Raw genomic sequence first — 130,582 nt, 5'->3', positions numbered from 1 at the left:
GCTTTTGTGTGATTCTTTGTGGAGAAACTCAGTTTTACAGATCTGTTGATTAGATCAACTAATCGAGTGTTATTTCAGTAAGAATTTCTTTGGTCAAGACCAGCCCTAGTTTTTAATATAGCTGGTTTTCTGGTGAGAACATTTAGCCACATAAACCTACATTCTGATAGGTATACTGTTGTTAATACTGGTTAATTTGTGGTTGTGACACTAGTCTTAATTTACACTAAACAGACCTCTGAAGGTATTTGCAAATCATTAATTGAGCTCAGTGAAGTTTGTTAACAGAGCTGGTATTACAGACTTTAAACTGGGTGATATGAAGAAAACCACATCTCACGATATTTTTGATCGAATACTTGGATCAATATTGCAACGATATTGTAGGGTCGACTACTACTGCTTTCACAAATTATTTCCACAATGAAATTTTGGATAAATGATCACCAGTAATGTGGATATAAGTAAATGATAAAATGCTAGAACAGTCTCGTAAATTCAGATTATTACATCACTTTACTGTAACGCAGCCTTAAAACCAGGTAAAGCTTAAGAAGAAAACACTTATGCCATATAACGATATGTAAAATCTAAGGTGATATCTAGTCTCCTCTCACGATGTCGATATAATGTCAATATATTGCCCAGCCCTACAAGCGGTTTGTGTTTTCTGGTAATAACTCAATGCTTCTCCCCCCCCCTTCTGTCTCTCAGGTACCACAGCCTCTATCTGAGGGCCAAGGGTAATGTGTTCAAGAATAAGCGCATCCTTATGGAACACATTCACAAGCTGAAGGCAGACAAGGCTCGCAAGAAGCTCCTGTCGTAAGTCTCAAACCAAACTTAAGCTCTGTTTTGTTCAGGTTCACTGAGAGGCAGTTTGAGCTGCATTTATCCTGAGAAAGTGTTGGAATTAGACGCCTTCATATGGGACAGTAAGGCCCATAACATGAATGAGCATTTTAGAGGAAGAGGTGTATATTTTGTCATCACAATACTTGAATATTCATTTGTTTTATTGTGTTGTGTCTTGGTGAACTGAAATATTTTGGTGGTCTCCCGGTCCACATAAAACAAAACTAATCTAACAATCATAACCTGAAGTACATTTGAAACCAGTTCACATGCATTGGATTTACTTTTAAACATGTTTTAATCGGTTGATGTTTAAGCGTGTATTGATAGTCGAAGAGGATTTTGATTGCACACTATATGAACACCTATCTGTCTGTTCTACAGCGATCAGGCCGAGGCTCGTCGCTCCAAAACGAAGGAGGCCCGCAAGCGCAGAGAGGAGCGTCTCCAGGCCAAGAAGGAGGAGATCATCAAGACCTTGGAGGAGGAGACCAAGAAGTAATCTGGTTCTGTCCATCCTGCCTGACCCTGCCACCGGTCAAGCTGACAATAAAAGTGTACATAAAGACACTGATATCTCCTGTTCTTTCTTTTCCTCATGAAGTAAATACCTGATATTAGCAGGGAATAATTGGTTGGTTGTAAAAAGCTGGAGGGATAACACCTCTAGTGATTATGAGACAACTAATGGTCAAATATTAATGCATTTTAGACACATTTCTCTTTCTTGAAGCCCCTGAACACACTCGCAGGTGTTTTCAGTTAATCTGTTTGATTAGACCTCTTCTCAGGTTGAAGGTGGGTCGAAGCTTTGATGGAAATTTATTAGGTCACAAATCTTCATCTACCAATAAGAATGATAAAGGTGCAATTTGCAACAAAGTTAACCGGAGTTTCAGGAAGATGTCACTCAATTTATACACGTTCACACAGTCCTGAGAAGAGGTGTAATCAGCCAGAATAACTGAAAACACCTGTGGGTGTTCCGAGGCTTTAACCTCATGTAACTTTCATTAGTTTGATTCTTTTGTTTGCTCTTTAGTGGGGTCAAATTGTCTGTTGCCACAAACTTTTTTTCCCTCCCCATTTTTCAAACAAATGAAATGTTTACTTTTTAGATATAATTTAAAAATGCATTATTTACAGATGATAAAAATCAAATTTTAGAGCATGTTTGGTCCACCTAGCAAACTTGAGTCAATCTCGTAGCTCTGTCTCGATCGTCTCCTGAAATATTTGCCACTTTAGCTGCTAAATACTCCACTATGTTCACCAGCTAGAAAACAAAAAATGGCATACTTAAAGTCTGGACTCAGTAGCATCACGTTTAAAATACGGCATTGAGAGGCATATTACTTTGCAATTCCACCATGCAATGTTCAAACTATTTTGGTACAAAGATGATGCTTGAGAAATGTTTTTAAAAACTGCTCAAAACAAATTTAATTTAATGACAGATTTCCTGATCTTGGATCTTGAAAGGAGGGTAAACAAAACCTGTGCAAATTGAATTTAGGACATATTTTCTATCATTTGTAATATTAAATCCAGTTTGAATGCTGTCTTTGTATCAAAAACCCCCAAAACCTCTGGTAACATGTTAAGTCTTTTTATTGTCACCAAAGAGGTTTTTTATCAAACCTCACAAAAATACCCTCAGACCTCTGATTTCAAGCCAGTTATGATTAATTTAATTTCCTCCTCTCTGAGGAATAAATACACTTCTGTTAACTTCCTGTCCAGTGACTCCAAGCCCACATGTTTTAACTGATTAAACAGATTAAGATTCCCCTGTTTCATAAATGATTTGGAGATATACCAGACACACTGTGGGAATAAAGTTAGTAATTGAGGTTTATTGCCATCTAGTGGTTGCAGCTGGTATGAGAAAACAAATGTCCACAGGTTAAATATCAGCCGAGGATATAATTAGTCTTAAAAAAGGTGTGAAGAGAACCTGTGACATTGAAGAATCAAATATCTGTTAATTCACAGTCTTGAGGTCACTTTGGCACTTTGTATTTCACAGCTATGGTGTCTGGATCTTGTCGGGACCAGACCTTTAAGTGATGATCCCATATTAAAAAAAAAAGAAATCTAAAGGTTTTCTTATTTGGGGTACAGAGGGTCTTTAGGGGGAGATAGCAGGTCAACAGTAGATGTCACATAGAAGTGGTGTACATCACCTGAAAGCTGAGAACCTGAAGATTAATTTGAGATGCATCTTAGCAGTGTGTGTCAAGTTGTTCTAGTTATAAATCAGAAATAAAATCATTAATTGATTAAATGACATTTTAAAAGTGTATAAGAGTTTAGAACATTATGATAGAATTATATGATGATCATCCCCATGCTCTATTATGTCTTATAAGTTGTTGCAGCAAATTTTTGGGGTTGATACCATTTGTTACACAGATTTGGTGCTAAATTTAACCATTTTTTACCACTCGAGAATTGATAAAAATGATCAAAATCCCTCTAAAATACCACATTAAGACACCAAGACCTTGAGGAACACCATAGAAAAAGCCATGCTGTGATTTGGGATCAAAACATTTAGAAATTTCTGCAAGAACTGCATTTCTTGGTGATTGGATGGTGAGCACTTCTGTTCTGGAAACTGCTCAGAAACCCCCTTATCGTCAACCTACCTAGGAAAGCCATTCATCCTCTGAACGCTCTAGGTTTCTAGTTTGTGGCTGTCAAGTTTCATGAGGCTGTGATTATCCTAGAGGTCACAACAAGTCATTTTATACAGTGAGGTCAAATTTCCAAAAATTGTCTCACTATATGAAATGGCTACAATGTGGACTAATATCATCACACATGAATACAATTAGGCTCATTTACAGTCATACCCAATTTATGCAATTTCAAAACTGTTTAGGGACCCCAGTATACAGAAATATTCAAATACAACATTTTAGAATAGGCGAAAATAACACATTTGTGCTGAATGCAAAACAACTGCATGTGATTATCATAAAGTGGGCATGTCTATAAAGGGGAGACTCGTGGGTACCCACAGAACCCATTTTCATTTACATATCTTGAGGTCAGAGGTCAAGGGACCCCTTTGAAAATAGCCATGCCAGTTTGTTATCGAAAATTCTACTTCTTAGGGTTATTTAGCGTTCTTTCCAACGAGCTAGAATGACGTGGTGACAGTGGATTCCTTAGGTTTTCTAGTTTCATATTATACCAGTAACTTTACTGTAGCTTGAAAACTGAGCTTGCTACAACCTCTTAAAGACAGAATAGCGGCCAATAAGGAGTCAAAGTCATTGTATTTTTGCTGCTGGTTCGTGCAAGTAACCGGTAAGTGTCTGTCTTCTGCTGAATTTCTGCTTGAAACACATGCAACGTGACTTTACCTGGTATCACTTTCAACCACAGACTCTTAAGAAATCCCTGAGCCGGAGCGAGGGAAATTACGTCACACTTCCTTGTAATTAGAAACTTTTCTGAGGTTCCTTGACATGTCCTGATGCAAACAGACACGCACAGAAAAACCCCCATAAAAATGTGTTAATTGATATCTTTCTCTACACGCAAACAGCAATAACCCACTCCATTCAGGATCTTAAAGATTGATTTGTAATGTGTTGAAATGGAGGGCTTTCCTGTCCATTACAGCCGTGGCAGGATGTGTAAATTATGCATGTGCCCCTCTAAGGGATTGTTTGTCATATACCTCGGATATCTTAGTGCGTGTGTGTGCAGAGTATTTGTTATGTGTTTTGGTTGTGTGAATGATTATGAGACATGCTGGTTGGTAATAGTTCAAACAGGCACGAGGGCACCAGGCCTCAAGCTAAGCAGCCCTGGAATGTGCCTCAACCACATGACCCCATCACTGCCCCCCTCAGGCCCGCCTCTTCATCACACCTCCCCGTGAAGCCGTTCAGTCACAGCCATGGCACCGAGGTGGAAGGTGACACTGTATTTAAAGGCCCAGAGCCGGAGAAAGCCTAGGATATTATTCCATCAGCAGGCCCAGAGCTCCTGGAACCAGAAGCTTTTCAGTCAGGCCTCATCAGGTGGGCTGATGAGAGAAAAACACTGTTGAAAATGTACAAAACTGTCACTCAATGTGTAAAGACTTATGGTTAAGCCACATACAGTGGTCATGGGTTGTAATCAGTCTAAAGAACATCAGATAATAGTAGGAAAAAAGACGCCCAACCGACACCCAAAGATATTTTATTTATGATGACGTTAAACAGGGATACACGTCATATAATCACATTTGAGAAGCTGGAACAAGAAGATACATTTGGCATCTTTTGTTTACCAAAATAGTTGATCATCCTCCTGACTGGGGTCCCCGCAGACACCAGAGGTATACTTTTTGTCATATTTCACAGGTGGTTTATTTTATCATTCCAATTTTTCATGACTTTGTCAATCAATTTATTCCTAATTACTTTACTACAATGTCTTGCAACCCAATTGCACCCTATGCAGTTAAAATAGATAAAATAGAATAGATAGATAACATGTTTGCCGTGGGTCCTAATTTAAATTATGACACACTATCAGGGGAGTCGGGGCATTCTGTCAGTCATTGTGACGTGATTGTTGACAGACACAGATCATGTGCTCTGTCTATTTTCTTTCCTAAAATTATAATAATGTTTTTTTTCTTCAAATGACATTAATTACATAAGTAATAATTAGGGCTGTCAATTGACTAAAGTATTTAATCGCAATTAATCACATGATTGTCCGTAGTTTATCATGATTAATTAAATCAAATGAATCACAAACGGGGAGAGTATTTAATACTCTTATCAACATGAGAGTAGACAAATGTGCTTGTTTTATGCAAATGTATGTATATATTTATGATTGGAAATCCGTTAACAACACAAAACAATGACAAATATTGTCCAGAAACCCTCACAGGTACTGCATTTAGCATAAAAAATATGCTCAAATCATAACATTACAAACTCGAGCCCAAGCTGTCAGTGTGTCAGTGTGCTGACTTGACTATAACTTGCCCCAAACTGCATGTGATTATCATAAAGTGGGCATGTCTGTAAAGGGGAGACTCGTGGGTACCCATAGAACCCATTTTCATTCACATATCTTGAGGTCAAAGATCAAGAGACCCCTTTGAAAATGGCCATGCCAGTTTTTTGTCGCCAAAATTTAGTATGAGTTTGGAGCGTTATTTAGCCTCCTTCACTCCAAGCTAGTATGACATGATTGGATTCCTTCGATTTTATGATGCCAGTATCTTCACTCTAGCTTTAAAACTGAGCCCGCTACAACCTTAAAGATCGCAAGTTGCATTAATGCGTTGAAGAAATTAGTGGCTTTAAAATGAATTTGCATTAACACGTTATTATCGCGAGATCGCAAGTGAAGAGATGAGATGAATTTACATTGATGCCATTGATTTACATGTGGCTTTTATACCACATGTAGTTCCTCATGGCGCTGCCCTATTGGTTGACCCCTCTTGTTATGGAAAAAAACATGCCGCGCTTAAAGTACACAAAGCTGTCACCTTATAATCATCTATTCTCAGACCTTGAGTTATTTTTATACCTCAGCCTCTCGCCAGCTCAAAGACATTATAGCCTTTGGTTCCTCTTGCATCATCTGTTTTCACGAGTCGTTCACACACACGGTCACACTCCTACTGAGAGAGAGAGAGAGAGGGAGCAAGTAAATGTTTCCCAATTCAGTTTGCCGGCTTTGCTGATTCATTCGTCTGAGTGCAGAGGTTAAAAAGTTCATCTCACTTGAGTTCAGTGGTCTGCCTAAGACAGGTCTCAACACTGCGTGACCTGTTATCAAGTGTTGCTTACAGGCAACAAGTCTGAGTCAGAGCGTATGAGGAAACAAGTGTTTATTCCGTTCTGAGGGCTTTGTTAGAGAAGTAGACAATGACAGGAAGTATCAGATAACTTTTGTCAGTTATTTGCAGGATAACCGTTTTTTTTTTTTTGTCCTTATACATATAAAAAAAGACCCCCACATGCAACGTCTGACAGGAAGCTCGCTGTGCCTTCAGGGGAACCCCCTATCGTCTTGAGTTGTTCAGCAGAGATGGAGGCGAGTCTGATTCGCATCCGGTGGTTTGGCTCATTGATGATTCTGCAACCTGTGCAACAGAAGAGGCAGAGCAGCAGCCCCATCGCTGCTAAATGAGGAAGGGTCGTATGTTCGAGGTGGAGGACACATTGATTTATTTATTGAGTGCTATTTGGGTGACAATGGGGACCTTTGTCCTTCTGTCTGCCTTGTGATGATGTCACATGGGCTCTTTAGAGGAAGTATCCCTGCAGCTTCTTGCCCACTCCTCTTCCACTAATGCCTGCCTCCCCAAGGCATGCTGCGTTCACACTTCCTGTCAAGAGCAGCTGGGAACACACACACACACACACATGCACACGCACACGCACACACGCACACACGCACACACGCACACTTGTCCAGATCTAAATTATTTAAACATGTTTGTCAACCGCCAGCAATGCAAATACGAAATTCAAATACGAAATTCAAATTCACATTTATTGTGGAGCACACAGACATTTATCTTCTGCCAATTCGTAGTGCCTGTAGGCAAAATATGCAGAAATGTGCCAACTTTTCAACGACTCTTCTCTCTGCTCTATAACAGATTAACCCCCTGAGACCAACGTTACTGTCTTTCAGAGACTGTAGCAGGTTCAGAAAACTAGAAAACCTAAGGAATCCATTGGTAACAACCATGTCATGCTCCAAAGTTACACTAAATATTTCTGCATACTAGGGTCCCTAAACAGTCTTGGAATTGCATAAATTGGGTATCACTGTAAAGCTGAGACTCGTGTGGATCCAATGAGCCCAATTGTATTCATGTGTGATGATGTTAGTCCCCATACCAGCCATTTCATTGTAGTGAGACCATTTTTTTAAATTTGCCGGCACTGTATAAAATGACCTGTGGTGACCTCTAGGATAATCACAGCCTCATGAAACTTTACAACCACAAACTAGAGACCTATAGGGTATTCAGAGGATGGATGGCTTTCCTAGGTAGATTGACAATAAGGGGGTTTCTGAGCAGTTTCCAGAACAGAAGTGCTTGCCATCCAATCACCAAAAAATGAAATTCTTGTGGTAATCTCAAAATGTCTAAAGTTTTTGATACCAAATCACAGCATTGCTTTTTTCTATGGTGTTCCTCAAGGTCTTGGTGTCTTAATGTGGTAATTTGGATCGATTATTAATCATTTTCTTGATTCTTGAATGGTAAAAAAATTGTTGAATTTAGCACCAAATCTGTGTAACAAATGGTATCAAACAAAAATTGCTGTGTCTATTGTGTGTCTCAAAGGGTTAATCACAAAAAGTTAGCTCCTAATCATCCATCGTTGAGATGATAACTCCGGCATGATTCATCCATGCTGAATAGAAGAGACCGAGGGCTTCCTACAGGCTATCTCCTGTGTTACAAGATTATGAACGTCAGATTGAAAAATCACTCCTTTGGCTTTAATGTGGTTAAATAGCGTATGGAGTCTTTGGATGGAAATTGCATTGTCTGTAATAAGCTAATGAGTGGCTGTTGTGCGTGGGATGGCCTGGGATGATGAGGGGAAACCAGATGAGAGGTCTGGATATTTGATTTAACAGACCGCCAGGGAAGCAAGGTAGTTTTTTTTTGCTGTATACCTCTTCTATGATACGCTACAATTATTCATCATCTACAATTATATTATCATGGACTTTCTATGCTGGAGAAAACCATTTCCCCCCCCACACTTCTCTCCACATTCCTGCGAGGGTCTCATGATGCATGAAAGATCATACATGTGTGTGTTTTCTCCGAGAGGCCTCTCCTTCTCAGGGGCGAGTTTGTTATCTCTTGTCTGATCAGGAAACATCCAGGAAATATTGGTGTGAAAGAGAAGTTTCAGACATTTACAGTCATGGTTGACGTCGGAAAATGATGGAACCGAGAAGGTACAGTCATTCAGGACAGGGCGTGTCAAACATATGACACATGGGAAAATTGCAGAGAAGTAATTAATTCAACTGCTGTTCCTGTTTGCTCACACTGTCCTAATAAGAGTAGCAAGGCCCGTGTTGGACACACTGTTAGATCCCACGTGCTTACTGTCTGCTTACTGATTGCTGTCAAGCGTAGACTACTGTTAATGTTAGAGCTGCTCGTGCAAAAAGTCTCAGAGTTTTGGGTTTTCCAAGAACTACGGCCCAGTTCCTATTTCTTCACAGAGGTAAGTGGGAAGCCAGTGTGCTTTGTGTGTTCACAGCATCTTTTGTGCTCAAGGAATATAATATTCGGCGCCACTATCAGACAAGAACAACAGAAAAACAGAGAACATAAATGAATTGTTTTGGCAGGATTGAGGAAACAGCAGTCTGTTCTGAGTGGCAGCCAAGAGATCAGCGAGGCATCTCAGGCTGTTCATCATCCGTTACTGTACTTCTTCACACTAAAAGAAAGCGAAACATTTAGAGGTGTTATTTATAAGTTAGGTTATCATGCAATGGTTTTACTGGTCCGGCCAACTTGATATCAAATTGGGCTGCATGTGGAACTAATATTAGAGTTTGACACCCCTGATCTAGGACATTTTTCATAGTGACACCTGTACTACTGCAAACACATCACACATTCAACATGCTGCTCACTGGAGTCACCAGATCAGTCACCATTACATGAATGTGTGTTTGATGTAAAAAAAAGCAGGTCAAAAAGTGTAGCTTTCACTTTCCTTAACAACCCCTCAGTCTCTGTTAGTACTAGTAGCCTGATTTTATTAGTTACACAACCGTCTTTATTGATTATTCCGTCCGTCTGCTCACAGCAAAGCAGCTTCATGCAACCCCCAACTAGTTTTCTCCAAACCCTGATGTCTGCCAAAATAAAAAAACTTTCCAAGAGCTCTTTTGTTTTTGGATTTCTGTGTGTTTGTGTGTGTGTTGGGGGGGAGGTTGGGGTTGCTGTGGCACAGCTCGGCTTACTCAGCATGTAGTTACTAGGCATTATTGCTTTATTGCAAGGAGCTCAGCGTGGAGTTTTCCACTGGAGAGCTGGGTGTGGTCATCTGTTTGTGGGTGTTTATTGTGGAATTCATCCCATATGCTCCACATATTTTACCATAATCCTCCTGTATTTTACTCCCTTTTCCGTCGCACAGCCAGCAACGCAGAGCTCCCAAATGAAAGCAGAATGAGTTATAGCTCCACTGGGCGTCAGCTCCACACCTCTTTCTGCTTTTTTGTCTCTGATTTTCTGCTTCTCTCACTTCCGCCGGCTGCTACGATAGTTAGTGACCGTGTTGATACAGCCGGCAGCGCTGCCATATTAAAAGTTCCCATCTCAGCTGAGAGGAGACTTCCCTTCCTTGGCCCCCTGAACCTCCAGCTCCCTCCCACCACCTCTCCAACTTTTTTCTGTAAGAGGATATGAGTCGATACAGCTGGCAACGTTTGACATTTGAATAAAAGGAAGCTTGTGTGTGTAGGTAAGAGTTTGGAGGTATTAGGAGTCACTCTGATTGGACAGGAAGCCTCTGCCCCTCGCCTGCTTTGCCCCTCATTGGTTTTGTTTCCTGACACAAACACACACACACACACAAACACACACACACACTAGTCAAGAGGCAAACTGTGGGCTAATTCAGTACTGGGCACTCGTGTTACTGCCTCCTTTTCGTGCAGAGGGGAGAGGGGCTTAAGGGGTGTGGGCGGAGGATGGCTGGGCGAGGGAGGGGAAAGCAGAGAGAGAAGGCTGGGGCTCTGGGTTTGGGGGCGGAGAACAGAAGGAGCTTTGGGACAATGGTGGAAAGTAGGATTGTGAGTTTTTCTGGATGAACACATGAAGAAAAAGAGGAAAGAAGATGGGTGGATCAAAGAGGCATGACAAAGATTGAAGTAGGATGTGGTGGAGCAACAGAAGATCGGATTCGTCTCAGCTGTTGTGGACGCAAACAGGAAGAGAGGAAAGTGGAGGTGTACAGAAGACTTGCCTGAACAAGAGGCAGAAAAAGAAAAACTACTAACTGAGGAGACGTGAGAGAAACACTGAGTCAAACCAGACAGACAAAACAGACAGGAAGAGCTAGAGGAGGAGGAGGAGGAGGAGGAGGGAGTGAGGTAAAAGGAAACACACGAAAGCAGAGAGGCAAAAGATTAACACTCTTGAGAGAGAGTGTGTGAGATTGAGCCGAAGAGGGGGGAGGAAATCTGAAAACAGAGGGAGGGTGACAGAGAGCAGAGAGTGTTGAGCAAGGTGAAGTCAGACAGCAGAGAGACAGAAGGTGAGGGGGCTAGCGCATGAAGTTAGCAGGAGGGGAGAGGTATGAGGGGACAGCTCTTGAAGTCACTCTTCTCTGTGGTGATCACTCTCTTCTTTGTGGGGAGCCTGCTGACCACTCTCGTCTGGTACATGGTCGACAACAAGTAAGTGTGTAACTACCTTCCCAACGACCTATTAGACCACACACACACACACACACACACACACACACACGCACACACACAACAATCTGGTCAGCCGGGTTTCTGTATTTTGGGTCCTGGAGGTTTGTTACTGCTGGGAAGAGGCATGCTTTGACAAGACTACAAGACAAGAGTGGAGCAGTTGATGATCACAGGGTTTTTGGTTTTCACTTCTTTTCAGCACACTTTGGCAGTTTTTCCAACTCATGTCATCCTCTTTGCCAAAAGACACAAAGCCATGGAAGGCGTAGTTAGTGTGAAATGACCGGTGTTGTTTTACCCAGGTATGTGTGAATTAGGGCTGTCAATCGATTCAAATATTTAATCACGATTAATCGCGAATTAATCGCACACCTCTTCAAAATGTACCTTAAAGGGAGATTTGTCAGGTATTTAATACTCTTATCAACATGGGAGTGGGCGAATATGCTTGCTTTATGAAAATGTATGTAAATATTCATGATTGGAAATCAATAACCTATACAAAACAATGACAAATATAGTCCAGAAACCTTCACAGGTACTGCATTTAGCATAAAAACACGCTCAGATCATAACATGGCAAACTGCAGCCCAACAGGCAAAAACAGCTGTCAGTGTGCTGACTTCACTATGACTTGCCCCAAACTGCATGTGATTATCATAAAGCGGGCATGTCTGTAAAGGGGAGACTCGTGGGTAACCCATTTTCATTCACATATCTTGAGGTCAGAGGTGAAGGGACCCCTTTGGAAATGGCAATGACAGTTTTTCCTCACCAAAATGTAGCGCAAGTTTGGAGCGTTATTTAGCCTCCTTCACGAGAAGCTAGTATGACATGGTTGGTACCAAAGGATTCCTCAGGATTTCTAGTTTCATATGATGCCAGTATCTTCTCTAGCTTTGAAAACTGAGGCCGCTACAACCTAAAAATCGCAAGTTGCATTAATGCATTAAGGAAATTAGTGGGGTTAAAACAAATTTGCGTTAACTCTGGCAGCCCTAGTCTGAATACGTCTCATAAGGCACCATGTGTATCTGTTCTTCAATATCATGATTCATCTCACAATACTAAGCAATCTAAGATTGAAGATAGTAGTAGAGAAATCGCCTCTTTAAATAAGCAACAGGTTAACGTGTTTCTCAATAGTGTCAACATGTTATTGCCATTATAAAGTTTCTATGTGAGGAAAATGAAAAGCAGCAGAATGATTTTCGTAAACACAAATGACAGAAACCCTCACACTGAAACCTAAAGAGCCATTGAAAGTGACATGTGTGAGGCAACATCACCACCTGAAATGAAACTGGATTCTATGAGAGATTTTATTTCTTAATCTTTTCAGAAACTTAGTAACAGGAAGAGAAGAGGATACATGACAAGCAACACATACCGCACACACACATACCGCACACCACAGACGTTACGACACGCAGTCACGAAGAGGCACATGTCTCCTGCTGAAATGTAGCTACGTAGGAAAGGTCTCATGAGTTTGTATACTGGTTGTTCATTAATGGCAAATGAAGCTGACAGATTTACCAATGCTCTGCTACATAATGGGAAATCTCTGAATGCAGAACTTGGTGTCATTACTCTAATCTGCTTTAGTGTTTATTGAAGTTAGAAATTCATACAGAGCTTCATGTTGAACCACATGAGCATTCACTGGTTAGATCCCCTTGTTAGTTAGAACAGGACTTTCTGTTTTATCTCTTATTTAATCAACATTTCACTCACCTGTCCTCTCTCTCTCTTGTTCGCTCTGCAGTAATGTTGAACCTCAGAGGCCGCCTCCTCAAAAGAAAAGTGCCCCTCAGCCCTCTGACCCTTGTAATGGCTGCAGGTGAGAGACGTCACTGACCTTTTTGTGTATGCCTTCATCATATCAAGACATGTCAGCACTACAGGGATTATACACTTGACTGTGTGTGTGTGTGTGTGTGTGTGTGTGTGTCACAGGGAGGTCATCGGCAAAGTATTAGAGCGTTACTCTAAACCCTGGAAGAAGCAGGAGGACAATAACCAAAAATTCAGGTAAAAAAGGACGACATCCTCTCAAACACTTTTGGCAACACTCCTTTTTACAGGTCCGCAAACTTCATGGTAATTAGGTGATAAATAGCAAGTAACCTATTTGAAATTTCTTTGGAATTACTGCCAAATTACCCCAATATTTACCCTAAAAATGTATTGAAAATGACTTTATTATAAACATTATTTAATAATGATATGCTAAAATAGCATATAATGGTTAAAATAGGGCCCTTAGGCTTGAGAAGCGGCTGTGCGCTGCTCTTCATCGGAGGTGGAAAACCAAAACTAATAGAAGACACTTCTGATCAGGCACAAATCTCACCATTGTGTGACTTATTGTCTACACAAATGTAACTTGGTAGCTGATGTGATGATTCAGGGAGTTTTTAAAGAAATTTCAAATAAGTTATTTGCTAATTATAATCTATTTATCAGCAGATATGGAAATAAAGCATATCAATTATCTTTGTATTATTTTCCTGGAAATGTATTAAATAAATTACCAGCTTTTGGGAAATTGCGGAATATAATTTTGAAATAATGTTTATAATAAAGTAATTTTTGATACATTTTGAGGTAAATATTGGGGTAATTTTGCAGTAATTCCAAAGAAATTTCAAATAGTTTACTTCCTAATTATCACCTAATAACCATGAAATTTGCAGACCTGTAAAATGAAGTGTTACCATATATTTGTGTGTTAGTTTATGCTGAACTTTTTAGACCAAACAAAAAAAAAGGTAACCAGAATTGCAAATAATTGTCCATGCATGCTGTATCTCCAGTGTTCATAGGAACAGGAATTGTCTTGTCATGATCCGGGGATGTATAATTTAAAAGGTAGTTCAAATAAAGTGTACATTAAGCTGCGCTCGAGAGGGGCACATAAATCAACAAACACTATTTAGCTGCAGCTGAGTCTGTTTGCTTTCTGATAGAATCAAAAAAGAAATCCTCCAAATAAGGACAGCACGCCATATCGTTGCACCACTTCTTAAAAGAAGAAGATAGATTTCCATTCTCTCAAGATAACCCTTTAAGCTATAACCATAGAACAGCAACCCAAAACAGAAAGTACACAGTCTGGGTTGATTTGTTTACCAATAATTACAAGTAGTGAATGAAATATTTCCTCCCAACATGGGAGAGTCACCCATTGACAAATCTATGTAGGATGCTTTTTATATAAAATAGTTAGAAAGAGGAACAACTAGAGACATGGAAGGAGAAGTGGAAATAAAAGAAGAACTTACAGGCCAATGTTAAACACACAATCTAATTATAACACACGTCTTAAGGTCATGTGAGTTATGGTAAAACAGAGAGACTTCACCTGAGGCAGCTTTCACTCACCTGGATCTTTTTATGGAAATAAAATACTTATATCTATCCATCCATTATTTGTAATCGCTTATCCTGTTGAGGGTCGCAGAGGGAGCCGATCCCAGCTGACATTGGGCCAAACTATCACAGGGCTGACACATAGAGACAGACAACCATTCACACTCACATTCACACCTACGGGCAATTTAGAGTCAACAACTAACCTGCATGTCTTTGGACTGTGTGAGGGAACCGGAGAACCCTGAGAAAACCTAAAATCCTTATATAACTTTTTATTTATAACGTGAACAAACTGCCAATTCAATTAACTCTTACTGCATTTTTGCAATTTTGCTTTCTGTTCAACACTCCTGACTGTCTTGTATGTGATTTACCAAAATCCATCCCCAGATCTCAGCTGAACAACAAGTGCCATGGTTCTGCCAAGGGCATCATTACCCAGACCAACACTCCAGTGGGATCCAAGCTCGTGTACGACGGAGAAAAGAAAAGGACCCTCCAGGTGACCCCGGAGATTTTCAGCACCTTTGCAAAGGTAGGTTGTTTCTCATTCATGAATATTACGTCTGATGTTTTTTTGGCTGTCTTGATTGTTCCTAAAAATGATTTACCGCAGAGTTTATTTCACTGCTTTGCTCTTGCTAGTTCTGCCAAAGGTCATGCGTCTACTCACATGTTGGTTCTTGGCCACACACGACTACACAGCAGGGTTTTATTTTTGGTAAGGGGCTCACAGACTCAGACCAGAGACTTTCCTCTGGGCTTTTGTTTTATTAGCCCTGACCAGTAAACACATTTGATTTAACCACACAACACACTGTAAGTAAAGGCAGTGTGAATGGGCAGTTTATAAGTTTACAAATATATGTTATTTCATCGTCGTCTCATGTGGAACTGACTTCACTCCAGAAAAGACTTCCTATCTTGACTTTGACCTCAGCTATAACTCAATGTCACACAAGATTAAATAGTATTTGAAGCAAAGTGCATAAAAATCAATAGAACAACAACAGACACTAAAAATAGTGACTATCATACACACAATACAAAGAACAACAAAGCAGCCATGTGTCCATTCTGGGCTACTTTAGAAACATGGTGGCCGGCTCCATGAAGAGGACCCGCTCCCTGAAGATTGTCTGGGAAACATGAAGGTCACAGCAAACCATCCACTTAATTTCTTGTCAATACACTGCACAGCTATGCGGTACTTATAACCAGGGAATGAAATAAGCATCTGTCACCTGCCAAATACAGGATAAATGTTGGCTGTGGCAGGTAGACATTTCAGGTCACCTGCCACTATGGCAGATAAGTATTCCTTATATTAAGAAATGTTATTTTAAAAAAAGTAATTCATAAGTTAAAGGGACTATTTGTAACTTTCAGACATGCTTGTTAACAGCGACACCTGTGGCCGTGAAATCAACGAAAGTCAGCGTCGGGCTCGTGCTTGTGCTCGCTCTAAATAGACATGAACGAGCATCGCTCAAAACAGTGAGGCGACACACGTCACCTAAAAGCACAATATCACTCTATATTTCAGCTGCTTGGCAGTAATGTTAGCTGACCAGACGAAGGTCTCTCCATGAATCAATGCTGATACTGTGTTTGCTTCTCCTGCCTCAGCGCAGGCTGAGGCAGCGGGGCTCTGCAGCGAGAAAGTCGTCTCCCTCCGCCCGCAGCCAGAGTGAACAGGGAGACACCGGCACCCGGTCGGTAACAAGACGATAAAGTAACTTGCTGCAGAGCCCCGTCACTTCACAAGACACGGGAAACCTCTGTTGGTCTGGAGGAGCTGCAGCAGTTATTTCTGCACAAACGTCCACTGTACATTCACTAGATATTCTCAGAGCTAAACTAACTCTTCTGCAGTGTGGAGTGAGCGCGCGTTCACGTCTAGAGGTGGAGCGAGTACGCGAGAACGCGCGCGCTGTCCGAGTGAAGGCGAGCAGGCAGAGGAGCGTGGACGCCGGCCACACGCGAGCGCGCATTTGCGAGCGCATGTGTCCCGACCCGGTATACTATACGCTTAGAAAGTTACAAACAGTCCCTTTAAAGGTGCTAAATGTGAAATTGAGAGCAAATCTATTGCCTCTCAGGCAGTGCACTGTGAGCTAGCCATGGGGCATGCAATGTCAACAAAGCACGGAGAAGCTCCGATTACAGTACACACAGAGGGAGAGTGACTTCATTCTCTGTTCAGGTAGAAATTACTTCTCTATATCTTTACATAGACAATAGTTGTTTGCTGCTATATTAATGCTCTGAATGTCGAATAGAGAACAGGGATTAAGGTTGCATGATATATTCCATATTTCTACTGTCTGGTACCACTCACTCAGTGTTTGTAATTCTCAAGCATTACATACATAGATTTCAGAAGTGGCAGACAACAAATTGAGTGGCTGGTAGAAATGCTAGTGGCCTGCCACAGTGGCAGGTGAGGAAAAAACTTAATTTCAGACCCTGTTTATAACTCTCAGTGGGTGAGGACGAGGCAGCAAGGAAAAGGAACTAAATGCAGACAATCTGGTAGACTGGAACAGTTGAGGGATTTATTGATAAAATGAAGGCTCACTGGCGTGGTTAGGAAGTCCGAACAGAAGTCCAGGACTAACAGGAATGGATCCCAGGGTGCAGGCAGGTACAGATTCAGAATCAGGCAATAGCACGCAGCAACATTGAGAATCTGGCAGGGAACGAGTGGAAAGTGGCAGGTGAATGAGAGAGTCGTCCATCTGGTGGACGGATGGAGAATGGCAATGGAGAAGTGAGAATGTGGCTGAAGGGAGGCAGACTTTGTGACGCTCTCAACTCTTTTCACAATGATCTGGTGAAGTGGAATTGAGGTGTATTTTTAAATCACTGTTCATTGACACACTGACCACAGGCTTACAGTATGACTCATTTTCATGAATCAGAATGACAACAACACTCAGCCTTCGAGTGTGGCCGTTCAGAACGACTAATGAGAGACGGTCAATGCAAAGCTGGCGCAATCACAGGGTGACGTGGGTGTGAATGACGAATTGTCAGTTTTGTAAAGGTAGATAAGTTAGTAGACACAGGCCCTGTATTCTGATGCCACAAAGGCGTGGGGGAAGTTTTTTTTTTTCAGATATTCTTGACCATCAAATAGGGAGTTTTGATGAAAGTCAGTCTGAGAGAATGTGTGCATTGTCATGTACTGTTATAATCTAACACTGCAAACACCTAAAGTTTTCCAGGGGGCACCCAGATTTGAACTGGGGACCTCTTGATCTGCAGTCAAATGCTCTACCACTGAGCTATACCCCCTCTTTGTGAACACTTGGCAGCTAAGCCAGCAACACTGTGAGCTACATTCCTTTTAGTGTATTGAGAGAGATTATCTGTAGTTCACTTGTGTCTTGAATGGCTGCCATAAACAGCTGAGATAAATATCAGCAATTTTCAGGCCACAATAAAATGTTGCTAAAACCTCAGTTCCCAGACATCGTGCAAACCGTGATAGAATGACACATCTTTTTCCAGGAACAAACGCTCTGTGTCAATTCCCAGGCTCTGAAGTCTGCATTTCTGTCTGCAATATCATTTTCCACTTTTGCAATTTTGTTAATAGTCTGTTTATTGTCAGTACTGTATACACTGCTCCTTTTTTCATACTTCCTTCTATTTAAATGGATCATATTTTGTTACACTTTGTTTAGCTCTTTTTTTACTTTGTTAGCTGATGCTTCTTGTTTTTGCACCATCCCCATTGCTGCTGTACACTGCAGGAGTATGAAGGAATATCTTATCTTATCTTATTTCTAAACCAGATATATCAGGCATGAATAGCATCTCTGGATATCACCCAACAAGTTTCACTGGTATGCAAAGTGCAGGGTGCAATCTGGAAATTGTTAGGCTACCTCCATATTTGCCAACAGTCAAAAAATGATTTCGAGTTTTAGGGTGTTTTTATACCTTTTTAAATCTTAAACGATTATAGAAAATCAAGACTCTGAGGCAAAGTCAACCGGAGAAGGAAGGAACCTTAATCTTGTACATTAGCAAAAAATGCAATTTCTGAAAAAGTTGGGGGTGCAAATGCTGGATGTTGAAAAGCTGACGCTACATTGCATTGCTGGCTTTTTACTATGTTGAAAAATGTGGAGGAGTTGAGTGACAAAAATGTAGCAGAAAAATATTAAAATTTTTTTTGCAGCAGAAGAAAATAGATTGCATTCAAACCCAATGAATAAACACACACATGTTAACAATGTGGGTACTGCAGGGGATTTACGAACAAGATCCGGCCATAGATCACCCTCCCTTAATATGACTCTTTGTCTTTCACAGACAGTATGATATAATCTTTATATAAATGTTGTTCTGTAATACATTTTCCTCTGGTGTTGATTCCAGGAGCATCCGTTCTCAAATAAAACATGGGACACGTGTGCTGTTGTTGGGAACGGAGGGATCCTGACCAACAGCAGCTGTGGAAAGATGATCGATTCAGCTCAGTTTGTTATCAGGTGAGAAAGGTGTCCAGTGTAGTGGACTGATGACAACCTTAATCAACATTAAGCTAATTTCTTTTGCAATTCTTTATAACGATCTCTATATCATCTTGTTCAGGTGCAACCTACCTCCTTTGGGAAACGGCTACGAGAAACACGTGGGCATCAAGACTGACCTTGTGACAGCAAACCCAAGTATCTTCGTAGAGAAGTGAGTCAGAGGATGAACCTCACTGCACAATGTTCCTGTTGTCTTGTTGCTTCACATCTGCTGTTGATTTTCAGGTTTGGGGCTCTGATGGGGCGTCGCCGTCCCTTTGTGGAGAGTCTGCGCACCTACGGCAACTCCCTGCTGCTCCTTCCCGCCTTCTCCTACGGCCACAACACTCCTGTGTGCATGCGGGCCGTCTACAGCATTGAGGACTTTGAAAGCCCCACCCGGCCCATCTTCTTCAACCCTGAATACCTCCAGAATCTGGCGCTCTTCTGGCGCTCCCAAGGCCTACGAGCAGTGCGGCTCAGCACCGGCATAATCATGGCTAGCCTGGCTCTGGAACACTGTGCCAATGTGCATCTGTACGGGTTCTGGCCGTTCAGTAATCACCCACATGGACTCCATGCTCTGACTAACCACTACTACGATAACAGACAAACTAAAACGAAATTCCACGCCATGCCGGCTGAGTTTGACCTCTTGTTGCGACTGCACAGTCAGGGGGCGCTCAGGCTTCACCTGGGAGATTGTCAAGCTGGTGGAAAGTAGCTCTCAGAGCCAGGGACAGCTGACAGGACAGGAGCAAAGTGCCTTGTTTGTAGCCCAGTCTTTCATTTACTTTTGAATGAATTGACAGATCTCTTTTGGCTGATGACACGGATTACGTGTGTCCGAGCAGAATGGATTTACAGTAAATGCTGAGTTGGCTCATCAGCAGCCAAGACATTTGTACTGAAATGAAGATGCAACAATCACAAGACTGTAAACATTATAGTTTTATAGTGTATCTAAAACTGTATTTATTTCCACAAATGTTCCAGCTGGAGTCTGGAGGGAGTTGCTTTGATTTAAATGGGAATCCTTTGTGAGGCCTTTGTGGGGGTCGACACTGTAGTGCCTTACGTCAGATCAAACTGAATGTATTTTGAAGAAAATCAAATACCTCCTTTACATGAAGATTGCCTGGCTATTAACATTTAATGAAAACAGCCAGACACTGAATGTAAAGAATCTTTTGACATTTAACCACTTTTAAAAGATATTCTGGGAACTCTTGAGGGGAAATGTACGGTACTCACACACTTTAAATCACACAAAGGCTGGTGCTGGTGGTGGAAGATGATTTCTGCACTCTTGTCCTCACTCACTGACACTGCTGGATGTGATACAGACATGAGGTAAACCTCAGATATCAGAGGGCCAACTACAAACCATCATGGCTGCCCTCTGTGGTCATCAGAGGGTCCTATTAAGTGAGGCTCGGAGCCAAGGATTACATCACAGACACCACAGACAGAAACACTACTAAACATGGGAGGTCCCTCCTCACAAAGGTTGCTATGGTGATCCTGTGCTACAATGTGCTATCCCTCGGCACCACAGTGACCAGACGAGGACATATACTGTCACAAAGTGGCAACATTCACATATTGGTACAATATTAGGGTGGAAGCGAGTACTTTTTAAGTTGATGTAAATACTAAATCAATAACTGACTCCATTGTACGGTGATATAATGATGCGCTTTGGGTGATAACCTTCGGGTAAGAACATTTGCATCAAGACTTGGGTGGCTCTTGTGTAACTGGGATTACCGCCTTTCATGCTGATACTTATAGTCTTAACAGTAATTTTTGTCAACCAGAACAATAACGTACATGCTGTAGATGACCAAACTTGAGAACTCTTGGCGAGCCAGTTTTTAGAATCATGTGATTTTGTTTTTTTTCGTGAACAACACAAGGTGCGAGGGAAAATTAACTTAAAGAGAATCAGTGAATAAATATTTATCACAAAAAAATGTTGTATATAATAAGTGGCTGGAGTGGAATTCACTTGTCTAACCAGGCAACAAACGTTTTTTCTCAGACGTCTACATGATTTAGTGTCTTTGAGCCACTAAGTGCTAAAAACCTGCCAAGATTTGTAGTTAGAATGCAGTATTTCTACTTACGAACCACACACCATATGATCCACTGATTTTGTGCCAACAACACAACATTAAACTTAAAAATAAAACATTATTAAATATGTGAAAATGTTAACCTAAAAAATAAAATAGAAAAAAAAAAGAAAAAAAAATGAAATAAAAAATAACTTCAACTGGAATTTAAAAACGCGTTTTGCTGCTCTCTGGCACAAAAGACAAGAACTGCAGTTATTTCATGATGGTTACAGCTGTCAGTTGTGCCAGCAACACAACATTAAACTTAAAAATTAAACATTATTAAAAATGTTAAAATAAAAAAAAAAAAAATATGGAAAATAAATAAAAAATTAAACAAAATTAAAAGAAAAATGGGAAATAGATAAAAAAAAAAAAATGGAAATAAAAAATAACTTCAACTGGAATTTAAAAACGCGTTTTGCTGCTCTCTGGCACAAAAGACAGGAACTGCAGTTATTTCATGATGGTTACGGCTGTCAGTTGTGCCTACAACACAACATTAAACTTAAAAATAAAACATTATAAAAAATGTGAAAATGTTAAAATAAAAAATAAAAAATAAAAAATAAAAAAATAAAAATGGCACAGAAATGGCACAAAAATGGCATAGAAAAAAAATTAAAAAAATAAAATTAAAAAAATAATTCAAAATTAAAAAAAATAAAAATAAAAATGGAAATTAGAAAAAAAAAAATGAAATAAAAAATAACTTCAACTGGAATTTAAAAACGCGTTTTGCTGCTCTCTGGCACAAAAGACAGGAACTGCAGTTATTTCATGATGGTTACGGCTGTCAGTTGTGCCTACAACACAACATTAAACTTAAAAGTTAAAAATAAAACATTATTTAAAATGTGAAAATGTTAAAATAAAAAAGAATAAATAAAAAAAAATAAAAACATTCAAAAACAAATAATGAAAAATTAAAAAAAATAAAAATAAAAATGGAAAATGGAAAAAATAAAATAAAAAAAATAACTTCAACTGGAATTTAAAAAGGCGTTTTGCTGCTCTCTGGCACAAAAGAGAGGAACTACAGTTATTTCATGATGGTTACGGCTGTCAGTTGTGCCAAAAACACAACATTAAACTTAAAATAAAACATTATTACAAATGTGAAAATTTAAAAAAAAATAAAAAAAATATGGAAAATAAATAAAAAATGAAACAAAATTAAAAGAAAAATGGAAAATAGATAAAAAAAAAAAAAATGGAAATAAAAAATAACTGTTCACTGTTCACTGTTTTTTTGTTACATATAGCAAAACAACTATTTTAACTTGTATTTCGACTGTAATTCTACCCGACTTCTTTTGGTTAACACCATTAAAACAAAATGAAAAGCTCAGAGAAAATAAAGGCCGATGCTAGGAGGGTGCTAATTTCTGCTAACTCTGCTGGCAAACGTGCTACAACAACTGTTGATGGGCAAGCTGGAGCTAAGAACTTAGTCATCGACAACATGCATGACGAAGAACGTTTAAAGGACGTGACACCTGTGTCACCGTGGGTTCTTATGCACTGTCAAAAAAAAGTGTAAAATAACAGACATTTTCCGGCAGCAGGGGCTCCAGAAAATGTCTGTTAAAAAACGGAAAAATACTGTCCGTTAATTAACATAAATAAACTGTAAAAAACCCCAGTAATTATCTTTATATAATTAGCCTTTATTACTGTAATTTTACAAGAAATATTTTACTTTTAACATATATTTATTGTTAGAATAATCACACACCGTAAATGTTAGACCATTTACATATAAATCACAAATGAAACATGTAATTTTTAAAAAAAATTCTGTCATTTTGAAATATAGACAAAAAATTTAAAATTTCCTGAAAAAAAACTGTAAAAAAAGTTTTTTTTTTTACAGTGTTGGTAAAACTTCTTCGTATGTGTGTAATGTTATCATACAATCACCGCATTGAGCTCTGATTAGTCAGTAGGCGGTGCTTTTATACGAGTTGATCTCTTATCTGGAACATAACCTGCTCTGGAGCAGGTAAGCTGTTCAGCATCAGTTACCATGGTGATCTACCCCACATCAGTTACCATGGTGATCTACCCCGCGTCAGTTACCATGGCGATCTACCCCGGTAAGAAGTGAACCACCTTCGTAGGACGGAAATCCCTGAAGTTACCTCACTAACGTCAAATCCTGCTTCGTAGTACAGGCCTGCCTGGACACAAACAGGAAGAGAGGAGAGACAAAGTGCAGAGAAGACAAACAAACAAACAAACAGATGACTTGTCTGAACAAGAAGAAGAAGAAGTCACTCTTCTATTTGGTGATCACTTTCTGCTTGGGGAGCCTCCTGACCACTCTCATTATGATCAGTGACAAGTAAGTGTGTCCAAACTCCCTGTAGAACATACACACAAAAACTATCTTCAATCCAATCGAGATGTTTTTTGTATTTTGGGTGCTGGAGGTGTGCTAGTGCACTGTTAAGAATCTCCAGGTAAAATAACAGTAAAGAACTGGCAGCAGGTGTCGATGTGTCCTTGAGCAAGACACTTAACCCCAAATTGCTGTGAATGAGTATTTAGATTAGATCCTGGTGGGCAAAGTTGGCACCTTAGTATCCTCTGTCATCAGTGTATGAATGTGTGTGTGAATGGGTGAATGCTGACATGTAGTCTAAAGCGCTTTGAGTGGTTGGAAGACTAGAAAAGTGCTATATAAGTCCAAGTCCATTTACCATTACTGAAAATTAACATTATTATACTGTCGCTGAAATTTACAGCTTTGTACTGTTAATGAAAAATACAGTTTGAACTGGTTGTTTTTATTAATTTCACAGTATTTTACAGTTAATTTACTGTTTAAAGATATGGCTGTTTTTCACCTTTCTTTTACATTATCTTATTGATTTGTTTTAATGCACTATTTAGGTTGTATTTTGTACATACATTTTAATAAACATTATTTTTTGCCTAGATGAATAGACTTAGCAGGTTACAGACATAGGAATAGTCACACTAAATAGAATTAAAGGCACTTGTTAGGAAAAAGGCTATAATGACAATGTGACTGAAGGATGGATTATAGTCTAAGCTTTACAACGATATATGACGTCATGATATTGTGTTTTGGTTTCCCTCTTTTATACTGGATCTATGTGTAAAATGACGAAAAAAGATGGGAAAATTTGAATGATGGAGGGATGAAAAAAGGAGTGATAGCACATAAGCTACCATTGCTGCAATGCTATGATGCATTTTCCAACACTACAGATATAGACCTTTAATAAAATCACTATGAGACCTGGTCCCTCCAAAGTGGCTCGACCAACCCCCTGGCTCATGGACTAAATAGACTTGTTGACACTTTTCCCAAAATGTCTGTCTATAGCTGGCTACAAGCACAGAATGCAAACCATAACAACATGTGATTGAAGAACAATAAAGCTAATTCACTGATTTTACAATCATGTACAATGTACAAGCCTCACATGTGCAGACCAGGTCCAAGAATTAAAAACATACTGCATGAAACTGTTACTGATGATACTTTAGACAGTTGGCGGTTTGATTTCCGCGTCAAAGTGTCCTTGAGCGAGAGACCCTGGTTCTTCACCCTGGTGCTTCACAGCTGTTCCTAAATGCTTAGGATGGGTTAATTTTGTATGGGGTGGCTGAAGCTCAGTGGGTTGATCGGGTTGACCTTTAACCGCAAGGTTGGCCGTTCGATCCCCTGCTCCTATTGTCCGCATGTCAAAGCGACCTTGAGCGAGTTTGGGTGCTTTACAGCAGCCCACTGCTCCTAAGGATGGGTTAAATGCAGAGGTCAAATTTCATGTATGAACCTGTATGTATATGATGATTCTTTTAAAAAGTGTAAAGTTTTGGGGGCGCTGCTGTAGCTCACTTGGTGGAGCGGGCGTCCCATGCGCAGAGACTGGGTCCTAACCACAGCGGCCCAGGGTTCGGGTCCGACCTGTGGCCCTTTGCTGCATGTTATTCCCTCTGTCTACCCCTTTCAGTACTATCTCTGTCACTATCAATAAAGGCATGAAATCTAAAAAAACAGTTAAAGTTTTAAGTTTAATAACAATCTCTCATAGGTTGTGGGTTTGCAGTCCTACAGGTGCACACATCGTAAGAGTGAAGGCTGGGAATCAAGCAGGATCACACATCTCAACTCCAACTGGACTCTATCAGAGATTTTAAAAAAAATCTTTTTGGAAACTTAATAACTGGAAGAGAAGAGGATACATAACTACACAACTATAATTAACACATAGCATAGACCACAGACCACAGAGATTATAACACCCAGAAACAAAAGTCTCCTGCTGAAGTCAGAACTTCAGGTTTAGCCACATAGTTGATTGCATAAAAGCATTCACTGGTTAGATTGCTTTATGTAATGACAACGTGCATGGAAGCAATCAATACAGCACATTTAGATATAGATATATTCAGTATACACATAATTGGCCAATAAAGCTAATTCTCATTCTGATATGAAGCAAAGACAAATGGGGCTCAGAGCCTCTTATAGCATCTGTTTTATCTCTGACATCAACATGTTACTCACCTGTCCTGTTTCTCTTGTGTTCGCTCCACAGTAATGTGGAACCTAACAGACCGCCTCCTCCCACGAAAAGCCCCCCCTGGCCCGCTGACCTCTGTAAAGGCTGCAAGTGAGAACAAACACCATCACTTTGCTTCTTTTCCTTAAGGCACCTTTTTGTTTATGCCTTTAACAGATCAAGTCATGTCAGCGCTACAGGGATTACACACCTGACTGTGCATTCGGATGTGTATTTGTGTGTGTGTGTGTGTGTGTGTGTCACAGGGAGGTCATCGAAAAAGTAAAAGAGCATTACTCTAAGACCTGGAAGAAGCAGGAGGACAATTACCAAAAATACAGGTAATTTATTTTGAATTTATTTTATTTTGTATTCTGCAAACAAAAAACAAAACAAAAAAAGGTTACCAGAAGTGCAAATAATTGTCAATGCATGCACAGATATGCCATATCTCCAGTGTCCATAGTACAGGCCGTATATTGGTGATTCGGGGATGTCCAGTATGTATGATTTAAAAGGTAGTTTAAATAAACTGTACATGAAGTACTGCTCTCATACGGCGATTATACTGTAGGTGTTGTCGTAACTTAATCGTAGCGCCCACCCTGTAACACTGTCTGCACTGTTGCCGTTGTTTGCACTGTTAGCCCTTTAGGAAAGAATAATCTTTTTATTTATAACGTGAACAAACTGTCTATTCAATTAACTCTTTCTGTATTTTGCAAATTATGAAGCTTTCTGTTCAACAACACTCCTGACCGTCTTGAATGTGATTTAACGAAGTCCTTGTGGTTCCCCAGATCTCAGCTGAGCAGCGAGTGCCATGGTTCTGACAAGGCCATCATTACCCAGGCCAACACTCCAGTGGGATCGAAGATCGTGTACGACGGAGAAAAGAACAGGACCCTCCAGGTGAACCCGGAGATTTTCAGCACCTTTGTAAAGGTAGGTTGTTTCTCATTCATGAATATTACCACAACATCTGATGCTTGTTTGGTGTCTTGTTTGGCGCAAGTTATATTCTTGTCATACAATATAATGTGACATCAATATACACCTTTATCTACTTTTTAAGGACATGGACAGAATTGTAAGAATCCAAAGTATGACTCATTAAATCTGTGAGATCATCTTTGATTGTTTTTGTTTAACTTCTGATAAAAGCAATACTAGTTAGGGTGGCTCAAAATGTGAAGTAATATAATGAATACATTTAGGGAATTTCAATTTACTAATAAAGACAATTGTGGTAGAAGGTAGATACAGATAAATGTAACTGAGTCACAGAGGATTTCAGTTTATTTGGATGTAGTTCTTATCTTCACTATGACCTCAGCTATGTACATAACTCTACGTCACACAAGAGGACTTTGTTTTCAAAGCAAAAAAAATAGTAAAATAATTAATTAATTATTAATAGTAATAAAATAGTAAAAGATAGTGAAGATAAATAGTAACATAAGATAAGATAAGAAGTAGATAATACAAATAGTGACTACTGTGTGTGTATATAGACTATACACACACAATACACAGTTCAATAAAGCAGCCATGTGGTAAAAAGATATCAAAGGCCCTGTTTAAATGAAATATAGACAGGTCTAAAGTATGTGGTGCAAGTGCATTTAGGATATGTCCAACTCCTCTTTTGCTAGTTAAAGGTGCTAAATTAGATTTTCAGAGAAAGTACATTTGCTACTTTCACAATGTGGGCGCTAGGCATGAAAATTAGAACTGCGTCAGTCTGAAACTAGCATTGACAGTTGCACTGTGTGCCGCTTTGAGCCACGTGTAAGATAGGGCCCGAAGAGTCTACAGCCATTCAGGCAGTCAGGTTCAGATTCTAAGTAACAGGATTCAGGATACAAGTCACAACAGGTGGAAAGCAAGGCACAAAGCTATAATATCAATCTGTCAGGGAATGAGTGGAAATAGGCCGGTTATGTACTGCAGGGCAGATGAGGGAACGTGGAACCAGGTGAGCAGGCTAATAACCCGCTTCTTAAGAACAATAAAGTACAACGTGTCCATTTGAAATACACACAAAAGAACAGCCCATAAAGTACAAACTTTTGACCTCACCAAGACGTGAATAACATCTGTCTACCACCAACACAGCCAAAGAAGGAAGGAACTTTAATGTTTAACATTATTAGTTATTGAAACTAGTAAACACACACATGCTCATTTGCAAATGAGATTAGATCGGCCTTAGATCAACTTCCCTTAATATGTCTCTTTGTCTTTCACAGACAGTATGATATAATCTTTATATAAATGTTGTTTTGTAATACATTTTCCTCTGGTGTTAATTCCAGGAGCATCCGTTCCCAAATAAAACATGGGACACGTGTGCTGTTGTTGGGAACGGAGGGATCCTGACCAACAGCAGCTGTGGAAAGATGATTGATTCAGCTCAGTTTGTTATCAGGTGAGAAAGGTGTCCAGTGTAGTGGACTGATGACAACCTTAATCAACGTTAACATTCACATTCTTTTGCAATTCTTTATAACGATCTCTATATCATCTTTGTTGCTTGTTCAGGTGCAACCTACCTCCCTTGGAAAATGGCTACGAGAAACACGTGGGCATCAAGACTGACCTTGTGACAGCAAACCCAAGTATCTTCGTAGAGAAGTGAGTCAGAGGATGAACCTCACTGCACTTTAAAATGTTCCTGTTGTCTTCTTGCTTCACATCTGCTGTTTATTTTCAGGTTTGGGTCTCTGATGGGGCGTCGCCGTCCCTTTGTGGAGAGTCTGCGCAGGTATGGCAACTCCCTGCTGCTCCTTCCCGCATTCTCATACGGCTTCTGCACCCCTGTGTGCCTGCGGGCCGTCTACGCCACTGAGGACTTTGAAAGCCCTGCCCGGCCCGTCTTCTTTAACCCTGACTACCTCCAGAATCTGGCGCTCTTCTGGCGCTCCCATGGCCTAAAAGGAGAACGACTCAGTACCGGCATAATGATGGTTAGCCTGGCTCTGGAACACTGTGCCAATGTGCATCTGTACGGGTTCTGGCCGTTCAGTAATCACCCACATGGACTCCATGCTCTGACTCACCACTACTACGATAACAGACAAGCTACGGGACTCCACACCATGTCGGCTGAGTTTGAACTCTTGTTGCAACTGCACACTCAGGGGGTGCTCAGGCTTCACCTGGGAGATTGTCGACCAGGTGAAAAGTAGTTTCCAGACTCAGGAGCAACTGGCAGGACAGGAGCAAGGTGCCTTGTTTGTAGTCCAGTCTTTCATATACTTTTGAATGAATTGCATTATCTATTCTGTCCTCTACGTCTGCCCTGCATGCTCAAAAACTTTCTGCACTCCTATGCAGCTTTTGGCCTTCTTTTTTCTTTTGTTTTGCCACTGGCTGATGACATGATGACATGGATTAAGTATGTCCAAGCAAGATGGACCAGAGGGCAACTCCAGGGTCTGAAAAGTGAAGCCAATGTGGAAGTTCCTTAAACTTGCATTCTTTCTAATAACCATTAGCTCCACCCTCTCCTGTCACTTCTGGTTGCAAAAAAACAAGATGGCGATGGCCAAAATGCTGAACTTGAGGCTTCAAAACGGCAGTCCACAAACCAATGGGTGATGTCACGATGACTACGTCCACTTCTTATATACAGTCTGTGAGATGGACTCTCAGTGAATGCTGAGTTGGCAGCCAAGACATTTGCACTGAAAAGAAGATGCAACAAAAATATTAGCTACAGTCTTGTAAATAGTCTTGTAGTCTAAAACTGTATTTATTACCACAAATGTTGCAGCTGGAGTCTGGAGGGAGTTATGGTATGGTATGGTTAAATGGCGATCCTTTGTGAGGCCTTTGTGGGGGTTTACATTGTAGTGCCTTGTGTTAATCAATTACTAATGATAGTTATGTAACTGACCACGGGAGCTTTTGCATTGGAATCAAGACTTGGGTGTGTCTTGTGTAACTTGGAGCATTGCCTTTCATACTTATAAAGTCTTTACAGTGATCTTTGTCATCCAGAACAATAACGTACAAGCTGCAGATGACTGAACTTGAGAACTCTTGGTGAGCCAGTTTTAGTTTCATGTGAAAGTTTGCGCTTTTTGTTTTTGAGAACAGCACAAAGTGAGAGGGACAATTAAGTTAAAGTGAATAAATAGGCATCAGAAAAGGTTCTTTGTATTTAATTAGTGGCTGGACTAGAATTCAAGACGTCTTAGCTTCCATGATTTAGTATCGTTGAGCGATTTAGCGTCCCGAAACCTCCCAACATTTATCATTAAAATGCAATATTTCTTTACAAACCACACATTTGGCTGGAACACCATATGATCCAGTGATTTATTAGCATAGATTTTGTAGTACTTTCATTAAACAAACAAAAAAACACTCAAATTAAAGCTACTGCTTACAAATCGCAGCGAAAAACAACCCGGAGGTACTCAACTTAAACCTACTGCTCCTCAGCGGCAGCGAACAATCAGGTATTGAACAATTTAACACTACTTCCTGACAATATAGCAATAAGCACACTTAAATCACAAAAGACAACTGCCGACTCCGACACACCCGCCAACTACAACCACCACACACAGTATTGAATACTGCCCTTAGGCCCATTGGCAACTTCTGCTCCGTTCTCCAGCTCTTTTATACTCTGCCCTGATTGCTGATCAGCTGCTGCCGTGTGAGGCACAAAAGCACAACCGCATGCAGCACAGCACGGCATGTAACAAGGGCAGATGAAGGAAAGTAGAACCAGGTGAGCAGGTTAATAACCTGCTACTTAAGAAAAATAATGTACAGCGTGTCAATCTGAAATAACTTCAAAAGAACAGTCAATAAAGTACAAACCTTTGGCCTCACCAAGACATAAATCACATCTGTCTACCACCAAGACCAAGAGAAGGATGGAACTTTAAATAGCTAATACAAGTATACTTGTATTAGCTATTACAGCTGCTGGGCTTTTATTGTGGCTGCTTCCCTCTCTCTCTCTCTCTCTCTCTCTCTCTCTTTCTCTCTCTCTATCTCTCTCTCTATCTATCTAACCCCCCAGCCAGTATCGGCAGATGGCCGCCCGCCCTGCGCCCGGTTCTGCTCCAGGTTTCTTCCCAGTAATCGGGGAGTTTTTCCTGGCCATAGCGCGCTTGGTGGATCTTGTTGGGTCTCTAAACTATGGTGTACGGTCTAAAACCTGCTCTATATATAAAGCGTCTTGAGATAACTGCTGTTGTTATTTGACGCTATACAAAAATAAATTGAATTGAATTGAATTGAATTGAATTGAATTGAAAGTCTCCTGCTGAAGTCAGAACTTCAGGTTGAGCCACATAGTTGATTGCATAAAAGCATTAACTGGTTAGATTGCTTTATGTTTCTACCCCCCCATGAATGTGTTGTACTCCTTCACAATGTGTGGCCTGTTGAATTCCATAAATGTTTTTTTCTGATTTGCTCCAGCGTCGAGCTTTGTCTTGAGGTTCAACTGCACAGTAGGATGAGATCAGGATAACAGGTCTGTTGTCATACCACTTGACAATGGCCATGCATTCCTCTTTCTCCACCCTGGCATCAACAGAGCCTCTCCCTCTTATAGCAAGACTTTTGTCATCATCAAGCTGACAACCAGCCAAGCGAAACATCTGGGAAATGTTTTTATGCGAACACAAAATCACATGACCCATCAGGATGTTCAGTATGTTTCACTTAGGGACTTCATGAGTTAAAGTCAAGGATAAAGCTGTATAAGGAACTGTCCAGAACTTTTAAAGGATGTGTGACACCTGTGTCACCGTCGGTTCTTATCGATAAAACTTATTTTTATGTGTGTACTGTTATCATACAATCACCACATTGAGCTCTGATTGGTCAGTAGGCGGTGCTTTTCTAAGGAGAGACAAAGTGCAGAGAAGACAAACAAACAAACAAACAAACAGATGACTTGCCTGAACAAGAGGCAGAAGACTAACTGCGGAGGAAGCGAGAGGCCAAAGATTAACACTTTTTAAAACAGAGAGAGAGAGGGGGCTAGCGGGTGAAGTTAGCAGGAGGGGAGAGGTATGAGGGGACAGCTCTTGAAGAAGAAGTCAATCATCTCTTTGGTGATCACTTTCTGCTCTGTGGGGAGTCTGCTGACCACTCTCATGTTCAACGACAAGTAAGTGTGTCCCAACTCCCTGTAGAATAACACTATCTTCAATCCAATCAAGATGTTTTTGTATTTTGGGTGCTGGAGGTGTGCTAGTGGGGGCAAACGATAAAGAGGCATGCTGGGTAAAAGGTTAACTTGTTTTTCAGTGGTGTTAAAATGATGCCATGTTCTTACCATTATACATATCTGTGTGAGGAAAATCAAAAGCAGCAGTTTTTTTTTCAAACAGAAATTGCAGAAACCCTCACACAGTCATTGAGAGTGACTCATCAGAGGTTGTTTCAGCTCAGCATGAGCCAACCCACCCCTACCATGTAAATAAATGAAATGAAAGGATATTAAGCTGGACATTTGGGGCGGCTGTAGCTCAGTGAGTAAAGGGATCGTCCTTTAACCAAGGTTGGCGGTTCGATTCCCGTGTCGAAGTGTCCTTGAGCGAGAGACCCTGGTTTATCACCCTGGTGCTTCACAGCTGTTCCTAAATGCTTAGGATGGGTAGCAGTAAAGTGCTGTTTTTTAAGAATACATTATAATTCAGTTAAAAAACGGCCTATGAGCGTAATTTAACAGATTTTCTTTTGTATTAACAGTAAAGCACTGTTTTTAGCAATAACAGGTTAATACTGTTGAAATTCTGCTGTAAATTAACAGCAATTGTTTACAGTGTACAGTATACACATAATTGGCCAATAAAGCTAATTCTCATTCTGATATGAAGCAAAGACAAATGGGGCTCAGAGCCTCTTATAGCATCTGTTTTATCTCTGACATCAACATGTTACTCACCTGTCCTGTTTCTCTTGTGTTCGCTCCACAGTAATGTGGAACCTAACAGACCGCCTCCTCCCACGAAAAGCCCCCCCTGGCCCGCTGACCTCTGTAAAGGCTGCAAGTGAGAACAAACACCATCACTTTGCTTCTTCTCCTTAAGGCACCTTTTTGTTTATGCCTTTAACAGATCAAGTCATGTCAGCGCTACAGGGATTACACACCTGACTGTGTATTTGGATGTGTGTGTGTGTGTGTGTGTGTGTGTGTGTCACAGGGAGGTCTTCAAAAAAGTAAAAGAGCGTTACTCTAAGACCTGGAAGAAGCAGGAGGACAATTACCAAAAATACAGGTAATTTATTTTGAATTTATTTTATTTTGTATTCTGCAAACAAAAAACAAAAAAAGGTTACCAGAATTGCAAATAATTGTCAATGCATGCACAGATATGCCGTATCTCCAGTGTCCATAGTACAGGCCGTACATTGTTGATCCGGGGATGTCCAGTATGTATGATTTAAAAGGTAGTTTAAGTAAACTATACATGAAGTACTGCTCTCATACAGATATTATACTGTAGGTGTTGTCGTAACTTAATCGTAGCGCCCACCCTGTAACACTGTCTGCACTGTTGCCGTTATTTGCACTGTTAGCCCTGTTAGCCGCTGGCTCAGCCGTCGCCATGTTGAGAGCCGTGAGGAGGCAATAGAAATGCTCTGAATTTCGTATTGAGCATCTTTAACAAATTTACAGTAGGAGTAAGATGAGGAGTACCTAATCCCCTTCAAATAATGACAGTCTATTTTATATCTCCTGTTAACCACATGGTCTAAATATAACACGTCTTAAGGTCATGTGAGTTACGGTAAAACAGAGAGACTTCACCTCAGGCAGCTTTCACTCACCTGGGGCTTTTTATGGAAATAAAATCCGTATAGGAAAGAATAATCTTTGTATTTATAACGTGAACAAACTGTCTATTCAATTAACTCTTTCTGTATTTTGCAAATTATTAATCTTTCTGTTCAACACCACTCCTGACCGTCTTGAATGTGATTTAACGAAGTCCTTGTGGTTCCCCAGATTTCAGCTGAGCAGCGAGTGCCATGGTTCTGACAAGGCCATCATTACCCAGGCCAACACTCCAGTGGGATCCAAGCTCGTGTACGACGGAGAAAAGAAGAAGACCCTCCAGGTGAACCCGGAGATTTTCAGCACCTTTATAAAGGTAGGTTGTTTCTCATTCATGACTATTACCACAACATCTGATGCTTGTTTGGTGTCTTCATTGAACCTCAAATGATTTACCACAGAGTTTATTCCACTGCTTTGCCCTGAAAGATAGATATAAGTCATATATCTACACACATGTTGGTTCTTTGACACCTCTTTGACTACACAGCATGGATTATGATCTTTTACAATTTGTTATGAAAACTTAAAAAACATAATTTAGGGGGGCTAAACTCATAGGGGACACCAAGTTTTGACATGGGAACCACTTGATCTGCAGTGAAATGCTCTACCACTGAGCTATACCCCTAACCCTAACTCACTGACAGTTGCAATGTGTGCTTCTTTGTGCCACGTGTAAGATAGGTCCCGAAGAGTTTACAGCCATGCATGCAGTCAAGTTCAGATTCCAAGTAACAGGATTCAGGATACAAGTCACAACAGGTGGAAAGCAACGGCACAAAGCTATAATATCAATCTGTCAGGGAATGAGTGGAAATAGGCCGTTTATGTACTGCAGGGCTGTTACGTTGCCCTCCGTTTAAGGTCCAGGGGATGGAGGGAGTAACAAAATAAATTTGTAAACCCAGGATTGAGAGAAGCTGGCAACAGGATTGTGTGCAAAAATAATTATACAATTTATTAACAAAGATATGAAATAAATGTACAAAAACCAACTGAAAACCACTTTCTAACAGAAAGTGTGAGGTAATTAAATAATCAAATAAATACGGCAATAAACCAATATTAAAACACTCAAATTAAAGCTTCTGCTTACAAAGTGCAGCGAAAAACAACCCGGAGGTACTCAACTTCAACCTACTGCTCTACAGGTATTGAACAATTTAACACCACTTCCTGACAATAAAGCAATAAGCACACTTAAATCACAAAAGACAACTGTCGACTCCGACACACCCGCCAACTACAACGTCAACCACCACACACAGTATTGAATACTGCCCTTAGGCCCATCGGCAACTTCTGCTCCGTTCTCCAGCTCTCTTATACTCTGCCCTGATTGCTGATCAGCTGCTGCCGTGTGAGGCACAAAAGCACAACCGCATGCAGCACAGCACGGCATGTAACAAGGGCAGATGAAGGAAAGTAGAACCAGGTGAGCAGGTTAATAACCTGCTACTTAAGAAAAATAATGTACAGCGTGTCAATCTGAAATAACTTCAAAAGAACAGTCAATAAAGTACAAACCTTTGGCCTCACCAAGACATAAATCACATCTGTCTACCACCAAGACCAAGAGAAGGATGGAACTTTAATCTTTGACATTATTAGCTATTGAAACTAGTAAACACACACATGCTCATTTGCAAATGAGATCACCCTCCCTTAATATGTCTCTTTGTCTTTCACAGACAGTATGATATAATCTTTATATAAATGTTGTTCTGTAATACATTTTCCTCTGGTGTTGATTCCAGGAGCATCCGTTCCCAAATAAAACATGGGACACGTGTGCTGTTGTTGGGAACGGAGGGATCCTGACCAACAGCAGCTGTGGAAAGATGATTGATTCAGCTCAGTTTGTTATCAGGTGAGAAAGGTGTCCAGTGTAGTGGACTGATGACAACCTTAATCAACATTAACATTCACATTCTTTTGCAATTCTTTATAACGATCTCTATATCATCTTTGTTGCTTGTTCAGGTGCAACCTACCTCCCTTGGAAAATGGCTACGAGAAACACGTGGGCATCAAGACTGACCTTGTGACAGCAAACCCAAGTATCCTCATAGAGAAGTGAGTCAGAGGATGAACCTCACTGCACAATGTTCCTGTTGTCTTCTTGCTTCACATCTGCTGTTGATTTTCAGGTTTGGGTCTCTGATGGGGCGTCGCCGTCCCTTTGTGGAGAGTCTGCGCACCTACGGCAACTCCCTGCTGCTCCTTCCCGCCTTCTCCTACGGCCACAACACTCCTATATGCATGCGGGCCGTCTACAGCATTGAGGACTTTGAAAGCCCCGTCCGGCCCATCTTCTTTAACCCTGACTACCTCCAGAATCTGGCGCTCTTCTGGCGCTCCCAAGGCCTAAAAGGAGAACGACTCAGCACCGGCATAATGATGGTTAGCCTGGCTCTGGAACACTGTGCCAATGTGCATCTGTACGGGTTCTGGCCCTTCAGTAATCACCCACAAGGACTCCATGCTCTGACTAACCACTACTACGATAACAGACAAGCTAAAGCAAAGGTCCACGCCATGCCGGCTGAGTTTGACCTCTTGTTGCGACTGCACAGTCGGGGCGCTCAGGCTTCACCTGGGAGATTGTCAAGCTGGTGGAAAGTAGCTCTCAAAGCCAGGGACAGCTGACAGGACAGGAGCAAGGTGCCTTGTTTGTAGCCCAGTCTTTCAAATACTTTTGAATGAATTGACAGATCTCTTTTGGCTGATGACACGGATTAAGTGTGTCCGAGCAGAATGGATTTACAGTAAATGCTGAGTTGGCTCATCAGCAGCCAAGACATTTGTACTGAATTGAAGATGCAACAATCACAAGACTGTAAACATTATAGTTTTATAGTGTATCTAAAACTGTATTTATTTCCACAAATGTTCCAGCTGGAGTCTGGAGGGAGTTGCTTTGATTTAAATGGGAATCCTTTGTGAGGCCTTTGTGGGGGTCGACACTGTAGTGCCTTATGTCAGATCAAACTGAATGTATTTTGAAGAAAATCAAATACCTCCTTTACATGAAGATTGCCTGGCTATTAACATTTAATGAAAACAGCCAGACACTGAATGTAAAGAATCTTTTGACATTTAACCACTTTTAAAAAGATATTCTGGGAACTCTTTAGGGGAAATGTACGGTACTCACACACTTTAAATCACACAAAGGCTGGTGCTGATGGTGGAAGATGATTTCTGCACTCTTGTCCTCACTCACTGACACTGCTGGATGTGATACAGACATGAGGTAAACCTCAGATATCAGAGGGCCAACTACAAACCATCATGGCTGCCCTCTGTGGTCATCAGAGGGTCCTATTAAGTGAGGCTCGGAGCCAAGGATTACATCACAGACACCACAGACAGAAACACTACTAAACATGGGAGGTCCCTCCTCACAAAGGTTGCTATGGTGATCCTGTGCTACAATGTGCTATCCCTCGGCACCACAGAGACCAGACGAGGACATATACTGTCACAAAGTGGCAACATTCACATATTGGTACAATATTAGGGTGGAAGCGAGTACTTTTTAAGTTGATGTAAATACTAAATCAATAACTGACTCCATTGTACGGTGATATAATGATGCACTTTGGGTGATAACCTTCGGGTAAGAACATTTGCATCAAGACTTGGGTGGCTCTTGTGTAACTGGGATTACCGCCTTTCATGCTGATACTTATAGTCTTAACAGTGATTTTTGTCAACCAGAACAATAACGTACATGCTGTAGATGACCAAACTTGAGAGCTCTTGGTGAGCCAGTTCTTAGAATAGCGATTTTTTGTTTTTTTTTTCGTGAACAACACAAGGTGCGAGGGAAAATTAACTTAAAGAGAATCAGTGAATAAATATTTATCACAAAAAAATGTTGTATATAATAAGTGGCTGGAGTGGAATTTTCTTGTGATACACTACATGATTTAGTGTCTTTGAGCCACTAAGTGCTCAAAACCTGTCAAGATTTGTAGTTAGAATGCAGTATTTCTACTTACAAACCACACACCATATGATCCACTGATTTATAGTTTTGCACAGTTATATGCATTCTTCCTTTAATTCTCTTCTCTTTTTTTACACCACATATAGCAGTTTTTGGACCTCATGTAAGTCATATGGCAGTGTAGTGTATTTGCGAATGCATGAATCCATACTAATATTTCAGTTAATTATTTGGCCTCAGATTTTTCCATATTCAATGCAGCTGTGACATCAGTGGCCTACAGCTACATTACTGCACTTTACTAAGTTTGTCCTGTGTGTCCTGCTGAGCATACCACAGTTAAATTATCATTTAATGAAAAAAATAAATAAAAAAAATAAATAATGGAAAATAGAAAAAAAAATAATAATAACTTCAACTGGAATTTAAAAAGGCGTTTTGCTGCTCTCTGGCACAAAAGACAGGAACTGCAGTTATTTCATGATGGTTACGGCTGTCAGTTGTGCCAACAACACAACATTAAACTTAAAAATAAAACATTATTAAAAATGTGAAAATGTTAAAATAAAAAATAAAAATAAATATGAAAAATAAATAAAAAATAAAAAAATAAAAAAATAAAAATGGAAAATAGAGAAAAAAATTAAATGGAAAAAGATATAAAAAAATAACTTCAACTGGAATTAAAAAACGCGTTTTGCTGCTCTCTGGCACAAAAGACAGGAACTGCAGTTATTTCATATAAAACATTATTAAAAATAGAAAATAAAATAAAAAAATAAATAAAATAAAAATGGAAAATAGAAAAAAAAATAAAAAAATAAATGAAATAAAAAATAACTTCAACTGGAATTTAAAAAGGCGTTTTGCTGCTCTCTGGCACAAAAGACAGGAACTGCAGTTATTTCATGATGGTTACGGCTGTCAGTTGTGCCAACAACACAACAGTAAACTTAAAAATAAAACATTATTAAAAATGTGAATGTTATTTATTTATTTTTTTTACTATTTTCCATTTTTTTTTCTCCATATTTTTTTTATTTTTTATTTAACATTTTCACATTTTTCATTATTTTTTCTATGTTCTATTTTTTATTTTTTATTTTTTATTTTATATTTATTTTTCATATTTATTTTTTATATTTTATTTTAACATTTTCACATTTTTAATAATGTTTAATTTTTAAGTTTAATGTTGTGTTGTTGGCACAACTGACAGCCGTAACCATCATGAAACAACTGCAGTTCCTGTCTTTTGTGCCAGAGAGCAGCAAAACGCGTTTTTAAATCCCAGTTGAAGTTATTTATTTATTTATTTTTTTTTTTATATTTTCCATTTTTTAATTTTTAATTTTATCCATTAATGCTTCAGTTTGTTTCTTTCGCGTCAACAAAACGCAGTAAATGCTTTAGTTGAAAAACTTTGTTCACTGGGGAAGAATTTAATGAGGGCTGACACTGACTGGGAAACTCTCAGTAAACCACCTGTGCTACAAGCTAGTATGACATGGTTGGTACCAATGGATTCAATGGATAGTTTCTAGTTTCATATGATGCCAGTATCTTCACTCTAGCTTTAAAACTGAGCCCGCTACAACCTAAAAATGGCAAGTTGTGTTAATGCATTTAAGAAATCAGTGGCGTTAAAACAAATGTGTGTTAGTGCGTTATTAACCAGCCCTGAAAATTACATAATGTCATATTTCAACGTTTTCACATTGAAAGGAAATTTAAAATACAATACCTGAAAATATCCATATAACTAATTTGGTTTTGTTTTCTTCTTCTAAAAAAAAGATTGTTTTCGTATAAAACACAGGCATGAAAATAAAAATAACACATACTCTGATACAAAAACAAGAAACTTTTACAAAAGGGTTGGTCTCTCGTAAGCATTATTCCACAATTGGAGCTGCAAGATACCACCAGGGGGCAGTCAACTACAAGGCAGATGAGACAGATTTGGAGTGCTGAGCACCCTTCAAGAGCCAGAGAGAGAGAAAGCTACAGTACTCACTACCTGTGTTTCCATGTCTTCCATCACACCTCCTTGTGAAGCCATTTACCAGTTACAGCCATAGCAAGTGAGGAAGAAGGTGATGACGATTTAAGGGCCCACAAAAGCTCCTGGAACCAGATGCATTTCATCAGATGGACAGATGAGAAGAAAACACTGTTGAAAATGCACAGAACTCTCACATATAATGTCCAAAGATTTAAGCATAAGCCACAGAAATAACAATTATTTTCATCCAGAGTGATTTGTGTTTTGTTTCCACTCCAGGAAGAGATTCTTTCAGATCTAGAAGATGTGTGCACAGACTGAAATATTGATTTTGACATCAAACATTTACAATCATGCATGCATAGATGACAGGAAATATGCAAAACCCAGATGGTGCTGTCATGTAGAACTCAAGTTTAGCATATGAAAGTTGACACTATTGTCAATATGTCACACATTCAACAAGACGGGTAACTGCTCACTGGAACTGCTCATCAGTAAATGAACCATTACATGAATGTCTGTAGCTTCAGCTTTCCTTAACAACCCTCTGACTTTTTAAGCCTGATTTTATGAGTTGCACAATCTTAGGAGTCACTGTGATTTGGTGGAGCTCTATAGCTTCGGGGCTGTGTTAGAAAGCGGGGTTATGAGTTTGTTTAAACACATGGGAAAAAGAGGGAGAGGCAGAGGGGAGAAGATAGGTGGACCAAAAGAGACATGACAAGGATTAAAGTAGGATGTGGTGGAGCAACAAAAGATGATCAGTTTCATCTGGCCTGGACACAAACAGGAAGAGAGGAGAGAGAAAATGCAGAGAAGACTGATGACTTGCCTAAACAAGGGGGCAGGCGACTAACTGAGGAGGAAGCAGACAGGCCAAAGATTAACACTCTTGAGAAAGAGTGTGAGAGGGGGCTAGCGGGTGAAGTTAGCAGGAGGGGAGAGGTATGAGGGGACAGCTCTTGAAGAAGAAGTCACTCTTCTCTTTGGTGATCACTTTCTGCTCTGTGGGGAGTCTGCTGACCACTCTCATCATGATCAACGACAAGTAAGTGTGCCCCAAATCCCTATAGAATAACACTATCTTCAATCCAATCACAATGTTTTTTTGCATTTTGGGTGCTGGAGGTGTGTTAGTGGGGGCAAACGATAAAGAGGCATGCTGGGTGACCACAAGACAAGAGTGGAGCAGTTGATAATATAGGGCAGAAATTGAAGTATTTAGTTTTTCCACTGATGTCATCCTCTTTGTCAAAAGACACAAAGCTGTGAAAGGTGAAGTTAGTGTGGAATGACTTTGGTCTTTTTCTGCCCCCGAGTGAATGCATTTCAACATCATGAACTAAGCAATCCAAGAGGGAAGTTACTGGCAGAGACATTTAGAAAATGAGATTAAAACAGGTTAACTTGTTTTTCAGTGGTGATGTGGTGTTATTACCATTGTAAGTTTCTGTGTGAGGAAAATCAAAAGCAGCAGTTTTTTTTTTTCAAACAGAAATTGCAGAAACCCTCACACAGTCATTGAAAGTGACTCATGAGAGGTTGTTTCAGCTCAGCATGAGCCACCCCTACCATGTAAATAAATGGAATGAAAGGATTTTAAGCTGGACATTTGGGGCGGCTGTAGCTCAGTGAGTAAAAAGATCGTCCTTTAACCAAGGTTGGCAGTTTGATTCCGGGCTCGAACTGTCCATGAGCAAGAGACCCTGAACCCCAAGTTGCTCCCCTGGGTGCTTCACAGCAGCCCACTGCTCCTAAATGCTAAGGATTGGGAGGGTTCATTTTCGATGAGGTGGCTGAAGCTCAGTGGGTTGAGCGGGTTAATGTTTAACCACAAGGCCACAGATACAAAGTCCGCTTATAATAAGTGATTGTGGGCTTGTTTTCCGGAAAAGTCGCTTACAAATATGGGTAGTTGCGGGGTGCGTTTTTTTGGGCTTGTTTCTAAAGTGTAGTTGCTTATTTGGGCTCCCGTTTCTCTCCTGATGCCTCCACACCCCTCATACAGTCCTACAGGTGCACACATCGTAAGAGTGAAGGCTGGGAATCAGGCAGGATTGCACATTACAAGACTCCAACAAAGAATCAAAAAACACAGGACGTAGTGTTAAAATCAGTCCCTTGTGCCGATTGGTGGTGAGCACTTCCACGAAAGTCAGCTTGTTGTTTAGAGTGGTTGACAATTGACAGGTGGGGGTTCTCAGAGTTTGTGGAAGGGTTGCCTGGGTTGTGACATTTCAGGACAATTGGATCATCAGTAGTGTACCCTTGTATCATTAGATGTTTCGGCCTTTTAACACAATACACCCTCCACAAAGGCGGCGAGCTGCAGGGTGATCAATCCTCAGCCTGTATACTGTGCCCAAGTGTCCCGAAATTCCCCTTACTGCTGGGAATGGCAGACTGCTGAAAGGCTGACAGGTGGGGGGTTCTCCAGTGGGTTATGCGGATGTATTTGGAGCCCTGCCCGGATCATTCCGCTTGAGCCAAATCCACTGACTGCTTCTTTCAGCCGCTTCTGAGATTGCTCTGATGGTCTGCCACAGAGCCTGACCGTTGCATCCCAGCTCTTTCAGCAATTTAATGGTAGAAGAAGCCACGAATCCTCTGCATCCTACCTCCACTGGATGGACTTTGGTGTTCCAGCCTCGCTGCTTTGCTTCTGCTGCTAGCTCTGCGTAGCGCAACTTCTTACATTCGTAGGCCTCTTCAATCAAGTTTTCCCATGGAACTGTGAGCTCTACTATGTAGGCAGCATTCACTGGTTAGATTGTTTTTCGTAATGACAACGTGCATGGAAACAAACAATACAGCACATTTAGATATAGATATATACAGTATATAAACTGAATATACATTCAGTATACACATAATTGGCCAATAAAGCTAATTCTCATTCTGATATGAAGCAAAGACAAATGGGGCTCAGAGCCTCTTATAGCATCTGTTTTATCTCTGACATCAACATGTTACTCACCTGTCCTGTTTCTCTTGTGTTCGCTCCACAGTAATGTGGAACCTAACAGACCGCCTCCTCACAAGAAAAGCCCCCCCTGGCCCGCTGACCTCTGTAAAGGCTGCAAGTGAGAACAAACGTCGTCACTTTGCTTCTTCTCCTTAAGGCACCTTTTTTGTTTATGCCTTTAACAGATCAAGTCATGTCAGTGCTACAGGGATTACACACCTGACTGTGTATTTGGATGTGTTTGTGTGTGTGTGTGTGTGTGTGTGTGTGTGTGTGTGTCACAGGGAGGTCATCAAAAAAGTAAAAGAGCGTTACTCTAAAACCTGGAAGAAGCAGGAGGACAATTACCAAAAATACAGGTAATTTATTTTGAATTTATTTCATTTTGTATTCTGCAAACAAAAAAACAAACAAAAAAATGCTACCAGAATTGCAAATAATTGTCAATGCATGCACAGATATGCCGTATCTCCAGTGTCCATAGTACAGGCCGTACATTGTTGATCCGGGGATGTACAGTATGTATGATTTAAAAGGTAGTTTAAATAAACTATACATGGAGTACTGCTCTCATACGAGGAGTACCTAATCCCCTTCAAATAATGACAGTCTCTTTTATATCTTTTCACTCGTCTGATTTACATTTGTCACAAATGGCGGAAATCGATGGGCAGATCCTATTAAGTCTGATCTCATGCATGACCTTGAACTGTAAGAGCTTCAAAGAAAAAAACTAAATCTATGTAGGATGCTTTTTATATGGTTAGAACGAAGAACAACTAAAGACAAGGAAGGAGAAGTGGAAATAGAAGTGTTGATTAAAGCAGAAGAACTTACAGACCAATGTTAAACACATAGTCTAAATATAACACGTCTTAAGGTCATGTGAGTTACGCTAAAACAGAGAGACTTCACCTCAGGCAGCTTTCACTCACCTATGTCTTTTTATTTATAACGTGAACAAACTGTCTATTCAATTAACTCTTTCTGTATTTTGCAAATTATGAAGCTTTCTGTTCAACAACACTCCTGACCGTCTTGAATGTGATTTAACGAAGTCCTTGTGGTTCCCCAGATCTCAGCTGAGCAGCGAGTGCCATGGTTCTGACAAGGCCATCATTACCCAGGCCAACACTCCAGTGGGATCCAAGCTCGTGTACGACGGAGAAAAGAAGAAGACCTTCCAGGTGAACCCGGAGATTTTCAGCACCTTTGTAAAGGTAAGTTGTTTCTCATTCATGAATATTACCACAACATCTGATGCTTGTTTGGTGTCTTGTTTGGTGCAAGTTATATTCTTGTCATACAATATAATGTGACATCAATATACAACTTTATCTACTTTTTAAGGACATGGACAGAATTGTAAGAATCCAAAGTATGACTCTAAAAGCAATACTAGTTAGGAATGTGAAGTAATATAATGAATACATTTAGGGAATTTCAATTAACTAGTAAAGACAATTGTGGTAGAAGGCAGATACAGATAAATGTAACTGAGTCACAGAGGATTTCAGTTTATTTGGATGTAGTTCTTATCTTCACTATGACCTCAGCTATGTACATAACTCTATGTCACACAAGAGGACTTTGTTTTCAAAGCAAAAAAACAGTAAAATAATTAATTAATTATTAATAGTAATAAAATAGCAAAAGATAGTGAAGATAAATAGTAACATAAGATAAGATAAGAAGTAGATAATACAAATAGTGACTACTGTGTGTGTATATAGACTATACACACACAATCCAAAGTTCAATGAAGCAGCCATGTGGTAAAAAGAAGCCATTCTCAACCAGTGGGCCGCGGCCCACTGGTTGGCCTCAGAGCGCCATCTAGTGGGCCGCGGAGGCAGTGGTACTAGATTATTTTTTTATTATTATTTAGCAAAGTGAACAGGTAAAACCTAAAGGAGGTAAGATGCCAGCTGCCGTAAAACCAAAGCCTATTGAAGGAGGCTGAGACACGGGCGGACACGGGTCTTGTATTGGGTATAACACATGCGCAGTGTAACTGGAGCTGCGGTTGTGCGTTGCGATCGGCTCAATTTCGGCGAGTGCAGAGCAGATATTACTGTGCATGTGCGGTACCCCGAAGACGCGTTGATTAAGTGTGACCCAACCTCCTTCAATAGGCCTTGTGTAAAACACCAAACATCATCAGGTAGAGACAAACGTGTTTGCCACTGTTAGCTAGCTAACGTTCTCGGATGCAGTGAGACAAAATGGATTGGTTTTTAAAGCGAAAAAGTGATGTGGGAGACAACCCTGCGTCAGTAAAAGCTCCGAAGCGTGTGGTGAGGAAATATGACCCTGAATACATTAAATTTGGATTCGTAATGGCAGGCAGTGATGCTGAGCCCAAGGCACAATGTGTTGAATGTGGAGAAATCTTGTCAAATGAGGCGCTAAACCCATCGAAGCTCCAGAGACACTTAAACACAAAGCACCCAGGATGTGTCGAGAAGCCAAAAGAATATTTCCTAAGGAAAAGGGACAGGCTTCAGGCACAACAGAAAGTCATCACAACATTAACAACTTAGTCAAAAGCCACTTTGAAAGCTAGCTATATGGTTGCTGCTCGTGTAGCTCGTAGCAAGAAACCCTTTACGATTGCAGAGGAGCTTATGTTGCCAATTTTTTTTCCCATTGTGACTGTCACAAAATCAAAGGCAAGGAACAAACTGAAAGCAACTTTGAATGCTACTCTGCGTGTCAGCCTTTCACCCATCCCACCACGACTTGATCTCATTATTTCCCAGAGGCAAGCCCAAGTGTCTCACTGAGGGTAAGCAGAATATGTATTTTGGTCATTACAGCTGACAGTGGCATAACACATATCTACAGCCCAGTTTATTATTTGTTGTATAAACATGTTAGGTTTTTTACTCATTTATTTGAGAAGGTGGTCCTCGGAAATTTTTTGACAATCACAAGTGGGCCTTAAGTTGCAAAAGGTTGAGAACCCCTGGTCTAAAGTGCATGGTGCAAGTGCATTGAGGACATGTCCAGTTCCTCTTTTGCTAGTTAAAGGTGCTAAATTTCAGAGCAAGTACATTTGCTACTTTCACAATGTGGGCGCTAGGCATGAAAATGACAACTGCGTCAGTCTGAAACTAGCATTGACAGTTGCACTGTGTGCCGCTTTGAGCCACGTGTAAGATAGGGCCCGAAGAGTCTACAGCCATGCAGACAGTCAGGTTCAGATTCTAAGTAACAGGATTCAGGATACAAGTCACAACAGGTGGAAAGAAACGGCACAATGAGTGGAAATAGGCCAGTTATGTCCTGCAGGGCAGATGAGAGAAAGTGGAACCAGGTGAGCAGGCTAATAACCCGCTTCTTAAGAACAATAAAGTACAACGTGCCAATTTGAAACACACACAAAAGAACAGCCCATAAAGTACAAACTTTTGACCTCACCAAGACGTGAATAACATCTGTCTACCACCAACACAGCCAAAGAAGGAAGGAACTTTAAGCTTTAACATTATTAGCTATTGAAACTAGTAAACACACACATGCTCATTTGCAAATGAGATTAGATCGGCCTTGGATCAACTTCCCTTAATATGTCTCTTTGTCTTTCACAGACAGTATGATATAATCTTTATATAAATGTTGTTCTGTAATACATTTTCCTCTGGTGTTGATTCCAGGAGCATCCGTTCCCAAATAAAACATGGGACACGTGTGCTGTTGTTGGGAACGGAGGGATCCTGACCAACAGCAGCTGTGGAAAGATGATCGATTCAGCTCAGTTTGTTATCAGGTGAGAAAGGTGTCCAGTGTAGTGGACTGATGACAACCTTAATCAACGTTAACATTCACATTCTTTGCAATTCTTTGCAATTCTTTATAACGATCTCTATATCGCCTTTGTTGCTTGTTCAGGTGCAACCTACCTCCCTTGGAAAATGGCTACAAGAAACACGTGGGCATCAAGACTGACCTTGTGACAGCAAACCCAAGTATCTTCGTAGAGAAGTGAGTCAGAGGATGAACCTCACTGCACTTTAAAATGTTCCTGTTGTCTTCTTGCTTCACATCTGCTGTTTATTTTCAGGTTTGGGTCTCTGATGGGGCGTCGCCGTCCCTTTGTGGAGAGTCTGCGCAGATACGGCAACTCCCTGCTGCTCCTTCCCGCCTTCTCGTTCAGCTTCAGCACCCCTGTGTGCCTGCGGGCCGTCTACGCCACTGAGGACTTTGAAAGCCCCGTCCGGCCCGTCTTCTTTAACCCTGACTACCTCCAGAATCTGACGCTCTTCTGGCGCTCCCAAGGCCTAAAAGGAAAACGACTCAGCACCGGCATAATGATGGTTAGCCTGGCGCTGGAACACTGTGCCAATGTGCATCTGTACGGGTTCTGGCCCTTCAGTAATCACCCACAAGGACTTTACGCCCTGGCTAACCACTACTACGATGACATAAAAGCTACGGGACTCCACACCATGTCGGCTGAGTTTGACCTCTTGTTGCAGCTGCACACTGAGGGGGTGCTCAGGCTTCACCTGGGAGATTGTCGACCAGGTAAAAAATAGTTTTCAGACTCAGGAGCAACTGGCAGGACAGGAGCAAAGTGCCTTCTTTGTAGCCCAGTCTTTCATATACTAACTTAATAATAATAACTTTCTGCACATTCCTATGCAGCTTGTGGCCTTTTTATTTTTATTTTGTTTTGCCACTGGCTGATGACATGATGACATGGATTAAGTATGTCCAAGCAAGATGGACAAGGGTCTGAAAAGTGAAGCCAATGTGGAAATGCCTTAAACTTGTATTCTTTCTAATAACCATTGGCTCCACCCTCTCCTGTCACTTCTGGTTGCAAAAAAACAAGATGGCGATGGCCAAAATGCTGAACTTGAGGCTTCAAAACGGCAGTCCACAAACCAATGGGTGATGTCACGGTGACTACGTCCACTTCTTATATACAGTCTGTGAGATGGACTCTCAGTGAATGCTGAGTTGGCAGCCAAGACATTTGCACTGAAATGAAGATGCAACAAAAATATTAGCTATAGTCTTGTAAATAGTCTTGTAGTCTAAAACTGTATTTATTACCATAAATGTTGCAGCTGGAGTCTGGAGGGAGTTATTTTGATTTAAATGGGAATCCTTTGTGAGGCCTTTGTGGGGGTTTACATTGTGGTGCCTTGTGTTAATCAATTACTAATGACAGTTATGTAACTGATCACGGGAGCTTTTGCATTGGAATCAAGACTTGGGTGTGTCTTGTGTAACTTGGAGCATTGCCTTTCATACTTGTAAAGTCTTAACAGTGATCTTTGTCATCCAGAACAATAACATACAAGCTGCAGATGACCAAACTTGAGAACTCTTGGTGAGCCAGTTTTAGTTTCATGTGAATGTTTGCGCTTTTTTTTTTTGAGAACAGCACAAACTAAGAGGGACAATTAAGTTAAAGTGAATAAATAATCATCAGAAAAAGTTCTTTGTATGTAATTAGTGGCTGGACTAGAATTCAAGACGTCTTAGCTTCCATGATTTCGTATCTTTGAGCGATTTAGTGTCCCGAAACCTCCCAACATTTATCATTAAAATGCAGTATTTCTTTACAAACCACATATTTGGCTGGAACACCATATGATCCAGTGATTTATTAGCATAGATTTTGTAGTACTTTTCATTAAACAAATGAAGAGACTGATTCTTGAGTTCCTTGTTTCTTTATTCGAGAGATGAGGCACACAGTCTGCAGATTGCGAAAATCCTGACAAATGGTATAATACATGATCTTTTATACAATACGCCAACATCCTGTTTGGTCCTTTCGTCCAATGGGTTTGTTTCTCCTGCTTATGACACATCCTACTTCTAACTTATCATAGGGCGAGGGCTGTTTCTGTCATAGTCCTGTTGCTATGTTACAGTAGTGGTTACATTCTTTGTCATCAGTCTTAGCTAGTAGGACAGTACGTACTCATCTGACCTTAAACAAGACACTTTTATCAGTTCTAAATACCATTCCAGCACATTCACAGAAAAACATGTAGTGCAATAGCTTAGCAGTGAACAGGGTTGATTATACATTACAGAATACTGATTATACACTATACATTTTGCACACTTTTTATATGCATTCCTCTATTTTTTACACTTCATAGCAAATGCATGAATCCATAGTAATATTTCGGGTTTATTTGGCCTCATATTTCCATATTTTCATATTTCCATATTCAATGCAGCTGTGATATCAGTGGCCTATACATTACAGCACCTTTCACTTCAGTAAGTTTCTCCTCCGTGTCCTGCTGCAAGGCATCCCACAGTTACTGAGTGGACCGAACATGCAAACATCTGGATGATGCTTTCACAGACTCTGTGAAAAAAAATGTAACCAGGGAAGCCTTAGCAAGAACTGGAACAGTCTTTGTCCTACTCCTCTTTCCCTGTCCCCAAATTGATAATGGTAGCCCGTGCACACGGTCTCCAAAATGACATCTGTTGTAGGGATAGTACATCCGGCCAATTAGGCCATTAATGGGATGAAATGTTTGTTTCTTTTTGGAGAAAATAGCCCGCTGCCACAAGTTGCCATCCCGGACATTGCTCATGGGATTCCACTCATATCGGCAGTGACCTCGTTGTACATCCAGCTGCAGCACTCTGCTCATTCCCACTGGCTCGTCTCTCCAGGGTGAAGTCTTTTATTTCACAGAATCACAAAAACACACTTTCCATTTTTTGCCGTCTATTCTCCAGGCAGTTTGACTGTGAACTCACTAATGACGACAGACACAAAGTGGAAAACTCGGTGGAAAAAAAAAGAGAGTGAGGAGACATATTAATCTTTATACTTTATATAAAACATCGAAGAAGCACTGAATGACTTCTGAACATTTTTGATGGTTCAGTCTGGATTGATTCAATAAGTAAATGTATTAACAATTCAGTTTTTAAAATTATTGGCTAATTGGAAAAAATATTGAGGGGTTTAATTAAATTGACTGTCGTCACTGTAACAAAGTCGTTTTTTGTACTTTTCTTTTGTATTTTTAAATACTGCTGAACACCCACACAGGTGTTTTCAGATATTCTGGCTAATAAGACCTCTGATCAGGTTTAAGATAAAGTTTAACTACAGTTTAATGTTTAAATAAACATGTTAACTGAAGTGGTTTTGTTTATCTGTATGAAAGAGAATTAGTTGGCACAACTTTTTTTATTTAGTACGTAGAAAATTTAAAGTTTTTTATAGATAAGAAAGATAAATTATCTGAAAAAAAGCTCATTAGTTGGCATGACTTCTTATGTTTGAAATTATTGGTATGTAGAACTCAAAACTTGAAGTTACATTACATGTGAATGATAAGTTATTTCAACAAAAGATAATTAGTTGGCTCAAATGAAGACAGTTTTCCTCAAAACTTAAGAGTTTGAGTTGGCCTCAAAATTCAAAAAATCTAGTGCAGAAAGTTGCCTAGACATTTTACGGAGTAAAAACAAAAGTCACATGAAAAAGTAAACCATGTGAGGATTGAATAGAAGAAAAGAGATAAATCAACAGCTGCAGCAGAGAAGAGACACTCGGGAAAAGGGTGTGGTAGTTCCTGGGCCACCTGTCTGTTTCTGTTTGACAATTATCCCTGATGTGACTGCAGAGCCTCATTCAACATTCAACATGCTGAGAAAACTTTGAGGAGTGCAGTGGGACAGAGGGCTTGAGTGGAATGGTTATACTCGGACAGAGAGGCGGAGTGGACTTGTTGTATTTTGCTCTGAGAATGATTGAGAAGGACTTTGTGTTGCACAAAACTTGCGTTCAGCAGGTGAGTACAACAACACACTGACTGTGATGTTTCTGATGGTACATGTCCACAGCTTCCGTCCTTTCCACCCTTCCCAATCGTTGTTTATGTTAGCAGCCGTGCAATGCATTCTGGTAGCGTGGCGGCGTGATTCGAGAGACGGGCCATCACGTTGGCGTTAAAGTTGAGGTCGAGGCTACTTTATGCAAACTTTAGGCTATAAATGCTTTATCAGGGGCATCCAGCGCGACTTTTGTCGATCCAAAATAAAGACAGATTCAGCAACTGCAACTCACATTTTCGTTCATTTTCGTTCCAAATAACCATGTTGGTTCCGGTTCGAAATATGGGAGCAGCAACCCAGGAGGAAAAGTGTTCATCCAATCAGGTGCCGAGCGCCTTGTGTCTAGTGGCAGCCCAGCAGGCGTCCAATGCTGGGAAGCGAGGTGATCCCTCGATAAAAAACGATAAAAAAACACCCCTGTGGACATGTACCATGCTAGGCAACATTGCGTTGTGTGTGTATGTGCACACTACATGTTGTGCAAAAACTGTGCAGCTTTTTTGCTTTAAGTGTGTTTTGGCTGCAGTGGAGTTTATATCGTTCATAGCCCATATGTGTCCGTGTTGCTGCCTCTGCTGTTAAATGGCAGTGCCGGCCCTGTCTGAACCTTTCAGGGATAGACTGCATGTGTGAAAGGGACGTAATTGATAATCAATTGCATGCACAGACTGCAATGTGACATCTATAGAATTGGAATTTATGGTTTGGACATCAGGCTGTGTTGTTTAAGCTACGTTTCCTTCTGTATTTCTGAATATCTTCTGTAATTTAATAGGTATAATATATATTACATACTGTATATTCATATGTTCTCCTTTCCCTTTTAAAAATGTAACACAGTAACATTTACTCAGAGTACATTTTAACTGAACTGAGTACATTTCTACACAAGTACATTACTTTTACTTTAGTAAAGTATTTTTGTAGGCTTGTCATTCCGTCCCTGGTAATGTAATTTTAAGCCTCACAGACTCAGATGATCTGTCATCACAAGCTAAAGTTCAACTGTCACAGAATGACCTGCCAAAGTGACAAACAAAATGACACAGCTGACATGAGCCGAAGTGACATCTCTTCGGTCTCCTGTGTTGTTCCTGCCAGTGACACAACATCAGCCCGTGTGGCTCTAATCCTCCTGATAGGACTGCAGAGACGCTGCTCTCCACCAATCAAAATCAAACACAGATCTCATAGTGACAACAAGAACAGTTGACAATACTCAACGTTTCAAGATAGGGAAGCCTTTTTATGTCCTCACGTTTTTTTTTTCTTTCTCGGCCGTGGAGCCCAAACAAAAGATGCAGAGACTTTATTCAATAAGCATTTCTGTTTTATTTTTTGTAGGAAAATAGGTCTTTTCACATGCAAATATTTTCATCAAAGAATATGAAAAAAAAAATCTTTGCCAGGGGATACCAGAATGGCACTCAAAGAAATGTACATTTTACAAAAGGCATAGAAAAACACACAAATGCATGTATGAATCGGAGTTTGTACCGGTAATACCACTAGTTTTATTGTCACATCCCACATGGGTGACTATAAGAAACATGTAGGGAAACACTGCAGTCTTTCTTCTGAACACAGACATTTGTTTTACGTAGACAGACAGATGCTGAGGGTGGACATTGTGGTATCCCTGATAAATAGACCCACAAAAGACTTCTGATACAACCCCTGTGTGACGTGCTTTCACTTATAATTCATTCAGCTGCCAGGTATGAGGGATAATTAGATAGTTTCAGTTCCAACGTGTGTTTTTAAGGGTACTCAAATGCATATTGGCGAATGTAACATATTTAAAATTTAGATGATTTAATGTCATGTCTGGTTTTCTTTTACTACCTTGCAAAAGAAGAATTCCTGCTGCACACTGTCAGTACTTCATTACTTCCGCCAAGGAAGTCATGTTTTTGGTTCAGCTTGTTTGTTGGTTTGTTTGTCCGTTTGCCAGCAGGATTATAAAAAAAACTACTGGACCGATTTTCATGGAACTTGGTGGATCTAACTATTTTTAGCTTTCGTTAACATTGCGAGATAGTGGACTTGACCTTGGTGCCCCTTGTTAGCAAGTCCTTAAAGAATCAGTGTACTTACAGAACCAGAAACCAACATGGGCATACTGCTAAACTGGTAAACCTGAAGGATTAGATGCTCTTTATGGGTTGAGAAAAATGTCCGACCTAAATGGCCAACAGCCTTATTTTTTATTATCATCTCGCAAATGCATTGTCACGAAGGTTAAAACACACATTGGCACACCTATATAAGACTCCGTACAAAATCAGACAGGGCACTTTAACCCTTGGTGCGTCCTGTTTGCTTTTAGTGTTTTGTTCTTTTTAAAAGCCCTATAGTGACATTTTGGAGACACACAGGCCTGGTTTTCACAGTGACAATATGCAGAGGAGAATAAACCCTAATACAAGTATTTGTAAAAGTAATTTCTGCCCACTGGGCGCACTTTTGTCTTTCTACCTTATTCTCTTTCTTTCTCAGTCACTCAATAGACAAAAGAGAACAGGTCTGAGCCACATAACCTGGAATAGTTTTGGAGATGTAAGGCCAAGCTGCCAGTCATGCAGACTCTGAGCAGATGGGGTCTTTCAGTACCCTCACGGCACCTCCTCAAAATCTTCAAGTACTCCCTCTTTTGACAAGAAGTCGCCATCTAGTGGCTCCAGCTGCAAACCATCACCAGCTGCCTGTTATCCATTTATGCTTCAGTTTGTTTCCTGCTCTTCAACAAAACGCAGTAAATACTTTAGTTGAGAAACTTTGTTCACTGGGGAAGAGTTTAATGAGGGCTGATTGGCCCCCAAGTGGAGAGGACTGACACTGACTCTCAGTAAATCACCTGTGGCTTATGCGGATGGAGCGGCGTCAGTGGAGCCAGTGTCAATCACTGCTCTGGGGAGCAGCTGACTGAAGTACTTCTGGGGATTTATGACTGTCTGCTGCTGGCGGACAGATATGTGGAGCCCAGTGGTGAACAAACCAATCAGAAACACTCTTTCTACTCAAGCACCCTGTTGTATATTGTGTTTATGTGAAGGAAGCTACGTCACAATGTCCAGCCTCACAACTTCACATGAGTTATGTTTTGTTGAGTTAGTTGCTGGGAAAGATCCTTCAAACCAGATTTATTAAATCAAGGACATAATGTGCCGGCTTTTCAGATTTGCTCCCCCTCTCAAATTACTGTCATCAAATGAACTGCTGCTTGTCTGGAAAGCTACTGTGGGCAAAAGCTTGGAATGGTTTGAATAATTTGGCACTTTATGTCCTTTTCCACAACTGATTCATCAGCCAGTTTCCACACACAGCTGTTCAGCAGAACAATGTTGGAAAAGGAGTAACACTTTTTTTTTTTTAGCCCAGAGGGTTGCTACATACATTAAATATTGACACTGTAACATACAGGGAAAAGTCTGGCTTTTTTTCTTTACATCAGTAAGTCACTGTAGCCGACATATTATAAAAATATACTATGTCATATTTCACATTTTTTACAATTGGAAGGCAATTTAAAACACAATAACCATAAATATCCATACATCTATTTCATTGATAAAAGAACTTTCTTTTTCTTTATTTTTTACAAAAAACGTTATTGAAAAAAGGAGTGTTTTCGTATAAAACACCGGCTCGAACATAAAAATCGACTCCATTTTGGAGTTTGCTATTTTAAATCCCAGTCCAAAAAAGCAATACATATACTGTGGTACAAAAACAGGTGACTTTTACAAAAGGGTTGGTCTCACGTAGGCATTAATCCACAATTGGAGTAGCATGGCCACAGTATTCCAAAGCTACAAACAACCAGGCTTCATGGCAGCCTAGCATAAAATCTTGGCACTGACACTTGCATCACACAAACAGTGTTTGGTCTCACTATAGTATAGTAATGGCTTCAAACCTTTTTCCATTACAACGTGGTGATATTGCAGCCTTGTGCATCTAACACTGAACTCGTAGCGCTGAGAGGATTTAACTGACACAAGGCTTGTCGATAGAAAAAGGAACACTACAGCTGGTTAAGGTGTTGCTGGATGCAGGTAGCATTTGGCAACTGGTATCTACTCCCTATTAAAGGAAGCCCCGAAGAAGATACCACCAGGGGGCAGTCAACTACAAGGCAGATGAAACAGATGTGGAGTGCAGAGCAGCCTTCAAGAGCCAGAGAGAGAAACTGAGAAGTTGAGGAGTAAAGTATAAAAACTGGATTGCTCATGCACCTTAAAAAGAACATTTTTTTTCTTAGGAAATTTCAGATGTAGACTGGATAAAAAAGCCACCTGCTGTACTCATCGGTTTTCTGAGCAGCAGCTGGTGTCACACAGTTATTAAAAACAGGAAACACATACAAACACACTGTCAAATGCAAAGTCACAGTAACGTAACACTGTGATCAACACTGGAGAGAAAGCAGACACAGAACATGACTGACAGGACACAGCCTTCAGGAAGGTGATGTTCTCGCTGCGTTATAAAGTCACTGCTTTAGGCGCTGCCACCAAATTATGTTTCATTTTATTGCATTTACTATGACGCTCCTTGATAACGCCATTACAGTAGCTTTAGCTTGCCAGAACACACTCATAACATGGCATCCCTTTGCCTTTGTGTTTCATGTCCAAAGAATTAGGATGCTAATGTGTTAATGGAGACGGTGTCTTTGCAGAGGAGCGGCCAGAAAATGAGCTAAGCCAAATCTGGGGATCAATCTGATTTGCAACAGAACTCATTATCATTCAGTAATTTTCCAAAGTTCAAACCCCTAAGAAAGCATGAAGGGGAGGACAACAGAGGTCAATGATCTGCTGCAGGACTTGAGGAGACATGTAAACGACAGACTGTAGCCTACAGTTTGTGTTGGTGTGATGTTTCAAGTTAAACAGTGATAGCCCAGACAAAAATAATTGTCAGCTGCAACATCACGTCTTTTTTTTTTTTAACACACCTTAGTACACAAACACATCTTCTCCAGCTTGCAGGATTCTTTAAGGCACATTGGTGTTTAAATATCCAAGGAAGATTGCAACAGCTCGTCATCTAGTCTCTAATATATACACCGTTTCTGGGGTTAAATCCATACAGAGGGCTTCCCCTCTCCTGATTTGCTGCTACTGCTGTTGCTGCTGCTGCCTCCTCCGCTGCTGCCTCCTTTCCCGTGCTTGAATCTATGCTTGCGCTCTTTCTGAGGCTGCGGTTGTGGCAGAGGTTGGGCCTGGATGATGTTGCTTTGGGGCTTGTCGTCCTGGTTGTCCCCGAGCTGCTCCTCTGCCCGGTGCTGCTGACTGTAGGCCTGGATGGCCGCCTCCAGTTGTTCGTGAGCTTGCTGGATCATGTCTTTGTTCAAAGCTACGCGGGCCTCCCCTCCAGTGGGGAAGTTATCTTCATTGCTTCCAAACTGCTGCTGCTCCTCTTGGGCAATGTTCGCCCGGTTCTGCTTGCACGCCATTTTAGCGTTGCTAAGGTCCGTGTAGGGCATCTGCTCCGGCTTTACCACAATGTTGTAGCCAGGTGGAGCTGATGGGGTGTTCCATGAAAAGGGGTAACCCACGTAATCCGCAGCCCCATCTCCACCCACCCCTCCCTCAGAGCCCACCTCAGGCCCCGTCCCCGCTACTGAACCCTCAACACCTCCATTGGTGCCCAGCAATCCCAACTGGTACTCATCCTCCTGAGGTGGGCAGCGCCGACGGCGAAGAATGTCACAGATGGTACCAATCCCCAAATGGAGCATCTCCCAAACATTGAGCGTGAGGCAAAGGACTGTCACGCCATACATGATGCGCAGGAAGATGGTCTTCTCTGTAGGCCGCGACACAAAGCAATCAACGCTGTGGGGACAAGGTTTCCCCGAGCACACGAACACGGGCATCACGCGAAACCCGTACAGCAAATACTGGCCTGCAAGGAAGCCTGCTTCTAGCAGCGTACGAGTCACCAATTGCAAAACATAGACCCGCATCAGCCCCTCGTCTCTTATACGCTTGCGCCCATCATGCCGGATTTTGGGTCTGGGTGTGGGTTGCAGTGGATCCCGCAGCCTTTTTGGGGGCTCGATCTCTGGCACCTCATAGATCATGGGATCATCCTCTTGGTCCTCCTCGGTCTCCTCAATCCCGCGGTGTTGCCGTGCTCCAAAGCAGATTTTCCTGGGCTTCCTGTGCGTGTAGCCCCCTCCTCCTGTTCGAACCGCAACAGAACCAAGTCCTCCTTTGGCTTCATCTAATCGTGCAATCTTGTTGACAGCGTAGCCCATGTACATGAGAGAAGGCATCGCCACCAAGATGATCTGGAAGACCCAGAAGCGAACGTGGGATAGAGGGGCGAAGGCGTCGTAGCAGACGTTCTCGCAGCCCGGCTGGCCCGAGTTGCAGACAAACTTGCTCTGTTCGTCGTAGTAGATGGACTCTCCCCCAACGGCAGTGAGGACGATGCGGAAGACGATGAGCACGGTGAGCCACAGCTTCCCCACGAAGGTGGAGTGGTTGTGGATCTCCTCCAGCAGCCGCGTGAGGAAGCTCCAGCTCATGGTGTCGCTGGACAGTGGGGCAGACAGTGTCCCTCTCTCACCTGCTCACAGACTCTGGAGAAAGGAAAGAGAGGGAGAAAAACAGTATGAGCTCACAATAAATATAAATTTCAAAGTAAGTAGAACGATTTTCCAGACTTTTATCCCTGCTGAAATAACATTAGTTCTGCAAATTCAGTAGCAAGATGGGCAAAGGGGTGACATAATAATTGCCTTAATTAAAATAAGAGTTCCTCTCTGAGCTCAGGCAATCAATACATCCTTAATTTGATATATTGCTTATTGCAGCACAAATGCACATACACTGAATCCGGAGCTCAGCGCCACAGTGAGGTTGCTGTCAAGTTCGTGGCTTTTTAGGGAATTAGAAGACCAAACAGGGTGGAAAGAGGATATCGGTATTAAAAAATACCATCAAGCAGCACTGAGAAGGAGGCGAAATAATCCAAATAGGGAATTTGCTATCGCCAAATACACACTCGCTTTATTTAACAGCCTATCTCTTTTTGAAGAATAAATCCTCTTAGTGAGCCTTCTTCTGTGTGAGGTGCAGTTTTCAGGATTGTATTAACTTGACTGGTTTGTTCTGGTTGGGAGGTAAATAGCATTGTGCTGTGCTTGTGTGCACGTGTGTGTGTGTGTGTGTGTGAGAGCACAGTTTAGGAAGAGGGACATGTTGCCTATGTAGGTTAGGTCTGGGCTCCAGGCAGTCCAACCAAACCAGCAGAATCAGCAGGTGGCCCGGCTCGAACCGTTGGAGCGGGGAGTCAGACAGCAGACCCACATTAGCTCAGGCAGTGGAGCTGAACCCAAACACTGCTGTCCCTCAGGGCGGCTTTGGGGGATGAGTACGACACCTCCACTGAACTTTCCCCTTTATGAAGCCGCAATAGCGCATGGCTTATTGTCAGCTAGACTGAGAGGAAAATCCAACCATGAATGCTTAGTTTGGGGTTTAAAGAGCTTCCAGGGACGATATCCTTACCAAGCAGGTTGAGAGCTTATTTGGAGCGAGCTGCAGCTGCAGCGAGAGGGAAAATGTAGCTGGAGGAGGCGAACAGGAGCTCCCAGCCCTCTGCTTTGTGTCTCCAGTAGGAGCAGAGAAGGAGGGGATGTTTTGAAGAAGGCTCGCAATGAAACATGTGTCATATTGATCACTCTGACCATATAAGGACACGCCTGGGACACAGGAGGTAGATGTCAGGAATCCAGTACGCCTATTACCCACATACAGTAAGAGGGCCATAACTGCCAGACTAAGCGGTGGAGTCTAACTGTGAGCGTCTGTGACCGACATGTATGAGTAAGCAGCAAATAACCAGAGCGAAGCGAGAGGCTGCCACAAGCACACAGAGTCAGAGCAGTGTCCCTCCATGGTCCAGCTCCGTCTGACTTTTCCAGCATTACATCATTGCATTTTTTTTACATAACTCTTACTGTGCTGCACAGTTGTTCTTAAGATAATAACAACCAGATTCAGTCACAGACAAACAGTCGGCTGCAAAGGTTAAACTGCTTTGATTTAATATAATGGTAAGGTTATTCTGCTGCTTACTGTTTTAGGGCAAAATGTTTCATTATTTGTGTATCTTTTTCTACTTTTCCTTTCTGCTGTACGTGTTTTTTTCAGTGTTGTACTTTCTGTTAAAACAGTTTTTCTATGTACTTTATTGAATATTTGTGATGTAGTGGATTCAATCTATACCTACTTATTACTTATTTTGTCTGATTTCTGCCTTCAGTCAGTCACTTCAAATCACACTTCAGGATATTCTTTTACGAATTATTAAATTCTGAGTGACAAAAACCTGATTTAGGCTGACTAGGCTGCTGCAGATGTAAAGTAGATATCGGCCTATTAATCGTCTATCGGCTTTTTCCTGCTCGACCCCTACTATTTAATGCACTTTTGTAGCCGGAGACCCAGCTGAAGATGAAGCCTTGTATTTTCTTTGCAGAGTTCTTCGGTAGTTTGTGCACCAGGAACTGTCACAATCCCTCCTGACCAGGAGAGACGCTCCAGCGCAGCCACACGGCTGCCTGGGCCGGAGTTTAATGCTCGCGCTACCTCAGCCACATATAACCTGGCATTCGCTTTCTCATCCAATTTATGTCTGTGGGAGCTAGTGGGGCAGTTAGGGGTAAGAAGCTGACTCTGTGCATTAAGTTACTGGCGTGAGTCAGCCTCCCGAAAAGCACCGCACAGACACAGCGTGCAGGCTTTCTGTCTGTTGCTCTGATATAAACGATGAACAGCAAATTGGTGGAAATCGTGTCACACGTGAAAACATCAAAAAACACGCCAGACTTTGGTTCTAAAGTCCGAAAAGGAAACAAGGAAAACTCCCTTCAGTGTAATCCCACTGTGATTTTATATAATAGGAGACGACTAACGAACATTCAGGGTTGATGGCTCTATAGCCGTCAGCCCAAAAGGTCATGACTGTGTAATCACGAGTCATCAAACCATCAGTCTCTCTGATACATCTGAGCCCATGATATAGCTCATTGCCCTTCCAGAACAGCACAAGGTCAAAGGTCAACAAGATCAGTTCCTAAGGGGTTGGACTCTCCACATCCCGACCTCACGCGCAGATTCAATTAGACAGTTGCAAATACAGTTAACGTCACTGGAGGGATCCCTTCAGTTACTGGCTTTCATCCCTCGGAGACTCACATCCAGATATATTACATTGACACAGATGGGCAGCCACACGTGCAACAAAGCATGTAGAGTGGAGCCACAATGTCCCCGTACACACAAACACAACATGACTATCAGAACACTGCATTGGGGTTAGCTGAGGCGCTCCTCTCTCACAGTACTGACTCATCATGTGGACACAGTGCTCCAGCTGGAGGACCCTGGGCTTGGGAGGGACACCAGGGGAATGAGCCCACCACGGGACAGACCCCGACGCGTGCAGGGGAACGAGGCGAACGAGGGTTGTAATTGTGATGCATGCATCATCGAGGGGAGTCCTGTGCAGCAACAGGTGAACGTACGTAATAACAGGTGTGTCAGGTCATGGTTTCTTTTAGAAACAGTGGTGTATTTATACATAACATCATATTTACTTACTAATAGTTACTTGGAGAAAGTCTTTGAGATGAGGATATCAGGATAAACTTTAGGGGTGTAGCACTTCTTTTCTTTCTTATGCAATGTGGTTTTGTGTGACCAGAAGATGTTTGGCTTACCACAGTAATACAAGACAACTAACAAAGACAATAAGGAGTTTTATGGTCCGTTCAAAGCATCATTTCTGAAGTACTTTTCTGGCGTTATTAAAAAAAAATCATTGTGTTAAAGCAGCAGTGGGTAGAAATGGAGCAAATATGATTAAAAAAAGTTATATTTATAAAACGGTCACTATGTCCTGACAGTAGTGCATGAGACAGGTAATCTGAAATAATCATATGCCTCCGGTGTCCTCCGGTGCTCCTAACGGCATCTGCAAGATTTCACAGACCGGAGGAAAACAACCAATCAGAGCAGAGCTGGAGCCTACCGTCTCTGAGCCTGCCGTCAATCACTCACAAACTCCAATCAAACGGTCAAATGATCAAATATGAATCAATATTCTGTTACTCTAATGCCTATTTCTCTGTTTTCAATTCAAATGTTTCAATGTTTTCAGTCTAGTTTTCTCTCGGAACACTTGAACTACAATATGCTGAAAGGTTATTATGGAATTTTTGCCCAATGATGCCAAAAACATTTTGCCTACTGCAGGTTTAATGTGACCTGTTTCATTGATGTTTCTTGTGATTATGCCAGATTTCAAGGTTTAATTTGTCACATGCTCATAAAAAATGTGCAATGAAATGAAGGTTGGCTGTTTAAAAAGGCTATTGTGCAATCAAGAACATTAATAAGAATAAGAGTTAAAGATAAGAATTCTAAAAAAGATTAAAAAAAATATGAATGTATGTAATATAAGTATTAAAATTGTGTATATTTGCCCGTACTGGGCAATTTTTCAGAATATGAACATTTTAAATGTATCTTACATGTAAGGCCAAGTATACAATACAATTTTGCACACGCTCAAGTGCAAGTATGCAAAAGTGCAATGCAGAGGATTCACAGAGGACAATACAGTAGACAAGGCAGAGGTTATCCAGAGGTCAGAGGTCACCATCCTGATGCTCTGAGGGAAAACGCTTCCTCAGAGTCTCTCTCTGTTAGACTGTTAATAAACTGCACTATTAATAAAGGGGAATTTAAAATTAAAAAAACTCTCTTTGCCTCTAAACTGTTTGTCTACATATTATTCCCGCTTGGCTTTGATAAATGCAGATTCATGTATAAACACACACACAAAGCCACATTCATATTAATAAACAGGCCACGGGCAGTTTAGATAATGAACGTACTGTAAACGGGAGGCAAAAAGCTCTAATGAGTGTATGTAATGTAATATTAGATTTATCTGCCTCTGGATGAACTTTAATCAAGTGAAGCATACTAACAAGCACATGTGTAGACAAATGAAACATATTAAACTGCTACGCAAAACCTTATTGTTCATAATAATAATATAATATTGTATGGTCGCTGTATGTAAAGTAGTTATTGGATCATTTCTTAGTCGTTTTTCATGTTGTTTTATCTCCGCTTATCCAACACAGTACTCATCCATAGACAGCCACTATCCATCAGTTAGCTCACAGAAAACATGCACTTATGAATGTCAGTGCAGGCTTGGGGTAAACATTTCCTGCTTCACCATTATGCTAATTATCAATTAGATCTCTCTTGTTTTATAGTGATTGTTTCATCAGCTAAGATTGATTTAGCCCTGATCCTGCCGTTAAAACACTCCTCACGTTACACCGTTATGTGATTATTGCTTCTTTGTTTATGCGCAGTGCTGCTTTATGGGGTCTGTCTGCAACATTGAATAACTCCCTGGCACAAAGCATCCCCTTACACGACCACTGAATGTTACATTAATCCAGTGGTTCTCAACCTTTTCCAAACAGCTAGCACCTAGGCGTTCCCCTTTCATATTTTAAAAATAGAAACAGGAATGATGAATGATTTGTTTTGTCTCATACGCAATTAGTGCCCAAATAAAATGTGCCCACATTACATTATCAAGTTCGTATTTGCGTCAGCGCTGCAACAAGTTCTTATGCTCTCAGTCCGTTTTCTAAATATCTCTCATAACATCTCAAGCAATGGCATGAATGTTGCACAAGGGAGTAGCTTGAGTTATAAAAGCTATGAGTATTAAAACATTATCACTAAGCACAACACTAGAAAGCAACAAATAACATAACCGTCACTCTTAGATGGTATTACCAGGATAAATATGAGCTGTAATTTCTGTCGAATGTGCAAAATTAGTTTTTTGGAACAGTGGCAAGATGTTAAATTTCATTCAAGAAAAAATATAAATGTTTATTTTGCATATATTTTGGGCTCAAAATAGATCTAGAGTCAGTAAACCCAGACAGTTTGAGGGTTATTTATCCACTCAAAAAGACCTCAAACCTTCTCTATTCAAACTTAATGCTGAAACTGAATATATTCAACAGTCGTTTCTGTGAAGTAGATTTTTGTGTCCAGCAGCGAGGCAAAGTCGGGAAAAAGAGAGAGAGGTTAATAACGCTGCTGCTTCACAAATATCTTTCTCCCTGTGTGAGGAAGCCACATTTTAACATTTTATATTAACAGAAACTAAATGTAATCGGTGAAGATCCAGACGGACCAAAGCCAAACTGGTGGCGCAGAGTTTGAAGCTGTCTTCCCCGCCGAGATTTAATATGCTGGCTTTGTAAAGCTTAATCACATAAAAAAAGAAATACCTTTATACTGTAAAAATGGACAATTTAGCTAATAATTAATTGAGATGATATCAGGATTGTGGCACAATGACGCCTTCTGTCTGAGAGCCACATGTAGTCAAGAGTTTGGGAGCCTCTTTTTAACCACAGCCATCAAAAAATAAATAATTTAATTAGTAGATTCTGATATCAGGGCAACCCCAAGCCAACGAGAGATGATTTTAGTGTCTATAATCTCATTAATTCCACAATAGAGCCGGTCAACAGAAACACAAATGCTTCCTTTTAAACAAAAAGCATCAGAGAGCAGTGAGACAAGTGACTGGGACCTCTGAGCGTGTTCTGTTAGGGGCCGATGTTCCTGTCTTGTTCTTATTTTTGGGTCATTGCCACGCTGCCCTCTCCCTCTGTTCTGCCAGCGGCGTCCTCAGGCTTCACTGATGCCCCTCCGAGCCTCCACCTTGTCCCACACAGACTCAAACTATAATCTCCTCACACAGTAGCTGGCCAGACATCTGTCCATGACAACCCCCTGGATCGACACATGTGGGTTAAATCGTGGCTGTTGTGATGCTAAGAGATCCCACATTAAACCGACAAATTTATGTCAGAAAAAGGTCACCAGCCTCTGCTTGTGATTTCACGATATGAGTAGAGATAACCGCTATAACAACGCCGTGTGGAGGAGCGACCGCCAGCAAACGCTCGGCTTAAAAAGCACAGGGGGTTTCTCATATTGTGGTTCCCCTTCTCCTACTCTGAAGGCTGGATAAGCTCCTTTGTTAGGCACTCAGGGATATTCAAGTCACCCCCCGAAAAAATCCAGTATAGCTAAAAATGGTTTTTTTTATCAACTTCTCTGGTTGTCTGTTTTTTTTTCTGAGCAGCAACTTTGTTCAAAAAAGTCCTTGAAGTGATTAAAAAAACATGCATGCAGAGAGTGACTTTGCATTAAGTTGAGTTGGTTATCAGAGCTGGTAATCACATCCATTTCATACACTAATCTCTACCAGATTGTGTAGTGCATGTATTTACACAGACACAAACACAGACATGAAACTTACTTGCAGAATGATCAATGCTCGCAGCCATGACACACAAATACATGATAAATTCCAAAGGTTTGAGACAGTGCACCCCAAATTTGGGCCTCTGGCTCTCAAAACGTGTAGCAGAAGACGTAAAGGAATTCAAATCAGAAAAAACCTCACTAGTGAGGGATAAAAATAGAAACTAAACATTGTGGTCAAACTTGAACCTCGGCCTGTGAGACAATCTTGAGAAGAGGAAGTCTTTGCTGAGACGGATGAATGAGCTCTTCTTCTTCATTTTTTGCAGGAGGGAGGCGGGTTCGGAAGGAGCGTTTCTCTCTCAGTATTCGTGGGAAACTAAAAATTCCCTCATTAACAGTGTCCGAAGGGGAGAAACGCAACGGTAAACCGGTTCCATATGTTACAGGAGGAATCTCTGAGGCAGGAGCAGCCTCTCTCTTTGTGCATCTGTGCCTTTTCTTCAGCTTTGTGCAGAGACAGAATACATGTAAATTGTCCTTTTTTTGGTAATATTAAGTTCCCAAAAAGAGTACGAACAAGTTCAGGAAGACCTTGTAAATAATTATCCTTTGGTCAAAAGGTCTGGCTTCCTGATAGAACTGCTAACTTACAAATTTGTCTTCATTTAAAGTCGCTTTCAAATGATTAAATACAAAAATACAGAGCAGATACAGACAACAAACAAGCAGCAAAGTAAAGTGATGAAGCAGCATACTCACTCTACTCCTTCTCTCCCAGATACCAGGTACTGTGTCCTTTGTCTCTCAACCTGAGGCCCCTCATCATCTCTGTCCCCTCGTCCCACTTAGCCTCCTTTACATACCCCTTCACCTGACATCAAACAGCCCTGACCTAAAATCAACAACGTACGGCATCCAGACAACAACAAAAAAACTCAAAACAAAACACCCGGCTCCGCGGCCCTTCTCTCATGTAGAGCCTCAGTGTGTGTGCTTAACCAAGTGTGAGCTCTTCCTGAAAGAGAGAGGAATGAGGGAGGCAGAGCATCTTCTGTCTCTCTCCCCTCGGTACTCAAAATGGTCCTCACTTACCCCTCATCCCCTTTCAAACTGGGTCATGGTTGGGGGTTGGGGAAGGGGATGGGTGTGTGTTTGTATGTGTTGGATGAGGAGGAGGTGGTGGGGTTTTAATTCCCCTTGGAGGGGAAGTCTGACTGACAGACAGTGATAGGGTGGAAGAGGAAGTACGTGGCTTTGGAGGTAAAAGACTTCATTGACGTAGTGAGACCTCTGGCCACCGAGCGCGGCAGGACGCGGCTTTCAGGAGAGAGTCAGGGCAGCAATTAGAGGTCTGGCCTTTATGTTTTCGTAACACTGTTATAGTGCATCTAATGTAACCTACTAGTAGCCTTTTGAGTCCAGTAGATCCTAATTAAAGGACCAGTGTGTAACATTTATAAGTATGTTTTCTTTAGTGTATAATCACCTGATCATAAGAATCATGTTTTCGTTAGCTTAGAATGAGCTGTTAATATCTACATGGGGAGCAGGTCCTCTTCACGGAGTTTCTACAGTAGCCCAGAACAAACAAACCAAACGCTGTTAACTTTTCCTGCTTAGGTCGTAGTCGATAACGTTACTCGCTCCCGTCGCCGCCGCTCTCTCTCTTGCTTCATCACTCACTTCCCACGTACACACACACTGTAAGCACTCTGCTCTTTCAACAAGCAAGTTACTTGTAGAAAGCCTTTGAGATGAGGATATCAGGATCAAATTTAGGGTGTTTTCATTACCTGAGAATGAGCCGATTATATCTACATAGGGAGCGGGTCCTCCCCACAGAGTCCACCATGTTTTTACAGTAGCCCATAACGGACAAACCAAACTCTGTTAACTTTTCCTTCAAATCATCCTCAGCTACTGCTTCTTTGTGTTTAGTGCTAATAATAAAATGTTCAATTATAAAATGTCACGCTCAGTACATAGCCTATATTGTTCACATTTGTTTTTTATATATATAATATAATATATATAAACAACATTTTATCCTGTTAGACATTTCTGTGAAATTGTCATAATTAGCATGAATTATTGAGTTTTGATTAAAAAAAATTTTTTTGTCACAGTGACCTTTAACCCCCAAAATCTAAGCAGTTCATCCCAAATTTGAAGAAATTCACAAGAAGGTCGCAAAGACGGCATCACAGACAGTTCGTCCATTCAGATTTCCCTCCAAAGCCGCTCCCCCAAAATGATCATAATGAACGTAAACAACAAACATGGCTACTGTTAGCAGTCACAGCTGTCGAGCTAGCAGCTTGTGGAAGACGGTGAGTGCACTGGCAGAGTGCTCGCAGGTAGACAGGCAGGTAGCCCGTCCAATCATTACATTCAGCCTGAATGAAATGATTGGACGGGTTTATTACAGTCCTGAGATAAGATATAGGGGATTTTGTTCTTTTTTTTGTCAGAGCATTTCATTCATTGATTGCTGTTGGGATGTAAAGAGAATTTCAACAAATATAACAAAAATATGTTTTAATAAGATTACAAACCGTTGCTTTAACATTCAGTATTTGCCTTAGAAATCCAATATCAATACTGTACAGTATTATTCAGACCACTGGTCATGAGTTTCATACCAAGTCCAATGTGTCAAAGCATAAGAAATAATTGATGCCCAACATGCTGCATGTTATGAATGCCAGTAGATTTTGCAGTTCTGAGAGACGGCCAGTGAGCGGCCAACCATAAAAAAAACAACTAACAAGTTCACACAGAAAGTTGCTGTAGAAGTCATAAAAGGACACTTTGAAATCTTTGAGATAAAAGTTGGGAAACATCCAAATAATCAACTGACCCTGGCTCTTCTAGATGTTTGATGTCAACCGCCCATACTGCAGTCTGTGCCTGCAGATATATGGCCACTTGGTCATAATCCTCCCCATCACTTTCAGCCTCTGCATGCCCTCCTCTCTCCGCCACTCTGCCTCCTCCCTAAAGCCCTCGCATAGGGTCATAATCATGCAACGCTACAAACAATAAAAGTTGTTCGTTTGATATTGTCCAAATCCACTCACCAGCGGTGGTTGCTCAAATTAGCACTGCACGCTATCTCAGCCTCTTTTCTTATCTCGCTCCTCTGAGCGGACCAATTGCTATCATCAAATTTCACAGATCATGTGCTGAGAAATCAGAGGGTATAAATCCTCTTTAAATTCATATCATGTCGCTCAAAGTCCACAGCTTCCGTTAAATATGTTTTTCTTTAATGTCCAGCTATCGCAATTGGATGAATGTGAAGTTGATAAGTGGTGAAATGTATTTTTTCATCTCTGTAATAACCTTGAATAATTTGACGGCCTCATCTCCTTTTGATGTTCATTCATGGAGCGCTTTCCTCAGTCATACATTTTTTTTTATAGAAAAGATGTGATCTTGATTTTGATGCACATATGGCTATAATATGCGTACTAAAGAAGAAGAATGGCAACTATTCACAGTCAATCAGACTAAAGGCCTTTTCCTATGAGTGCTTTGACAGCAAAATAAAAAGTCCCCAGCTCAGTTCTGGCCCGGTTCCCCGTGTTCAAACTCTACCTTGTGAATAAAACACTAAATCGCTATGTAAGCCACTTTTTTATATCTGTTTTGTGAGTTTGTTTATGCCACAGTCGAGGTCGACTTTGCAGACTCAGCCAGCACAGGGATAGAGATGATTTATTACTTCCATTTTCTGCTGACATAAAGTGGAATAACTCCTTATTGCTGTCACTGCCAAGTCCTGACATAAGGGGGTATAGCTCAGTGGTAGAGCATTTGACTGCAGATCAAGAGGTCCCCAGTTCAACTCTGGGTGCCCCCTTGGGAAGGATATTTGTGGTGGAAAAATACAGCCAGGTTTAAGTTATATTATACATGAGCACTTTGACTTGGTAGCCATTCCAATAGAAATTCACTTTGTGGTTTCACCTTTGACCCAAAATCGTTTTAGTATGTGTTTTTGCACTCAAAAAGAGACATACGGTGAATTTTTGACTGTGTGGTTGATGGATAGTATTCTCCCACAATGCAATTTACAAAAGAAACGGAGGAGCAGCTCACAGCTGGAGAAAAAATTAAATAAACTAGAATTACCTTGCGGTTGTATGCTTTCGCCAACCAGTCAAGTTGCAGTTTACATCCATGTCTGTCCAAAATGTCATCACTTCATTATTTTATCTTGTTAGATATTTGTGTGAAATTGTCATGAATAGCATATGAATTATTTAGTTGTGGCCAAAAACGTGTTTTGTGAGGTCACAGTGACCTTTGACCACCAAATTCTCAGTTCATCCTTCCGTCCAGGTGGATGTTTGTGCCAAATTTGAAGTAAATCGCTCAAGGCTTCCCTGATATATCGCATTCAGGAGAATGGGACGGACGGGAAGTCAGAGTGAGCTTTGATCTTTGTCCACCAAAATGTAATCAGTTCATCTTTGAGTCCTGGTGGACGTTTGTGCCAGGCGTGGAGGCATAATAAAAATGTGGGTGGTGGTGAAACAGCTCCAGAAAAAGTTTGGAAAACAAAAAAAGTAGTAAATATTAAGAAAGACATTTAGATTTTTGTGTTTGTGAAGTTTAACTGGCAAAGTTACAGTTGATGGACGTCTGATGTTGCATGTACTGTTTAACTTCAAGTTAGTATAAAGCGGTTAAGGGTGTTGATTTATATGTACACAAACAGCTAAAACAGTATATTATGTATACATTATGCTACAACCGTAGCAGTGTTAACATCACATGTTACAACTGAGTATTATTGCTAATAGCTATGATCAGCTGTTCCGACTTTATATAACCAATAATGCTTTAGCTCCTCCTGCTGTCATTGCCGTCTCCAGTAACTCTTAAGAGACATTTCAGAGCCAACTCATAATGATGATGTCTTTTGTCTTCAGTGCAGCACTAGAAAGACTGTTAATATCACGTGTCTGTAAGCTGTGGTTGGTGTACACATGGGACGGTCTGCTGGCTTCCTCACAGAGACGATATATTAGACAGAGACCAGAGTTAATGATGCGGTGCAAATCACTTGACTGGCACTGTAATACAAACTCTGTATATTTCATCATACACAGCTAAGACTGATCGGACCTCATTGAAATATTCCCAACCAGTAGAGATGAGTTTGAGTAGTTTCAGTGGCCACTGAAACGTACGACTTTACTGGTGCTCAGTGCGGAAATCTCATCACATGTATCCACTGGGACTACATAAAACAGTATTGAAATAATTGCATTAATGCGTGTGTCATTACATTACACATGGAATACATATAAATACATACAGTAATACATATAGTTTGACAACATGAGGATCATGTCAGATTATGTTGCAAAACCTCTCATTTCTCATCCCGCTCCACAGCGTAAAGAGCAAGAGTTTCTCTATTTGACATTTTAACCAACTTATCAACACTTTGTCTGAAATATTTCATATTCTGTGTGCATATAAACAGCCTTCAAAAAATATGTATACATCAGTATGTCATTAAACAGACGGCCCATAGATGGATTGAGGAGATTGGGGTTTCTTAACTCCCATAATCCTTCAGCCTGTCTGCATAAACCAAACTAATTTGGCTCATTTGACAGTGTATCGTCCATGTAAACATCAAAGCAATGTTAAGAAGAGGAGGCTTGACTGACAGATTCTTGTCATTTTTTTTTCTTCGCAGTATGGTTCCACTCAAGGTCATTACAGCAGTTTCTCTATTTCTCAGTTGTAGACTGACGGGTTGCTATTGATGTGCATTAAGTCTGAGACAGCAGTGTCATCGTGACATGGGGATTTCATGGAAAAGTTTAACTTCCTGGGAAACAGTGCATCTCTTTAAGATTTTAAGACTTTATTTGATAGTGATAGTTATAAAAGGGGGATAGGAGGGACAACATGCAGCAAAGGGCCACAAGTCCGATTCAAACTCCAGGCAGCTACAGTAAGGACTCAGCCTTTGTACATGGGGCACCCGCTCTACCAGGGTGCCCTGATATCTGACATCTTTAAAGATGACAACACAGTCCTCATCAACAAGTGAGGTCAGGAATGTCTCAGATCACCACAAGAACGTTGAATTTGAATGGCAACATCCTGATGGTAAACTTTCCGAGGATTGACTAAACTCCAACCAATAAAAACTACAACCATTTTTTAAACACTTCCTCCCCTGCTATCAAGATAACCTTATCCACTCAGTGTTGTGTCCCCATCCCGTTTCAACTGTACTGAATCACCATTGTCACTGACTGAATCAGTAGCTTTTAGCAGTGGAGCTCAGCTCCATATTACTGGTGACTGAGAGCGCTGTAGCAGCCGTGATACAGAGTGTGTTACCTCCTCGTTAAACTAATCACAATCTCATAAGTCTGTTGTTGATAATAGGCTGTTGAGCTCTTATGTACAGTGCTTGTATAGACTGGTTTTGTGTTGAACTGAAGGAAACAGCTTGGACTAGCAACACATTGAAAGTACTACTGAACTGAAGACAGTCAGTGCTGAGCGTTGCCTTATGAACGGTGATGCGTTCAATTACTGATGTACAAACAGACGTGCATTTCAAAGGAGATGTCACTGCTTAGCTTAGGGGAAAAAAATAAAATGAAATCTTTACAACCTCTACTTTCAACGGGCATCACATCACGAGAGTAAAAACTCAATTTATGTGGTCATCTCTTTACTGTAAGTCACATCTCCTGCAGTTCTAGTGTTTAGTCAGACAGTAACTGAACCTCTTGACGCTGTCTGCATATTTCACATTCAGAGTCACAACAGTAGCTGCTATTGTAAACTATGTGTGTGCTGTAAATATTAAAGTGGCAGCACACATAAAATGACATAAACAACGATTTCTGATCTCTTTATGAAACTATGTAGCTGTGGAATTAAATACCAGAGGTAGTTCAGGATAAACTGTGTGAGAGACAGAGAGAGAGGGAGAGAGAGAGAGAGAGAGAGAGAGAGACCATATTGTGTGCCCAGCATGGAGAGAGCTACCAGGGAATAAGAGACTTTCTTGGTGTGTTTGGGTTGACTGAGCAGCTTCTTTTGGAATGAATGTTCGGACACCATTTAGCCTAATTACATCCCACTGGTACTGTACTGTATAAGTCGTTGGCCAAACTTTTGACAGCAGGTCAGGAGGTCTCTTGTACAACTCTGGCTGTCTCCCTTGTTTACTCAGTGATCAGTGCATCCAAAAACAAAGTGTGAGCAGATTCAGTGAGATATTAAAGCACTGTAGGTCAATAAGTTCACTCACTGGCCAACACAAAACAACTTGTATTGGTTTGAAGTAGAAGGATTGAGACATATAATGTCTCGAGTCAGCCATAACTGTCATGCAGTTTGTGACAGTCAGACAATATAGCTCAGTGGTAGAAAATTGAACTACTGATCAAGAGGTCCCTGGTTAAAATCTGGATATTCCCCAGTGGGCAACTCTGTGCATGAAAAGTGAAGCCAATGCTGAAGTGCTTTAAATTTTCATTCTTGCTAATAGCCAGCAGGGGGCGACTCCTCTGGTTGCCAAAAGAAGTCTGATTGTATAGAAGTCTATGAGAAAATGAGCCTACTTCTCACTTGATTTATTACCTCAGTAAACATGAGTTCATGGTCTCAGTCGCTAGTTTCAAGTCTTCTTCAACACAGCATGATGTTCATTTAGTAAATGATGGTCCCATTTAGAGTCAAATAGACCATAAAGCAGGGGATGTTTAAGGGCGTGGCTACCTTGTGATTGACAGGTCATTAACATGGCGTTGTCTGTGTTTTCGTCTTACAACTTACAACGGCTATAGGTCAGTTTATCAGAGATCGCAAATACTAACAGCCAAGATATAGCCACACAAAGACATTGAAACACATTATTAAATACTTCTGAGAGAACAAGTGCACTATTATCTAAGAAAAAACCAAGACCTGACAAGAGTCTGAATGAAGCTCAATGTTCCCCAGGTCATATCTGTGTGTCCCCTGTGATCCCATATACAGTATGACCTCTAGGTGTCAACATGGTTTGGAAGCAATGGAACACATATTTATCCTGGTCAAACTAATTGATGAGCCAGAATAAATGCATCAACAGAAGAAGAAAAAAATGAACTGGTTCTTAACTTAACTACTTAACTGGGCTATCTGTAAGGTAATATCAATTCTACGTGAAACGGTTGATGCTTTTATAGACCATCTTCTGTTTAATTGCAGGAGTATCTGCACAAACTGTTACCTCAGTACAAAACCACTTCAGTGAATCAATATTGATGCAAAGCGCTCACCGCAGGTTAAACAGCATGTTTCCGATCGTTTTATTTAGTACTGTGTAATCGCTGCCGCTGATTAGTGCTGCAGCCAGAGGGGGGGATTTATTAGTACAATTACCTGCAGAGTAGTGTGTGTGTGTGTGTGTGTGTGTGTGTGTGTGTGGTGTCTGGCTGGAACGGAAACCTGTAGACTTTCAGAACGAACTAGTACACAGTTTGACACATGTGGCTGCGATGTTATGTAATGTTATGTGTTATGTGCCAGTGGTTCTCAATCTCAATGTCAGGACTCAGATTCCTGTTATTCATTTGAGATATTCCAGCCTTTATAAGAGACGACAGAAAATCATCATCTGTGCTGTTAGGCTGCAATAAACAGCAAGAAGGACTCATACACTGTGTGCAAGCACACAATATTTCCACAGGGGGCACCCAGAGTTGAACTGGGGACCTCTTGATCTGCAGTCAAATGCTCTACCGCTGAGCTATACCCCCTCTACCCTCTAGTGCCTTTGTTTTGTTCATTCTATGGCCCTTTCAACATAAAGCAGACCATATAGACACATGTATGTATGTGTACATCTTGCCTTAATATACAGTATAGGGTAATGGATGGACGGATGGATGGATGGATGGATGGATGTAGGGTCTAAAGATAGCATACCATAAACAATGCACACTATAAATAGTGCTGCACACTAATAAACAAACCAACCATGTCATGCAGTTTATGGAAATCCTGGCTGAGAATGTATTGGTGCACACCAGAGGAAAACAACATACTATTTGGTCTTATCTGTTTACTCATGCTTTCAGTAATAAGTCCATTTTGTTCATGTACAGTAAGAAATCTGATGTACATATTTTCTAAAATGTACTATATTCATCAGCAAGATTATAGGGAACCCCCGGAGACAGCTGGTGGAGCTGTATGATACACAAACCAGGAGGAAAGCAACATTAATAGTTCAGGACCATTTACATCCTCTGTTTAATGAATTTGAAAAACTCCCCTCAGGACGACGATAATTATTTTTATTTATTTATTTATTTATTTATTTATTTATTTATTTATTTATTTATTTATTTTTCCTAATCTCATGTAATTTAACCCATGGCAAAGGAAGCTTTTAAGTGTATGTACAGTATGTCTGTGAAGCCAAAGACAAATTTCCACGCCAAGTAGACAATAAAGATGTCTATTCTTTATAATATTAGATGTGATTACTTGGCAAGACAACAAAGAAAGAGCAGTTTGTAAGGTGTGAGTTCACTATGTTGTGTACAACAGTGTCTCAATATTTTATTTCACCCTTGACTGCATGAAAAGTCCTTGGGAATATTAAACCCTTGTTCATTTTGTTCTGTAATTAGCATGGAGTAAATTAATTAACACGGGGTGAATGGAGGCTACGGCATCTACAAGCACATGTGCATTTCAAACATTCAGACGCTCATGAGTGAAACCACAAAGTCAATATCTGGGATTGAGAGAAAAGGTGATTCCTCCTCCGTGACACAGTAGCTGTCTGTTTTGTTGGAGGTCTGAGTCGAACGTCTGTTGTCGAATAAATCATCATCATGTATGAGGGGGTATAGCTCAGCGGTAGAGCATTTGACTGCAGATCAAGAGGTCCCCAGTTTAACTCTGGGTGCCCCCTCTGTTTATTACTAATGTAAGCACTGCTCTGCGTACGTGTGCGGCATGTTAAAGCTGACATAGCAGCAAACAATAGAGGAGCTTACAGATCTGTGAAAAAGGCGTCAAAGCTCGCAGCTTTAAATTGGCTGTTGTAGACTATATTCTACAGATCCTGATAATGTTTGACTTGATCTCTGCTTCACTTTTTTCCATATAACTCTTTTAAGTTTAATTTGTTCACCAAAGACTATATGAACCCTGCATCCCACCACCTTATAATACACTTCTTTTATCTTATATTGTTACTGTCACGCTCTTGTGGTTATAGCTCGGTGTTGGATCATAACACAAACTCTTAGTGCCCCCTCTGTTGATAACACACATTATATACAATCATAGCTGTGACTCCATATGTGGAATACAATACCCTTCGTATTTATACTCTAAAATGTGTTGCTTTAAACTGGAGACAGTCTGTGTTCGTTAGTGAATACACTGAGCATGTTTTATTTACAGTAACATAACTTGGAATTGAATCACTCTATATGTAAATAGACTGTATTATAGTTTTATTTCTTACATTTTTCAGCTGTATTTGTGTGTGTAAAAAGTTATAGGCTACAATATTTGTTTTCAATCTTAGACGGTTTAATATTTTGAGTGATTATCACTAATTATTTGTCTTGTATTTGGGGTTTCTGGCAGCTTTTTACTTTCTTGATTTGACAATATGATAAATCAGACTTGTAGCTCAGATTGTGCTGAAAAAAAGACACCATGCATGAGTGGTAAGGACAGAAGAAAGGTGCTAAACAAGGACGAAAATTAACCAAAATTAACCTATACGTTAGTTATCGATAAAACAATGGCTGCCCCCTCTTAGTCGACTAATCAGTTGTTTTGGTCTTAGTAAATTTTTTATGCTTTTTCATGCTGAATGACTTCCAAGAAACTTATGAGTACATCTCTGGTAAATGCAAGATTTAAAGTGCTTTTGTGTGATTCTTTGTGCAGTTTTACAGATTTTTGAACTTCCTCTGCACAGTATGCACTACTGTATATCTGCAGAGCAATTGTTCAGTGGTCAGAAGATGTAATGATGAAAATCTTGCAAACTAGTCACCATATTGAATCACCATATTTTTTTAATTCTGGGAAATCAAAAGAACAACTGTTTGTGGTAATTGAATATTGTTTACATCTGGAGCATAACAAAGCAAGCCTAATAAACTAGTACAAATTTAGAAGTTAGTCTAAAGGGGTATAGTTCAGTGGCAGAGCATTTGACTGTAGATCTCTGGTTCAATTCTGGACGTCCTCTCATCATTAATAATGGTTTCTTGCTTTGCACAGACATAATTGTTAATACTTTGTAATATATGTTTCCTTGCTCATCAGTAGCTTAAGCATTTAATTTATTTTCCTAACCTTTTCTTTTACAAAACATAACGTTCTCTGAAATGTGTGTGTCTCCATCACATGTACAGCAGCAGGATGAGCCACACTTCATTTCATACTTTGCCATAAGAAAGTCTTCAACTCATCAGCCTTTAAGATTCTCATCTCTAATTAGCGGCGAGGAGACGAGTTAACCTGAGGTGAACGGACGGCCGGGCGTCTCCGTGAGCGTGTGTACATTATCATCCACAATCATGCATGCCAAGACACACATGCACACGTGTGCATCGCGTCCTCGGGCTCAGGCTCACCTGCACTCTCAGAGACTCATTAGAGAAGGAAGGAGGAAGAGTAGGAGGGAGGAAGGAGCTGAGGAAGGAAGGGAGGGAGGGAGGGCTGGAAGAGGAGGAGTCTGAGGATCTGTGTGTGAATGAAGGCAGTGTTTGTGTGTGTATTGACTATAAAATATATGAGGAATTAGAGGTACAAATTTGTCCCAGTAACCAAGTTAAAGGGCGTTGGTATAGCAAAGTGCTCCTGAGGGGAAAAGCTACTCTGTGGTTGAGTTTGTATATATATATATTTATATATATATATGTGTGTGCTTGGGTGTGAGTCAGGCTGAGAGTGACTCAGAATTAGATGTTTCTTGTTGTGTCTTCAGGCGAGGATGGAGCGTATTCGACGTGTGGATGTGTGTGTCTACATGCGTAGGTGCATGTGCAGAGCACCTTTGCCTTTGGTGACGGGTTTAGAGGGCAGAGGGAATGTGTGTGTTTTTGTTTAAACCTCTGAATGTGTGTGCTCACAAACTACTGTACATGTGTGTTATTCTTATTCATATTATTCCCATTCTCCAGGGAAGTGGCCAGTCTTTCATTACAGTGTGTGTTCACTCGTCTGACAGATCTGCTCCTGAGGCGGCTGCTGCTGCTGCTAAATATCACACACCTGGATGCACAGCGTGTGCCGCTCCCTCTCGTTCCGTGTCTTCTAAGACCCTATTACCATGCTAATAATATCCAACAAATCACACAGCACCATCACCTTGATGAGTCTACGTCTGAGAGGCCGTACAGCACACATATGGGATTAGGGATGACTTCACTTACAGCGGCGTATCTTTAATACCGCAGGAGCTGAAAAGCCAGGCAGAGGGAAGACGGATGAAGGAGACGAAAGGTTTCTTTAAATAACATCCCAAATATGTATAAATACCACAGCTGGTTCCAAAATTACCAACATCTACTTTATCTGTTTGTGCCGTGAAATGGGAATTGGAGAGTACAAGTCGGATTGAGTTTATGAATGTGTATGTGCACACTGGAAGTGTGTTTGTGGGCATTGTTTCACTTATATGATACAAAACTTGACGATTAAAGAGCAAAAAAACATTTAGTAGTGGTTAGTTTCTTGATGCTGCTGATTTATACATATATGAAAAATTATTATTGTTATAGGATCACAATCATCAGCGGTGAAAGAAGTACTCAGATTGTTTACTTAACTAACCTAAAAGTTGTGCTTTGGCTTAAAATAACTACATTTCAAAAGGGAAAGTGAAACTTAACGCTTGTGAACTCAAAGACAACTACATGTTGTTGGTTTCACACTAGATGCGATCCCCTACTCTTGGGTTAAAGCCCTGTGTTTTGGAGTTTCCTGTCATAATTACTACGGTCGTTAGAGGTCGCTGTCATCTTCTTTTATACCTTCTTTCTGTGATCTACCATGTGAATAGATGATAAAACCTACTAATGGGTGTAGCAGGCCCCTATTGACCCACACCAATGGTGCTTATAGTGACCAATAACGCATATTTAATGGCCTGACAACAGTCTAATCGGCTGATTATATTGTATACTGTATTGGATCATTATCTTTAACTTCACCCTAAAAGAGGTTTGTGTACATAGATACACGTGTAAGAAAACAAAAGAAACAGAATTAAAGTGGCACTTTTTGCCCAATAATTGAAATCAAACTCTGGGCGAATACAATAAAGAAGCAAAAAAAAAGTAAATAAAGAAATATACAAATGAGCAAACAAGCAGACTCTGGTAAACATTCAGAAGTTATTTAAAAGTAGCCACTAATATTTTAACAAACTAAGCAAGCTAGGACAAAAATATTTAATGATACTCATCACCTTGACCTCCAGTCACATATTCCCATAATCTCATACCTCTTCTTTAAATACTGTTGTTGTGTCATTTAATCTATAACATCATATTTTAAGGCGTGGAAAATCTTAATATGCAAAGTAAATATTAACATCCATCAAATAAATGTAGTGGAATAAAAAGTACAATAGTTCCCTCTGAAAAGCATTGCAAGGAAATCACTGCATACATGAAACCACTAAATTCATCAAGGTCATGTCAAATGTTAATCTGCTAATTGAAATTCTGGAAGTGGAAATGGGTGCACGTTCATTTTGACATGCTAAATAATCGTAGCAGTATGTAAAAGATTGCAATTTTTTTTTCTTTCACGCTTGGTTAATGTATCGGTTAGATAAATCTGACATTAGAATAAATGAAGTTGAACCGGTAGGCTCGCTGCATCCTCGCCTATGTGTTTTGTAAAGGACTTTGGTAACCCACTTATGCAGCTGGATTTGCATTGAGTGAATTGAAGCGAAAGATTTAAATGGCATCAGTCTTGCTATTAAAGCAAAGCAAAACATCAGACAAACAGGGAGGAGCAGCTCTCTCTCTCTCTCTCTCTCTCTCTCTCTTTGTATGTGTGTGTGTGTGTGTGTGTAGAGGAGCAGGGGGAGTGCTGTCCCTTGCCTCTGCTCAGTGTGTGCAGCAGCTGCAGCTTTCAGCCTCAGTCTACACTGTAGGGGCCATTCTGCTGTCTGAAAGACTGATAGATACAAAGAGCAGAATGGTGATGAGAGATGACTCGGAGGAGAGCGCTGATGGTGCGTTTCAAAACAGTCCCCCCCCACTCTGCATGTTGCAATTCAACATTTCTATGAAGTGAAAACAAAAGCCAAGCTTCCGGGTCAAGGATTCGGAGCGGGCTCTAAAATACGGGTCGCACCGTTTGGGAGCTGTTTTTGTACGAGGCGAAAACGAGGGTAACGCAGCCATCAAAGCGTGTTTCACAACTGGCCTGAGGGCGGGAAAAATCTTGACTGAATTTGGAGAGAGTAGTTCCCTCCCTCCTTCCCTGATATGAGGTCTCATCCTTTGTCGTCTGTCCGTGACACAGGAGAAATTTTTTTAAAAAAAGACCACGGACACAGATGCTGACCTACGCCTGATGCACACATATGTTACAGAGGAAAACCCTGCAAGCGAAGCAATCAATTCTCACACTCTACCGAAACAAACAGGCATGCATGTATACCTAAACCCACAAAGGAAGCTAAACACGCATGGCGCCCACAGTCTAATGAGACAGAGAGAGTGCATGAATGGAGTGCCCTGTTTCAGCCCATGGCACCGAGCGCTGTGCAGAAACAAAGCTCTCATGCAACATCCCCATTCATAGTCTGGCACTAAGGGTAGAAAATGGAGCTCACAGTATAGAGGTATTATAATATCAGAAAGCGGGGGGACTCGGCACAGTATCCTCACCATCCCCCACCTTCCTCCCTGTGGGCCCTCGCTACCCGCCCCCACAAATCCCAGCACACCCTCACCCTGCCGCTAACCTCCCTCATTCTGCTCTCGCTACTGTTCCCCGTCCCCATCCCCCTCTCCAAAACCTCCACTTCCTCCTCCTCATCATCATCCACAAAGGACCATAAGGACAGACGCTCTATACACATCACATACGCCGCAAACCACTGGATGAGAATAATGGTTCATTCCATTGCTGGAGGTCATGTATATACAGTACGACGCCTGTGAGCCAGTAACCAGCTACACGACCCAACCATAACACCTGGGGAAAAGCGGCCTTTTCACAATATTGGAGAACAGATTTGACCTTGATTACTACATATAACGTAGGACTGAAACTAATGTTTATTTTCTTTATCGAATAATCCATCAATTAATTTCTTGATTTATCATTTGGTCTATAAAATGTAAAAAAAATTGTGAAAAATGCCCGTCACAATTTCCTAAAGCCTAAAGTGATGTCTTCATATCCAACAATGAAGCGTAGCACTCACCCTCGGTTTCTCCTCAGGTTAACACTGTGAGCTATGTCAGCATTGTTGCTGTAATTTTCACTGTTAGCGTGCATTAGTCCCAACCAAGCGTCAGTATGTGACGAGCCGGGATGAGAATGTGTTGGATATTCAGTGTACAATCAAATGAGACAAAGGAAAGCAGCACATCTTCACAATGAGGTGCTGAGTTTTGGTAATTTTTACCAGAAAAAAAATATCACATAAAAAACCTTTTAATTATGTGGTGACCTTTCATATTTATCTTGTGACCCCTTGGGGGGGTCACGACCCCCAGGTTGGGAAAAAACTGCTCTATAGGTAATGACCAGACAAACCAAAATTTGAATTTGAATACATCTTTAGTCAGGTAAACATTTCTAGTAATTCAAATGAAAAATTAAAGATTAAAACATCTAAAAAAAAATGATTGTATCCCATTCCTATTGTGAGATATGTTTATATCAGATGTGATGTTGTATGTGGAAGGGGGTATAGCTCAGTGGTAGAGCATTTGACTGCAGATCAAGAGGTCCCCAGTTCAGCTCTGGGTGCCCCCTGCTCCTCTAACTTTTCTATTTGTCCTCTGCTGAAGCCAAAATCTCAAACACTTTGTTGAATGTGATGTTGAGAAGTTCATTGAACAGCAACTCAGATGCTTCAGAGTTCAACTCCAGATGCCCCCTAAAAACTGTATACATATAACTCAAGTACTACTTGTCCTGTCTCACAAACCAGAAGGTGGAGCTTTGCAGTGGGAATGGTGTTTATGTACATAGCAGCTCTGTTTTGAGTGTCCATGGCAGCCAGCTGAGAAACAAACAGAGAAGAGATAACGATTTCTAAACAAAGACAAAGACGCCATACTGTGCGACTCTGAGTGTTTGACTCAAGATCAAACTAGACTTCAAAAACCTGAGAGAGAGAGATGTTGGATAGTGTGGACGGAGGTGTGTATATTTTTTAAATAACACTTGAGGAAGAACAAAGGTGGTCCTCAACACCCCTATTGTTGGTTTCTGAGCGCCGTGGTAATTGAATGGTTACATGGCATGCCACCTAACCACAAAGTCACCGGTGTGGGCCTTTACATCTCATCTTCATCTCTCACCTCGTTTCCTATCTGCCTTTTCACTGTAAACTGTCCAATAAAAACATGAAATGAAAATGCCCCAAAATAATCTTGAATAAATAAATGTTTTCTTTTGTCAAGTCAACCGCAATTAGCACCTTATTCTCACACACTAGCTCTTATTTTGAAGGGGCACTCCAAACCGAACTCTAAAATGAAGGAAAGGGTTAACAAAGCCTTTAGCTCAGCACAGAACAAGCACAATAGAAGTAGTAATTAATGTCTGTTTGGTGTCAACTTTATGCCGCAGACAATCACGCTTTAGGCCTTTTTGGACCAAATCATGGTTTTCTAATGAGGGCGAAATGATGATGTTTAATTTCAATTTATCTACCACAAGAATAGAAATGCTTAAAAATCGCATCTTTTGTGTTTGTGTGCCCTAGTGCGCACATACTATCTCGCTCTTATTCAATACAGGACTTTGCTCTCAGTGAGAGGCAGCAGTGATGTGAAGCTAACAACCAGTGGACGGCAGAGAACAACCCCCCACAGAGCGAAAAAAGATTTACAGACTTCAACACAAAGGTCAATTACTACTGTACACGCACACACACACACACACAAAAACGCACCATTTCTTCACGTATTGATGAGATTGATTTCTTGTGCTCGGATGTACTTCTCCGCCAGCTGATGTGTGCAGGAGCTGATTAGATAGGTGATTTATGACTGACCATGAATAATGGCTCTCTGTGCTCAGCTAGAATTGACCTGAGAGGAGAGACGCCGGGGATGCATGGTGAAAAGACAAATGGGTTAAGCGAGGTAAAGCAGGACAGAGGGAACGAGATGAAGGGGGACATAAGAGCATTAGCCTGCTCCTGTACAGAAGCCGGGCTTTACTGTGAAGCTCATTGTCTCGGGCCAAAGCAGACCTGAGACCTGCCAACCGCGCTCACCCCCCCCTTTGCTTTGTCAGGGCTGACAATGTCAACGCTCACAATAGAGATGACAAACAGACTCGAAGTGAGGTATTAATAGAACGTAAATCACAAACAGGTCCCTTGAGGATGTAATGCAACGCAACAACACTAATGAGTGACTGATTAACAGCTGTCCTATTGAAGTCGTCCAATGCTTGGCACCTGACATTTCACTTTAAACAAGTTAATAGCTCAACTTCCACCCCTGTAGCTAGCGTGAAATTGGCACTTAGAGCATCACGAGTCGTGGACATCTATTTAGGGTGTGACAATGAGTCAATCAGTTTTGAAACACGCATGACTTCCCGCTGAAATTAATTAGCATTGTATAATGAAATGCGGCTTTCGCCCTGCGGCGGCGTCGCTCTTTAAGTCAGACATCTTAGAGGGGCAACCGTTGACTTCACCGTCCAAGCTCCGTGCTGCCAGGAAGGAAGGAGAGCACACACAGACGCCAAATGCCGCTGCCAGCCGCAGTTGGATTTGTTTACTGCAGATAAGTAGAGACATCCTTGCCATCACAGTGACTGAACGCCGAGAAGATGATTTTGGCTGAGCTCGTGTGGAGGAAGAGGAGGCGGGGACGTCTGCGCTCATGTTGGCGTGAATGTGTGTGATATAACACACACACTTGCACCCTCGCGATGCACAGAGCGACTCCGTATTCTAATTAAGGATTTATTTGGGTTAAGCTGTTGACATGAACCCTTGATAATCTGTAAGTGAGTCTCCCAGTTGACACGAATGATTCACTTCAACACCAATATTCTTGTCCACCTGTGGTGACTGCTGGTCTGCAGGCTGAGCAGTCTGTTTCCAGCTGCTCCCTCCCTCTCTCTTGGAAATAGATTCCAATTTTTGGACTAGAATCATTTCCTTCTTATGCGTTTATGTTTGCATTAATACATGGGAGAGAAATGATCCTAGTTCTAGAGAAGAATTTACTTTTGCAGGCCTGAGACATTTATTTATTTCTTGCTTCCCTGAAACGTACACCATCTCAGAAACATCTTCTGTACAACATCTTGTCTTTTTATAACAGCTGTTTGTTCGTTGCCTTGAGGGGATCATTCACCCTCTGCTGGTGGGGGTTAAGCATCTCGCTCAAGGATGTTTTAGTAGATCCTTCCGGTTGTGGGACACCCAATCATCAAAGAACATATACAAATGTGTTGTTGGCTGTCCCTGACCCTGTTTCTTCTGACAAATCCACGGGACATCATTCATGTTTATGACTTCCCATGAATGACAGGGGACAAGGATCTCCCAAGCTATTATACTTCTGGGTAATAACTCAGTGTCAGTGCATAGCATCCATCAGCCATCATTCACTTTCATCTGACTGCACCACGGACACTATCACTCACTGTGCTCGCCTTAAGGAGCAAAGCAGGCTGACTGAAGACCCCAGCTGCAGGAAGGGCCAAGGTTTATCAAACGACAATACTCAGAGACAGAGTTGATGCAGAGTTCAGCCTGAATTCATTAAAAGGGGTTGAAAGAGAGCCGCCACATAGCAAGTACGTGTCAGTATAAACGACAGGTAAATAGGTGAAAGTCAAGAGGTAAATGGATATCGGGCAGTAGCCTGACATACTGGAGGTCTATGGATGGCAATGTCAGTGTGTCCTCAGATGGAAATATCTCAACAGCTAAAGGATGGATTGCCACGAGATTTGCTAAATACATTCATGTCCCCCTCAAGATGAAGTGTAATAACTTAGGTGATTCCCCAACATTTCATCTAGCTCAGTTAAAACTACAAAACTACAATCCCATCAGCCTCTTTGTGTTTATTGTTAATGTGAAAATCTGTATTCTAACAAGCTAAATTAAGATGATGAACGTGGTAAACATTAAGCATGGTGGCATTTAGTTCAAGTAGCTACAGCAGCTGACATGGCTGTAGACTTCTGTTGTTACCAGTGGGCTACCTCCGGGTCTGAGAAGTGAAGCCAATGTGGAAGTGCCTTAAAAGTCTGATTGTATAGAAGTCTATGAGAAAATGATCCTACTTCTCACTTGATTTATTACCTCAGTAAACATTGTAAACATGAGTTTATGGTCTCAATCGCTAGTTTCAAGTCTTCTTCAATACAGCATGATGTTCATTTAGTAAATTATGGTCCCATTTAGAGTTAAATAGACCATAAAGCAGGGGATGCTTTAGGGCGTGGCTACCTTGTGATTGACAGGTCGCTACCACGGCGTTGTCCAGTCTGGGAGTTGGCCGTGTTTTCGTCTTACAACTTTAACCCTTTCACAATGTGTTTTCAGTTCATGAAAGTTAATTATAACCTTTATGGTCGCCTGAAAACGTCTTGTTCAGCATTTTGTTGTACTTAGCTCCACCCTCTCGTGTCACTGGTTGCCAAAAACCAAGATGGTGATGGCTAGAATGCTGAACTCAAGGCTTCAAAACGGCAGTTCACAAACCACTGGGTGACGTCATGGTGATTACGTTCACTTCATATAAAGTCTATGGTTTTTACCTTATCCTCCTATTATAAGAATGCTAAAAAAATATAATAAAAATGGTGGTGGTACAAGTTATCTCCACTTCCTTAAGACAGGAAGCGTTATTAAGACAAATCTCTCCAAACTGTGTCTCTGTGCAGAATTTTATGAGCCTTTACAACAGGTTATTTTGTTTGCTTAAGATTTTTATGTGTGTGTGTGAGACAACATAATTCCACCAAAGATGGCATTTTTCCTGATTACTAAATATCTGTTTTATTTCATATTCTCTTTAGAAAGCGAGTCAAAGGTTAAATTATTGGGTTCTGTATGAAAATCAATCAGCAAATGAAAACATTTTGTTCATACTGTAACTACACTACTACTGCTACTTCAAGAGCAGACAATTTCATACCTAATTTAAGAGCTGTTCATTATTAACTTCCAATATAAATCCCTAATTTCACTACTCCAAAGAATATGTCGTGTTTTCCTGTCATTGTTTTCTGCTCTCAGTCCAATATTTTTTACTCAGAAACACACCCAGGCTCTTTCTTTGTTATTGGAGGTGTCTGTCTCCTCTGTGAGCTGCATTTTATTGACAGATTTGTTTAGTGTTTAGAGATCAAAACACGCCAGAGACCACAAAAAAGATGAAATGGAGGCACAGAGAAATGGAGGAGGCAAGAAGTGAATGCAAAGCTGCCAACATTAAGAATTGATTCACAGTTGCAGCCAAATTCAGCAGATGGTGAGTGAATGTAAACGGATCTGAGCAATCAAATTTCCTACAAAACACTTAAAGGCTGCAGAGAAGCGGAGGAAAGAAAAGATTGAAAAGCCTCAAGAAGGCTGGAGGAGCCGAGAAGGAAACAGACTGACTGACTGGAGAACAAAAAGAGCCCTTTTGCAGCAATATGTTCACGCCTACGGTCACACTTGTTCCAATGCAACTTTAATCATCCAATCATGCTTGCCATGTCAACTGACAGGTCTGCTTGTGCAAAAATTGGATTTTGCTCACACTGATATCGGTTCTAAAACCCAGAAATGAAAGACAGCAGGCTCACGTTGTCGTCAACACGGCCTGGATGTCGTCCAGCGACGCGAAGAAAAGAAAAGAGAGAAAATAATGGAGGAACAGATTTGAATAGGAACAGTATGTGCACAAGAGCTGTTTTGAGGCCAAGTTTAGACATATAGCAGTGTGATGTTTAGAAAATCTGATTTTAAAAAACGCATTTGAATACAACCACAGCACAAGCTAGAAAAAGATGTGTCTGATGGAGTATTCTCTAAAGAGATAAACCACATGTACTCTAAGCCGAGAGTATGGACTCCATAAATCGATTGTTGCCTGAGGCAATTCTTTCAGGCCGAGGCGCCCTGCTGTGTATACAACATCCTAATGAAATCTCCTGCATAAAGACCACACAGTGCTGTGCTTACATTTGCTTACATCAAGATACGGGCATAGTAAAGTCTCTTCTTGTTTAGGGCTATGTATGGCTTCTGTTATTATAAGAGATGAAATAAACATGAGTATAGATGGGAACATCATCTCCAAGCTCAGAGTCCAACTGGTTTTGTATTGTACAAATGATGACATGAAACCTGCTTTCCAGCCAGCTTATATTGTGCTTTAAGTCACTGGTACCAAACCTGGGGTTCCCGACTAGTAGGGGTCGCCTAAAGCTTCACGGGGGGTCGCGAGGCCTTCTTGATTTTAAGGGGCGTAAGACAGCTTTTTTAAAAGTTGGCCTATATCTCAGCATTTCTTTCATTTCTGTGAAGAAAACTAAATAAGATTGTTATTATTTATAATTTAAAATACAAACCTAACACAAAATCTCACAGGATATGGGCACGGTGAAGCCTGAAAACAAGTTATATTCACAGTCTTCCCTCTCTGCTAAACAGCCTCGTCCTGCATTAGAAAAGTACGCAGTTAAAAGAGCCAAAGAGCTGATAAAAAAAGACCAAGCGTCAGGGAGAAGAAAACACAATTTGTCAAAAAATAATCCTATTAAGTATTGTTTGTTTATTTACACATATAAAAAAAAGTAAGATAGAGTATATAATTTGCAAGTGGCTGTGAAGGAGAATTGCCTAAAAACCCTCCAGGGGCTTGATAAATGGCATTATCCAGGCAGCATATTACATGAAATAATTACAGTAATGTAACATACACCATTTGTATCAATAACTTTAGTTTTTTCTTTGGAGTAAATCACATAATGCTCCATGGCCTACAGAACTTCATGCTATTTTTGAGGAAGCTGATTTGCATATGTATAGTAATAATTCATCATGCTGCATGAACGCAATTAGAAGAAAAGTTATTTGCTAGATTTGAAGAAAAATTATTGAAATATATATTATTAAAACCAAAATTACGAACATATATTCAAATCATGCACAGTTATGGCACTGAATCTTATGTTCTACTGTATAATGTATCGAGGAGTCAGAGGTCTTTTAGTTGCACAGCTGAGGACAGGAATCCTTCCTCTGGCTTCTGAAGTTGGCAGATTTAAAACATCCAGGAGGACAACAGGCTGTGTGAATTATGCGAGTTAGGAGAAGTTGAAAATGAATCACATTTCCTTTTGTATTGTCCATACTGTGATGAGTTAAGAATATCTATTTTAAATGAAATGTATGTTCAAATCCTGGCATGTTTTGGTGCTCGGATGATGACAGAATGGAATGGCTATTTAATTTGAATGCTTATAAATTGTTTCTCAAGCTTGGAAAAAAGGTCAGTTTGGTTTATTTGTTTAGTAGTATTTGTAATTTATGCTGCTACTCTGGTTTGTCTTTTCTTTATTTTCTAAATAATGGTGGGCTGGGCATATTATTTATGCATGACACAATAATAATATAATATAATAAAATTAAATTCCAGCCCTATTTGTAGCCATTCAGTGTATTTACATTCAATGATTAAGTGTCAGAGGTCCCCATGAAGAGATCACATGATCACACCTGAGACAGGGAGGACAGCACGAGCGCTCCTACCTGAGAGGACACGCCCCCCTCAGGTGAGACCACTTCACCCTAAGGACAGGGAGATCCTGTAACTATACTGCCATTTGCTCTGTTTCTTTTTATAAATATGATTTATAAAGAAAAAGAAATAAATGAAACACGAGGTGACTTTGACGCATAAGAAACGCAATGCAATTGTCACCACGTTTTGCACGATCGGTTATCAAAAATGCATCCAAAAACAGTCATTTTTGGCATTTCTTTTTGGTCATCGGATCAGTTTTTTTTTTTTTTGCAAGGAAGTAATGGAGCAAGAAGGAGCCTCCACAGTGAGCAGTCAGGTGAAGAGCTGCACACCTCCAATTCCTCAACAAGGTAACCAGCTTTGCTTTACTTTTCTTACCTAGTTCTTTATTAAAATGGTAAATTGTAAATGGGGAATATCAACTTCTCCCCTCCAAGAGGCGATTTAGAGTCCCTACATTTAATCTCATCAAGCTAAAGAAAGCTTTTGTCCATCAGTCCATCTTGTTGCTAAATAATAATTAATGTGCTGCTGAAGCCATGTGAATCCAGAGGACAGATGGTGATTTTATAATGGGTTATGTATGAATAATGGTGATGTGTTTTGTTTTTTGTCTGATGGGTCTTACTTGTCTGTCTGTCTATGGTAACAGTATGTCTATTGTATGTGTACTTTTTCTCAAACTGAGCTGCCTATGGATGCAATTTGAATTTCAGTGCAAACTGACAATAAAGTTGTATCGTAAAACATTCGTCTGTTTGACTGCTCTGTAAACAGATACACCTGTGGCACTTCTGCAGTATTTCTGACAAACTACTAGCTGCTCAAGGAGCGCTTGTTGCAGCTGTGGGTGGACCAAGGTGCGCCTCGATCCATCCAATCAGAAGGCTTCATTTGTTGCTGGATCATCCAGTCAGTGGCAGTCAGCGCTGTTTAAATGACCTGGTGAGAAAGCCTTGAATTTTACTTTATCAATTTTAAATAAATAGTCCTCTGAGGAGCAGGAGGAAGAAAAAGTTCAGCCATCAATCTCAACCAAGACCTTCTCCTGCACCACTTTATTCTCAATAAGTGCCAAGTAATAAGGACACATATGTGCCCCTTCGTCTATGAACATTTTTACTGGACTTTATTAGTTGTAATCCACAGAAGACATTCCACAAATGTGTACCATGATCTGCAAATATTTCACTATCCACAAACATGTATTTTTGTATTTGTGTTGTGTAAAGTCACATCCACGAAAATACAGGGCGATTTGCAAATACGCATAACTTACTCTGTAAATATGTATTTTAAGGTTTACATGTAAAGTGATATCTACACATTTGTGCATCTATTTCACATTTGCAGATCGCTTCCTGTGCATTTGTGGGCCACATGACATTTGTAGCTTCCCTCCTGTTTGCCCGATTGGTACCGCAGCAGATCTGTAGATAATAGTTGTAATCCACAGAAGACAATTCACAAATATGTAACATGATCTGCAAATATTTCTCTACCCACAACGTATCTTTGTATTTGTGTTGTGTAAAGTCACATCCACAAAAATAAAGGGCGATTTGCAAATACGCATAACTTACTCTGTAAATGCGTATTTTAATTCCACATAAAAATGTTATAGGTTTACATGTAAAGTGATATATATGCGCATTTGTGCATCCATTTTTACATGTGGAATGATATTTGCACATTTGCAGATCGCCCTGTATTTTTGTGGATGTGACTTTAGACAACACAAATACAAAAATACATGTTTATGGATAGTGAAATATTTGGAAATCATGGTACATTTGTGGAATGTCTTCTTTGGATTACAACTAATAAAGTCCAATAAAAACTTCCATATTCGTTACGCATCACAAGCTGCACTGTTGAAAGACTCTTTTCAACTATTGTTTGGATAAAAAGTGGCATCAGGTCATCATATCAGACTGAACTCTTTGTCTCTGTTCTCCATTTCAGTGTTCAACACCGAGCCCTGTCGTCTCCTCAACTCTTCCTGTACAGTCATCATCATAAGTAAGCTCATTTATGAACTGTAGTGGCCTATTTCAATGTTATTGTTTATTGGGTATAGTTATTGTGTGGTGTACAGTTGGATTGTATGCTGATGTTGCTGCCAGCTGTGTGTGTGAATATGTGGCCGCCGTGCCAGGCTATGTTAAAGTGTATTTTTTAACGTTAATGCAGATGCTCTATCCATACACTTGATTCATGATGCTGTGTGACTATGTGGCCGCACCGTGCCATGCTGCTGTTAAGGTTTGTCCTGTTGGATCAGAATCCGCTTGATTGACCAGGTATGAGTAGGCCCACACACATAGGATACCAGGAATTTGACTTTGGTTATTTTGCTCTCATTGTACATACAGAAATAGAAATGCAGCTAAAAACAAGGTCGACAAAGCTGAACAAGAGTAAAGAAAGAAGATTTCTGGAGGTTGTGGCTCAGTTTTAAAGCTAGAGTGAAGCTACTGGCATCATATGAAACTAGACCTAAGGAATCCATTTATACCAACCATGTCATACTAGCTGGTCGTGAAGGAGGTTAAATAACGCTCCAAACGTACGCTAAATTTTGGTTTGGAAAAACTATCATGGCCATTTTCAAAGGGGTCCCTTGACCTCTGATCTCAAGATATGTGAATGTAAATGGGTTCTATGGGTACCCACGAGTCTCCCCTTTACAGACATGCCCACTTTATGATAATCACATGCAGTTTGGGGCAAGTCATAGTCAAGTCAGCACACTGACACACTGACAGCTGTTGTTGCCTGTTGGGCTGCAGTTTGCCATGTTATGATTTGAGCATATTTTTTATGCTAAATGCAGTACCTGTGAGGGTTTCTGGACAATATCTGTCATTGTTTTGTGTTGTTAATTGATTTCTAATAATACATATATACATACATTTGCATAAAGCAGCATATTTGCCCACTCCCATATTGATAAGAGTATTAAATACTTTATATATCTCCCTTTAAGTTAGAGTTAGAGTTGTAGTTGCTATTATACAAGGATTGCTGGGTAACCACAGGAGTTGCCAGATCTGATATTTTAAGGATTACAGGATAAAGCGAATAAGAATAAACTATCATGTGTGTGTCTGCCCTGAGGGTTAGACAGATAGGTGAACTGAAGCTGAGGGGGTCACGACTGCTCCTGTGCTCCCACGCCAGCCCAGAGACGGGAGCAGTGATGAGATCCAGAGACAAACACACTGTGCCAGCGGAGGAAGCTGCTGCTGCTCTCCCCTACGGCCTGCACGTACAATCACTAAGTCATTATCATTCTCAGAACAAACACGTTCTTTATGTAAACGATCTGTCTTAAGGCTTCTTTAAGAGAGAGGCTCGGTTCCCTCGACTCCTTAAAACTGCATTCAAGACAAGACGGTCCCGTGCAGCAGAGGCCCAAACCAATAATAAACAGCACAGAGGGAAAAAAAATAGAAACAGCACAGAGCTATTTAAAGTTAGGCCTTAAGCATTTTCTGTCAAGTGAATCTTTTTTTCTCCGCTTTTTTTTTGTTTTAGACATAGAGTCTCAAAGTGTTAGCCCGTAAGGCTATCACCAAGGCACACTAGTAGCACGAGAGCATCTGTGGGCGCCTTTGGGCTTTTTCCTACCCATCACACCATGGTGGGCCGCGGCTCTGATGATCCTGAGGCCTTGTGGCCATGGAAACCCACTCATGTATGAATGTTACTTTGTTTAAACATGACTCCAGGAGCAGAGACAGAGGACACGACAGGACTGTCCTGGGAAACACATCACGTGTTGGTGATGTAACAGGAAAGAGAAAAAAGCAATAGGAGTCGCTGCTTTGGTGTGTTGTTGCCCAAAAAAAATGTGGAGGCAGGAGGAAGCTGACAGGTTGTGTGTACGGTAGGGGGATTTCCTCAATTCACTGCAAGCATCAGCAACTTCTGTATTACAGTGTCATTTAATTATGAAAATACATCACAATCAAATCAACCTAACAACAAGAGAGCAAGAGATTTCCTATATATGTTGTAAATATTTAAAAAATCAAGTCAGTATCAGGCTTGGTATTCAGAATCTCCGTAAGAAATTTAGGACTGAAGCTAACAATTATTTCCTTTATTGAATAGTGTCCTGATTTATTTTCTCAATTCATCGATATTATCCACATTCAGTGGGCTTCTCTTTTTTCCATCTCTACCTTTTGCTCACACTATTCATGTACGTGCTGCTTGTACTTTCTCAGAAGAAGATGAAAAGGGTGTGCTGTCTCTCTCTCGTCTCTGTTTCATATCTTTGTAAATAATTTAAACATCGCAGTTTTTTGACAGTTGTTCAAATAAAATAGAAAATTTGCAGACATCTTTTTTGGCTCTGGGAACTCATGTTAGCCGTTTGTTGTTGTTTTTTATTAATGCAAAAATAAATCATTACTAAATAATTAAAGAAATTACTATTTAGAATCCTAACGTGATCATTTCACATGATATGGCAGAGGAGTTCAATAAAACATTCATCAGGATAAACTTATTTGAATGGTAAACAAGGGCTGCAAATATTGTTCCCCACATCAATTAATCTTTTATTTTCTTTATTGTTCTTTTGTTCATTTTGTCTTTAAAATGTCAAAAGATAAAAGATATTAGTTTACTTTCATATATGACAAAGAAAAACATCGTACCCTCATGTTTGTGAGGCTGGAATCAGTGAATTTTGCTTAAAAATGAGAAACGATATACAGATTCTCTGCCGATTAATATTGTTTCTATTAGAGGTCCAGTGTGTAGGATCTGGTGGTATCTATGGGTGAGGTGAGGAGATTACAACCAACTGAAGCCTCTCACGTTTGCCAAGTGTGTTGGTGAGCTACGGTGGCTGACGCGAAAACGTGAATGACCCTTTCTAGAGCCATTTAGAGCAGAGCCAGTGTGTAGAGTGTGTGTGTGTGTATGTGGGAAGTGATAGTGAAGCGCGAGAGAGAGCGGCGGCGACGAGAGCGAGTAACATTATCAACTCCGGCCTAAGCAGGAGAAGTTAACAGTGTTTGGTTTGTCCGTTCTGGGCTACTGTAGAGACATGGCAGAGCAACACGGTGGACTCTGTGGAGAGGACCTGCTCCCTATGTAAATATAAACGACTCATTACGAGGTAACAAAAACACAACAATTCTTATTTCCAGGTGATTATTCACCAAAGAAAACATACTTATTAATATTATATTCAATTTATGCCAGTAGATCCCCCTAATTGTTGCACACTGGTCCTTTAACTGATCAACTTATTGATTAATCGTGTCAGCTCATTATTTAGTCACCAACTATCCTTCAGAAAGTACCCGTTTGTTTGGAATAAAACATACTTTCTTAAAGTTAAAATGATGGATATTCAAGGACAGACAGACCTTCTGTCATTACTGAACCATCTGAGCCACACAAACTATAAAACACTATTATAAATATGTCAGAAAATGATCTCTTATTAGAGCAATAACGCCTGTGATGGTGATCATTTTGGTAAAATATGAACTCATGAATATATGTATAGGTATTTGTGGATTTTTAAAAATCTCGATCTAACCGTAATCCAGACTCTGCCTGCAACATATCCTCAAAGACCACTCTATAGTTATTCCCAAGGCTCCAGTAAATCTGCAGTTAGATCTAGTCAAAGGTATGAGGTTTCCATAAGAGACAGCATAAACACTGAACATGACCCCGGAGCATCTTAGTGTCTGCAGGAACATGTTGTATATGGAACAGCGGCTAAAAATAACCCTTGTGCTAGCCTGTCTCTTTCTAGCTTTTTATTAGTGTCACCCCTTGTATTTGCTCAATTGAGTGAAATTATTCTCCGCGACATTTAAAGAGCCACCACTCATGCTGGCTCGCATGAGAATAAACCGTTTCAAAACACTGCACATTCAAGACAGAGACTGAGCTGCTGGGGTTTAGATGCTAACGTGACTCAATATTTGTATTAGCAAACAAATTGTACAACCTAAAAACAACAAACGTACTGGAAAACATACTCACACTCCTATGTGTTTATCATGAGCTAAACAATTAGCCTTGTGACCTCATGGAGGTCGTGACCTTTTGCAGTATTGCAAGCAGCAGCAGGGAGGGGGAAGAGGCTGCAACAGCTGACACAGCACTCATGAAATGGGAGTAATATGTGCATTTGTCATGGTGACTCATTACTACTAAAGTCCAGCACAAATGTTTCTATCCAGAATTACATTTCACATGATCGTCCCCGTGTCCTCGACTACTTTGGGTTTCTCTGCTCTGTAGTCCAGCTTCCTGTTCCAGTGCATTTGTGTGTGTGCCTCAGTGTGTGGCAGCAAGGCGGTGACAGTGCGTCTGCCTCGGTCCGTGAACCTGGCTGCTCTGCTGTTCCGCCAGTGACAGAAAGCGAGCGGGACGTCGCCCGACCATAGCTGCCCCAGCTGGGCCAATCAGGCGTGAGGTGCTCGTGGACGGCTCAGCGCGTGCCGTCCGCCGTGTGCAGCGCTGTGGCACAGATCTCCCACATGGATCCTCTGCTGATCACTCCGGTGTGCGTTTGCTCAGATAATGAAGGTGACTCTGTGTGTTCTAATGAGATCTCTGCAGCCTCCTTCACTGCACTTATGTTGATAGTGTTTCAGAGGATTACACAGAGTCACATGGCCGAACACTGTGAAAAGTTTGACTGCTGGGTTTCGGAAAGTTGAAACCAGTAAATGCATGTTGGGGCCTGGAGCTCATTTTTTATTGTGTCATCTAAAAATATCTCAAATAACACACGTAATAAGTGCTTCCCTCAGGGTGTTGTTCTTGTCTGTTCAACACTATTTAAACCTTTCTGACATCAAAACTCTGACTAATAAAGTTTTGATGGGTTTATCAGCTCTGGCAGGTTGACCCACTGCAAGTTATTCAATCTCTGTGGTATAATAAAGGAACAGTGTGGAACTTTTAGGGGGATCTATTGGCAGAAATGGAATATAATATTATTAAGTATGTTTTCTTTAGTGTATAGAAATCATTGTTTTCGTTACCTTAGAATGAGCCGTTTATATCTACATACAGAACGGACAAATCAAACACTCGCTTTAGATAGACCCATTAGCGTTTTCACAGTTTACAGTTTACATGGTGCATTGTTAAGAATTAAAGTGTCCAACGTTTGCAAAGTAGTTTAAATTAGTTCCCTTTTGACCAGCTACAACATTTAAATATTTCTTATATGTTAATAATATGGCAATAATAATCCAATAATATGATATGTAATAATGTATCACTCACAGGGGCTATTCTGCTGCATACTGTAATGAGTACCTTTACTTGTGATACCTTAAGTACATCATGCTTAGAACACTTCTGCTTGTAATGCAGTGTTTTTATCTTTGGTCATGCAAGCGATTCAATTTCTATGATGACTTTTTAATGTTAAAATATTAGCTTTTAAGGTTTTACCAATGTTGTTGTTGACTCCTACAGGATGTAATAAAGTATTTAGTTTAACTTCAGACTGATGAGAGTTACTTCTGACACATTTGGTGAAGTTTTGCACAAGAAGTGATGCGTTTCTTGTTTATATTGAACAGAACAGTTCAGTATGTTTACTGTCTATGGTGCAACAGGCTGCAGCTGCAAATTTGGACCTTCTTTCCAGCTGGTATTGTGCCAAGTTACAGTATAACACAACGCTTTTAAGGCACAATTCGTATAAACAAAACTGTAGCCACATCACCACTATTCAACTCAATTCAAAATCTGAACAGGATGTGACCGATGGTAATGTTTTCCAATGCTGCTAAATGTTTGGTGACATCAGTAAAGTAATCAATTTACAAGTCATAGAAGTAGTTTGAATCCGTCATCCTCATCCTGAAGACTCTGGGAAAACATGATGGGCATTTTCCAATATTTAATCACATTTTATAGACAAAATGATAATCAACTAAGAGAAAATAATCAGCCGTTTAATTGATAATTAAAATGTCAGTTGCGGTGCAAATTTTCAATAATGATTAGTAGAAAAACATACACAACATCCGTATCGGCCAGTACCGAGTACCAATACCAGTACGTTAAAAACAAAAATACATATATTATTATTATTTAACAGCTATATACTACTGACCCTGTATGGATGTGATATGATTTTTGTTTTGAGTGCTTTGTTTTGTTTTGTAAGTCACGTTAGTGACGTTTATGACATGTTTTTCGTACTTATGTTATGTTGTTTCCGTATGTATTGTACTTAGTTTACATGCTTATTTTAAGGCCAACCATGACGGTTTTCCTAAACCTAACTACATGATTTTGTTGCCTAAACCTAATTGCGTGGTTTTATTGCCCCATGCTTGTACTGCACCTTCATACACACGTGCAATGTTCACGCCTCGGCGAGACAAAGTGTGACGCCGAGACGCTATCCTCTGGTGGACGGGTGAGTCTATTACACACTTTGGCATGAAAACAGGTTGTTCAATCTATAGCTTACTTTTGCTGGTGTCTCCAAAGTTGCCTACCCGCTGCTTTAACCTACTCTGACAACACAAAATAAAAGTGAAACGACAGATATGCGTCACATGAATACGCAGTCGTTACCTCACCACTACTGAACCCAGGAATGTGACTAAAACAGAGAGCAAGGTTGTGTCATTGGAGGCTGACAGTGAATGAAAGGCATCTCTCTGCCTTCCTTCCTGTCACGTTGTGACTCCGCCCCTCCTGTGACCCGGGGGAAGTGGCATAAGACCTGTCACCCCGAATCACAGCCCGGCCCACGACAGCCGCGCTCATATGTAAATGTGTCAGCATGCGCAGATTCACGAGTATGACATATCATTTTGAATATGCATGTTCAACACTGACTGGAGCGTAAACATCTCTGTATGTGCAGGGCTCAGTGCATCTGTCGGCATGTGTGTGTGTGGGCATGTGTGTGTGTGTGTGTGTGTGTGTTTCCAGGCACACAGTATGTATGTCTGAGCCGATCCTGTATGTTATAGTGACATTCCCGGTGGGAAGGAGCCTCACGACTGTTTTCATTTGCTAGACTGCCCATATCTCTTCATGAGAACAGGCTGGGTGAAAGTGACATCTGATTTCATCCACACTCAGTGGGGTTCTCTCTGCCTGTCTCTATCTTGTTCTCTCTGCAGCTCACACCTTCTCCAAGTGAGGATTTACTGCTTTTCTCTGTTTCATATCATTGTAGATTATTTATACGTTTTAGTTTGTTGGCTGTTGATCAGAACAAATAGGCAATTTCACTTTGGGCTCTGGGAACACGTGATCACAATTTGTCTTATTTGTGGTTAATGTAATCACACTATAATGAAAATTATTGTTAGTTGGAGCTCCATTGTGATCATTTCACATAAAATTACAATTCCAAGTATTGAAATGATCAAGGTAAACTTATTTCAGTGGTAAATTAGCAACTAACAATTGATTTCATTATCAATTAATTGGTCTTTTTTTTCTTTTTTCAATTCATCTATTAATTGTTAATCTATAATATTAGGGATGTACTGATACTGGATCGGATATAGGTGACAATGGAGCCGATCTATTCCATTCAATGCTATGTTATATACTTTACATATTATATACTGCAATTTTAATTGCTGTTTAAGATGTGACCAATTTGTTGCTGCACTAAAAATGTTTACACTTGAGTTGTTGTTCCTGATCATTTTGAAGATTTTTTTTTACCAAGTTGTTGGTGTGCAATTTATTATTTTAATAATAAATAACAATTCAGTAAATGTATATCTATGTATTTATGTTACATTTTGTTTTACAAAGTTAGGATAGCAATGTTTAATTCAAGCCTCTCCTTACACATAAATGAATGATCCCAGTCACTTCCACACAGTGACGCATACAGCTTATTAATTAAAGACTGGTATCGGATCGGTACTCGGTATCGGCTGATACCCAAAGCCCAGGTATCGCTATCGGGACTGAAAGAGTCGGATCTAATGTGCTATAGCAGGAAAGTTAAATTGCAAAGTGTTAAAATGATCAAGGTAAACTTATTTCAGTGGTAAATTAGGAACTAATGATTGTTTTCCTTATCAATTAATCTACTACTTTTTCAGTTAATCTATTAATTGTTTAATCTTGTCAGAAAATTGTGAAATAAATTACAATCATGGCTTCTCAGTATCCAAAGTGGTGTCTTTAAATTGCTCGTTTTGTCTGATCAACAGTCCAAAACCCCAAATAATTCATTTTATATTGAAATAAAACAGAATAAAAGCAGAAAATTCTCACATTTAAGAAGTTGAAACTGGCTCTTCATAAATAAGTTAAATTAATTAATCGGTTATCAAAATTGTTGCCAACTAATTTCCTGTTAACAAACCAATCAATTAATCAACAAATGATTTCAGGATTATGGTAAAATAAATTAAATTGCTGCTCTTACTTTGAGTACAACTTAAATGTGTGCAAATAGAATATAAAAATGAAGCATGCAGCCTTTGCCTTTACAATGTGGACACACGTGTTGCATCACATGCAGCAGCAGCAGCAGCAGCACTACATGGATGACAGGAATCACGGTGGTTCAGGATTCAGGAACATTTCTCTTCCAATTTTTTGCAAGTTAAAGACTCAGAGATCTGCTGTGGCGTCACGTGCACCGACACAACTGGTTTAGCCACGCGCCTGTTTAGCGAAGGGTCAGGGCCGACTGCGAGGCTCGTTTTCCCGAGGAGTCATCATGAGTCACAGAGAGCACGACACAACCCTCCCCTGCTCGTCGTTCTCTCATATCTGGAGTCTCCCCTAAAATACCAGGCGTTTTGCTCTCTCTTGTACTTTAGACTACAATCATCTGCCACATAACAGATTCACCAAAGACTAATGCATGAAGGTCAAAATCTTTTTTTATTTCACGCTGTGAAGCTTATAATTTCTAAATTTAATGAGAATTTAATTACTTTTATTATTATTAATTAATTTAAATCTTCACAATTATCTAAAGACACATCTCAGTAGCCTCATTAATTATTTTCAAACCAATGTTACAGAACAAATTTCACGATATTCTTCTAGATGAAACTATTCTCCCAGAAAATTACCATTCTTCATCCCAGAAATACCTCCATCACATCGTCCAAATCCATAAAATACTTCCATACTGTACTTTTCAAATGCCCCCATCAGTACAGTTGAACCAAAGTTCCCGAAATCTACACTAAGATGGTAAAGTGGGTGCATTTGATGACCTTTAACAATCCTAATCGCCCGTTAATTACAAAGAGAGCGACGCTCCTTCCCTCCGCTCTCACTTTAATGTCGCTTACAGGAACTGGCAACCAGAAAATGCAGAGCAGAGTACACACAGTGTCAAGCGGAGGGAATCCAGACTAGTTGGCAGGCATAAAGAGACAGTTTTCCCTCTGTGTGCTGCACTCTGAGGATTAAGGCTGGCAGCGTGCTCACGTCTGCTAAACAAGATATAGACATAATACCTTGATATTTCATGTCGCACAAAGCCAGTTAGGGAAGTCTGCAGCGGCGAAGGATCTCCCATCATCTCTGCAGATTTCTCAACTGCAGCCACTTACATATACTTTTTTTTTTTTTGGCCAGTAGTATAACATGTTGACTGTTTGTGCTGCAGAACACCTGCTCCTCATATAGAAGTGGGTATGTTTTTGATGTAGTGGCTAAAAGCATAAAATTTACCTCTTACTGTACTGGCTCCACATCACACATTCTAAAGGGAAGAATTGGGAAAAACAGGAAGTGAATTACTCCAATTATTCAAAATAGCTGCCTATAAAGCATGTAATTGACTTAAACACATCCCGCAGACATTTCACTCCACAATTATGATAATTGTAAATGCCTGATTTAATTGCAAGTGATTAACATAAAAAAAACATTAAAATAACAGCATAGAGGTAGAGAATTTGATACACATAGTATTCTGGTGATATTTAGATATTATAGCGATTTTGAATGGTGGAAATGAGGTAATTTAGGATTGAAAACTATCATCTATGACTGATGCTGGTGAATACTGTACGTTACTGTATTATGCACATCTGGCTGAGAGTGGCAGAGCTTTTATGGAGATGTTATCTCGACTGGTTTGGAACAAACACTGCAGTTTAACATGACATTAAACATGACATCACTTGTGCAATTCTGTGTTTGTGTGGCAATAAGAACCCCTTTTATTTCTATTCATGTGTACGTTGTTAAATGTAAGCTGAAACCATGATGCTACTCCACTTTTAATTTAATCTATCGATTACAACCCCCAGGAGTATTACTCTAGCTTTTAACTGTGACTTGAAAGAGGAATATGGATTTTCCTTTTATCACAAGTCATTAAGAATTAAGTAGTATGGTATTTAAGCCAAAGTATAATAAAGGTCTGTATTGAGCTCTGCATCAGGCCTAGACTGATTCACAGGGAAACAGATTCCTTCATGATATGAAATCATTTTGATCGAATACGCTGAGGATTTTGAGTGTGCGCTTTACAGTGGCGGAATGTAACTACGTGTATTTACTCAAGTACTAACTTAAACACACATTTTAGGTACTTGTCGTTGCATTTCATGCTACAATTCAGAGGAAATATTGTACTTTTTGTTCCACTCAATTTATTTGACATCTTTAGTTACTTTTCAGATCGAGGTTTTACCAACAAAGAACATGATGAATTTATAAAATATGGTGCCCTAAGAGATTAAACTACACAACCGTATATAAAATAGTGAAACATATCTCAACTTTGACCAACTACAAGAGTAAGATGCTACTTACTGAATGTATCCGTAATGAAAAATCCAAAATCATTATATATAATAGTATAACAAATACAGGGGACTTTTCTTGATAGTTTTAGTACATTTTGCTAATAATACTTGTGTATTTTTACCTAAGTGCCATTTTTAAGGCAGGACTTGGAGTATTGTAATGGTGTATTTTTTTATGGTTTATTATTTGTATTTTATATTGCAGTATTGCTACTTTTATTTAAGTAAAGGATGTGAATACTTCCTCCACCACTGGTCATTTTCCCACATTACATGTATCTTGTTAGCAGCTAAAATTGTTTAGTATGAGCCCTAAATTTCATACTTTAATTCTAACTTCGATACAATACCTCGATACCACGGGGAAAAATGACAAGATTGAGGCTAGAAAATTTTAGATTTGTATTAAAAGATAAACTTGCTGTCGGAGAGAAGAGAGAGCAGAAAGCGCAGCTGGTACCCGTGTATCGATACTGTAGAAAATGAGTATTGAAACCGATATTCAGTATCGATACTTTGATATTTTTTGACAACACTGAAGTCAAGACTGCTGCATTGCCAGCTTTGTTGGTGATGCTATTCACAACTTATCAAAGAGACACTTTTGGACGCCTTTTCTTGGATGGACTCTTTTTTTTTTTTTTTAAACGCAGCTGCATAATGTTCTGTTTTTATATATACTATTAAATGAACTTACCAGCCAGCTACAAGGCTACGTAACATTTCTCAGACTTTTCTAGGACGTCCTCTGATCATTTAATAAACATCCATGCACAATTTATTGCTTATATGTGCCAAGTCATGGGTTTTTTGATAGCAGGCGTGTTTTTCTTTCCAAGAGTGTAATAATACAGAAAAATGCTGTATATTTTAAAAAGAAAAGAGGACAGGAGCACATTGCTCATGATACTAACTGAAGTGATGGGGCATTTCCTGGCTGCCACACAGAATCTGCTCCTCATCTCTCTCTCTCAGTGCCGGAGAGCACAGGGGTCGACTTCACCCTTCTCCCATATTGGTACAAGTTCCTCCTCCAATCCACAGGGAGTGAAATAATGGTCTTTGGGGGATGCAGGGGTAACAAGGTGGGAGGAGTGTCGGGCGACAGAGATGGACTGCCTCGCAGAAATAGTTTCACATACAGAAAATGTGCATTAAATCTATATGCAAGGCTGTGAAATGCCAAAACCTTACTTACTGGATGGAAATAAAAAAAAAGGGATGGAGGGAGATACTATATATGCTTCTACTGGCAGCTTACCAAAAAATAAATCCTGAATAAATGCATAGCATCCATCCATATGTTACGTAGAGAGCATCGTTCACTAGCAGCTCTTTCAGATGGCAGAATCCCAAATCCATCACAATGACTTAACGTACAGCGGATTTTCTGAAGCACAGGGGAGAAACTCATTATGGTGGTTCATATTTGAGCCTTCGCTGCTGTGGCGGTGACAAATGCTCCCCACAGAAACCAATGTGGCACATTTCAAAGGCTTCCAGCACAATGAAACGGTTCCTCATCACTGTGAATAATGCCGGGTGCTGACCAGGTTAACCGCTCTGAGTGGTGGGAGTGTTCCTTTTGATATATTGACTTCAAAAATTGATGAGATGATCACTGAATCAAGGGGTTATGTGTGGGACTGTCAAAGCCATTGTTGGCACATTCAGCTGTAAGAGACGTAAAAGGCTTTTAGAGCTGGAGCACCATAATGATACCATCATGGATAAATCAAACCCTCTGCAAATTATTTTACGCTTCATTGCGCAATTGTTAATACCTGGAATGATTGTTAGAAATTTGGTATTGTGATCTTTTGGCAGCTATTTTAGTTTAAGACAATCTGTTAAGCAAAGAAGCGGGTTTATTATAATAAGCACTACTGCTGCAATTAGCACCTTTTGTCCTCCTATTTTAAATAATTCAGCTCTGTAGCTTTGGATAATGTGAGTGAGTGAGACTGCATGCTGAATTACAGCACTGTTCAATACAAATCACTACAAAACTACAAATGCATCGTAGGCAAAGCTTTTCAAACACTTGTGAAATATATTCATTATTAATGACTCTCAAGAGTTTGCCAATAACGTCATTATAAAGTCTGCATGTACTTCCACTAATTTGAACAGCTCCTGCAGGATTTAACCAAATCCCGAGGAGAGATCCCTGCACCGCCCATCTACACCATGCTCCTGCTGAAATAAATTGAGAACAAAAGACTACAAGACACTGTGGTTCAGTCTCAAACACTTGATAAGCATCGCTTTTTTTAAGGCTAAAATTTTTATTTTATCTGAAACTGATGGGCAAATTAACAGCTTATATCAATGAGACGCGCTGGGTTGCAGCTGCTTCACCAAAAAACACGTTTGTATAAAGAAGTTGCTCTCTTGTTGCTCACAGCTTGGCCTCGATCAACGTGTTACACGTGCAAAAAACCCCCAGAGAAAACCACACTGTAAACAATTGCTGTTAATTTACAGCAGGATTTCAACAGTTTTAACCTGTTATTGCTAAAAACAGTGCTTTACTGTTAATACAAAAGAAAACCTGTTAAATTACGCTCATAGGCCGTTTTTTAGCTGAACTATAATGCATTCTTAAAAAAACATCACTTTACTGCTGATCAACTGTCTAAAGTATCATCAGTAACAGTTTCATGCAGTATGTTTTTAATTCTGGGACCTGATCTGCACATGTGAGGCTTGTACATTGTACATGATTGTAAAATCAGTGAATTAGCTTTATTGATCTTCACTCACATGTTGTTATGGTTTACATTCTGTGCTTGTAGCCAGCTATAGACAGACATTTTGGGAAAAGTGTCAACAAGTCGATTATAGCCTTTTTCCTAACAAGTGTCTTTAAATGTATTTAGTGTGACTATTCCTATGTCTGTAACCTGCTAAGTCTATTCATCTAGGCAAAAAATAATGTTTATTATATGAATGTAAAAAATACAACCTAAATAGTGCATTAAAACAAATCAGTAAGATAATGTAAAAGAAAGGTGAGAAACAGCTATATAATGTATCTTTAAACAGTAAATTAACTGTAAAATACTGTGAAATTAATAAAAAACAACCAGTTCAAACTGTATTTTTCATTAACAGTACAAAGCTGTAAATTTCAGCGACAGTATAATAATGTTAATTTTACAGTAACATAAAGGCAACCCTGCTGCCAGTTCATTACTGTTATTTTACTGGGAGATTCTTAACAGTGTATTGCAAATTAAAATAAAAAATGAACCACAAAGAAGCAATGCAACCAGTCTTCTGTGCGTTATGGTGCCAAAAAGGTGCGTCCATGACCCCCATCATCATTCATTTTCACCATGCAGAGGCTTCCATTGGGTTAGAAATGAGCCACATTCAGAAACAAAGATGTCAAATCATCACAATATTGGGAATTAAAAGACAAATTCTTACCGCTATGCGAGTCTGTGAAGATGCTTTAAGATGTAAGATGATCCTTTTTCTTTTTGGGGAGGGGATTTTGGACTTTGGTGATGTCCAAACTTGAATCTCCAATGATGATCTGCTCCACACTCTGGAGGAAACCAGCACTGATGTTTCACTGATGTCTCTCTTTTTATCTCATAGCATCACAGGTGTGTGTAAGCATTCTTTGTCCATGCCAGCCTCACTATCTGTCTTCGTTTCGAGGTAATACGTCGATTTAAGCGATGTGGTCTGCTGCGTAAAACCGGTGCCAAAAATTCCTGCGGGCCCATTCCGTTACAGCGATGCTAGACAATAGTCTGGTCATTTTGGCACCTCCTCCACTGCAAAGAGCAGTAAGCATCGACTAATTACTACCAGATCTGAGAGCTAGTTAATGCATATCGGGGCTCGACATATGTAGTAGTAAAATATCGCTCACATGTGCCAGTTGGCTCCGGTTTTGTCCCTCATCTTTGTCCGTCTTCTGCAGGAGAGGAGTGGACAAGTGGAGTTACCGATCTGTTGATCTGCTGGGAGGTCCACCTACATCCAGAGGTGTGTCTTTGTCTTTGTCTCCGTATTTATCGGGCTTTTTCCGCCGTGCACATCCACGTCTGACACTGGCTGTATTTGGGGGTCTCGTTGAGTGACAGCTGGATCCTCTGACTGAGAGCTTGGCGACCCGTCTCTCTGCAGATGGGAGCAGTAGAAAGCAGGATGTTGCGCGTACGCGTCTTTGACAGCGCGCGCACCCGATAGGTCACACATCTTGGGTCCGCAAAACATCTGCCGTAAAAAAAAAAAAAAAGGGCAATAAAGCTGAATTGAAACAAAACCTTCACTATTACAGAGTATTACTGCTGAATCCTGTTTTTCTTTGTTACAGTTTAAAATGTAATATCATTCATATATTTTTTCTAAACTAATATTTGTATATTATTACTGTGTATATGGTTTTGTAGTAATTCTGCATTTACAGTCTCAGAGTATTTCTATTGAAGCCCTTTTTGTCTGTGTTTATTTATTTAAAAAAGGATCCCCATTAGGTGATACCAATGGCACCAGCTAGTCTTCCTGGGGTCCGAAATCAAGTACATTAATTTATCACATACATACTATATACAACATCATATTTGTGTTACACTAATAACATTAAAATGTTCCAAACATATATACATTTCACATTCATACACAATCTTCCACAACCATTTAAAGTCTCAAGGCACATCATTAGGGAAAAGGAACAAAAGAAAAATCATACATGACCAACACTATGGATCAGCTGCTTAAGTAATGTATTCGTATAGATGGTATTTGAATGAGGATTTGTTATAGGATTGACAGACGTAAAGAGGGCAGTTATTCCAATGATTGATGGCACCAGACATGACCGTCTTTTGTAAGGCATTAGATTTTGGGTGAGGTAACATGATTTGGCCATCACCTGCTGTTCTAGTGAAATGACTGTGAACGTCCCTGCTTTTGGTAATTTGACAGTATAAAAACTTGGATTTAGTAGAATAAATGCTGTTACTAAAGAATGTCGCTGTGCTTAAGGTGAGTCTTTTCTCTACTGGTAACCATGACAGTTTGTGATGCATGCTGTCTGTGTTCGTTCTATTGGGGCAGTGTAAGACGAGTCTTGCAGCTCTGTTTTGGGCAATTTGTGTGTGTTGCAGTTTATAATGGCATAATCATACCTAACAGGGTTTTTAACTGCCAAGGTGTCATTTTAATATCATAATTATAGATGAATATTATCACTAATAGTATTACTTAAATACGTAGGATTACTATGGTTTTGTGTATTGGTATGTGCATAACGCATAAAGGAAAATGAAACAAAGAATACAATTAAATAACTACTGATCGATACATACATTATAAGTTACCGTGTAGTTAAAGATAAGTGGAATTTAAAGTAATACCAGAACAGACTCTTCTTTGAACGTTATTGGCTTTGGTCTGGTTTGGTCTGGTCTAGTCTGGTTTGTGGTGGACCCCAAAGATGCAGCACTGGGACTTAAAGTTGTTCTTGTGTGAGCCCACAAAGCTCAGATAAAGAGCAGATTTGATGACCATTGGATGGATAGGTGGAAAACGGAGTGACACACTGTGACGACCCACCACCAGGCCGCAAACTATATTCCGAGGAAATGACTGAAGCACACAGGATCCTTCAATGGATGATGTCTGTGATTCCACACAGTCAAACGGGGCTTCCTGCTGAGAAATTAGTGGAAATGATTTGGATCATTCCAAAGGTGCTTTGCCGTTTATTACCAGCTCAATGTATGAGGGCGCGCGTCTGGTGTCAATCTGCTCTTGTGGAAGGCCTCGAGCGAGGGAACACATATGGCTCATTTGGCAAATTGAAACAGCTAGTTGCTTTGAGTTTGCAGCTTGATTGTTTGCTCACAAATTCCTCCACTCCCACCCTCCCTCTATTCTGCTACCCTCTCAGGCACCCGTGCATGTGCAGCCTCAATCAGTCTGTGCAGCTGAACTCTGAGATGGATTGACTTCTGGATCCTCTGATCTCTGCAATGATTCAGTATTGTAGGTCCCTCAGGGGCCTTAGGGTGCAGGAGTCACACAGTCACGTGCTTGGTTTTTGTTTTTTTGTGAGGCTGCTCACAGCTCCGACCTTGGCGGACCTCAAATTGTGACTGACCTGCTGGACAGTGATGGCGCCCTCCTGTGTTTCTGCAGGATAAGCTACATTTGAGTATTTAAGGGGGGAGATGTCAGAACAAATACGCATGATGCTCTTTGGTAAATGGAGAAAGTGAAGATATATTCAGGGATGGATTTAGAAAAGTTTTAAATGAGCCAACGTGCGTTAAGACTCAAATTCAAAGGCCTGCTTCTTAGTAATAATGAACTTTACTAATAGTTACATTATTTATTCAGTGTAATTAATTAATGCCAATATTTGCTATAGGCTACTTTAAAAATTGTAATATTAAATGTTATGACGAACACATTTGAAAGTTTGCCTTTTGAAGAAAAAGATTCCCACCAGCTGCGGGATATTGTTATGAACCAAACCACTGGTAAAACAATAATTAGATTTAACGTGTAGTCGTTCTCCAGTAACAAATTGGCTAACTGCTGGCCTGTCAGAGAGGACGCTATTTTGTGCTTCCTGTGTGTGTTATTCAGAGGGGTTGGTACCTGGTAAAGAATAGACTTTTTGGATCTCAATTATCTTTCAGAGAGGATTACCAAACATGAAAGCAGCAGGTCAATGCTGTAAAATTGGACTTGCTCTACAGTTTGTCATTAACTGCCTCCACATCTATACTGCCTCCATAGTTAAGTCGTGTCCAGAACAGGGATGATAATATTGCATTTTAACCGATAACCGACTCTCGTGAACCGTTTATTGACCGTTAACTGACAAGATTTGTGCCTCGCATGCAGCGGTGCGCCAGCTGCAGTGTATGAGCACAACAGACAACTGACTCCCTATTTCACCGTCAGGAGAGTTACAGTACTGTAGCAGCCACGATGTTGCAATCACCGTCTCCAGTTCCCCCGTCCGGGAGCTTTAGCAGCCACGGTGCTGTGTGTAGTGTCACAGACATGCAGCCACTTTCCAGGTAACTAAAGTTTAGTTTAGCAGGATGTTAGCTGTGTGTCTGCCCGGCGTAACAATAGCGATAATCCGACAAACAGTGTGTGTGTTTGTGCTACATTAGCAGCTCTAGTCAGTGTGACGTAAATTTAGCGAGTGTTTTTTTCGACATATTATACTAAAACTTTTTTTTCGACATACTATACTAAAACTTTTTTTTCGACATACTATACTAAAACTTTTTTTTCGACATACTATACTATAACTTTTTTGACAGACTATACTATTACATTTTTCGACATGCTATTCTGACTTTTTTTTACATGCTATACTGACTATTTTTCGACATACTATGCTACGACTTTTTTTTCAACATACCATACTATAACTTTTTTTTCGACAGACTATACCATGACATTTTTCGACATGCTATTCTGACTTTTTTCGACACGCTATGCTGTGAATTTTTTTCCACTATGAAAAAAAGTCATAGTTTAGTATGTTGAAAAATTTCATGAAAAAAAGTCAGTATAATGCGTCGAAAAATTTCATGAAAAAAAGTCATAATAAAATGCGTCGAAAAATTTCATGAAAAAAAGTCATAATAAAATGCGTCGAAAAATTTCATGAAAAAAAGTCATAGTTTAGAATGTCGAAAAGTTCATAGTTTAGTATGTCAAAAAATTTCATGAAAAAGTCAAAGTATAGCGCGTCGAAAAATTTCATGAAAAAAAGTCATATTAAAATGCGTCAAAAAATTTCATGAAAAAAAGTCAGTAAAATGCGTCGAAAAATTTCATGAAAAAAAGTCATAATAAAATGCGTCAAAAAATTTCATGAAAAAAAGTCAGTAAAATGCGTCGAAAAATTTCATGAAAAAAAGTCAGTTTAGTAAGTCGAAAAATTTCATGAAAAAAAGTCATAATAAAATGCGTCGGAAAATTTCATGAAAAAAAGTCATAGTTTAGAATGTCGAAAAGTTCATAGTTTAGTATGTCAAAAAATTTCATGAAAAAGTCAAAGTATAGCGCGTCGAAAAATTTCATGAAAAAAAGTCATATTAAAATGCGTCAAAAAATTTCATGAAAAAAAGTCAGTAAAATGCGTCGAAAAATTTCATGAAAAAAAGTCATAATAAAATGCGTCAAAAAATTTCATGAAAAAAAGTCAGTAAAATGCGTCGAAAAATTTCATGAAAAAAAAGTCAGTTTAGTAAGTCGAAAAATTTCATGAAAAAAAGTCATAATAAAATGCGTCGGAAAATTTCATGAAAAAAAGTCATAGTTTAGAATGTCGAAAAGTTCATAGTTTAGTATGTCAAAAAATTTCATGAAAAAGTCAAAGTATAGCGCGTCGAAAAATTTCATGAAAAAAAGTCATATTAAAATGCGTCAAAAAATTTCATGAAAAAAAGTCAGTAAAATGCGTCGAAAAATTTCATGAAAAAAAGTCAGTTTAGTAAGTCGAAAAATTTCATGAAAAAAAGTCATAATAAAATGCGTCGGAAAATTTCATGAAAAAAAGTCATAATAAAATGCCTCGAAAAATTTCATGAAAAAAAGTCAGTATAATGCGTCGAAAAATTTCATGAAAAAAAGTCATAGTAAAATGCGTCGAAAAATTTCATGAAAAAATTCGTAGTAAAATGCGTCGAAACATTTCATGAAAAAAGTCATAGTAAAATGCCTCGAAAAATTTCATGAAAAAAAGTCATAATAAAATGCGTCGAAAAATTTCATGAAAAAAAGTCATAATAAAATGCGTCGAAAAATTTCATGAAAAAAAGTCATAGTTTAGAATGTCGAAAAGTTCATAGTTTAGTATGTCGAAAAATTTCATGAAAAAGTCAAAGTATAGCGCGTCGAAAAATTTCATGAAAAAAAGTCATAATAAAATGCGTCAAAACATTTCATGAAAAAAAAGTCATAGTAAAATGCGTCGAAAAATTTCATGAAAAAAAGTCAGTTTAGTAAGTCGAAAAATTTCATGAAAAAAAGTCATAATAAAATGCGTCGGAAAATTTCATGAAAAAAAGTCATAATAAAATGCCTCGAAAAATTTCATGAAAAAAAGTCAGTATAATGCGTCGAAAAATTTCATGAAAAAAAGTCATAGTAAAATGCGTCGAAAAATTTCATGAAAAAAGTCATAGTAAAATGCCTCGAAAAATTTCATGAAAAAAAGTCATAATAAAATGCGTCGAAAAATTTCATGAAAAAATGTCAGTTTAGTAAGTCGAAAAATGTCATGAAAAACAGTGAAAGTATAGCGCGTCGAAAAATTTCATGGAAAAAAGTCATAATAAAATGCGTCGAAAAATTTCATGAAAAAAAGTCATAGTAAAATGCGTCAAAAAATTTCATAAAAAAAAGTCATAGTGAAATGCGTCGAAAAATTTCATGAAAAAAGGTCAGTTTAGTAAGTCGAAAAATTTCATGAAAAAAAAGTCATAATAAAATCCGTCGAAAAATTTCATGAAAAAAGTCAGTAAAATGCGTCGAAAAATGTCATGAAAAAAAGTCATAGTAAAATGCGTCGAAAAATCTCATGAAACAAAGTCAGTTTAGTAAGTCGAAAAATGTCATGAAAAACAGTGAAAGTATAGCGCGTCGAAAAATTTCATGGAAAAAAGTCATAGTAAAATGCGTCGAAAAATTTCATGAAAAAAAGTCATTTTAGCGCGTCAAAAAATTTCACGAAAAAAAGTCATAGTAAAATGCGTCGAAAAATTTCATGAAAAAAAGTCAGTTTAGTAAGTCGAAAAATTTCATGAAAAAAAGTCATAGTAAAATGCGTCGAAAAATTTCATGAAAAAAAGTCAGTAAAATGCGTCGAAAAATTTCATGAAAAAAAGTCAATAAAATGCGTTGAAAAATTTCATGAAAAAAGTCATAATAAAATGCGTCGAAAAATTTCATGAAAAAAGTCATAGTAAAATGCGTCAAAAAATGTCATGAAAAAAAGTCATAGTAAAATGCGTCGAAAAATTTCATGAAACAAAGTCAGTTTAGTAAGTCGAAAAATGTCATGAAAAACAGTGAAAGTATAGCGCGTCGAAAAATTTCATGGAAAAAAGTCATAGTAAAATGCGTCAAAAAATTTCATGAAAAAAAGTCAGTGAAATGCGTCGAAAAATTTCATGAAAAAAGGTCAGTTTAGTAAGTCGAAAAATTTCATGAAAAAAAGTCATAATAAAATGCGTCGAAAAATTTCATGAAAAAAGTCAGTAAAATGCGTCGAAAAATTTCATGAAAAAAAGTCATTTTAGCGCGTCAAAGAATTTCACGAAAAAAAGTCATTTTAGGGTGTCAAAAAATTTCATGAAAAAAGTCATAGTAAAATGCGTCGAAAAATTTCATGAAAAAAAGTCAGTTTAGTAAGTCGAAAAATTTCATGAAAAAAAGTCAAAGTATAGCGAGTCGAAAAATTTCATGAAAAAAAGTCATAGTGAAATGCGTCGAAAAATTTCATGAAAAAAGGTCAGTTTAGTAAGTCGAAAAATTTCATGAAAAAAAGTCAGAATAAAATGCGTCGAAAAATTTCATGAAAAAAAGTCAGTTTAGTAAGTCGAAAAATTTCATGAAAAAAAGTCAAAGTATAGCGAGTCGAAAAATTTCATGAAAAAAGTCAATAAAATGCGTCAAAAAATTTCATGAAAAAAAGTCAGTTTAGTAAGTCAAAAAATTTCATGAAAAAAAGTCATAGTAAAATGCGTTGAAAAATTTCATGAAAAAAAGTCATTTTAGCGCGTCGAAAAATGTCATGAAAAAAAGTCATAGTAAAATGCGTCGAAAAATTTCATGAAAAAATGTCAGTTTAGTATGTCGAAAAATTTCATGAAAAAAAGTCATAGTAAAATGCGTCGATAAATTTCATGAAAAAAAGTCAGTTTAGTAAGTCAAAAAATTTCATGAAAAAAAGTCATAGTAAAATGCGTTGAAAAATTTCATGAAAAAAAGTCATTTTAGCGCGTCGAAAAATGTCATGAAAAAAAGTCATAGTAAAATGCGTCGAAAAATTTCATGAAAAAAAGTCAGTTTAGTAAGTCGAAAAATTTCATGAAAAAAAGTCATAATAAAATGCGTCGAAAAATTTCATGAAAAAAAGTCATAGTAAAATGCGTCAAAAAATTTCATGAAAAAATTTCATGAAAAAAAGTCATTTTAGCACGTCGAAAAATTTCATGAAATAAAGTCATAGTAAAATGCGTCGAAAAATTTCATGAAAAAAAGTCAGTTTAGTATGTCGAAAAATTTCATAAAAAAAAGTCATAGTAAAATGCGTCAAAAAATTTCATGAAAAAAAGTCATAGTAAAATGCGTCAAAAAATGTCATGAAAAAAAAGTCATTTTAGCGCGTCGAAAAATTTCACGAAAAAAAGTAATTTTAGCGCGTCAAAAAATTTCATGAAAAAGTCATTTTAGCGCGTCGAAAAATTTCAGGAAAAAAAGTCATAGTAAAATGCGTCGAAAAATTTCATGAAAAAGTCAGTTTAGTAAGTCGAAAAATTTCATGAAAAAAAGTCAAAGTATAGCGAGTCGAAAAATTTCATGAAAAAAAAGTCATAATAAAATGCGTCGAAAAATTTCATGAAAAAAAGTCAGTATAATGCGTCGAAAAATATCATGAAAAAAGTCATTTTAGCGCGTTGAAAAATTTCATGAAAAAAAGTCATAGTAAAATGCGTCGAAAAATTTCATGAAAAAAAGTCAGTTTAGTAAGTCGAAAAATTTCATGAAAAAAAGTCATAGTAAAATGCGTCGAAAAATTTCATGAAAAAAAGTCATAGTAAAACGCGTCGAAAAATTTCATGAAAAAAAGTCAATAAAATGCGTTGAAAAATTTCATGAAAAAAAGTCATAATAAAATGCGTCGAAAAATTTCATGAAAAAAAGTCAGTATAATGCGTCGAAAAATTTCATGAAAAAAAGTCAGTAAAATGCGTCGAAAAAAGTCATAGTTTAGAATGTCGAAAAAGTTCATATTATAGCATGTCGAAAGATTTCATAAAAAAAAATCATAGTATAGTCTGATGAAAAAAGTCATAGTATATTGTGTTGAAAAAGTGTACTATGACTTTTTTTCCCCTTTTTCCGACATATTTTCGAACTTTTTTGTACTGTTTTGTTGACAATGCTATATTTTGACTTGTGAAATAGCTCACGGTAGTAGATGTCTGGTTGGAATACTGGAGGTTGTGAGTTCGAATTAAAAAAATGTATGAAATTATGGCGCACTGTATTGTATTATTTTTGTGTCATTTTCTTTGACATATTACAGTATACTATAGCGTAGGCTGTTAGAAGGCTTCTTGGGGAGTTTGAAGTTGTGGCTTCAATCACTATTGAGCACTAGTAAACGGCAAATGAAAGAGTGAAAGCCTTGGAAAAACAGTTCAACTGTGTGATCCATTAGCTCCAGCTGACATTTTTATGGTTTTGTGCTTGTTTTTAGTGGTTTTACGTTCTGTTTTATGCCTCATTTCACCTTTCTTTGCTTCTCTCTTTATAGTAGTTGTTTTGTAACCATTTTGCATATCTTTCTAGTTGTTTTATTGACTTTCCAACAATTAACAGTCACTTCATTCTGGTAAGCCTGTTCAGAAATCCATCCATGATAGTAACAAGCCAACTACCTATCACCTTCTGACTGAAAAAGACCCATATACTCTCACTTTACCTCAAGTCATTCACAACTTGCAGACCCTTTTTGGAGTCGTGACATTGTTTGCAGGCTGACTCAACCTTCGTCATCCTCATCCAGTCTGCAGATCTCTTAATGATTCGTACAACTTGCCACTACTTTGCTATAAGCAGACTGTCAGCATAAAATTGCCTGACTTGACTCTTCATGCCCGTAGCTTCTTTACTTTGGGCTGGATGTTCTGGAGGGAAAGGTCTTCCTCGTGATGTTAGCAGGAAGAGACAAGTGTGATTGAGTCACAGACGCATGACATGGCCAGAGATTGGTGTGCAGGTGCAGAGAGAGACAAGGCAAGATGAAGGGAGAGGTAAGAGCAGAAGACAGATTCGTTGCAGGAAAAGGTGACTGATGAAGGCGGTTGAGGGCAGATGGCGGTGGAAAGGAAAAAGGCCTGACTCGCAGGAGGAAGAGGGTGCCCCTAGCCGGCCCCTACACCGAGGCAGACTTGCTCCTGTCTATATTTAGCACAGGGACCACAGATTGTAACGAGCGCTCTGGGGCCTTGTGTTCAGACCGGCAAGCACTGCTGCCATCCGTCTCACCGCCCGCGGCGAGGCACGATCCCGGCTCACGCCAGCGCAGGGGAGGAGTGACGGGGCCGTGTCGTCTGAGTGCACATTCTGTCAGAGCAGATGCCTTCCGAGGCAGAGGTGAGAGGACACAAACCCCGAAAGCATCTGCATGTCAATACCTTGATGAGTAAAGTGTCATCACCGTATTTAGCTCTTCCTAATGGTGCGTTCATGTTTACAGCATGTTCCTCAGCCTCTTCATTTCTCCTTCCCCTAAGCATTTGAAAAGGGCACAGTATCCCCCTGTCACCTACCCACGTCTGCTAAAATAAAAAAAATCTGTTTTCTCGCTGGACAGAATTGACATTCAGTCCAAATGTCAAAGCAGCTCAAGCCATGTTTGACTCTTCCTGTCCCCGTTCTTACCTTCCCCATCTCCATCACCTCCAGGACTGTTTGGAGGATTGTCAGTGGTGACTGATGAAGGACTGAGCCGTTCAGACACCACGGTCTTCTGAAGGCGTGACGAGACTCGTGACAAGACATGAAGTGTAGCTAAACACTGCTGTTTAGAGTGATTATCTAATCAATATGTACTACGTTTTGAAGATCGAATACTTATCACCTGCAGGCTTGAGAGGTTGTCAGTTTCATCTTTCACAGTGGCTATTGGTCAACTTGAAATCATGTCGGTTACGATGCAAGGTGACAAGTTTCACAGCAGATAGTACCTAGTTTTGAGTGATCGGATAGTCTTTGACAACATGAAAGTACAGGTGTAAATGCACCCAAAACACATTGAGGACGGATTATGATCCGATCATAATGCAGTTAAGTTTTCAATCCACCTACAACAACTACGTGGACGGAAATACGTAATGCTAGGGCTGATGTGTCCGCATTACGCACCGCCTTTCTGGAGGCTTCCTCTCAGCCCTTTCAGACCAAGTGATCGGATCTCAATGTGGACACAGGAGACACATATTAATACCAGGTGTAAATGTAATCAGGTTAAATCATATCTAGATATAACCTGGATGCCAGATGTAAAGAGGGTCTTAGACATGCTGCATCATTCCTTCTTTTCCCCTTTATCCGGTCATGTGACCTTGAGCTTTGGTTCCTCTCTGCCTGCTTCCAACAGCCTGTCCATCAGTCACCGCCCACACGGCGTCTCAAACAGACACACCAATCACTCAAAGCTCCAACTTAGCACTAGTCTCAAGCCACAGACCGAGAATTGAGTCCACTACACTCACTTCTCCCAACTAACAATTACTAACTCCTTCTATATCTCAACTACACAAGCCTTCAGAAGCAGCATCGATGTGAGGATGTAGTTTCTTTCATTGTCTAAGAAATAACAGAAATGAAACGCCTTTCTTTGAATTACAAAGACTTTTATTCAGACATACGCCAGATCAATCCAAACCAAGTTTTTTCCAAGTCATCTTATTCTACAAAAACATTTTGTACATATAAAAAATAAAAATACAAGAAGAAAGATGTGACAGAGCTGCTTTCACAAAGGAAAGAGCAACAAGTCTCCTGTGACAGCAAGGATCGTATTTCATGGTTTCCATCAATCCAATGATTGATCCAGTGATCTCCCTTTGTTACAGATCTTTTAAAACTGTTAGTTGGGGGACTTCTAGTAGGAAATGGGAGACAAGCTAATAAAATAGCGATGGTAGGGTCTCTGGAGATCCAGAATAACCACAGTGTAACCTGAGTCTATGATTAAACCTTTTCTCTGTGTTATTGTAGGTTTTGGTGATGCCGTCTCACATGGGGTAGTTGAGCACCACGTCCTGTTTGGCCAGCTCCAACAACATGGGATCGTCGAAGAACTTGCTGATGCTCACATCCTCGCTCAGACCCTGAAGAACAAACACAGGAGATCAGTTATGTAACAAATTCACCAACTCACCACCTTTGAATTATATGGTTCCATCTCGCTCTCTCACACACTCACGCTCTCTCACTCAATCTCGCTCTCTCACTCACTCTCACCCACTTACTCACTGTCGCTTGCTCTCTCTCTATCGCGCACACACACACACACACACACTCTCTCCATCTCGCTCTCTCTCTCACTCACTTGCCCTCTTTCTCCATCCCACACACTCTCGCCCTGTCTCTCGCTCGCTTGGAATTTAAATAACAAAAAGGAATATAGGCTACCAGTCACAATATTTATATATGAAATATTGAGTTAATTGTTGGAGTTATGGCGGAGGGGTAGAACCTTATTTATGTTGATTAGTAACAGTTTTCTATATGTTTACTGTTCTTTTTAATTGTTACTGTTTTGTTTTTTTACTTGCTCAAAATAAATAAATAAAAATAAAGAGAAAAAAAAGGGTTGTCACTGTCCACTCATATTTATCAACATGAATTAGAATATGACTGTATGAAAATAATGTTTGTTTTCATGAACAACCGAATGTTGCGTTGCTTAAAATGTTGCGGCCGCAAGGAATTGTGGGACAGTATTATCTCCTTTCCTTTCGTAAAGGACGGTCCAGTGCATCCTATGCTAAAGGAGATAAAAAAGGAAGCACTGAAGCACCTTTCCTTAGCATTTAGAGAATACGACCAGCTCTTATCATGGCTGCTACTTAAGATACCTCCAGGTCATTTAGTTAGGAACCTTCCTAAGCAAAAAATACTTTTCTACTGCAGCCTTTGACTTTGGAGGTAGAACCTTTGTTTTCTAAAAACACCTCACGTTATGTTAATAAGTTGTCACAGAATAAAAATGTGAATAAATACATTTTGACAAAAGTCAGATCGAACCTTATATTTCCAAGGTGACGGACTGTGAAGTGATAAACAGGCAGACAAAAGACTCACCTTGCGCCTTCGGGTCTTGATCATGAACTCTCTGGCCAGGTGGGGGGCAGGTTGAGGCTCAAGAGGCCTGATCACAATACTCTTGTCTAAAGGATCACCGGGGACGATCTGAAAGGAAATATGAAATGTAGTTAACCCAGAGAGAAGGAGCGAATGGCAGCTAAATCTCAGAAAAGTACGTCCAATCTGAGAAACGTTGGACAACATGAAACACACATCGAATTTTGAGTTTTAACAAACTGAGTGGACACTTCTAACGGTGGCTCTGACCTTTCACTACATATCTGATTCAGTTGCGCGTCTGTCCCATTGTTACTGAGTCAGGAGTGCGTCCATCAACATGATGGAAAAAGCAACGTGCTGTCACTGCTTCAGTTTGTGACCAACGCAGCAGCAATGCAACGTTAGCAGGTTGAGTTAGAAGAAGCTTTCACCGGCTTTTAAAATAATTCAATAAACCCATTATCTTAAGGAGCTCATAGGTGATACATTTCCCCTAAATGCAAAGAGAGAAGGAATGCTAAATCTTGAAAATGGCGGGTAGGGAGGACTAAATGAGATGTTCCCAGCCTTGGGGAAAGATTAAACGGGAGGAAAAGGGAAAAAGTAATCAATGGAGTGGCTGAAGCCCAATCAACAGATGGATGAGAGCTGCTAACAACCGTAACTCAACACTGTGCTGTTTGCATGCCAATACTGGCAGTACATAATCAAACTAATGAGGAAGGAAACACATAGCCTATGAGTGTAATGGGGCAAACAACACAGTTCAGGGACTCCCATGTTATTCTTATTTTCTATGGCAGTTTAATCGATATGTGCCGACAGGAATAATGTCTGTCGAAGCCCAGAGCAAAGGAGAAGATTCAGGCTACATCCACACTAATACGTTTTCGTTTTAAAACCTCCTGCACATGCAGGCAGTAGTAGCATTATAAAATGCAGAATTTAACTACTGGCGGTCGAGGCTGAGGTTGTTTGTTTTCGAAGAAAAGGTTCACGTGATCGGGCGTGACGAATCAGAGAAGAACACATCATGACTGATTTGACCCAATCAAGAAGCAAACGTGGGAGTCTGCGTCGTCGTTTTCAAAGGTCTCCGTTTCTGTCCGTTCAGACAAAGCCATAAACGTAGCAAAAGTTATGCGTTTTAAAACGAAAACGTATAAGTGTGGATGTAGGCTCAGAGTGTTGATTGCATCAGGTTCAAACTGTAGCTGCCCTTTAGAAAAGTAATTTGGGGAGGTGATTGGCAGTGGACCCGAGGGGTGTCTTGTGGGGGAAAAAGGTATTTTCTGTTCAGGACTGACAACCTCGGAATAAGTGTATGGAAATAAATCATCATGCTGAACTGCACGATGACAGGAAGTCAAAATACAACTGTCTATTCTAGCTGACTTTAACGAAACATTTCAGGAATAATCCCAGGGGAAATCTGTTTTATGTCGCCGGGTTCACACTGGAAGCGGAAGCGCTGCGCGAGCAGAGGCCTGGCTGTTCACACCAGAATCGCATTTCTCCGCAACAGTCAACAAGCGATTCTGCTCCTCTGCTGTTTCGTATAGAGCTATCGGTCTCGGTCTGCTTGTGTGTGTTTGTGTCTGCTCGTCGCGCTCGCTCTCAGTTTTGACACAATTTACAAATATGTGGATTATGTATTTTAAAAACCACGATCACAAACAGCAGTGACACTTTGCTATTTCTGATTAAATTTGATTGGGGGGAGGGAATTGAAACTCTGGGAGAACAGTAGGCAGGGAAGTCAAAAGCGTGCGTGGGATGCAAATTTGATCATTTATCAGAATCAGATCATTTATATTGTTTATGGTAGATTCTCAGAGTGCGGAAAAAATAGACCAGACGCCTAAACTATCGCTGAAGATCGCAAATCAGCCAGGGAGCTCCGTGGTGCGTCCTTCGTGAACAGCCCAATAGGTTTACACGGGCACCGAAAGGACGCGGGCAGCACTTCTCCAAAAATTGCAGCGCTTTCTCTTCCAGTGTGAATCCTGCATTAGTAACTGCTTTGCTTACAAAGCAAATTGTGTGTCATGATTTGTACTTAAAAATATCCCATGACAACCACAATGACAAACAGTAGATGATAAATGTAATATACTGCTCAGCCCTAACAACATTACTATAAAACATGTGGTAATACAAGCTGTGGTTCTGCATAGTCAACTGGTTTTCATTAATTCTGCATGTTCCCAAAGGATCACTCTATAATAAATCTTTTCCAGTGTTTGGACAAGCATGTAAATAAATAATTCATGTCTACTCTCTTGTCTAACACTTGAATTTTCACCCTGAGGGGATAAAACATTAAATATTTGCACCGAGGAAAACCTTGTTTTTCCTTCCAGATGACTGACTTTGCTGTAAAGTATTAATCCTCCCTAAGTGGAGTTAATTTTCACTGACACAGCTCTGCAGAGTGCAGACACAAACGCATGTCAGACATGGCACACAGAGACAGCTACATTAGACTTAAAACTTAATGACTCAACACTCCACATCAAAAGCAATTTAGCCAGAGTGGCAGACATGTGCACAAGGCGGGTCACTCTGGTGTACGAGCTGCCACAGTGTTTTGGACGTTGATGCATGTGAGTAAGGAAACGTGCGACAGTATTTGTGCATGTTAGCATGTGTACGAGTGACAGAAGGATACCAAATTTAAAGATGCACTGCCACCTCAAAAGGTACTTAAGTTATTTTGAAGCTAACACAAGGCTTCAGCGGCCAGTTAGTTAAACCAAGTCACTATTATTCTTTTAAGTTGCGGTCTTTGTAGTACCAATTTCCCTCATTTTGTTTCCCAGGACAGTGTGTCCTTGCTGAGCTGCATTGCAGCGATAGTAAAACAAAATAAGAATTTGCACTAAAAAGATAAAAAGGGGGGGTTATAATCTAAGAGGTAATTTAATCTGAAAGAACATTCTGTTCGTACCACTGGGGAAAGCATGTTTCGATCAATGTGGGGTGAATTTAAGCAAAATACAAACAAATCAATTTAATAAAATGTAAAACAAAATAAATAAAAGTGTTTTTGAGGTACGATGGGGATGTACAGGGATGTTATTGCTTTGGTTGTGTGGTTTTATTTTATTTATTTAGGATACTTTAATATGTTATTTTCCACATTCCAATGTCTTATCTTTTTAAATATACTTACATTATTGTGTTATTATATTATCATGATATCAGTGGCATAAAATGGTCTTAAAATGACAATAATATAATTTATCGCAATTATCTCTGGGACAACATACCGTCCAACAAAATGAGTTATTGTGACAGGCCTAATGGCAAACGACTGGAGAATAAGCATCACCAAGTGTTCATCTTGATGAGCCCAACTTCTAATATTTGCATTGATTCTGTTCATCTGGAAGGAAACATCTGGCTAATGTAAGAAAGAAAGCTGTTTGTTTACCTGCCAGTGGTGGAACACAGACAGGGCAAAGGCCTGTCCCTGTGTATGTGTGCGGAGGTCTGTCTCAAAGCCGAAGGAGTCGATGGCCGGGATGAACGCCTTAATGGTGTAGAGAGGAGACCCTGGAATAGGTGCATCCTGGGTGACATGACCCCTGTTGGATGACAAACGCACAACCACATTTTTAAAAACTAAAGTTCTTGTATTTTAATATCAGGGAATATTGTCAATGCATTACATTTCTGCTGGGTTGATATTAGTTTTCAGGATAAAGAGAGTATACCAACCTTCTTCGAGCCAGCACTGTGTAGACAGCAGATACACAATCAGCTGGAGCCTGAACCTCCACAAAGTAATAGGGCTCCATCAACCTCGGAGTGGCCTGTGACACAAGGGCAACCACACATTAGAGGGAGGACACAAGCCTGGATAAACTGTATGGCCAACCCATGTACAGCTGGCCCATGAATTCATCATAAGAGCAGGGAAAGAGCCAAAGACGCCAAATTGTGAGAGAGGAATGGTATCGCATTACAATTAAAAAGAACCCACGTCAGCAATATCCGAACCGTAATCATGGTAATGGAACATTAAAGAAAGTGAAGCTGAAAATGAAGTCTGGAGGAGCTAATGGCAGATGAGGAGAAGAAAAGGCTTAGAGAGGATGATCTCACCATGAGGAAAGCGGAGTACACCACTCTCCTGGCTGTAGGGATGACCTGGCCTCCTCCTCTGTGGAGAGGCTCCTGAGCAATGACTGCGTCAAGGATCTTAAACTTGACATTCCTGATGGCTGAGGGCAGCAGAAACACTGAGTTATGGTGACATAAAACTGACGACGAAAGGCACATTTTCCCTGTGCACAACACATAATGCTTGACATTCTGGTGAAGAGGAAATTCCAGCACCAACGGCAGTACAAAAAAACACATTTTTATTTTTATAATCAAAACGAGTCAGGGGTAAAAAGAATGACGAGAGAACTTACGCTCATCACAGAGAGGCCCCTCCCTGGTGCCCCACTGGAAGCCCTGAACGATGCTGTCTTTGACCGAGCCGAGCAGCGCCTTGTCCACCTACACGGGAAAAGAAAAAAGACATCAAGATCAGATCGGATCAGATCAGAAGAAAAAAAGGGAGCACATATAACTTTTAGAGATGCCCCGATCACATTTTTTTTATCGTCAATGAGCCATATCGGCCGATGACGTTTTTGTTGTTTGTTGTCATCATTTTGTTTTGTTATTGCAGCATATAGCATCATAATATACGTTAGCTGTTAGCTCCGGTGCTGCCATCGTAAGTGTAGCATTATCAGGGATTGGTAACCAGAAAGCATTAAAGCTGATCTCCCGATTGTATATTTTATTTAATATCGGCCAATAACAAAATCGGCAGTAAAACTTTATTTCACACTATGATGGTTAAATGACAAACCGCTGGGGGATCTGTGCACTATCGTTCGTTACACCAGTGCGATTAACAGATGTAACTAAATGTATAGTGTAGATAATGATGTGTAAATAAATGCAGTTATTTTGCCTAAAGTTTAAAAATACTGATGTACACTTTCTCGTCGTTTAGGAATGGATTTTTTTATTTTATGGCAACCTCAAATGTTTTATGATTGGTGCTCACATGGTTTGACCGGGCAACGATGGCCTAGTTTGGTGTTTATATAATATCAATTAGAAATAATATAATTACTATCATCTGAGTTCTAGATTCAAAGAAGTGTCTGATTTTAGATTAGAAATTATAACACAGATTAGTCAAATTTATTAGCATCGATTTCAATTAGAAATTACTCGTTTCAGGTAATTATCAAGCAAAACTGCCAAACATTTGCTGGATCCAGTTTCTCATGTGTGGATTTGTTGCTTCTTCTGTTTGTAAATTGAATATTTGGTGGTTTTGAAGTGTTGATCTGATAAAACAGGTAATTTGTTGAGGACACATTGAACTCCGGGATGTTGTAATAAATTAAAAACATAATCCAAAATGACAATGATTGTTAGTCATAGCTCTATGTGGCCCTAAATAGTTGGAGCGCAAATGAACCAATATTCAAATAGGACACTTTAGAGTAAACCTTTCTCCAGACAAAGAGCCCTATTCAGCCGTGATTCAGCTGCCTGGCTGGTACAAAACTCACCTCAGAGGGCAGTGTGTCATCTACGAGGATGTTTGGTCCCGTGGTGTCTGGTCCGAAGGCCCAGATGGACCTGGCAGCCAGCAGATCCCAGTCGTACTTTGTCTGGAAAAACTCTCCCAGCTTCTTCCTGCCATGGGGAAACAGAACAGCCTCTGGTTGAAAGGAGGTCTGCACATTGTGTCAGCGGGAACATTAAGGAGATTGGTTGATCGGGGGGCCGAGGGGTTAATGGAAGAGGATGAGTAGAGTGAAGGTTCGGTTTAATGGTGTGTGAAGTATGTCACTTCTTTGGCGCGGCTACTCCACGCTGGCACCGCTGGGTCCAGATGGTCTAACAGATGAGCCGAGGACCATCAGGAAGCCTCTCTCGAGCAGAACACACTCACTCAGGCATGCTCGTCATGTCACAGGGACGGGAAAATTCATGCATGCTTTTAGTGCATGATTAAATTACTGAGAGTGATCTGATCAATATACGGAGGAGGGTTTTTTTTAGCACACACTTGTCATAATGTGAAGAAGGCTGTCGTTTGCTTTGCTTAAATATTCAATCACAGAAAAGCTCTACTGTACATCTATCAATTGAAATAGTTAATCCTGATTATCGCACATTTTGTATCTGTTCAAAATGTACCTTAAAAGGAGATTTGCAGGTATTTAATACTCTTATCAACATGGGAGTGGGCAAATATGCTTACTTTATGCCAATGTATGTAAATATTTATTATTGAAAATCAATTAACACAATGACAAATATAGTCCAGAAACCCTCACAGGTACTGCATTTAGCATTAACAATATGCTCAAATCATAACATGGCAAACTGCAGCCCAACAGTTAACAACAGCTGTCAGTGTGTCAGTGTGCTGACTTGACTATGACTTGCCCCAAACTGCATGTGATTATCATAAAGTGGCATGTCTGTTAAGGGGAGACTCGTGGGTACCCATAGAACCCATTTTCACCCCTTTGAAAATCACCATGAAAGTTTTTCCTCGCCAAAATTTAACACAAGTTCGGAGCGTTATTTAGCCTCCTTCCCGACAAGCTAGTATGACATGGTTGGTACCAATGGATTCGTTGGGTTTTTCTAGTTTCATATGATGCCAGTATCTTCACTCTATCTTTAAAACTGTTTTAAAAGCATTAAAACCTCCGAATGATTGATTGCGTTAATGCATTTTAAAAATTAGTGGCGTTAAAAAAAATGTACGTTATGAACATTGCTTTTATATTTAGCATTTCTTACACTCAGTTTCTAGTGCCCCCTTTTCAAACTGACATGGTGAAGCAGAAATACACGATTACTGTCAGTACTGACAGGTTTCAAAACTTAAAACTAAAGAAAATTAGACCTAAATTAAATAAAAGAATACATGAAAAAAGACACACCAGACTAATTTAAAGCACTGTTATCAAATAGCAACACATGGTGGTCACCTCCACATCCAACTTAAAAATTAAAGATGATGGTATGCACATCTTGGTCCATGCATGATAAATTGTAAAAAATTGGGTAACACACCTATGGATTTAGGAATATTACCCACAAATCCAATAACTGCTCTTTTTAAATGACTATTTCAGCCTTGGGCATTTCTATATCTCTCTACCTTCTTCAATGACAGCATTTAATTAAAGAATCTCACATGCCGGCTCATTTATCCCTGCTAACCGAGGGAATAATGAAAACGAATGGTCAGCCAGAATGGCTCCGATATATGGAGAAATGAATACGGCTACTACCATATCAGACTGAAATGGGGGAAATCTACAGACACGTCTAACGTGAAAGGCACATTATATCATTTTAATAATTAAGAGATCACAAGATCAAAACGTGGGAGTGTGATGGTGATATCTTCTACATCTTACCTGTTCCACGTGATCTGCACCACTTCGTTCTCGATGTCCTCAGCCAGCCCTTTCTCCAAGGGCTCCGCAATCATGGTAATCTTATTCCTGTCAATCACATCACGCAGCTGTCAATCACTCATTCTGGGTCGGGGAGACTGGGTCGGCCAAAGGGAAGGACTAACTGACAGTGACTCCAAACTGTGCACAAAATGAACTCCCCAACAACAAATACAACATCTAACAGTCTTAATAACAGCTCGTATCAGAAATGAGAAACTTTAAGATCAGTGAGTGTTGAGTTATATTAATAATCTAGCAGAGTAGACTTTCTTGTAATTGCACTCGTTTCATTGTATGTGTGGAAAAGATCTAAAAATATGATGTTTGTAACACACTTTTTGTTCGGCGTTTCAGCGAAGCACTTGAGTGATGATGTCTCCACAACCGTTTCACAGAAAGTCACAACAGGGTCGGCAACCTGTGGACGAAGATGAGCACAGTTACACAAAGAAACCAAAGGCTCCACTTCCTGTGTTGTACCTTCAAGTTACGGCTGTTATCTGTAAGCAGTGAGAAGAATTACTTTAATGTCGATCTCAGAGTACATCTTCCGCAGGTCATGCATGACACAGTCCAGGTAGAGCTCTCCGGTCCCCAAGATGACATGCTCTCCAGACTCCTCCACCTGAAAGACAAATGGTCAATTAAGCAAATTAGTAGCTACACAATTACTGGTGAGATCAGTTTTTACTTTTCATATTTGTCCTTCCTTCAGAATCAATATTTGTATTTTTTTCTTCTTCCAGAAAATCATTATAGGGTGCTACTGAGCAGGCTAGCTTAGTAGACACGTATATGGGTACTTTTGTAAAAGTAGCTTTTTCTATGAGTTTTGGCCTTTCATCCAAACCCAAACTCACTGAAAACAGTTTTTGAAGACGTTCAGAAACTCGGTTTTCAGTGTTGACATGTAGACAGGGAAAATAAAGTTTTTGGCTTGTAACATCAAAGTGTCTGCTGTTTGGGCTTGGCCATTTGAAGCGCATGCCCGTTCGGAACGGGCCAATAGCGCGACCCCCGGAAGTGCTACTTGCAGCGTTCTTGAGATCGGCTGTGAAGCAAAGAAGAGTTTGGTTGTAATATTAGTAAATCCAGCTGCAAAAGTGAACTGCAGTCAATTGGCCACAGCCTGTAGAGGCCCGCTGCAACATGCTTGTTGCCTGAAGCCCCACCCCCACTGTTGCACAGAGTGCCATCGCTCATTTCTTCAAAATGTATTAATATTGAATGTGTCGCATGTCCAAATTGCACCAACTTCAAGCCTGCACATCCTTGGGTCCCCTCCCGCCAAGTGTGAAGTAGATCGGACTAATAGTTTGAGATATACGAAGGACATATCCAAAGACAGACAGAGATTCTTTGCTTTATAGTTAGATTGAAAGCCTGTTTACTTGACCCACTACTGTACTTGTGTGGTGACATACCTTTGTGGTGAGAGACGGATAGCTCTTGTTGACCTTCCTCAGTCCGTCCAACATTTTGGGGAGCTCTGATGGGTTGACGGGCTCCACTGCAATCTTTATGACTGATGCTGTGTTGAACTTCAGCGGCCTGAAAATCTGAGCCTGTCAGAGAAGTAAAAAATGTCACTATGCTGTTTCTCACAAGGTGTTTTTGAAGATCTCGGAGGTATTTCTGTCTCAAATCTCACCTCTTCGTTTCCTCTGGGCTCTGTGATTGTGGCCGTCTTGACGATCGGCTGGTCACAACCTTCGATGAGAACCCAGTTGCCAGCAGGAACTCGGTTCACTTCAATTTGGTATCTAAAAATGTGGATGCACAGTAAGATTTAATTCAAACAATCATTGATTTCTGGCTTTACAAACTTATACACTTTTCCCACCAGAATTAGCATGAATATGCTGTTTTTTAAATGCAAGCAAATATACAAAAAATTTGCCGATAGACTTTTTTTCTTGGTACATCACGTTCAATGTCACGTTTGCACTGGACGGCACCCAAAGCAGGGTTAATAAACAGTGACTACCGCAGTCATTTGTCCCCCGAATGAACACCAATTGTAACCTTTCCCACTAAAGACATAAGCCAGATGTAGATGAAGGGGCTTAAGGAAACCAAACGCCTGCAGCGTACCTGGCAACTGAAATCCAGAGACGGCCCACGGTGCAGACCTGGGAGTCCTCCTCATCTTCCAGGGTGTAGTTCTCTCCTAAAACCTTAACAGGCTGACCCGCCTGAATGGTTCCACTCAGCACACGGCCAAATGCATGGAACTGAACCCCGTCCTCTGTGCTGTACATCTTAGTGGTGTGGCACATCAGAGGACCCTGAGGGCGAGAGGCATGAGGTGAGCAGGAAAGAGGGATAAGAGAGATGAAAAACAATAGGGCTGGAAAGTCTTACTACACTGAAGGTAACATTTCTTCCTAAAGAAATATACCAGGGCTTACGCAAAAGGCAGTAAGACTTTTAATGGAACTTGGAAAACTGTGATCAATGTCCGGCAGTGTCTTAAACTGGCTTATTTAACAGCTCGTTCATTTAAAGCCAATTAAAACAGCCTGTTGGCTTGATCTGTAAGAGCAGCTGGACTGACACTACGACTAGAAACAGATCGCAGCAATTTGTAGTTAACTGGCGTCTCTGCTTCTCACCAGCCAATAAACAGCTCTGCTTCCATTATACTCACATCAGGGTCGCACTCTACCATGGACTCCCCAAGGTCTGAGTCCAGACCTCCAGCGTATGTGTGCTCGATCTTGTTCCTGGCACCCTCCTGTGGTGAGGGGATGTGATGTACACACATGTCCACAAAGCCTGCAGGCAAGAAGTTCATGCATGACTTTACATTGATTTAACATATTTACCAAAGCATGACCATTTATCTTTAGAAATTAAAATCAGGAGCAGATACATTGAGTAAAGCAGCAAGACAAATAAAGTGACTATGAGAGTCTTTGCAGTATTGTTATTAGCACTTTATTCATACAGTTCTTATAAAAACTAGGGGTGGGAAAAAAAAAAAATACAGGATAGTATCTCGATATTTTGCATGGCAATATTGCATTGATACACGGGCAGCAAGTATAGAATTTTTATTATTAGGGCTGTCAAAGTTAACGCAATAATAACACATTAACACAAATTTGTATTAACGCCACAAATTTCTTTAACGCATTAACTGAACTTGAAATTTTTAGGTTGTAGTGGGCTCAGTTTTAAAGCTAGAGCGAAGATACTGACATCATAAGAAACCAGAAAACCAAAAGAATCTATTGGTACCAACCATGTAATAATAGCTTGTCGAGAAGGAGGTTAAATAACGCTCCAAACTTATGCTAATTTTGGCAAGGAAAAACTGGCATGGCCATTTTAAAAGGGGTCCCTTGACCTCTGACCTCAAAATATGTGAATGAAAACTGTGTCTGATTAGATAAAACAGATGTTGACAAACTGCATAATTTGCAGTTGAAAAAAGTAATATATCGCAATATATCCTATCACTATACTCAGCATTTCGCAAAAATGTTTAAAATCACAATAAGATCATATTGTGATTTAAGTATTATGATAATATCGTATCGTGGGGCCTCTGGTGATTCCTACTCCTAATAATAAAAACCGTAGTTCTTCATATAAAATAACAATTAAAAAAAAAAAATACCAACACAAACAAAATGAAAAGGATAGATTAAAAACAAATGACGCCATACCAGTGAACTCTCCGAAGAAGCGGTTACAGACCAGCCTCAGCAGGGGTCTGATGTTCAGCTTGAGTTCCTCTTTAGTCAGGTGGATCCCCAGCTCATCCAGGACTCGGGGGAGAGATGTGTCCACATCCCCAACCACCTACACACAAAGAGGATTTGGGTGAGGATTACACACTGAGGTCTGCAACTCAGCCAGAGCCTGACCAGGCCTTGAAAGTATTGAGCTAGCCATGTAGTTACATAACATGTATGTTAGACATGTCCAACCTGTGAGAGGATCTTGTAGAGAGGCTCCAGGACAAATTCCACAAAGCTGCGCTGAGAGTTACTGCTGGGAGCTTTCTTTGTGAACTTGCGACTGAACAAAAAAAGAAGATGGCAGTAAACATAAGAATGTGTTAAAAGAGGAAGATGGCTTTGCATTAAATATTAGCAATCTGTTCAAATCCAAATGAGTTACTCACGTTTTGGGGTTGAAGTAAATGTCTCCCCAAAGCCTCTTGGCAAACTCATTATAGTTGATGTCACCTGCAAACACAAAGAGAGGAGTTAGTTAATACCTCACTAACTGTATTAGGCATGAGATGAGAAAAGGATGTGCCCGTTTATGGGAGCATGTGCTGACAGGTCTTACCATGGGTGTCTGAGTAGATCTTTGCAAAGGAGCCCAGAGTGAAACAGATGCTGTACTGAGAGCTGGCAAAGCACACATTTCCAAGGAGAGGAGACACCACCAAGTTCTCATCTGTGGAGTATGTGCTGAGAAGAGAAATGACCGACCATGAAGTGTCTGATTTTGTCACTTTTTCCCATCAATATGCTGCACGGCAGACACAGAGGACGTTATGGGTTTCAAGTATTACCTGAGCAAACCATTGACCTCATCCACAATGTGGCGAAGTTTATAATAAGCATCTGTGGGAGGCAATTTGAGCTCCCCAATGAGCCGGTCCACTTTGTTGATGCAGATGGTGATGGCCATACGCTCCTGAACGGCATGTTTGATCAGGCGCTCTGTGTTCAGCATCACCTGGGCAGAGAAACACAAAGGTGTCGATTATATGGAAGGTTGAAGAACGTTGACAAATGTGCAGAGAGAGTGCAGGGATGGGAGATCAAGAAAGAAAAAACAAGTGACTCACTCCTTCTGCTGCGTCTATGAAGAGGACGACACCGTCTGAGAGCCGGATGCTGGACGTGACCTCGTCAGAGAAGTTCACGTGACCTTCGAGGGAGAGACAAAGTTTTACATCACTTTCTGCTATGATACACCAAACACAAATATACCTTCAGTAAACATTAGGGATGCACAATATATATATGGCCCAATAAATTATCTGCCGATAATGGAAGATTTATCTGATATATTTTTTCGAAAATGAAATTACAGTCGATAAATTATCGCAGGATCTACACCCTCCGATACAGTAGGTGGCGGTCTGTACCTTGTAAACTTGGTTTGCGACCCGCCAATAAACACAGACAAGAAATAGAAGAACAAGTGCAGCACGCTGACTAGAGAGCCAAGCATGTCGTTGCCGGTGTGGATGTTTTTCACAGTTTTTTTTACGTACTTTGCTACAAAAAGTAAATGGACATTTAAGAGTCAGAACTGTTATTTGTTTTTAGTGATGTCAGTTAGATTTGGTTTGGTCAGAGCTATGAGATATTAAATCATCCATCTTTTCTCACTACATGTTAGCCTTTCTTACCCTCAGGTGTGCATAGAAAACAGGTCATGAACTTGTTCATAAAATACAAGAATGTGAAATGATTGGTTATGTTATCTGCATTGGCCATGAGAAGCAAGTAATTATCAGTATCGGCTAAAAAAAAAATGCATATCGTGCATCCCTAGTAAACAACACATACAGTTGCACACAATACCTGGTGTATCCATGATGTTGAAAAGGTAGGATTTGCCTCTGGAGTCTGGCAGGACCATTGTGACAGGGGTGCTCTTGATACCAACGCCTCTCTATGGAAAAAGCACAGGATAGAAATCACCTCAGCAGCAAGGGAAACATGATTATATCACCTTAAAGCATTTTCTTTAATTTCTGGCGACAAAACTGCAACCTCCCCGTTTTAAAAGACTAAGTCAAGTTGTCAAATTAAACTGTATTATTTTGTGCATCATATTTACATGTTTACAATTCCTTCAACAAAACCACTCACCTCCTGTTCCGTGAAGAGGATGTCTGTGTATCGGAGCTGAAAAAGTCAAACTACACGTTAACTTCTGTATATGACAGCAGAAACTAAGTGTAATAAATCGCAAACGTGTGTTATTGTATGTGTAGATATATTATTCCAGTCAATACTCACATCTACATCATCTCTCTTCCTGATTTCTGGGTGCGTCTGTTCAATCAGGCAGTCCACAAAACAGGTCTGAACAGAATAAACAAATCCATTAGATCCCCATGAGTCACAGATGAGTCCATGTTGTGCAGCCATGTTATTAGCATATGCTCCAAAACATTCCTATCCTCCTAAATTTTTAATCTTAGGAACACGTCCTCTTTGGCAAAATGCCACAGAAGAGCCCTGCAGTGTTTCCCCCAGAATTGTACAGGCATGGCGTGTCGCCAGCGCCAACTGGAACCCTCGCCAGGCCAAATTTCTTTTTTTTTTAATTCCAAAATTAACACCAAACATAATCTCTGGTATTTCCCCAATCCCCAGTCCATGAACAAGGTAAGAGTCTGTGGTGAGTTCACATCTGCAATAACAGCAGGACAGTCGAGTGACTGCTATTCAAATGAAAATAACGTTGTCAGTAGCCTACCGGTGAATACAAAAAGGCTCGGTAGTGACTAACACACTACCGTGCTGCCGGATTTGGTTTTTCTGTGCTTTTAGTGGAGCTAGACCAGAGAATATTCGGTTAATATGCGTTTTATGTGGAGGAAGCACTGCGTTGGACTCCATCTAAAATCTAGCCTTTTAAACGCTACATTGCTCGTCAGCAACCGGACATATGGTAACTTAGGAGGCAATTTGGCCTTGTGTGCTGATTAATTTGGCATGCAGTTAACACGCCAGTCCTAATTTAGTTGTAATGAAGCTCAAGTCCTTGCATTTGCTCCTGGTTCTTCACCACTTTTTGGGAAGAAGGAAATATCATTAGTAACGAGCAAACCAGCTTTAAAAGTAGTTATTTTCTCTTTAAGTAAGTGCTGTGTGGTCGATCTAATTTATGCCCATGTGAAGAGTGGTTCACGTGGATTTCGATTTGGTGTGGTGTAATTGTGTTAGCGCACACCCCCGCTCCCTTTGGCACATCTGCCAGGCCAAAGCAGTCAACCTAGGGGGAAACACTGCCCTGACTAGAAGTACGCAGCTAAAAGATAAACGGAGCCAGAGGCAGCCATAAGGCAGGCTCTAACCTTGCCGTGGTGAAGGTGACCACACAGGGTGACGTTTCGGATTAGCTCAGGACCGTCCATCAGATCGGCAAGGAATCTGCCAAGAGAGAGGAGGGATATCACAGCTTGAAGGACACACAGCAAACACGTGCAAATGGAAGATATGTACTGGGAAAAACACAAGATCTAGTAGAGTGCTGTTGTACCAGTTACGATCTGGATGAACATTTGCATCCTCAGACTTTTTAGGCAAAACTAGAACTACCACCTCGCGGTTGCAGGTTTTCCATCAGTGTATTGCAAATCTGACGGCCCACCGTGCCTAAATTGACTACCGG

General features: G+C 40.1%; 7 protein-coding genes, 3 long non-coding RNA genes and 5 other non-coding genes across 20 annotated transcripts in view; 11 read left to right on the top strand and 4 right to left on the bottom strand.

Moving 5' to 3' along the window:
* The window catches only part of rpl19 (ribosomal protein L19), a 5,091-nt gene extending 3,665 nt beyond the window's left edge, over positions 1–1,426 (top strand). Inside the window, exons 5-6 of the mRNA XM_037793200.1 lie at positions 715–825; positions 1,240–1,426. Coding sequence (XP_037649128.1) covers positions 715–825; positions 1,240–1,357 — 229 coding nt within the window. The 3' untranslated portion in view covers positions 1,358–1,426. The remainder of the gene's footprint in view (positions 1–714; positions 826–1,239) is intronic.
* A 9,173-nt stretch (positions 1,427–10,599) lies between these two features.
* LOC119501275 (alpha-2,8-sialyltransferase 8E-like) lies at positions 10,600–22,178 on the top strand. Of its 2 annotated transcripts, XM_037791541.1 has the most exons (8): positions 10,600–11,289; positions 13,080–13,154; positions 13,271–13,345; positions 15,080–15,224; positions 19,082–19,194; positions 19,298–19,390; positions 19,465–19,928; positions 20,051–22,178. In XM_037791541.1, exons 1-8 carry the CDS (start codon positions 11,189–11,191, stop codon positions 20,086–20,088), a joined length of 1,104 nt encoding a protein of 367 aa, XP_037647469.1. In that variant the 5' UTR covers positions 10,600–11,188; the 3' UTR covers positions 20,089–22,178. The 2 variants fall into 2 exon arrangements, with proteins under 2 accessions (XP_037647469.1, XP_037647470.1); XM_037791542.1 differs by having other exon boundaries at positions 10,601–11,289; positions 19,465–22,178.
* Positions 17,918–17,989, bottom strand: trnac-gca. Its single transcript has one exon. It is a non-coding gene; the product is annotated as a tRNA-Cys (tRNA).
* Positions 22,179–23,499: 1,321 nt separating the features above from the next.
* Positions 23,500–29,892, top strand: LOC119501276 (alpha-2,8-sialyltransferase 8E-like). The gene is made up of 7 exons (XM_037791543.1): positions 23,500–23,685; positions 25,916–25,990; positions 26,146–26,220; positions 26,680–26,824; positions 28,198–28,310; positions 28,424–28,516; positions 28,596–29,892. The coding sequence occupies exons 1-7, from the start codon at positions 23,585–23,587 to the stop codon at positions 29,068–29,070; spliced, it is 1,077 nt and encodes a 358-aa protein (XP_037647471.1). The 5' UTR covers positions 23,500–23,584; the 3' UTR covers positions 29,071–29,892.
* A 1,870-nt stretch (positions 29,893–31,762) lies between these two features.
* LOC119501280 (alpha-2,8-sialyltransferase 8E-like) lies at positions 31,763–36,579 on the top strand. The gene is given in 8 exon segments (XM_037791553.1): positions 31,763–32,024; positions 32,836–32,910; positions 33,064–33,138; positions 33,870–34,014; positions 35,459–35,571; positions 35,685–35,777; positions 35,852–36,283; positions 36,285–36,579. Coding segments are annotated over 8 exon segments (1,074 nt in total). The 5' UTR covers positions 31,763–31,926; the 3' UTR covers positions 36,328–36,579.
* A 1,512-nt stretch (positions 36,580–38,091) lies between these two features.
* Positions 38,092–38,639, top strand: LOC119501283. Its single transcript, XR_005209792.1, has 2 exons — positions 38,092–38,214; positions 38,461–38,639. It is a non-coding gene; the product is annotated as an uncharacterized LOC119501283 (long non-coding RNA).
* Positions 38,640–40,322: 1,683 nt separating this feature from the next.
* Positions 40,323–48,301, top strand: LOC119501277 (alpha-2,8-sialyltransferase 8E-like). Of its 4 annotated transcripts, none has more exons than XM_037791547.1 (8): positions 40,323–40,712; positions 42,211–42,397; positions 42,673–42,747; positions 42,914–42,988; positions 43,705–43,849; positions 46,289–46,401; positions 46,524–46,616; positions 46,696–48,301. In XM_037791547.1, the coding sequence occupies exons 2-8, from the start codon at positions 42,390–42,392 to the stop codon at positions 47,168–47,170; spliced, it is 984 nt and encodes a 327-aa protein (XP_037647475.1). In that variant the 5' UTR covers positions 40,323–40,712; positions 42,211–42,389; the 3' UTR covers positions 47,171–48,301. The 4 variants fall into 4 exon arrangements, with proteins under 4 accessions (XP_037647475.1, XP_037647473.1, XP_037647472.1 ...); XM_037791545.1 differs by having other exon boundaries at positions 41,983–42,397; XM_037791548.1 differs by having other exon boundaries at positions 40,597–40,712; positions 42,177–42,397.
* A 3,479-nt stretch (positions 48,302–51,780) lies between these two features.
* gjc1 (gap junction protein gamma 1) lies at positions 51,781–103,536 on the bottom strand. 2 transcript variants are annotated; one of them, XM_037791539.1, is made up of 2 exons: positions 103,026–103,536; positions 51,781–57,063 (listed from the first exon to the last, which is right to left on the bottom strand). In XM_037791539.1, exon 2 carries the CDS (start codon positions 57,007–57,009, stop codon positions 55,552–55,554), a length of 1,458 nt encoding a protein of 485 aa, XP_037647467.1. In that variant the 5' UTR covers positions 57,010–57,063; positions 103,026–103,536; the 3' UTR covers positions 51,781–55,551. The 2 variants fall into 2 exon arrangements, with proteins under 2 accessions (XP_037647467.1, XP_037647466.1); XM_037791538.1 differs by lacking the exon at positions 103,026–103,536 and adding an exon at positions 64,577–64,863 and having other exon boundaries at positions 53,778–57,063.
* On the top strand, positions 67,611–67,682 carry trnac-gca. Its single transcript has one exon. It is a non-coding gene; the product is annotated as a tRNA-Cys (tRNA).
* On the bottom strand, positions 72,541–72,612 carry trnac-gca. The gene has a single exon. It is a non-coding gene; the product is annotated as a tRNA-Cys (tRNA).
* On the top strand, positions 73,707–73,778 carry trnac-gca. Its single transcript has one exon. It is a non-coding gene; the product is annotated as a tRNA-Cys (tRNA).
* On the top strand, positions 79,775–79,846 carry trnac-gca. The gene has a single exon. It is a non-coding gene; the product is annotated as a tRNA-Cys (tRNA).
* LOC119501281 lies at positions 86,738–91,168 on the top strand. The gene is made up of 3 exons (XR_005209790.1): positions 86,738–87,167; positions 88,783–88,839; positions 89,938–91,168. It is a non-coding gene; the product is annotated as an uncharacterized LOC119501281 (long non-coding RNA).
* LOC119501282 lies at positions 103,312–103,848 on the top strand. The gene is made up of 2 exons (XR_005209791.1): positions 103,312–103,393; positions 103,531–103,848. It is a non-coding gene; the product is annotated as an uncharacterized LOC119501282 (long non-coding RNA).
* A 10,366-nt stretch (positions 103,849–114,214) lies between these two features.
* Positions 114,215–130,582, bottom strand: part of eftud2 (elongation factor Tu GTP binding domain containing 2) — a 20,705-nt gene continuing 4,337 nt past the window's right edge. Inside the window, exons 5-28 of the mRNA XM_037791533.1 lie at positions 130,266–130,341; positions 129,202–129,267; positions 129,052–129,087; positions 128,761–128,851; positions 128,016–128,098; positions 127,737–127,903; positions 127,508–127,632; positions 127,338–127,401; positions 127,141–127,231; positions 126,877–127,012; positions 125,853–125,980; positions 125,297–125,490; positions 124,854–124,965; positions 124,627–124,767; positions 123,726–123,827; positions 123,538–123,620; positions 123,161–123,247; positions 121,286–121,412; positions 120,119–120,206; positions 119,805–119,923; positions 119,418–119,512; positions 119,131–119,284; positions 115,692–115,799; positions 114,215–114,715 (exon numbers count right to left, since the gene is read on the bottom strand). Of these exons, the coding sequence (XP_037647461.1) occupies positions 114,620–114,715; positions 115,692–115,799; positions 119,131–119,284; positions 119,418–119,512; positions 119,805–119,923; positions 120,119–120,206; positions 121,286–121,412; positions 123,161–123,247; positions 123,538–123,620; positions 123,726–123,827; positions 124,627–124,767; positions 124,854–124,965; positions 125,297–125,490; positions 125,853–125,980; positions 126,877–127,012; positions 127,141–127,231; positions 127,338–127,401; positions 127,508–127,632; positions 127,737–127,903; positions 128,016–128,098; positions 128,761–128,851; positions 129,052–129,087; positions 129,202–129,267; positions 130,266–130,341 (2,569 nt within the window). The 3' untranslated portion in view covers positions 114,215–114,619. The remainder of the gene's footprint in view (positions 114,716–115,691; positions 115,800–119,130; positions 119,285–119,417; positions 119,513–119,804; positions 119,924–120,118; positions 120,207–121,285; positions 121,413–123,160; positions 123,248–123,537; positions 123,621–123,725; positions 123,828–124,626; positions 124,768–124,853; positions 124,966–125,296; positions 125,491–125,852; positions 125,981–126,876; positions 127,013–127,140; positions 127,232–127,337; positions 127,402–127,507; positions 127,633–127,736; positions 127,904–128,015; positions 128,099–128,760; positions 128,852–129,051; positions 129,088–129,201; positions 129,268–130,265; positions 130,342–130,582) is intronic.

The sequence above is a fragment of the Sebastes umbrosus genome, chromosome 14 (assembly GCF_015220745.1).
Source record: "Sebastes umbrosus isolate fSebUmb1 chromosome 14, fSebUmb1.pri, whole genome shotgun sequence".
Taxonomy (NCBI): domain Eukaryota; kingdom Metazoa; phylum Chordata; class Actinopteri; order Perciformes; family Sebastidae; genus Sebastes; species Sebastes umbrosus.
Note: the sequence above shows the minus strand (reverse complement) of the source record. Positions and strands in the feature narration are given on the sequence as shown.

What these genes read in the sequence shown, in the direction of transcription:
- LOC119501275 (XM_037791541.1), top strand. Translation starts at nt 11,189, where the DNA reads ATGAGGGGACAGCTCTTGAAGTCACTCTTCTCTGTGGTGATCACTCTC. An exon ending in TTTTCAGCACCTTTGCAAAG is followed by an intron (nt 15,225 to 19,081) that starts GTAGGTTGTTTC and finishes TGTTGATTCCAG; the next exon opens with GAGCATCCGTTCTCAAATAA. An exon ending in CCAAGTATCTTCGTAGAGAA is followed by an intron (nt 19,391 to 19,464) that starts GTGAGTCAGAGG and finishes GTTGATTTTCAG; the next exon opens with GTTTGGGGCTCTGATGGGGC.
- LOC119501276 (XM_037791543.1), top strand. Translation starts at nt 23,585, where the DNA reads ATGACTTGTCTGAACAAGAAGAAGAAGAAGTCACTCTTCTATTTGGTG. An exon ending in TTTTCAGCACCTTTGTAAAG is followed by an intron (nt 26,825 to 28,197) that starts GTAGGTTGTTTC and finishes TGTTAATTCCAG; the next exon opens with GAGCATCCGTTCCCAAATAA. An exon ending in CCAAGTATCTTCGTAGAGAA is followed by an intron (nt 28,517 to 28,595) that starts GTGAGTCAGAGG and finishes GTTTATTTTCAG; the next exon opens with GTTTGGGTCTCTGATGGGGC.
- LOC119501277 (XM_037791544.1), top strand. Translation starts at nt 40,612, where the DNA reads ATGAGGGGACAGCTCTTGAAGAAGAAGTCACTCTTCTCTTTGGTGATC. An exon ending in TTTTCAGCACCTTTGTAAAG is followed by an intron (nt 43,850 to 46,288) that starts GTAAGTTGTTTC and finishes TGTTGATTCCAG; the next exon opens with GAGCATCCGTTCCCAAATAA. An exon ending in CCAAGTATCTTCGTAGAGAA is followed by an intron (nt 46,617 to 46,695) that starts GTGAGTCAGAGG and finishes GTTTATTTTCAG; the next exon opens with GTTTGGGTCTCTGATGGGGC.
- gjc1 (XM_037791539.1), bottom strand. Translation starts at nt 57,009, where the DNA reads ATGAGCTGGAGCTTCCTCACGCGGCTGCTGGAGGAGATCCACAACCAC.